General features: G+C 35.6%; 16 protein-coding genes across 22 annotated transcripts in view; 9 read left to right on the forward strand and 7 right to left on the reverse strand.

Moving 5' to 3' along the window:
• Positions 1-4,109, forward strand: part of LOC106164775 (uncharacterized) — a 5,251-nt gene extending 1,142 nt beyond the window's left edge. The window contains exons 3-9 of the mRNA XM_013542797.3: positions 766-926; positions 1,384-1,531; positions 1,799-1,970; positions 2,160-2,354; positions 2,537-2,642; positions 2,858-3,064; positions 3,222-4,109. Coding sequence (XP_013398251.3) covers positions 766-926; positions 1,384-1,531; positions 1,799-1,970; positions 2,160-2,354; positions 2,537-2,642; positions 2,858-3,064; positions 3,222-3,445 — 1,213 coding nt within the window. The 3' untranslated portion in view covers positions 3,446-4,109. The remainder of the gene's footprint in view (positions 1-765; positions 927-1,383; positions 1,532-1,798; positions 1,971-2,159; positions 2,355-2,536; positions 2,643-2,857; positions 3,065-3,221) is intronic.
• Positions 4,110-5,436: 1,327 nt separating this feature from the next.
• LOC106164653 (uncharacterized) lies at positions 5,437-7,442 on the reverse strand. The gene is made up of 2 exons (XM_013542640.3): positions 7,012-7,442; positions 5,437-6,656 (listed from the first exon to the last, which is right to left on the reverse strand). Exons 1-2 carry the CDS (start codon positions 7,344-7,346, stop codon positions 5,981-5,983), a joined length of 1,011 nt encoding a protein of 336 aa, XP_013398094.2. The 5' UTR covers positions 7,347-7,442; the 3' UTR covers positions 5,437-5,980.
• Positions 7,443-14,494: 7,052 nt separating this feature from the next.
• Positions 14,495-17,811, reverse strand: LOC106164755 (solute carrier family 2, facilitated glucose transporter member 8). The gene has a single exon (XM_013542774.2). It carries the CDS (start codon positions 17,809-17,811, stop codon positions 16,402-16,404), a length of 1,410 nt encoding a protein of 469 aa, XP_013398228.2. The 3' UTR covers positions 14,495-16,401.
• LOC106164766 (oxaloacetate tautomerase FAHD1, mitochondrial) lies at positions 17,777-19,443 on the forward strand. The gene is made up of 3 exons (XM_013542784.2): positions 17,777-17,935; positions 18,286-18,382; positions 18,870-19,443. The coding sequence occupies exons 1-3, from the start codon at positions 17,880-17,882 to the stop codon at positions 19,356-19,358; spliced, it is 642 nt and encodes a 213-aa protein (XP_013398238.1). The 5' UTR covers positions 17,777-17,879; the 3' UTR covers positions 19,359-19,443.
• Positions 19,444-19,834: 391 nt separating this feature from the next.
• LOC106164747 (CST complex subunit CTC1) lies at positions 19,835-33,729 on the reverse strand. Of its 5 annotated transcripts, none has more exons than XM_087017433.1 (22): positions 33,519-33,729; positions 32,604-32,770; positions 32,002-32,067; positions 31,728-31,803; positions 31,376-31,462; positions 31,130-31,201; positions 30,793-30,897; positions 30,394-30,455; positions 30,128-30,227; positions 29,486-29,566; positions 29,114-29,241; positions 28,867-28,908; positions 24,924-25,065; positions 24,319-24,507; positions 23,004-24,107; positions 22,730-22,800; positions 22,288-22,409; positions 21,846-22,089; positions 21,130-21,390; positions 20,796-20,937; positions 20,240-20,381; positions 19,835-20,118 (listed from the first exon to the last, which is right to left on the reverse strand). In XM_087017433.1, exons 2-22 carry the CDS (start codon positions 32,651-32,653, stop codon positions 19,982-19,984), a joined length of 3,423 nt encoding a protein of 1,140 aa, XP_086873559.1. In that variant the 5' UTR covers positions 32,654-32,770; positions 33,519-33,729; the 3' UTR covers positions 19,835-19,981. The 5 variants fall into 5 exon arrangements, with proteins under 5 accessions (XP_086873559.1, XP_086873555.1, XP_086873549.1 ...); XM_087017429.1 differs by having other exon boundaries at positions 24,924-25,062; positions 31,115-31,201; XM_087017423.1 differs by having other exon boundaries at positions 21,130-21,387; positions 31,115-31,201.
• Positions 33,730-33,797: 68 nt separating this feature from the next.
• On the forward strand, positions 33,798-44,512 carry LOC106156928 (myophilin-like). 2 transcript variants are annotated; one of them, XM_087017463.1, is made up of 6 exons: positions 33,798-33,977; positions 37,566-37,714; positions 38,860-38,926; positions 39,827-39,931; positions 42,198-42,230; positions 42,578-44,512. In XM_087017463.1, exons 1-6 carry the CDS (start codon positions 33,927-33,929, stop codon positions 42,755-42,757), a joined length of 585 nt encoding a protein of 194 aa, XP_086873589.1. In that variant the 5' UTR covers positions 33,798-33,926; the 3' UTR covers positions 42,758-44,512. The 2 variants fall into 2 exon arrangements, with proteins under 2 accessions (XP_086873589.1, XP_086873595.1); XM_087017469.1 differs by lacking the exon at positions 39,827-39,931.
• Positions 44,513-45,780: 1,268 nt separating this feature from the next.
• Positions 45,781-49,653, reverse strand: LOC106156917 (EARP-interacting protein homolog). Its single transcript, XM_013532358.3, has 9 exons — positions 49,531-49,653; positions 49,214-49,297; positions 48,844-48,976; positions 48,391-48,535; positions 48,147-48,246; positions 47,690-47,826; positions 47,284-47,451; positions 46,867-47,031; positions 45,781-46,569 (listed from the first exon to the last, which is right to left on the reverse strand). Exons 1-9 carry the CDS (start codon positions 49,570-49,572, stop codon positions 46,401-46,403), a joined length of 1,143 nt encoding a protein of 380 aa, XP_013387812.2. The 5' UTR covers positions 49,573-49,653; the 3' UTR covers positions 45,781-46,400.
• A 91-nt stretch (positions 49,654-49,744) lies between these two features.
• LOC106164791 (trafficking protein particle complex subunit 12) lies at positions 49,745-55,617 on the forward strand. Its single transcript, XM_086999142.1, has 12 exons — positions 49,745-50,449; positions 50,656-51,018; positions 51,257-51,373; positions 51,684-51,797; positions 52,026-52,164; positions 52,466-52,578; positions 52,762-52,834; positions 53,321-53,394; positions 53,589-53,687; positions 54,590-54,687; positions 54,887-54,974; positions 55,232-55,617. Exons 1-12 carry the CDS (start codon positions 49,745-49,747, stop codon positions 55,469-55,471), a joined length of 2,223 nt encoding a protein of 740 aa, XP_086855268.1. The 3' UTR covers positions 55,472-55,617.
• Positions 55,618-55,793: 176 nt separating this feature from the next.
• Positions 55,794-65,347, reverse strand: LOC106164664 (uncharacterized). Its single transcript, XM_013542651.3, has 8 exons — positions 65,091-65,347; positions 63,969-64,101; positions 63,423-63,535; positions 63,114-63,198; positions 62,310-62,838; positions 61,573-61,645; positions 61,373-61,432; positions 55,794-61,157 (listed from the first exon to the last, which is right to left on the reverse strand). Exons 1-8 carry the CDS (start codon positions 65,196-65,198, stop codon positions 61,008-61,010), a joined length of 1,251 nt encoding a protein of 416 aa, XP_013398105.2. The 5' UTR covers positions 65,199-65,347; the 3' UTR covers positions 55,794-61,007.
• A 1,202-nt stretch (positions 65,348-66,549) lies between these two features.
• LOC106156923 (sesquipedalian-1-like) lies at positions 66,550-67,583 on the reverse strand. The gene has a single exon (XM_013532362.2). It carries the CDS (start codon positions 67,427-67,429, stop codon positions 66,578-66,580), a length of 852 nt encoding a protein of 283 aa, XP_013387816.2. The 5' UTR covers positions 67,430-67,583; the 3' UTR covers positions 66,550-66,577.
• A 1-nt stretch (position 67,584) lies between these two features.
• LOC106164810 (short-chain specific acyl-CoA dehydrogenase, mitochondrial-like) lies at positions 67,585-84,982 on the forward strand. Its single transcript, XM_013542842.2, has 11 exons — positions 67,585-67,718; positions 68,256-68,401; positions 68,790-68,939; positions 69,213-69,324; positions 75,022-75,173; positions 75,391-75,561; positions 75,771-75,827; positions 76,102-76,182; positions 76,299-76,394; positions 76,914-76,970; positions 84,056-84,982. Exons 1-11 carry the CDS (start codon positions 67,652-67,654, stop codon positions 84,206-84,208), a joined length of 1,242 nt encoding a protein of 413 aa, XP_013398296.2. The 5' UTR covers positions 67,585-67,651; the 3' UTR covers positions 84,209-84,982.
• On the reverse strand, positions 84,893-86,603 carry LOC106156911 (thioredoxin domain-containing protein 17). Its single transcript, XM_013532351.2, has 4 exons — positions 86,341-86,603; positions 85,888-85,969; positions 85,657-85,738; positions 84,893-85,381 (listed from the first exon to the last, which is right to left on the reverse strand). The coding sequence occupies exons 1-4, from the start codon at positions 86,477-86,479 to the stop codon at positions 85,313-85,315; spliced, it is 372 nt and encodes a 123-aa protein (XP_013387805.2). The 5' UTR covers positions 86,480-86,603; the 3' UTR covers positions 84,893-85,312.
• Positions 86,462-90,987, forward strand: LOC106156909 (transcriptional adapter 2-alpha). The gene is made up of 13 exons (XM_013532349.2): positions 86,462-86,598; positions 86,854-87,014; positions 87,248-87,339; positions 87,588-87,685; positions 87,887-87,937; positions 88,199-88,360; positions 88,550-88,613; positions 88,863-88,906; positions 89,065-89,175; positions 89,338-89,498; positions 89,730-89,805; positions 90,297-90,370; positions 90,523-90,987. Exons 2-13 carry the CDS (start codon positions 86,862-86,864, stop codon positions 90,730-90,732), a joined length of 1,296 nt encoding a protein of 431 aa, XP_013387803.2. The 5' UTR covers positions 86,462-86,598; positions 86,854-86,861; the 3' UTR covers positions 90,733-90,987.
• A 646-nt stretch (positions 90,988-91,633) lies between these two features.
• On the forward strand, positions 91,634-95,222 carry LOC106164737 (uncharacterized). Its single transcript, XM_013542752.2, has 9 exons — positions 91,634-91,909; positions 92,191-92,359; positions 92,697-92,754; positions 92,958-93,021; positions 93,350-93,505; positions 93,640-93,698; positions 93,927-94,032; positions 94,252-94,311; positions 94,714-95,222. Exons 1-9 carry the CDS (start codon positions 91,755-91,757, stop codon positions 94,862-94,864), a joined length of 978 nt encoding a protein of 325 aa, XP_013398206.2. The 5' UTR covers positions 91,634-91,754; the 3' UTR covers positions 94,865-95,222.
• Positions 95,223-96,254: 1,032 nt separating this feature from the next.
• LOC106156912 (uncharacterized) lies at positions 96,255-101,052 on the forward strand. Its single transcript, XM_013532352.2, has 6 exons — positions 96,255-96,650; positions 97,246-97,563; positions 97,907-98,500; positions 98,639-98,686; positions 98,904-98,982; positions 99,426-101,052. The coding sequence occupies exons 1-6, from the start codon at positions 96,365-96,367 to the stop codon at positions 100,642-100,644; spliced, it is 2,544 nt and encodes an 847-aa protein (XP_013387806.2). The 5' UTR covers positions 96,255-96,364; the 3' UTR covers positions 100,645-101,052.
• Positions 101,053-108,799: 7,747 nt separating this feature from the next.
• Positions 108,800-117,162, forward strand: LOC106156919 (uncharacterized). 2 transcript variants are annotated; one of them, XM_013532360.2, is made up of 3 exons: positions 108,800-109,073; positions 111,543-111,659; positions 116,324-117,162. In XM_013532360.2, exons 1-3 carry the CDS (start codon positions 108,921-108,923, stop codon positions 116,459-116,461), a joined length of 408 nt encoding a protein of 135 aa, XP_013387814.1. In that variant the 5' UTR covers positions 108,800-108,920; the 3' UTR covers positions 116,462-117,162. The 2 variants fall into 2 exon arrangements, with proteins under 2 accessions (XP_013387814.1, XP_086858210.1); XM_087002084.1 differs by lacking the exon at positions 108,800-109,073 and adding an exon at positions 110,591-110,832.
• Positions 117,163-121,540: the final 4,378 nt, after the last annotated feature.

Genomic DNA, 121,540 nt, shown 5'->3' on the forward strand with positions numbered 1-121,540 from the left:
ATTATTTGCCGCCATCCTATTGTTTGCCGTCTTCGTTCCAGAGGCATATATGCCATACCTTTCCTAATAAGGCTGTTCTTTAAATCTTGTGATATTTGGCATTCAAAGCATGACAAAAAAATATTAGAACGGGACGGAAAATATTGGTCTCTGTATTGAATAGATAATATTTGAGAAAAAAAGTCTAGTCGACACTTGAAAGAGTCTTACTCGTGTCAAAATAGAATTGAAATTTAAACGTCATATTCAGCTTGTGGTCAGTACCTTTAAAACGGGTGGCAATGGTTGCATGTTTTGATTCAGATAACACAGTGTCCAACTGATAGAATGATTTCAGATTAAACTTGGTATGTAACTGTTAGACCTTCAGATCACATTCGACCTCGGTCAAAATTGCTGTTCACTTATTAATCATATGGTGGCAAATGGAAACCCTTATTATATTTTATAGTCATGAAAGATAACATCCCATTTTCCAAAACATGTCGCATATGTCCTTGACGATTAAAACGGTTCCCAAATTGTTTAAATTTAGGTCAGCTCATATCTTACCTCTTCAGTTTGTGCTTAGACGCAGTTAAAACAGAGTATATGAGAAAGCATTTACTTTTTACCTAAAGATATGACGAATGAACGACTAGGTTGTAAAGAAATATTCCGAATAGAAAAATGTGCAACCTTTATGCAAAACTGGATAGAATAAGATAGCATTTAGCCCGGTCGTTTACAACAACATGAACTAGAATGGTTCTTTATTTGCTTTAGTACCATCTCCACACTGGACGCTTGTATGGAAACAACGGTGTCACTGTGTGGACTGAAGCCGCTGACAGAATTCTATCAAATGTGGCGGAGTTATGATCCTTTAGCAGTGCGCTTTGACAGGATGTGCAGTGACGCTGCTCTGATACCTCTGTACAAAGCTGGTACGTGTAAATATATAACATCACTTTCTGAAACAGTGATGTGAAAATGTACAGCATTAATCGTAAAACATGAGCATGTGTTTGTCTTTTTTTTTTCCAAACCATTTCTACAGTGATGATAACACATCAGTTTCAATATATACAACTGGACCTTAATGGCGCCGACAAAAATAGTTGCATACCTGATGCAATATTTGGTTTATTTGGTTTTTAAAATTTTATCATACCTTTTATCTACGCACTATTAATTTTGATTCTATGCTGGCCAGTTACTGGTTAATGGTTAACTGGTTAATTAATAGTCAAACATTTTAAAAGTATAATAAAGAATCAAATATTCTAAAGAAATGATGAATGTACCTCAAATATTCTTTCACTCTAAATAATAACTTATATCTATGAAAAAATTATTACAATGTTTAGCTTATTCTTACGATATATTTCGCATATCTTTTAGTGTTGCCTTCGCACAATCTGAATGAGTGCAGCGCCGAAGGATCAGAATTTGATTCCACACTGATGAAGGTTACATTCCCTTTCTGGTCAAAGGTGTTCAAATTTGATTGGCAACGCGTCACGAAGGAAAGCAGCACGGAGCTTTGTGGGTAAGTAGGCAACGTTAGGCAATACACTTTTACTATAAGAATCGGTACATAACTAGTGCAGGTTGAATCATACTTTTTGTACTCTGAGTCGCTGTAGAGGATCATGCCTACACAGCGGCAAATTGTTGTAAGTTGATCCATGAATTGCGCCAGGTGTGATAGTTTCCAATGTGAGCCACCAATGCCACACGTAGGCTATTTATCACATCACTCGTTGCCGCATGGACAAAATTGACGCAGTTTGAAAATTTTTATTTTATCTTACAGAATATATGAACAAGCCGTGGAAGCGGTCAAGATGGTGTTTTCAGATATGACCAACAACTGCACTGACCTGACCAGCCAGACCTATCCTTGTGGTCTTGTCTTCAGTGTTCCCGGTAGAATAGAGTCCATTTGCCAAATGGAGAAATGCTTGAATTTATCCTCTCCAAAACCGGTAATAAGCCTTGCAATCATATTTTTCATTTAACTCCCAATGACATTTTATGGGTTCATCATTTAACTCCCAATGACATTTTATAGGTTCATTATCTAAGAAGGGTTGAGACGCATACAGATTTTTTACGTGATAAAGATAAGCCATATTTACAAACGTGCGATGGTTCATAAGTTTCTTTTACCACAGGGGCCAAGCAACCCAATGATCAAGAGGTTTACGGTCGGAGCTTTTGGCGTATCTCATCTCAAAATGATGGGGATGGAAAGGTCTCAGTTCTGTCCACGGGCCGGGCGGGTGCAGTACATGACCAACCAGTTTTTCACCATAGAAGGTTACAACATGGTGATTGATAAGAAAACGGGGGCTTCCGTAATCGTCAGCGTAAGTATTTTCTTTTTTAATCAAATTCTAAAAATATTTTTACAAGGAATGATGGGAAATCTAACAGACATTCACAATGCAAACATTTTACTACTTTTTGTGTGTTAGAATAATTAGAAGTATAAAACTTAGGCTGTTTCAGGCTAAATCAAAGATTTATTTATATTTATTATCAACTCCAGTTAAACATGACGTTTTACGAAAACGGCAGCAACCCAGTGGCCACATACCTGGCGCGTGGACAACTGCCCGACACCTTCCTAGACGGGAGTAGAGAAATCACAATAGGTAGGCCAGCGTTGTATGATTTCACAAGGGTAATACTAACTTGGTTTGATTCAGTTGGACGTAGAATGTGGCTATTTTGATTTTAGAATTTATCTTTTTTTTTTGCTTTCACCGGATCGGTTTCTATTTGTTTCAAGATCGTTCATTACATATCCTATCCTTGATATCAGTCATTCAGTTGCAATATGAAATGTATGTTTTGATATATTACCCAGGTCTTAGCAGACTGGTGATCGAGAGCAGTGGGCCCAAGCTACCTATGAAGCGCGTTATGATCCGTGACACAGTGACAGGGATGTACATCGCGTTCAGGGTGTACAAGGGAACGCTTTCGTTCTTAGTGCGAGCGCCGAAGTGGGTATTATTATCCTCCAAGGGCTTGGTTCTTGAAGGCTGCGCCAACAATGAAAAGCCAACTCAAGGTTTGTATGCAATTCCATCTTTTTTCATCTTTTTCCATTTTTCTTTTTTTTTGAAACTACATCTTTGTTTCTTCTTGAGCATAATTTTCCCCGAATGGATTACTCTTGCAAAGCACCTATCATTTAATTTTAAATGCTCTTCTTTTCACTTTGCCAGGAAAGAAAAAAGTCCGCCGAGACGTTGAAGATCAGGTTTTAAAAAGTTGTGTAGATGTGTGTGGGAACAGATACGATATGTATACGTGTATGGACAGATGTTTTACGGAAAACTCGAAACCAGTTCGGATTCCGGAGAAGCACAACATGAACAGTGCTGCTTCGCCTTGGTACAAAACACCCGTTGAAACAATCCTTGGTGTTTTCACAAAGTTGAGATCATAGACATGCTATTAACAACCAAAAGATAAACTCAAGTTCCATTCCAAATTCAGTTCGCTTTAAATTATGTTTATACACGTAAAACCTTGTCTCCTAACGGGTACCATGAGGAGAAAACGTCATAAAATAATTACCACAAGGACTACATTTTTATAGAAGTGCGGTTTCTGAATGTATATTGTATAGTTGATGGATTTCAGTATGAATATGTAATTGGGTTTTTTAATATATAAGTTTTGATATAGACTTATATGTGCGCCTTTTTGTATATTTGCCGGTGATATAGACATAATGCACTGACACACGTCAGTCTTTACTGAAATACAAGGGGTATATTTGGAACATAGATAGCTAATTCTGTGTACAGGTGGTCATCAAGAAATATGAAAACCGGAGAAAGATCAAATGCTGAATGACATTGCACAAGATTTCATGTTTCCGATAAATAAGTAACAAAAATTGAGACATGAAAAGACTAAAGTGCAAATAGTTTAGAGCCATTGTCTGGCCCTAGGTGGAATATGCCTTGAAGTGATACAAATTCAACTACACTGTCAATAAATTATATGCATGTCAAAAGTATCAACGCCCCATTTAAAAGACATTGTCTGATCATCATAAATAGCGTAATAAAAGTTTCTCAATAAAAAAAGTTTCATATCTTGTCTCACGCGGCATTGTCGTTTACATATAAAACCATGGTAACGCTTATAACATATATGCACTGGTACAAACTGAGTGTCAACATTATAACCCCGTGCCGTAATTGTAGAAAATGGCAGGCTGAACGATTAGCTGATTATCAAAACGTTTAAAACAAGTTAGAGAGCAATTTCCATCTATTACGCAAATGTACTAACAACTCCATTTAAAGGTCGAACAAGAAAAAGGAAAATAACAACATTCATTCTCTTTGTACTGAAAACAAAAGTCTCACTGGCACTTCATTTAGCTTGCCACGAGTGGGCACGTGCTTTCATTTAACGACTAGGTAGGGGGCTCGCACTCTACCTGTATTGTGAATTAAAGTGCCAGACGCCCCGGCGCCCAGGGACAGGTGATACTAGAGTCGGTGTCAGAGTGGGTAACATGTGCATCGGAACCAGTGACTAATATTCTGTTTAAGATTTGTTTAAGGTTAGAATCGCCAGTTTACTTGGGAAAATGTAATAGAAAGTTATTTTATATCATTAGTTGTTAGTTTTGTGTTTTTCTTTTTTCACAACAGAAAATGTTATTACGTCGCAAACAAAACATACCCAGAGTAGACAAAACTGTCTCGAGAAAAATTAATCCAGGTGCATTTTAAATATAATTCGAATTTAGCTATTCGGCTATTAGTAGATCTGAATATGAGTTACTTTTAATTTGTTGCATCCCTCTTCCAGGTTTTTGTTCCTTTTGAGTCAGCGTAGATCAAAGTAGCAAAATTACTACCCTTGGGGACTGTCTCGAAACAAACCCAACAGATTGTTAATATGTTGACATTTTCAGTTCATATTACAAATTTTATCAATTATGCGAATCCACATATTTAATACTTAGTCTATTGCATACAGTAGATTAATATATAATGTCTAAGGATAGAGAATTTTTTCTGCACTCTTAGGCCTACACTTACTTTAACATATCAATCTCGTCAAAAATTATCGAAAACGAAATAATACTGAAGCTGGAGAGGATAAACTCTCGCCTCAATCAAGCAGAACAGTTTTAAAAAACATTAAAATTTTCGTCTAACACGTTTCTTTTATTTATTTATTTATTTATTTATTTATTTATTTATTTATGTTTTTTTTTTTTTTTTTTTTTTTTTTTGAAACATGAAACCACAGGGTGTTAAACTGCTTTTTCGGGGCTAATTAAGGATGCTTTGCCCTCTTGCAATTTTAATCAAGGAATAACGAGACACATATAGTATTATTATAGTATTACTAGACACATTAATGAATGAACCCACGGCACTTTAATAAACAACCAGATGACAAAGAAACCTGTTTTACTACAAAAGGTGATTTTATTGCACAATGATGATAGAAACATATTTACAAAACAAAACGATGGTTTGGTTCTTATTGCAGCACCGACCTAATTCAAACTTGGCATAAATTGTTCGTCATGACTTATATAACCGTTGGAACAAGTCAAATATCCAAACTGTAATTGTTGTCAATATAATCTTAGATAAAATTAAATTTCGCACAGACAATAAAAGACGTTATTTCAGCTTATTACGCTTTCAGCAACGTTTACACTTATAATAAATAAATCTGCAAATCTTGCGGTGCTTGTTATTTGACATTACTCCTAATATATATACACCTAATATACTAATATCAGTATGTGCACAGCACGCACTGAGTAAAAAAATTCAGATAAGTCTATAATATCTGAAAATCACTTTAAATCAACCGCAGTTCTCTTCCAAACACATGGGTAAACTTATAAAATAAATTAAGACTAGATTGCACTGTAGAAAATCAACACCAGTTCAACGTTAAATCGTCAGGTATGATTGCCTGTCAAAAAGTGAATCGTCTATTTGTAGAAGTAAGGTTTGAAGTCTATTGGCAGTTCTGGTGTTTGGTGGTCTGGCAAAGAAGCATACTTGCAACTGGAGTTAGTCGAACTGAGGAACATATCTTGTGGCAGCGCCTGTGACAGAGCAGGGAACAACGTGTGAGGGTTCTGCGCGGTGTGAGGATAGTGATGCAGAGGTGGTGCCTGGTACCGCGTGGCTGGACTGGCGTATGGGTGATAGGAGCTGTAGGATGACATCACGGAAGTCATGGGAACGTACCCAAGGCTGTAGTGGTAATTCAACTTGGAATGTTGGCTCTGGTTCATCTTGAGTGAAGAAGTGTCGGGTGAGCTGCGTTTTGCGCGGCGTCTTGCCTGTCGTCTGCGGAAGTCACCCTTTGAGAAGTCTTCAATGCAAGCTGGATGGATAGACCAGTAATGTCCCTTTCCATTATCGGCGCGCCCGTTCTTGATAAAACACTCGTTCAGAGACAAGTTGTGGCGGACACTGTTTCTCCATGCTTTCTCCTTGTTGCTGTAGTAAGGAAAATTGTCCATGATGTGCTGGTAGATGTCGCTGAGAAGCATCTTTTTCTCGCGCGTGCTGAGAATTGCCATAGAAATAAGAGCAATGTAGGACAGCGAAGGCTTGCCACTCTTGTCTTCCGATGTCGCTGTCAATCTATCAGACGTTCTGAAATAATGAAATAATATCAAAAATTAATTCAAATATCCCTTGTGAATATTTTTTTTATTTCTGAACTTATCATTTCACACTACAAAAATGCTCGTAAATAGAAAGTTTAAATAAATTTTATAGACCTAAAACGATTCTAAATAAATTTCAGTTCAATGTCAACATAAAAAAGCGTTAATTGTGTGTACATGTCTTGGATTCGAGATAGAAAACGTAACGTGCAAAACAGGAGACACTGCATCTAACTTCTCGCTGACTTCTATCAGCTTTTGCTCTCATCAGATTAATAATTGAAAAAATGGTACATTTGTCATTAAAAAAACATATTTTATACAATTTTCTCACTCCTTACCTTTCCAACGACCTCAGGGTCTGTGTCAAGTCTAAAGCCGTGTCGCTGCTGGTGGAAGCAACGGAGGGTGACGGGGAGGGAGCCGTGCCCTCGGAAACACTGCTCGTGGAGGCCGGTGACGGGAGGCCACTGCTGCCGGCCGATGAACTACTGTGGAGGTTTGGTATCGGGAACGCCGCGTCATCTTCAGGGTCCACAGCACGAGCCAGAGCTGTGAAGTTTAGGGAAGGAGTTGACAGGTATTCTGGTCGCTGGTAATCTCCGTATTGCATTGGCGCGCCAATGCCTGATGTCAAACTTTCAATGCTGAATGGATGAAACAGAGCCATGCTCATTTTCTGAATTATTCTTGAGTTGTTGTCAAGCGCTGTCCTCTCAAACTATGTTAACTCCTAGTCGTAAATGAGTGGAATGTTGTCCTGTAGAAAACTCCGGCCACTTTTATTGATGGCTGACCGCTGGGTTAAAACTGATTGGTCGGTTACGTTTGACACCCGCTGAGCGAAGGTGATAACTACGACAGCCTTTCAATTGCTGGGAAATGTGTTTGATTCAAACATGCCAAATAAGATGCAACACTCATTGACATTTTTGCTCAAACAATAACCTGGGACGCAAACAACCTCAAGCTTGCAACTTAGATGTTTAAAAGTTGATGTTATCTCAGAGATAAGAATCAGGAACGAGGGGCGATCAGATATATCCAAACCTTTTATTAAGACACCTTAATTGGTTCTCCGCCCTTGTACCTCGTTAAACACAATTGACGCAGGGATGAGCTTTCACCTGTGTTTGCCTGCCGCTGTTATCCGTTAATTTGACACAATAACGATTTAGATCAGGGACAATACACCTGGATGAGCGAGTTATGGATGCATGAAAATATTGTGCACAAGGGCCTGGTCAGGTACTTTTGGCCAAATTGTTGACCAATTGACCACGCCACTTGACACGTATTGGCAGGTGGGAAAAAATGAAAGGAAGATTGAGAAAAAAGTTTGGAAAATAAATACAGTTTGCAAAAAGAAAAGTCTATCGTACAGATGTCTGATATTTATTTGCACATTCTAAATTTTTAATCTCTGTATTATTTTCTAATTGAACTAAATGCGTTGATCTACAAGGCATTAAAATCAATTTCATACGCTGTGGTTTTAGAAAATCATATCAAATTTAATCAGATACAGGCGAAATTCTGGAAACGAAATTTTACTGAATTTTGCTCTTGGTTTCTACATTATTACGTGCGTCTATTTCTTATTTGTTCGTCACCAAAAATGGTGAGCAAGGAGAGAAACGAGAGGTATTACATAAAACACCATTATATTGAATCATAATCATTTAAATACTTAAAAGAAAACCTTTAGTTCTTTCCCTTCATTTTTTTCAGCCATGTATATCAGAAAGATATTATTTTTCATTCTTGAAAGAAATTAATCGATTTCATTTACCGGTGTATTTAATTAATTTTTGCGATTAAGTGTGCCAGTATGAAATGGGATTGATAAGACTTATGTGGAGCCAACACGTTGAACATGTTGAACATGTAGGTACCTGTCTAGAATGACGTCATCGTCATGTGTCGTCTGCCTATATTTCTATGAGAGGTGCAGAAAGTTTTCTGTAATTGACTTTGTGGCGCCACTCGCATCGTCGGGGTTGTTTGGCCAACAAACCGATTACAACATGGATTTCTCCTGTCAACACTCGAAACCAGCAACTCATCTCATCATTATCTACTTAAAGTGGACAAGGAGAACGGTGGCTAATTGACAAACTTCTATTTCATCGGCAAATTCCCGTCAAAATATTGTCACTTGAAATGACAAGTTAAAAGGTTCTTCATCAAACCAATTGAATAGTGAAATGTATCTGAACTATCTCAAGTGCTCCCCGTTATAATGGTGGTTTAAATGCATTCCTTGTTAAAGTTCAGCTAAACACCTGCCGGACAAATCTGAAGGGACAAAGTGGATTTTTTCTTCCTAGGTTGCAACAGACTGACATGCTTATGAATATCTTAAGGGAAATAAAAAATAATATGATTAACAGGAAAAAAATGAACTGAAAAACAGCACAGATAATATAAGCTATGTACAATATTCATAAACGAGTGAAAGTTTACGGAGGATGTCAAAAGTGCTTTCTTTTACATTGTAGGCCTATAAATCAGTGTTCCATTTAACATATTGACCTGTATTATATGTTCTTAACGTTAACGTTTGTATGATCCTTTTATCACATGCATGTTAAACCTTATTTTTAAAATTGATAACCAGGCCCGTAGCCAGCAATTACAAAAGGGGGGTTCTTTTTCTGAAAAAGTGGACCTTTTCCCATAAAAACCTCCTCATGTACCTAGATCAAATTTTACCCAGAGTGGACCTTTTCCCAGCAAAAGGGGCGGTTCTTTCGAACCCCCCGAACCCCCCCTGGCTACAGGCCTGATAACAAACGAATAACAATTGTGAAAAGATTCAGGATTGTACATGTATAATAGACAGTTTTTTCCAAAATGTATAAATGGTTTTGTTCATTTTAAATCATATGCAATCCACTTGTCTTTTATTAACACAATATGGCCTAACGATATATCTCGTATCACTACATGTATTTTCCCAATTTGAGTTCGTGACTGGAAGCATATCGGGAAGTTTCACCGTGTGTTGAAGAGGGATTTCCCGATTTTCACCTGGTCCGAGAAACAATAGTACAGTTCATACCTGTCACTTGACTCATGAGCATGCCCGGGGAACAATTGTTCAAAATTGACTTGTAGCTAAACACCTTGCAAGTGTTATTATTACCCACTCCAAACTGTGAACATAGAAACGACTTTGGCATGACCCCTGTTCCTCCTAATTGTGTCTCCTTCCAGCCTTCAAACATTCAGTAAAATGTTGCAGTATAGCTACCTTTATTCAGTGCTTTGATCTCCTCTAAAAAACATCTCCACGGGATGATTTGCATTTGGAAATAAATGTAAACCGCCTAATTTTTTCATTTACGAAGCTAATTTTTTGCTTTAGATATGCAACATAATTATTTGACATTCTCAGTTATTGGAATTTGATAACAATAAATAAATAAATAAATAAATAAATAAATAAATAAATAAATAAAGAATTTATTCAAAATTTGAACGTCAATATGATGACTATAATAAGAGGCATTACATAAAACACAATTATATTGAATCATAATCATTTAAATAGGCCTACTTATAAGGAAACCTTTAGTTCTTTCCCTTAATTTTTTTCAGCCATGTATATCAGAAAGATATCATTTTTCACTCTTGAATGACATTCATCGATTTCATTCACCGGTGTATTTAATTCATTTTTGCGATAGAAGTGCGCCATTAGGTAGTGTAAGTTTTCATGTCGTGAAGCGTGCGCGTGTTCAGGACATTGATACGGAGTTGAGTCTGGTAGGTTGTTCAGCAGGGGGACTAAATCTATCTCACCGGGGTCGGCGCCGACCACCCTCTGTTCACCTCACCTGATGTGAGAAACAGTAGACCAATACAGTATTTTCCACTTTACGGCGACTCTGTCCATTGCGGTGGAGAGTGAAGCGATGACTTGTTGTTACACACCTCGGCGGAATCGTCAACATGTACTGCAAACTGTGAACAATTTGTATAGCACAAAGCTATCAGTTATTCAATGATAATTTACTATATAATTGCAGCATGCCTTTTTATCAAGCCTGTGGGCTTAATTAATCCGCTTCAAATTATGTATGTATGAGGCAGTTTTATAATTTTTTCATTATGTTTCAAAACAATCATGTTTTTAAAATTCGCAACAGTAAGCAGATTTAGGGGATTAGTTGCCATATAATAATAAAGTTAAGCAAAACGAAAGTAAATTTAAAGGGGGATATAAAGGATAAAAAATGAATTTTTCTATCTATGTTTGACCATGATATATATTGCAATTATGGTATTTATGTCTTATTGAAATATTCTATATTTTTAGCTAAAGTGTAAAATGTACCTTTATGAACCGTGTGTAAAACATACATGCACATACTTTGTAGACTATCTATTGATTAAACAATTTTTATTGGCGTCCAGAGAATTTCCAGAGTCAATTTCACTTTTTAATTAAGCATTTACACCGACTTTCAATTTATATGTTCTTTATATATCAGTAAGTATTGTTTCTCCAATATCATGAGACTCTTTCTCAACTTCGAGACTCGCTGAAATTGATTGGCGTTGAGTTGCATGGCTTATTGGTGCAATGTATATTGAATGAACGAATAAAAAAGAAAAAGGAAAAGAAAATTTCTTCGATAATTCTCGGAAGTGTAGTATTATACTGGTGTCTCTGGTTCACAGAAATTTTGACTCTTTACCTTTGTGGCATGTCTCTGGCGTCTAAAAATCATAGTCTAAAACCGAAATGTCGCAAGTATTATTTCGACGCCTAAAATTGATCTTTAATCATCTTCTCGTTGCATACTACTCTCAGTCTCTTCTTATATCAAAATATGGTAGATTTAATCGTATTCAGTAAAGAATGTAATGTTCTTGTTTGACCTTCAGCTTCCATTTTAATTTTTAAAGTGTGATTGCCAAATGGAAGGAGGCTGCGACAGTAGAAAAAAAAAGAGGGGCGTCATCCAACGGACTTCAAAACACCGTCATGCGTATTATTTGAGCTAACATTTTTATATTGGACGGCACATGCATGGTCGTTATAAAGAGGACTGGTTTAATGGATTAGAAGCAATATTACGAAATAGGATAAATTCATATTGTATATTTTGTGAGATGTCAAAATTTCGAAGAATTCTTTTATTTACACAACGCTTTTTAATACATGCACTAACAATATCCCCAAAAGACAATAGAAATGCCAAATCCCTGTCATGGCATTGTTCGTAATTAGTTCATTAAAGAGGCGACATGTCACATTATAATATGTCACTGTCACAATAAACGTATCATTACATGGTAGAACAAGGGTTTCAGTCCAACAGTCAGTAATCTGTTTTCTTGCAAATTGGTCATTCCGAGAAAGAATTACAACATCCATTTTTTTCTGGAATCTTTTGACATTCAAATCTTATATGAACTGTTATATAAATGCCTAAGATTGCATGATCAGAATAAATTTTCGTTTTCACTGGATATATTAATGACTATTAATGAATATTAAATATCATAAAATAGTAGTTAAAAGGTAACACTTCGACGCTGGCCCGTGCCGGGTGCTGTATCGAGATTTCTCACAACACGAAAGTTGGTAGCACCTGTAACTTGAGACAATAGCCCGATATCGTATTATTAGTGCAATATTAGCATGGTCTAGGACATTGTCTCGGGAGGTTCATAGTGAAGTGGTGACTTGTTGGTGCGAACTTAGCGTGTATCATCAATTAAAAGTACAAACTGTGAACAATCTGTCATAACCAACTTCCGTTCCTCATCCCCGGCGTGCAGAGTATGGATTATGATTAAATTTGTTTATTTTCAACGCAGTTTTAGTTGAATAAAAAACATAACTGAAAATTTCAAAATTATCAGGCGGCGACATCGCATCCGCGGACCCCACCACCCCTTCAAATAATCTTGGATCCGCCCCTGCGTCAAAGTAGACCCTCCTATTGTTTTTTAATTTAATTTTTATTGTATTTCTTTCGATGGAATAATTTTAAACTTGGCTCACAGCAATTGCACGTGTAACTACTTTTGTTATATTTTGAAAATTTGAGCCTCATTAAGTGTCTAAACGTCGGCAAAAGCTGAAATCAATCTTTTATATTTTCAGAAACACACACACCACGCACATTTAAAGACGTATCAATGCTCGGTACACTTTAGCAAAAATTATTTTCCTTCTCAGAAATTTCCAATACTTTTCCATTGGGATAAATTGCTAAAGTGCACGATTTAGACGTATATCTTATATGTAACTACCAAGAAAGGTATTTATAAATATAAGATAATGATGTTTTCGTCAACTGTAACCAATGATTTCTTATATTAAAATTCTTAACGTTCGGTTAAGGCTTCAGGACTAACTTGCTCCTTTTTCTCCCGCGACCACACCCTCTATACGGGGTCGGCGCCAGGGTCACTCGATTTTCTCGCCTGATATGAAGAAAAGAAGAGAATGGCCGATTATCTACTTGAAAATGAAATACGTACTGTTGCTTGACAAGCTTAATTGCTGCACAACGCTTAATTCCATCACCTTTCACTTGTAGCCCACGCACTATTAAGTAAATGCCAATCACTCTGCTGCAGACCGAATTTCGAGTTTAAAAATTGGACCTATATCTAAGCAGCAAATCGGCAAAAATTCCATCTTTATCTCCCCTTGCATACATTATTTTCATCCTATATTTGCTATAAAATAAAAAGACCTGGACGAATGATTACAAATTATTGAAAGTAAAATTTCGATAATCGGCATGCTCGTAAATTGACGCATTGTTTTGAGTGTTTAAGGAACCCCATGTGGTCGGCACCAGCATTTCCAACATGTCAGACCAAAATCTCCACTTCACTCCACTTGTCGAACCAAAACAATCGTAGAAATTCTTAACCCCACTCGAGACGATTCACTCCCTTAGATTAGGGGTACTCGATTCATTCATCTACATAAATATCTTAATAATTCCATTAACTATGAGCATGGGAACAAACGCCCAGATAAAAGGGAAGAAATTCTTAGAGCAAAAGCAAAAGAAAATTGAAACATTGCATTTTTTATCAGTGCAGCAGTAATTGTAAACATACTGTTTTAAGTTCCTTTTTTGTTCTACTAAAATCGAAACGAGTCAATTTATACGCACTTGTAATTTCTATAATATTTCTATTAAAAACTTAAAGAAGGGGGAAAAGTTGATTTGTCTTTAGAGAAAGTGATTTCGCGTTTTGCGTCAGTGGTAGAGCGACCGTACATAATAATTCAAAGAAAAACTATTATATGTGCCTCAGAGAATGTGAATTAATAGGCAGAGTCATATCTGCCGCAATAACTGCCACAATTTAATGTATGATTTGTATGCGCTTCTAGCAAGTCCAAGCAATTTACTTATACATAGCTGAAAATTTCAATTGTTCAAAGCGGTATCAAGCTTACTAAATACATGTATAAGCACAGTTATACACACAATGCACCAGTTGAGACGAGAAGTTTTCATCAGCTGGGTGAGTATTTAGAAGGTGGTGCAGGGGTTTCCAGGGGTATTGTGGCCATGATGTGCCACCATAAATCAGACACATGCAGTGTCACAGCCCTGGATTTTGACATTAGCAAGCATGAAACTAATGTTACGAACACAGGCCTGTTCAAAATGAGTTGTGTGTTTACGTCATTCTCATAAACTTATCAAGATTTATTAACATCATGTTGTGCTTGGCACGTCTAGTCTGTCAGACACGATAAACTAAATTTATCTATGCAGATTCACTTAGCAAATGTTTGTACCGTTCTTTCCACAATTCACAGAAAGAAAAAAGTATTTCAATAAATCCCTTTTATTACCCTGGATATTACACAATTTATTTAAGTACATATACATGGAATGTATCATCAACAAAGAGCAATCAGAGCGCTCAGGTCTATTTTGCCTAACCTCCTCCAGCGCTTTATTTCCCCCCGAGATATTGCCATTAGCACTCTCAAATATAGGGTGCACATACCGGGTATTTCAATGCTTGATTCGTTTTCAGATATATATGAACAAAAACATCCACTTTAGACTTACATGTATGTGCACTTATGCAAACCAATTACTAGCATTTTTTTCCCCCCAAGACTGCACTACACAACAAGAGAACAGCAAAGTATCGAATCAAGAAAATACATTTGCAGCCATTTAATGAAAGTAACACAACTCTGAAGCAAAAGGTTTCAGTTTAAAAGTATTAGACATGGGCTAAAGCTAATAAAAATCAACAAAGCAAGATAACAGTGGAACTTTTTTTTGGAAGTTCGTCTATATCAACATATCTAAAACGAGACAGACATGCAGCTTGGTTTCAAAATGCCTCAAAACAAAATTAAGGCTGTGTTCAGAATAGTTGTTATCGTACTAGCAAGATCAATCCATCTCAGCAGGGATTTTGCTAAGGCGCAGTCAATGTAATCAGCTTAGTTGTCTGGCATGCCCCCTCGCTAAGCAACATGAACAACATCATGGTCCATAAAGTTTTACTAACTTTACCAAAGTGCTTAAAATTAAAAGGGAGCGTGCCAGAATATTAAGATGATTACTTTCATTGTGCCCTAGCGGGAATCGCAGCTGAGATGGATCGATCCTGCAAGTGTGACAACTTCTATTCTGAACACATCCTATCTCAACCACTGGTGGAGACTATAATATTATACACACATAGTCTGTGCATTAACATGTCATCATCTTCTGGATCCTGACCTTGAACGTGTTTGTAATTTACATGGGCTAATACATTACTGAATAATTCAAGCAGACAATTCGTGGTATAAATAATAGCCTGGTGGGTGATTTTGTTAAAACAATTAACATAACGACAGACATTAACAAAAAGCTAAATACCAAATATAATGGGGCTTTAAAAAACCTTCCTACGTTTTATTGTGTGCACCACAATGACAGTGCCATTTCATTTAAATTTAACTATTCTAAAGTAAAGAATGAATAGTACCATATCAACATTATGTGTAGAACAAGCACGGCATTGCAGGGCAATAATTCAACCCTTCTTTTCTTCCTAACAAAACTCTGACTAACCTCCTTTCCCTTCATTCTAAAACACTATATCACATTACAGAAAAAATATTTCATTTTCTAAATACATTTTTGTATCATGTCCCAAATATCTACTTTTTCAGAAATACAATCTATAAAAGTACCCACAAGCAACTGCTCATTGCCTTACCATAGTTAAGATAAATGATGACCATCTCCGCTCCCAATCAGCCGCAGGAATATTTTGATAGCAGTGTCACTAGTTACAGAACTAGAGCACAATGATACAGACTGCTGATATATGTTTAATCATATTATCAATGAACAATGCCAGCATTTTGCATTGTTGACAGTGAACAATTCCACATCACTGATATGCAATACTAGCAATTTAAACTGGCAAAGAAAATATAAGTGGGTCTAATTACAAAGAATACCACAAGACATCTGTGCCAATTTTGCACAAATTGTTTCAAATGAAATACTTCTAAGTTTGTTTCAATTGGAAAAGACTAGTGTGAAAGAAGTTTCTTTACAACATCAAAATAACAAAATGACATATTCAGAATAACAGAAATAAACATGAATAAAAAAATGATAGCAAAGTGTATTAAATTATAAGACTTCTAAACACAAATAAGTTTGTGATCTGTGCTTGATTTGGTCCAACTTTCTTAAAAAAACAAGACTAGAATCTTAAACACCACGTGCTGGGATAAACTTGCTACCCACAAAATAAAGTTCAATATCTTCAAGAGATTTCCCTCTGGTCTCTGGAACATATTTCCAGGAAAACAGAAAGCCTGCTACACAGAATACACCAAAGAACCAGAATGATCCAGCATCACCAAGCATATCCTGGAGGTTTGCAAAGTACTTGGTGGAGACAAAACCAAAGAACCAGTTCACAAGGACTGCAATTCCTGTTGCTGTGCCTTTTGCTTTAGTTGGAAAAATCTCAGACACAACTAACATAGGCACTGGTCCCCAGCCTAGAGAGAAGGCTATGATGTAGACTATCAGACTGCCTAATGCCAGCCAGCTCAGAGATGCAGCAGGGGTTCCCCCTGCAACTGCGTGAAAATACCAGCCAAAGGTTAGGCAAGAGATTGACATTCCAGCACCTGCAAAAATCAGAAGTGGGCGTCGTCCAGCTCTGTCAATTATTATACAAGCTAGGACAGTGAAAACTACCTGTACACCACCGATGACCACAGATGCATATTCACTCATCTCTTTAAAGCCAGCATTCTCAAATATGGAGACAGAGAAGAACATGAAAACATTAATGCCGCTCATCTGTTGAAATACCATCAATCCTATACCGACTTTCAAGGGCCTGTAGATTGACGCATTGGTCCACAGTTCTTCAAAGGAAAGCTTTTGGTCTTGAGATTCCAAACCTTCTTCGATATCACTGCATTCTTCTTGGACATCAGTGTGAGGTCCACGAAGAAACTGCAGGCTTGCCATGGCTTCACTTTTGCGGTTGTTAGCTAGTAAATAGCGAGGAGACTCTGGCATAAAGTACATCAATATCGCACATGCTGCTCCTGGAATTATGCTAATAAGAGCCAAGTTTGTCCACTTAAAAAACATACCAAGGGTGTACACATCTAAGATCCCGAGTGTTATCCCCAGCTGGATACCAGAGCCCAGCATTCCTCTTAATTCCTTGGTCGACACCTCAGCCACATAAACCGGCCCAACAACGGTTATCATCGCCCCTCCAAACCCAGTCAACAGGCGTCCAACGTATAATAACAACAGTTGTCCAGGCCAGACAATCAGAAGCCAGCCTAAAGTAAACGGGACAGCTGTCAGCATAAGCGTGTTTCTTCTTCCAAATTTTTCAATGGTCCAGCCTGCTACAGGTCCCCCACATATACCGCCTATTGACAACAGTGAGCCAAACCAAGCCGCCTGGTATTTATCCATCATGCCTTCTTTTTGCATCTGGGAAACAGCTGGAGAACTGTACCCGATGCTGAAACCAAACGCCACTGCGCCAAGGCATGCTGCAACAGACGCGACAATGAGGTTTTTAACAGTCCCGTTGTACTTGGAATTCACAAGTTTTCCTCCAGAATTCAGCAACGTCGCCATTTTTTTATCAATCTCCAAACATAGAAGAACTTCTTGACCTAAATAATGCAACTAGGTCGTCTAACATCATGGCACGATTTGTGGAAGCCGGGAAGAAGATAGTTGCAGTTGGAAGAAACTATGCGTAAGTTTATTTGACCATTTGTAGTTTTGAAGAAAATGACACACTTAAGACACACAGACCATGAGATTGCACATAAAGTTGTTAGTTGTTGACAATTTTATTGCCATCACATCAGTCCCTCATCTGCTTATCTTCACTGGTAGAATCGGGATGATCCCGTAGAGTTTGGGAATTATAGTGCAAAGTTCACTGACCAAGTTATGCCATATTAAGTAGACACTGATCAGGATCCCAATAAGGTTTTTCATTCATTTCAAATCTGGGTAAAATCTTGTTCTAGGTCGTACATTGGATACTGCAATACATGTACGTGTAAATTGATTATATTTGCAACGTGTTTTTACTCTTAGGGAGCATGCCAAGGAACTGGGAAATGCACTGCCCACAGAACCTCTCTTATTTCTTAAGCCAACCACAGCATACATAACAGAAGGACAAGCAATCAAGGTATGTTTAAAGGTATACGAGATGCAATTAAAATGCCCCAATGTCATATTTTTTGTCAGAATATCTTACAAAGCTCCCAAACTTGCCCCATTTCAGACTTCATAGTGATGGAAACCTGAAAAATATATAATGTTGACATTTCCCGTGGAAATGTTAGATCAACTATGGGAGTCTAAAGGAATTGTCATTCGTAAGTTTAATTAGAAATATTTTGTGATTCAAGTGCAGGAATGGGTCGATCAATGATTTGCAGTTGGAGACAATTGCTTCTATCTTTTTTTTTTTTGTGTAAAAATCCCGTATAGTACAGGATACCTTAAACAAAGAAGTTATTTAATGAATTTGTGGATCATTCAAATGTACAATACTGGATTAAGAGTTTTTGAAAGCTCTTAAATGATGGAAAATGAATGTGAGAAAGTGATTAAAATAAAATAAAAAAAAGATTTACCCCCATGTTTAATAGGAAATAATTTTCATTTTTCAGGTGCCCATAACCTGTACATCGCTACATCATGAAGTGGAGTTAGGGATCGTCATTGGTGAGAAAGGTGCAGACATCTCCGAGTCAGATGCAATGAAGTATGTTTTAGGATATACCCTGGCACTGGACATGACCGATAGGGCAAAGCAAGAAGAACTGAAGAAAAAAGGACAGCCATGGTCAGTGTGTAAAGGATTTGACACCTCCTGCCCAGTCAGCAGTTTCATACCAAAGGAGAAAATTCCAGATCCTCAAAATATCCGACTGTGGTTGAAAGTGAATGAAGAAATGAAGCAAGATGGTAACACAAAGGATATGATCTTTACCATACCTCATTTGATAAGTTTTATTAGTTCTAAATTCACCCTGGAACCAGGTGATCTCATCTTGACTGGCACGCCATCTGGAGTTGGCCCAGTTCAAGCTGGAGATGTCATAGAAGCTGGTGTGGGAGACATCATTAAAGTCACTTTCCCAGTGGAGAAAAAGTGAAACAATTTCAAAGTGATTAACAATACAGAAAATAGTGAAATTCAGCTGAATAAGCAATCTGTAATAAATGACAATCGTGGTGTAACCGGTGTTAATAGTTTTATAAAGATGGCAATAACAGTTATCTGGAAAAGTGATGTTTTAACATTACCATTAGGATTAATTAAGTAAATACCAATAGTAGTACAATTAATGCATTATTATTATTATTATTGCTATTGTTTTAGATGCATTTTTACATAGCTTACTTTAATTCAGGTCATAAACATGAAAACCATAAAATTAATACTGAAGTTTAATGGAAGAAAAAGAAATTTAGCCACTAAATCATTGCAGAAATTGTTCTAAAACAATTATTTATAAAATTTTCAATGCAATTGTTTTAAAATTTATTAAAAAATGAAATGGAGTTATATGATGATGTATGATACAGATGTTTTAACAGATTTTAAAAGTAAACGCCTTATAACAAATACTAAAAGCTTTTATTGATGGTATTTATTTCAGAAACAAGTGACACAATGATAGTAAGAAATGTGAACAAAATTTGCTTCACCAACCTAAATCATGTTTGCAGTCTTTGGCAGTCAAATACTTAACAACTTTAAAGATATTTTGTCAGTTTAAATGGTTGTCATGAGTTGCCTTATACTTTCATGGTAGTTGATTCTTTCCATTCCAAGGCAGTAGAGACGACACAGGGGCAGTACTCTTGACTGAATGGTTCCCTGACCAACATGCAGAGTCTTCAGCATAAAATCTGATTGAAAAAAAAAAAAAAAACTTGAGTTAAGAAAACAAAAACATGCCAATAATTCAAAGTCATTGATGTTAAACATTTTAACAGCTTAAATGTGTTCTTAGAATATTTTTACACCTACCCTCAAGACCATGTGCACTGTGATGTTTACTTTCTTTGGAAAAAGGTTTACAGAATATTTTCATGGGTTTCAGAACAAGAGCACTCCTGCACAGCTGTTGCAATGCTTTCTGGTTGTGATCCATTTCGTCTGGTCTTGCAGACTGAAACAGTGAAGGTTTCGCATGGTAATTCTGTCAAGACACCTAGTGTATGTTCATCATTACTAAATGGCACCACATTCGAAAGAAAGATAGTATCCAGTGTTCTTCATGTACACAAAAAAGAGAACAGAAAATTAAGCAAGTACATGAACAAACACATCTTGTACTTTTGCATATTATGGAAATATATAAGAGGCTCAATATGAAGTCTTCTCTAGGTGTTGCCATTACATACAGATGAAAGTTTTTTGGGTTAATCTAGAAATCTGTTCGTTTTGAAGATATCCTATGCCCGCTTGTCTGCCATTAACAATAAAACTATGCATATGCACTTTCAGCATTTTATTAAAAGTCTACTTCCACCTCAGATAATTTTAATTATCTTAAAAAATAAATCTCTTCTGATGTACATACATGGCTATAGTGCAGTTCTCCCACATCGGACAAGAATTCTTTCCAATCTGTCCACTGCTGGTCTGACATATCCAGTAATGTCTGGACAGATTGACCACTGCAATACACTAGAGCATTGCAGGAGCCATCATCTATGATTATGCTGGAAAAAGGAAAAGCCAATTATTTTATGTACCACACCAATATTGTAAAACTTGACGACTTGAAATCTCATGCAGTAAATCTTGTATCCAAAATACTTGAACTGCTGAATCAAATTTGAATTCATTTAAGGAATTATCATTGTGTACCTTAGAATCCATTTGTTCTAAACGTGCTCAAAATATATGCTCACCTGGCTTTAGCTTGGAATGCAGGAGACACAACAGAACTACAAGGAGAATAGGTACAATTCCCAGCTTTATGGAGGTTACTACATTCCACACACACAGACCGCAGCTCCACTGTGAGCACCTGATGAACATGACAGACACACTGAAATGGGGAATGTCTAGTGCTGTTGGAGATATCCCACAGACTACCAAGATACTGGAGTGGCAGTGAAGGGAGGTCAGTGAAGGATGAATCTGCTGTACACTCGGGCGTTCTCATACTACTGAAAGAAGGAATTATGATCTTAAAATTGATTACCTATACTGTGTTGTCTTCAAATTAAAATACCAAAATGTTTTTGAAAAAAAGATAGCAAATACTATCTTATGTGTATTTCGTTAGTAAACATGCTCTTTACACATTTTAATTAAAATTAAAATACATAAGTGATAAATTAATTTTGAATTCCTGTAAAATACAAGAAAAGCACTCAGAGAGCACAAACCTGCCAAGACATAATTAACTAATTATTAAACAAACTAATTAATAAACGAATTGTCACCAAAATCAAATCACACAGGTTATCCCGTTTCTGACCTATCCTGAAAATTTCATCAAAATCCATCAATAACTTTTTCCATAATGTTGCAAAGAAACAGGCAAAGTAATTAACAAAACCAAAAACATAACCTCTTAAATGACAGAGGTAACAATCATTTCAATGCAGAAAGTTCTTACCATCTTTCTCCTTTAAATGGCGGGAAACAAACCACTCTGACATGAGATGTTATAAGATCATGGCAGTAGAGTTTATTGTTTTCTGACAGACGTTTCTCAAATCTCCTGAATTCCACCACAGCCCCCAAGAGCAAGCCAAGACAAAACTGTTGATTGTCCCCTTTCAAATAAACTGTAATATTATCTGATGAGGCCAGGTCACCCACAAGGAGTTTCATGGACTTGCCATCAGGAAAGGATATTCCTGAAGTTCAAAATGATGGGATACACATTTGCTAAATTTCGGCCATCAATCAATTAATACCAAACAAGTGCATGAAATTTAAATACGTAGGCTAGTCTGAAATATGGTACAAACATCAGCAATAATATTTATGTAGCCCATTAAATTTAATTTGAAATAAACGTATTTTGTATGATTCAAAGCATGAAGCACTCATACCCATATCCTGATGTACTTTCTGTAAATCCTGAGGGAGAACTCTTCTTGGTCGGGAATTACTTTGGGTTGTAAATGTTTTCGATTTTATCCAGCCTTTGAATGAAACTAGTTTGTCCATGGAACTGAAATTAAAAATACAATAAAATTATCATTTGTAAAAACCCCCATTATACACGGATGTATAAGAAAAAGCATTTTTCACATGTAGCAACAGTCTGACAATCTAAACATTTCTCTGTGAACCATGTTCTAGGCTCATGCCAACTTTTTGCCAAGTGCTACAGAATATCAAACACAAAACTGCTTAAAAGTTTCCCAGTCCTCAGTTTTGAAATGGACATTTTATTACTATATCCTTAGAATTTTTTCAAATATTTGACAAAAAACATCATGACATACTCAAATAGGCTCAGACTTCCATATGCATTGATTCACGCCTTACCTATTATTATTTATATCCTGCACGTTACAGAGCTCCACACCTCTGCCAGAGTTTTTAACATCACCTGCATCCTATTCATAATAAAATCAAAATTTTTAGCATTATTTCCACCATTTTAGAGATGAAGTTGATATGTTTACTTTGGTCGCCTAGCTTCTATATTCATGTAAAACAATGAGTTTTGAACAGCTGTGTAAACTGTATATTGCAGAAAATGTTGTTTTTTACTATAATATTTTTATACATAAATCCACATGTTAAATCAGAAACTTACATCACTTTCAGTGGATGAAGAATTTCTGTCAAATAAAATAGAGTCAAAGGCCATGTTGTCTCTGATGTCCACACACTGCCTAGTGGGGTAAACTGTCATTGCTCTTTCTGCAGAACGTTTACCGCCCAACTTTGCCTGGAACACTGCAGCACTGTTGGTATTGTGTGCTGTCAGTCTATACAGACCTCCAACATGGATATATGGAAACCACTTGATGGAAGATCCTTGGAGATTTAAAGCCACTGGTCTAGATGGTGTAGCACTCTCAGAGGTTTGGAGAACAGCAGGAGGTTCTTTTCTGGTGGCCGTATGAGATGTGACTTCTGAAGACTTGTTAATGGCTGATGGAGTAGATCCATGGTTTGCTTCTGCATTATTGCCTTGAATACTGTTTACATTTTCATGCCTAGTAGGCCCAGTGCTCCTTAAATATATCTCTGGCTGATTTATACAAGAATCAATCCCTAGTTCCAAACTTTCTTTTGCACCAGGCACATTCAAGGAGGGTTCTCCAATAAAAGTTGCTATGCAACTGAAACAAAGCTGAGGAGCACTTCTGGCATGTCTTTGTAATTTCAAAGGTTCTTTATGTGTAATTAATACCAAATGTGATACAGAGGAGTCATCCAATGGCTCAGTGCTTGCTGATTGTGAGGATTTCTTTGGCTCCAATTTCCTTTTTTTGCACTTTAAGTCAACGTCTGCATCCCTGTTAACAGCTGCGTTATTGGAAAATTTTCTTCGGTGTAGGGTAACAGCATCTTCTATTGCAAATTGTAAATAAACATGCACCCTTTTCTGTTGAATATGCTTTTCATCGCTAAAAAAACTGGGATGTGGAAGACTACAAACAAGGAACCTCTCAATTACTATTTGGAACTTAGTTATTCGAACCAACTGACCATCTATCCAAGACTGTGGAAGTGGGCATGAATGAAAGAATGGGGGAGCCATGGTTTTCCCTCTGGCACAATCTGTATTGCAAAAATGATATTCCATTGAATCTGATGCATATTGAGCAACGAGACAATCAATGCTCCCTGTTTGATCCCGTAGCTGCAAACGCCCAGTTTTGGTGCAAGTTTCTATAACTCCAACAACAATCTGAAAAAGCAGTGGAGTAGTTTCCATATATGTAATTGTTATTATAGAGTGTACAGATTAGTAGGAGATAATTTTGACTATGATACTGCTATAAACAAATAACATCTTTCCATGAGAATGATAATTTCTTTACCAACATCTAAAAGACCTTTTTTTTCAAAGTTTTTAAATCATGTCATATGCTTTTATATCGAAGCTGGGGATTAATTACCCAAGGTGGAGTAAAATCACTGTTCTCAAATACTAAGTGTGACCAGTAGACATATTCTGTTGCATCTCTTGCCGTCATATTTTTGGCCACAATGTCCTTCTTGAGGTCTACATAGTTCCCAGTAGTGACAACAGCTTCCTGGTTTATTTCTGCCACGCTAGGGATTCTGTGCAATGATTCCTTTGACACCTTAAATAAAGAAGTCATAAGAAGTTGCCATGAGCAGTGCAATTAAAAGAATTTATACATTACTTTTTAATATACATGTGCTGAAAGTATTTTGTTTGAATAGAATACCGTTGAAAAATAGGACAGAGATTGTTGTAAAGCAAGAAATACATGCCATAGGTTACTCATTGTAGTGTTGAAAAAAATGATTTTGTCCCATTTAAAATTATGTTTTCCAAATGACAATTGTGTACAGCATGTGCTAATGTTCACAATAATGATAAATGATAATAGTGACAAAAATATGTGTCCCCTAGTAAATACTGCATACGTAAATAAGAACCAGACATGCATTCACATCCAAGTGATTGTTCCTACAGATTGTTAAAGAATGGTATGTTTCATGTGTTTTGCATAACCAATAATAGTTTACTTACAGTTCTTTCTGTAATTCCACATTTGTGATTCTCAGCAAGGAATTCCTGTAGGATCTTGCGCTTAGCTCTGCATAATAAGGGCTCCTCTTTTATTGGACATTTGGTGGTGAAAAGCATGGAAAACACACCAGAACTCACACTGCTGGAAACATGCCAAAACAATTCAGGAATAACTAGTATACAGGCATATACTTTTTGTTTTAGCCAATAGATGAATTTGACATTTTGATATAGCAATAATTATGCAATTGCATTCAAATATGGACCAGAACATTTGCTAAATGTGCAATAATAGTCCTGAAACCAAGTGAAACTTTGATGCAGGAATAGAGAAAAAGGACATTGTACAAATCATACTATAAATCAAGTGCAGGACAATGATGTAGCGTACAGCCTACAGGTATCCCATGCAACCATATCAGATGCACAGATGATAACATAATACCGCGAAATTTCCACATGTGAGCCTGTATAGACAGAAAAGAAAGCTAAGACTACTCACATCCCATTGCTCTCCCTGTTAATATTACATGAAACAACATTATCATGACACAAGGCAAATAAAAAGCAGGGGTAGTGGTGGAAGTGGCAGCTAGAGTAATAGCAGTGGTAGTAAGACAAAGCTGGATATACCCACTACCTAGAAGTTACAAAAACGAATAAGTCAGTGATATATTACATAAAACACATGAGGTTCTTTATTAACCCAAAATGTATCACCTGAAGCTTTTTTTCAAGGTCCACACCTTGGCCCACCAGTTGGTACCACCATCGAGCAATCGCTCAGCAATAAATTAATAACAGTGGTCATGGAGCTGAGAACTAACCAGAATACACTCAAGAAAATGTTTGAATCAAAATTCAAACTTGAGGTCCTTATGAATATGAATGATAAAATCAAAGTTCTCAGGGATGAAATTAACATTGATATCAGTAAAGAAGCGGCATGTATCTATACACAATAAACTTACAAGCAATGCAAGAGTGGATTGACAGTTTGGAGGATGTTAACAGGAAAGAGTCTAATCAGCAGCTAGCAGCAAATGGTATGACCCATTCAGACCCGACTTGGCAATAGCTGTTAGTCTAATCCTGTCAGAGAAGAGTGAGGGGATTATAAGCAAGGCAAGGGATCTGCTTAGGGCGGTGGGGGAAGTTACCACCATATTTGCTAGGCCATTACATGCGAAACCAACTGTCCAATCAAGATGACCCTGAAAAGCCCAGACGAGAGTGGTCATACTGCAGAAGAAGAAAAAACTGCAAGACTCAACACGGTATAAGAGAATGTACATCCATGCATTTTAATCTAAAACTGAACTGCTGATAGAGAGCAAAGCCCAGGAAATTCTATGAATCCTACCACATGGACACAAGCTTCAGGTTGACATGAATGGTAGGATATGGAACAAACAGCAAAAGCACACCCCAGAATAGGACACACCCAGGCATCATGGCACGATTAAGTTATCACACACACACATGGGTGGGTGGATCAATTTCAAAGGAAACAATACTCTAAGATGTACAGACAGGTACAGTACACCACAAAATGGAGATGGTGTGTTTGATACTGTATGCAGGTTAATCAAAAACAAAATGGATGATAAGGTCCTGAAATGGTCTCCAAAAAATGCCCAATTGATTTATAAAGTTATATAGTCACATGTCACACTAATAACTAATTAAATAACTACTACTACTATAATACAAATGCTAATAACCAAGCAGCATGGCATGAACAACAGTTGGCAGTACAATAATGGCTCTAGTTCAATACTCAAAGACTTTTGTAAGACAGTCATTCTTTGCTAGTGGTGCACTGTGGGGGGGCCATAACAAGAATGTAATTTAAACTTAGATAGCCAACCAAATTCTCATGACATCGTTGTGTATGTTTTAATAACAAATCAAAGAAGCTGCATGAGCAAGGACGATGCTGTTATAAAAGCAAAATAAGAGAAAAAGCAGAAAATATATCTAAATTACCCTCAAAATGGCATCCTTTTTTGTGGAATTTCGACCCTACCTCTATTTAGGAACAGTTTGTTTAGGGTTTGAATGGATAATTGAAGCAGCAAATACACCTACTGCAAGAAGATATAATAAACAGAATGTGCAAATAGTTATTTAAATAAAAATTTATTTGAAGTCACTGAAAAATTATCACAAAATTAGCATATCTTACGTCACATGCGGTGCCCCACCCCAATGAAAATTTCATCTAATCCTATCTTTACGTATTAAAACTCTTCAATCGTCCAAAGTAGTCTGTCGGTTAGTTTGTGTCATGAAGTCCATGATGATATCAGTTTTCTTAAGAATTTCACATTTCTTTCTCAACAAGGTCGATTTTTCTACACGGCGTCCCAATGTAACGTTCGTTACGCTGAAACTTCGGAGATCGATTTTTATCAGACGACTTTAAAATGCCGCGTGAAAATTATACATCGATAGCGATCTTCTTCCATACTCACTAACTGATGACGTCTCACACACGAATGGCTTCTTTTGCACACTAAAAAAACCAGCTCAAACTGGCGGGTGTCACATTCTGATAACGTGTAATGCAGTGATGCTTTCGTGATCGGATGCAGGGCACAGGTGTAATTCCCTCGATTTAACCGCCACAGGACTGTTTATAGGGATCTTCTTTGTATGAAAGTGAGAAATACTGAGTTTCGTTTCATTTTTCTTCAATTGTTTCAACATATATGTGTACCGATTGATTATTACCATTCGATAAGTACGGCGACTTCGTCTGAACTTCCTTTTGCGTCTGTGTCACATGGGTGACTAAAGTTCATATTGTACATGGTAACGCAGCGACACCGTATTCATGTTTTCTTGTTCTCGAAAACTCAATCATTGAAACTGAATGACTTTTTTTTAGTTTTGTCTTGAATTTAACTGCTACACTGTATTCCGTGCGTTTAAATTTAACCGTCTGTAAAAACAGCAATAATGGATTACTCGCAACACTTACGTTACGCAATGAAGCACCGAAAATGGGTGAAGAAAATGTGTGTCAGTAATACGTGTTTGCCACTCATAATGCACTGTACTTTGTTTGAATAAGCAATAAACTATTTGTGATCATAGGTTATCCATTGTTCGTTATCAGAGTTAACAGATTCTTTGTATGATTTTTTTCAGAATGCCAAGAGTGGATGCCTTGGTGAGCACAGAGCAGATATCACCAGGAAGAATGTTATAATACTGAACTTTGTGTTACACTGAACTTCATTTTGTTAAATTTTGTATTTAACTGAACTTTATTGTGTTAAAATAATAAAAAATAATAATAATTCCGATAAAAAACTACAATCTGGAACATTCTTTAGATCAACTTTGTTCAGTGTGTGTCCCATGTGACAGAGTTACAGTAAACAATATATGTGCATTATTCCTCTGTGTTTGCCAATTCCATTTTAAAAGCATGTGAGAGTGATGTTCCCCACATGATTGAAGTGTGTGTGGATAATAGCAAAAATATTGTTATTATTTACATGATTATAAAAAGTTTTTGTACCCGCGACACTAACATTACCGTGACCCACATATTCACCATTTTTATTAATCATGAAATGTGGATTGAATTCTTCAAAACCAGTTTTAAAGCATTGAGACAACACCCCCTTATGATTTAAACTAAAACTAAAAACATTCCATTAGATTTTCATTAGTTTTAGTGCCAAATATATCTCCCATGTAACGCGTCTTGGATTTGGAGGGTATAGCTGTTCAACTCTCTTGTGTGCCCTGACAAGGGCATCTGCTGTTTCCCTTTTGATGAAATGATAAACTGTGATGGTGTAGCTATCACATTGCAAAATTACAGCTTCCCAGAGAAAGTTTGAAATTTTCGGTCAAATTCAACATTTTGTAACCACTAGCAAAGAATGACTGAAGAAGACCAATTTTGGGAAAAAAAATTAAATACCCATCTTCTTCCTTCACTCCAACCTTCAATAGTTCATTGACACTGAAAGATAAAAGAATAATGGTATCAAAAAAATTATCATTATATATCTTATAAGTTTTATTAAATACAGGTAACAAATCACTTACATCACACATAAAAGCCTTGATTTACTGAAAGAACCAATAATTTTGTTACAACAATTAAAGAATTAATTTACATCTGAAAGGTGAACATTTCTATCTGTCTGTTATTGTCATCAACAAACCTGAGAATATCAGGACAAAATTTTTGCCTCAGTTTTTTCTCACACTTTAGCAGCCACAGTACTTGGGCTTGATTGAGGTTAAAGTAGTTCAACAAATGACTTATCACGCTTCTGTTGTGATAATATGGCTAGAAAGAGGTATACAATAAAAATAATACATTCATTTTCAATGACATTCAATGACTTATGTTCAAAAATGCTAAAATTTAACATTCACCTTGCAAGTTCTTGATTATGCATGTATACCTTTATTTCATTTATGTTCCACAACAACTAAACAAACAAAAATCCTCTTGTATTAAAATATGCACTTAAAAACCACTTCCATATTAATTTAGTACTGTATATCTTAGTTTTAAATAATCTAAATACCGCAGGTTGGACAGTGGATGGGGGGCATTCTAAAACATGAATGCTGCTAATCAAGCAACAACACAGCCAAATTTTGGGATGCTGAAAACAGAGTTCATATGTTAGTTTCTTACATAAAAATACACTATACAATTACTGAATTTCACATCAACTGAGGGGAAGCTGAGGTTGATATCACTCTTTGAGGTCTGCTAAACAATATATTGACTGAAAGCTAAAGCAGATGCTTGCTTTATTATATAAAAACAGTTGAATCTCAATGTCCTCCAAGATTACATCAAAAGTTGCAAAATTGCCATCATTTGATATTGCTGTTGTCTGAATGATGATGTTTTCTTTTCTCTAAATGATCAGAAAATTGACCATAAAGTCATCAATCAATGTAATGTTTGGTTGTAATGTCACTGATCAATATCATGTTTTATCAGACCTCAAACTTACAGTACGGATATAGAATAATGATCGATACTTATCAAATAAAAATTTTAATAGGGTTACATTTGCCTTCACTTTACTATTGTATTTTAATGGCCAACCACTGCAATAAAAAACATAAACAAATGGATGCTGAGGAAAAATTATGAGCAATTCCCAAAAGTTCAAATTAGACTTTGCTTGAGAAAACCAAGTTATAGGACTCACCTCATCAGCGACACAGTGATGTGCATTGTACACCACAATTTTAGTTCCCACACTCAAAAATTTGTACTGATGAACCGCAGGAATATATGTCAACTGCAATCTAAAAAAGTGTGAAAAATTTCAACTTTGATCTTTGAGAAAAGTATTACCTTTAGATTGCATCATACATTTTGTTTAACTAATTTAGGTTTTGTGTATTGACTGCACATTGTTAATGTAATGTATTCATATATTTTGCATGATTATCATATATTTCAAAAACTTACCCAATTTTGCCATCGAGCTCATATAACCCATGTTCTGCCCTGCAAGTGCTTGTAATAGTGCCCTGTAGAAATTGAAAAAATATATGAACTGTCAAAACACACTAAGAGCATTAGGTATGTCTGGGGATGGATTCAGGTATGCTACCATCATGAAGGCCTTGTAAACAAAATGACAGGACCCCTTCTTAGTGAAACGTGCTTTGCCTCTATTGATAGTGAAAAAGATAAACAAATAAAAAAAAGAAAAGGTAAAAATATGTACAATGTCATTTTTTAATAGTAAAGTAAAAGAATTCTAAAGAGATTTAATGTTTTGTACCTGTGAGGCATGACATTTCAACCTTTCCTGCAAGGTAATTTTTTCATTTTACTTTACTTCATAAATGTTCACAATATTACCTGATAATCATACAACTTCTTTGTCTTCTCACCAGTTGTCTCCAAACACTCTAAATTCTCACACTCTGAAAGGCTGGAAGCATCACCAGACTTCTTTAACAATTCCTGGAAATTTTAATATGAAATAAATCAATTTACATTTATCGTGAAAATAATTACCTTAAGGTAAAATATAACTTATATTTTTTTCAAACCAAAAAAAATCAGTTGTCAAGAAACTTTTAAAATGCGCAGAAATGATCTTTATACTTTTTAAACATGTCTTAAAGATAAAAAAACTTACAAGTACACCTGTAAAATTCAAAAGCGATATTAAACTTACCTGCAAACTGATTACCTTTACATTCTCAGCAGTCCTTACACTGCTGTCACCATACGGTACATAAACAAGCTGCTCATCAGGAGTGCCCTAAATCAAAGAAGTGATCCTTCTCTCACATTTACCTTATCAATATAAAACTGAGAAAAAGTATTAAATTGAGCTATTTGCTCATGAACATGATGGTGTCTTTAGATAAATAACCTGTTTAAAAATAATAAAAGATTACAATAATTCTTTTTTGCAGCTGGTTTGAATATTTACCTTACTCAAAGTTGTAGGTCTCAAGTTGATGAAAAGATAACTACTCCTTGGTTGTATAGACTCTCTCCAATGTAAATAGTCTTTATCCTGAAAAAAATCATATAATTATCATTTTAATTGCTAGTAAGGAGCATATAAATCATGATTTCCTGCTTCACAAATAAAATTTTGACCTTTTACAAAATGAATCACATTGAATTCCTATGCTCTATATTCAAGAACCCAATGGCAAACAATCAAAGTAGCAGTTCATCTGTTTTTTCATGTACAAGAAAAAAAATGAATTACAATAAAAGTAGCACAATTAGAAAAACGTTAGCTCTTGTTTTTTAAAAAAAGGTCCACAACTCACTGTCACAACAATGTTTATTGTCTTCTCTGTCTTTTTTGATTTGAGCTGAATTAGAAACATAGTCTTTCCCTTAATTCTGAAATAGAAAAAAGGATTTGATTAAATGAATCAGTTTTGCTGCAGCATCACATTTCCAGCCCAAGCTTAATATGATTTATATACCCTAGCAAATATAGTTGCTTAATGCTATGAAATAATATGACATTCACTGTCAATAATAATCCTTTAAAATAAATCTCATCAAATTACTAACATTCCAGATGGTTATACTTACTGAATTAGTTCACTGACTGCATTGACACTGCCAAATATGCTGCAATTCTTCAAGGTTACTTTCGACCTACAAAATATATTAACAACACATAAGTAACATTGCGACCTCAATCTAAATTCCTCTTCTAATTAGTATATTTACTCCTTATGTCTATCTACTTATCTATTAGCTACTTTGGGGCTTATTTACAGGGCTACTAACAAAAATTAATGCATAAGCACTCCACATATTTTTATGAATTTTTATGCTGGAGAGCTGGGGTAGCGCTAACACTCGCCGATTTAGCCAAATGCTAAAACTGACTTAAATTGGCTAAAGAAAAAGGGCCTGATTTGACTTGTTTTAGTCAAATTATAACCATTTTTATTACAAATTGACAAAAAAGTGGTGATTTGGCTAAGCCAAAAAAATTGCTAGCGCTACCCCAGGGAAAGGTACATACAACTATTTTTAATGATGGACAAACTTATTATATGGTTTATATCTTCTTAGCCACTAAGTGTTGGACAAGACCATTGCCAAGCAAGTTAATTGCTTTCAACTCAACAATTGCTTTTCTGGAAATAGTGTTTGTATTTTAAAATTCAAAAGTAATTACTAACTTGAACTTTAGCAGCAAACTAGCATCATCAACGCTAATTGGTTCCATCATCCTGTTACTGTGTTGTGGTGGTAGTAGTTGTATTGTCAAAACCCCCAAAAAAGACCATGTACTGTATATATTAAAATTGGACACAGCACAGTCTTAGGTCTGCTACACTATCTGAAACTAAAAAGTCGATATTGGTCTGAATACAAATACTTTTCTCAAAGCTATTTGATTTTTTAACATGCATTTTATGTCAAATTTTTACCACAAAATAGGGCCAAATGCAACCATATAGTTGCAAATAGTAAGATTTAGAGAAATACCAAAGGGCATTATTTCATGTTTCCCTTAAATTATTTTTGAACAGATATTTTTTGCTTTCTTTCTATGCTATCTCTCAGCAGTCTCATTTGAATTAGTATGCAGTCATATATAGGACTTTTACAAATTGAAGGAACAGATAAATAAGTCCATTTTTTAATTTTTTATTTGGCAGAATAAGGGATTAATTTTGTTTATGACTTGGTATGTCGACTTGATTTTAGTCATGTAAGAATCTTTTTGAAGTGGTTTATATTGGTAACTGAGAATCCATGCTCGCTTTATAAGTAACTTAAATGCAAATACGTTTTCAAATTTTGGTAAGAAGCATAGTACAGACAGCACAAGACTGTCATCTAAATTGTTCCATGAATCTGAAAAGCAGATAAAACGACCTTTACAAATAGGTAAGACCTTAAACTGAACTTCTGACTCCAAGAAAACTCAGACTTAAACACGAACATCTTATATCTTAGAATTATTATCTTAGAATTATTATGAATGATTTAACTGTACTCTATAATTACGTTTGCCTTCAATCCCTTTGCGGTCAAAGGCTTTCCAGAGATATTAATAATCTATATGCAAGGATTTAGGGCATTCTTACCATTCTTTGAAAATATAGAGCCAACTGGAAACGTTAAAATGAAACAGAAACCCAACCAAAATTGGCACCAAAATTCTACATTGTGTTTAGCTTTTGGTTCTCCAACTTCACAAGACCTCAGACAGGATAAAATTTTAAAGTTTTGATTTTATAGTTGGTTTAAATGCACCAAACAGAATATAGAACTAAAAAACAACAGAATTCCAGTATTCTATCTGTTGCGTAGATTGTTTTCATTTTCCAAAGAACTGTTGTAAAAGTTATTAACCCTAGTTTCTTTTAAAATAGACCAATCCATGCGCCCTCTATCGGCTGCAAGTGGTTGAGAGGGAAGCTAAAAGGTCGCCGGCGCTTTGAACGTGCTATCAGGACGTAGGGGGTTTGCGCTTTAAACAAATCGATGAAAATATGGCAAACAAAGGTCCATCTTATGGCTTATCAAGGGAATGTATGCAAAAGGTGAGTTTTAAGACCATTATCACATGATCATTGTATTATTTAACATTTTAAGAAGTGCTCTGCTAATCGATCGATGAAAGAATTTTTTCAATGTGGAGAACCATGGCAGCATTGCATCGTTATATTTGAAACCTAGTATTTTGCGAGAGGTTAGGTTATTGGTGAATTCTGCCAGAAACAAAACTAATTTAGAAACATTAAAAACTGTAAAGGCAGCTAAAGGTTTGTTGTGTTTATAATAAATGATTTCAACTTTAGAATATAGTCGTTTGCAAGTTCCAATGAGAGACGACCTGCTGAGTTCTTGCTCTCGAAGGAGTTATACCTTCCTGAAGTATTTTGTGTTAGTTATCACATTCACTTCTGTCATCACAGCACTAGCGTGGTGTCTGGTTCCCATTTGTTTTATTCGGTGGCTTCCTTTGCTCCAATCCTGCCTTTCTTACATACCTCCTGAATTTAGCACACGACTTGAACGCAGTACAGATACGCATAAAAGTACATAGTAAATTGAAGCTAAAGAGCAGCCCCAAGACATGCTGTAAGTCGGCTACTACTACCAGTAACATAATAGGGGCAACCTTGCCTGCTGTGTAATTGGGGTAGGGTTATGTCATGTTTCCTGCTACTGGCATTTATTTACCCTTGTTATGGGACAGACTTGACCCTTCTGAGTGCTTTGTGTTTTTTTGGGTGCAATAATATATTTCTATTATTAATTAATTAATTATATATTAATTTATTTACTCAAAGCAATTACAACTTTTTTTTTACTGCATATCATATTTCAGATCGAAAAATTGGTTCTTGCCAAGTTGCGTGTGGAAAGGAAGAACTACATTTAAGTTTTATGTTAAAAACTTGTAAAAATAGGCCATTTATATTCTCCAGAATAAAAATTGACTAACAGTGCCAAGTTGACTGGTGAATAATCTGCAACAAGTGTCATCACCTTTCCTATTATAACTTAGTTTAAAAATGTTTTAATGAATTTTCACTAAAAAAAATCAAGAGTATGCTGAAGGTGAGATCGTAAGGGTTTGCCCACCATGTTTAAATGTTTATAAGAAGTGAGAGTATTTATCAATATGTAATTTTATGGTTTTGTTGTGTTAACCTGTAATTTACAATAGAATGAGCATACTTCTGTGCCCCTTCCTCCCCAGCCCCCTTTAAAGACATATCTGACTTTAGTGCTGCTGCCAAAAAATGAATTCTCAGCAACCTCGCTTGCAGGATTTTGAAAATGCGCATTACAAAAATCCTCTTGCGTTCACACTACTGCATTTATTCGAATTGTGACCTAATTCGCAATTTATCCGGATAACTGAGCGTAGTGTGAACGGGGTTTTGGGCCCTGAAAGTGACAGTGGGGATTGTGTTTAGATGAAAAAGACATGGTTATGCAAGGAATTAGTTGCTATTATACTACACATGTGGCTTTCTCTTCCTTCAATATGCGTATTATAGTATAAACAGAGAAAAGACTGAAAAGATTGTCCCAAACAGCTGAAAACCAGACCACAAGGGCAAAGTAGCACATGCTTCACTGTATCAGAAATGTCGGAAAATGGGTGTAGCTACCCTATGTACAACAGGGCTGCTGGTTGAAAGCTACAGTTGCCTGCTGCTGTGATATTGAGAATCTGCACTGGGACTTATATTAGTTCATGGTGTGTATCAGGGTCAGGACCCAAGCCCCTTGTCCATGCTGTGAGTTCTGACATGTTGAGATGACTGATTAGACATGGCATCCCAGTTCACTGTATGAGAGGAAATGGCCTGCTTCCCATGCTTTAAAGCTGAAGTGACCAGCAAAGTTCAAATTTCTCTTTTCTTTCTTTTCTTTTAGCTCTTTTTTTATCAATGCTCCTTTTCATTGTTGTGTTGGTGTTAAATGCCAACGTGCTTTGAATGATAAGAAATAAGAATAGCTTATTTTCAGTGTGGGTTTCTAGCACAATCAATTGATTGATATTCCATATATTTCTTCTGTAACTACTAATAAAGCATAATATATTTCAACTATTGAATCCTCCCTTCCCTCAGTCAAGATGGGTTAAATTCATGCTTCCTGTCTCTTATGTCCGAGGTGCATTCCATGTGTAAGGCGTGACCATTGTGTCAACAAAATTAAGAAGTTTGTTTAGAAGTCTGGTACAAAGTCATTATTGCTTGGTTGACTTGTTTGGTCAAAGAGGGCTTCATGGATTAAGAACTGCTTAGTCATTTTTGTAAAATACCAGGGTATGAGCAATAATACTAGAATTCATCAGTGGTATTTTTGGTTGGGTATTTGTTATAATAGTTAAGTCATGGCTCAACTGTATTGAAAAAACCAGAATGGTCAGTGGTTTGCCAATAGGGGACAACGCCTCTCTCTAAGCCATTTTATTATGTTTTTACTTTTGAATACAGTCTTTAGACATTTTGTAGAAAAGTTTTAATTTTTTAAAAGAAAAATAATTATATTATCCTTATATTCATTTAGTTCAATTTCAATGTGACTAAGGATTTTACTTTTATAAGTTTTTATGTTTCATTTTCACATCCATCTGAACTTACCTATGATCATGGGTGTGTTAGAGCATAAAATTTTGATTCACCTCTTTCATTGTGAAAAGACCTTTCAGTAGTATGCAGTCAGTGACAAAACCTGTGGAATCAGGGTTAAGTGCCCCAGAATAGAGACTGCTGTAGTGGAACATAATGCTGTAATGTGTTGACAGAGTCAAAGAGTGCATAGTATCTTGTTGGTCTATTAAACCACCCTTACTGAAATTGATTTTTTTTTCTCTCTTTCTCTCTCTCTCTCTTATTCTCTCTCTCTCTCTCTCTCTCTCTCTCTCTCTCTCTCTCTCTCTCTCTCTCACACACACACACACGCACACACACACACCTTCAAATAACATTATCAGCAAAGAAAATTTTTGGTCTACTTTCACACTCACACTAAAAGTGGACAATTTGATTTGCTTCTATTATGTCTCATTAATTCTCTACCTGGCCAGTTAGTCACCAGGTTAATGCCACTGGTAGATGATTGATTTATTGCCTGTGTTGTAAACATGACAGAAACATTCAGAAAACACGAAGTCTTCTGATAAAGCTACTGTATTTTGATTTGAGATTGTATGCAGACATACCTTCCAGCATTTTTGCTGATTTGAATAATAAAAATAAGTGTCATTCTTTTACTGAAAAAAATACATATAAAGTGATCTATGGAGTTTACTGCCATGTTTTTCAATTGAATGACTGAATATTATTATTGTTGTTGCTGTTGTTGCAAATAAATAGTTTTAAATTAATTTATGGTTTCACACAGAAAATATAGGAAAGTCATTGATTCTTTTTTGGTTTTAGGTCTGTTAGGGGATAATATTAAATAATTCTTTTGAGAAAAAACTCAAAAGGACTTGAAACTGTAGCTAACACATTGTCTACTTCCACTGAATGTCAGAAGGTAATGTTTAAGTTAAAATTTTTGTTTGAGACATAGTCAGAGATATTTAAGATATACGTAGGTGCATTTATTGAAAGTTGTCTTTTTTAATGAAATCAATATTATAATTGTCTGTATTTTAGGCTCAAGCAAAGTTTGACATGGACCAGGCATTGGAGGCTCTAGCCTGGATAGAGGCAGTGACAGGGAGACCCCTGTTGGAGAATGGGATGTCTTACAAGGACCAGTTTGAGGTGATGCAGGTGTTGAAAGATGGAGAAGCATTATGCGAGTAAGAAGTTTTATTTTTTTTTTCTTTTAGGTTATGCTTTTTACCTTTGAGAAAACTGTTAAAAGGAAGTTTATTGTGTGTATTTTTTAACTTAAACAAGTGAAAATGGGGAATGTTATTGTGATTGCTGTTCATTTGTAAGTACTTTTTATTTTATTTTGGTAGTTTTAAATATATTTTTACTAACCTCATGAGGGCCATGGGGAAGATAAGTTATAGATTTACCATTCTCTACCCTTATTTAATAAAGTTTAATAAATAAAAATAACTAATAGAGTAGCAACAAAGTTATAGAAATTTAAGATTGTCAAATTTTAGTAGTGTGAATATAAAAAAGCATGCCTGCCAACTGGGCAAAGATTGATGAATGTCCAAGGTGGCGTTCTTGATAACTTGTTCGTTGGGTCAAGTGGGAGTCAATGTTACATCAAGTCCTCTGTCATTGTGCCCCACATAAGCTGTCTTTTCAAGTTGAACACACTTGTTCACAGTGTTCCAGTCATCAGTCTTTAGTCCACAAGCTCCACTTCACAAAACAGTAGTTGTCCTTAACTTCAAGGCTAAAAAATCAAGTCCACTTTTTCCTGGCTGCAGTCTTAGTCTATAGCAACCTAGAAACTATTCATTTAAAACAAATGGCAATTTCTTACTTTTTGTGGAAGAGGTCCATGTAACTCATTATGTAGACTACTACTGATTTATCCAGGGTCAAAGTGGTATAAAATTAAAGACCAACTATTGACTTATGTTCTTTTGTGAAACAGGGTCCAGGGGTCTCAAAGTCTGTGACCACTGTGCTTTGGAATGGAATGGGACTGTCAAGTAAAGCAGAGCTGATAAGAACTGAGATTTTAGCATCGATTTTGAAGACTGTAATTAGTTGTAATGGCCAGCAAGTGGTCCATGTATAAAATGTAACCTCAGTTTATGATTACTAAAAAACATTGATGTATGAAAGCAGTAATTGCTCCTCCTCCTCCTCATCATCATCCTGAGGAGGAGCTTAGTGAAATATAAACCTTGTTGGTTTGACAGACTGAAAGTGTTAAGTAAATATCCACATCACTTGCACTGCCCATTTCATCAATAGGCATATAACTCAGTAGAATGCTCACTGTTATGGATCTGCATATTTTCTATTGTAGGCTGGTAAATGCAATTGCACCAGGAATTGTCAAGAAAATCAACAGGAGTAAGCTGGCATTCAAACAGGTAAAATACTGGTCTGTAGACTGCCCATTCACATACCATCACCACCCAGAAGGATTACACTTCCCTTGGTTGACTGGTACTGTCTGTGTATCAGTGTCCGAATGCAGGATGACTGAGCAAAATAAAAACCCCAGGTTGCACTGCATTTCCCCATTGATATTTGACAAATGCAATGAGTAGGATAAATTATTGAAATTTGACATGATTTTTGTTTCCATACATTTATGCCATTTTTATCCTCCTTTCTGGATGGAGAATTTTTAGGTTTTAATGAAGATTGTCAGAATGTTGTGATCATGAATTGAATGTAAGATATATATTGATAGATTACCTTAATATGGATCACGTTATGCATCTGGGATGTGTTATTGATTGCTGTTGGTCCAAATGTCTCTTCAACTCAGAAAATATTCGGCTAAATATTTGTAACACACTTAAGTTAGATATTTCAAATCCTTTGAGTTATTTCTCAAAATGTTTATGCTGTCTGTTCAATTTTGGCAAGAGGTATGCTAATAATGCAACCATATTGATTTAACAAAGCTGTCCACGTCTGGAATTTTATCAGCACTTAAAAGAAGATACAATTTTGTCTATCTTTTCAATATGTACACAGAGGGGGCTAAACATATTTGTATACCTAATCTTAATAATCCAAAGTAACTACACTCCCCTTGACAGGTAACTGTGTACTAAGAGTAATTTACAAGCAATGTTTTGTCTGTCTCAGAAGACTTGTTAAGGAAACAAACTGACAAGTTTTCCTTTGTGGCCATCATTTATTGAATAATATCCGAATAATACATTGCAGAGTTTCAGTATACAGATATGTTGTGCAGATTAATTGTTTTAGAATATAAAATGGTATTAAATGATCATAAATGTTTTTTTTTTTTTCAGATGGAAAATATAGAACTATTCCTCACAGCTTGCAAACAACTTGGTATGAAGGATGTAGATGTTTTTCAAACACAAGATTTATATGAGGGCAAAAACATGTATATTGTAAGTAAAATCAATAAGTGGGAAAAGGCCTTAATCTTGATAAATGTCAGACACTCAGTGACTTCAGATATAACTCCAGGGTAGCCAGAATATTATATAAAAGAGAAATTGATACCTATGTGGGACCATTCGTATTCTTTTTTAATATTAGAAAGATGGGTGGGTCATATAGATATCCCAGAGGTCGTGCTTGAATAAGTGTCAAAAATGGCTTCAAGTGGACACTTAGTAAAAAGCTAGTCTAGTGCCCTATGGTGAAGGAAATGTGAGCCTGCACTCAGTGGGGGACTTATTCTTATGTGATTGCCCATTTCTTCAGTTCCTATTCAGCCAAACTCCACAGATACCTGTAATGATTTCCCCTATTGTTAGACTGCTGCTCTAGGGCTGAAGTGATTCACCCTATCCTGGTAGTGTTGTGTAATGGCCATAGTGATTATAACAGGGGAGAGGGGTGAGGTACTACCTACTTATGTTAAGTTTGCACTTTAACATGTAAACACATAAATAAATTTAAGAAGTTTACCATTGTCAAGCCTGACAGACTGCCCCTTGAAACCTATTGCAAATTGGACCCCTTTTGAAAACATAATGCCAGGTAACTGAGTAACATTTTTCAAATTTTGAGCAATTACTCATAACTGTGAAAATTTTGCATCTACCTCCAATAGCCTTTTTTGTTTTTTTTAAGTTAAACATAGTTTTATTAACTCTACTGTACAGAGACATCCCCTATTCTTGTTGTATGCATGATTTAACGAAGGAAATAGGTATTTAATCCCTATATGGCTCTCATAAAGACTGGCAAAAGCTTCTGCATGGGCATTATATATCAACTAGAAAAACATTTAATTAAGCTTCAAGGTCCTTTAACCCAAACCAAAGCCAAATTCTACACATTTTGTTAATGATGTGGGCCAACAAACTCAGTTTAGTACTAGCCACCTGGGTGATGAGGTCGTTTCTGAAATTCACACAGAATATCAATGAATATCTAGTAAAAGTTTTTCTGTGGCCCTGGTAGAGGCTACAGTTTTAGATGGCATGGAGAAGTGGACTCATGAGTTCTACTGGTAGATGATGTGGGCAATTTGACTGGTATGTTGCATGTTTTAAAATCACATAGAATTTAAGAACCAATAAAGTTTCCAATAAATTTATAATCGTCGACCTGTCTCACCCCTCCCACCAAGTCTGTAGACACAAGCTGCAAAAACATGATACCAACAGTTTTCAGGGTTAAAAGTTCAATATTTTTTTCATTGCCCAATTTGGTTTCCTGGCTAAGAGTAACTTATACTTTTAATCAAATAAATTTAACAGCTGGACTGTAACATTAAGTAGCTGAGCTGGTATTGAAATATACCTCGGCTAACAAGCTTGTGTATATATCTTTACTTCAGTAACTGATTTCAATCAGGAATTTTTCTTTTTTTTTTCTTTGTGTTTGTTTGGGTGGATTTTACATAGCTACATGTAACAGCATGAAAAGTGTCTTTTGGTTCATCAAAAGGTGAAAAAAGAAAGAAAATATCATTAAATGATGCTTGGATACTATTTTGTGTCTACCACACACACACAGCAGAAGGACAAAATTAAAACTTCTCAGAGTCCATGTTACTGTCTCAAGTCTTGTGTGCATGATTATTAAATTTTCCCACTTGTCATATTTGAAGGTCACAGGCTAAACTTTTGTGCCACAGGTCATATTAATTTCAGTCTCACTGAAGTTCATTGATATTAGTGAAGCAAAGGGAAGAAACCTTTGGAAAACCACAAGCAACCAAAGTTAATGAAAACTTTAGAATGGTGTGATTTTTTTTTTCTCTTTTTCATTAAAGGACCACACGGTTGTAAGGTTCTTAAGTTCAATGGTCAGATTAAATTCCCATTAAGTGCATTCAGCTCTGCTGCCCTAAGTCTTCTGCTTAGCTTTCTACAGTCAGTGAGCTGCGGAGCTTCTGTTACCAACCTTTCTTGCCTATCACCCTGACCTTCAGATCACTGTTAACAATTTGCCTTCACCTACCCAGGCACTAGAAAGAAATAATAGGTATATGGATGATAGATATAAATTCCAGAAGACTGAAACTCAGGGTGACAGAAACATTAACCATTGACTTTGCCACCGCATGCTCAGTAAATGTCTTGTGGGTTATTTTCAACCTTGAGGGGATAAGCCATTGATAAATTGAAGTTAATTGTTATTAAATTGGATAATATTGATGATAATTGCATAATTAATGTATTTTCTTTTGATTTTTAGGTAATAAACTGCATTCACATATTAGGATCATTGGTAAGTTGAAAGACGTTCTTTTTGCTTACTTTGAATAGCACAGACTGACTTTTCAGCATTTGTTTTTCTTGTCTGATATCACCTCCTTAAGGGAATTTGATACATATACTGCACATAGTGATATTGATTGGGTTTGAGGTGAACTGTATATGAATTATTTATCATTCATCCGCATGAGCAGTTAATTGCATCATCTAATTTCCCATTGGCATGCTGTGATAAATTGTATACATAGTTAAAGCTTGAACTATTTTGAGATAATTTAAATTTTGAATGGCAAGTAACCCAAACCAAAATGTTGAGAATGCCAATGATATCTGAAATAGTTATTTTATTTTTCTTTAAAGGCACAGAAGCACGATTTCCAGGGTCCAGTCATTGGAGTAAAATTAGCAGATATGAATAAGAGAAACTTTGGGGAAGAAAAATTAAAAGCTGGACAACATGTTATTGGACTGCAAATGGGAACAAACAAAGGAGCTTCCCAAGCTGGAATGACAGCATATGGGATGACAAGGCACATGTGACACTGGAAATGTAGTGCAAAAATATATACTGAGACTGGTGACATTGAAAGTGCATTTTGTGACTGGGACGGGTCATTTTGTAAGGAGTTGCATGCCGTTTTAGCTGTAGGACTGAAGGCCAAGGGGAGCAGAGGAGAAAATATTAGATTTATTTCAGTGGATATTTATATTTTATTGTAGTGAATGCAACTGTTACCTCAAACAGGGTGCTTCAGGATAGAGAGTTTTTTTATTTAGCATCTTTAAGTTGCAAACACAGGTGTGCATTTTACTCAACACCTGAGCATTTTTATTAAGAAAATAAATTTGAAAGATGAGGCTGAAGCAGAAGGGCAATATGTTAGTTGACCATGCACAGCTGTCAAGGTACGGCCTTGTCCTCTGGTATAAATGCAGACAAGTCATGAGTACAGAAGTGAGTCGACTCTTTACTTATACTCACATATGCTCTTCTACATAAAACAGTAGTTTTAGATTGCATGCATTGCTCTTATTCATGTTTTACACAGTATTAGTGGTCACACTATTACTTGGATTCCTTCATCAAGCATAAAGCTTTCATGTAATTCATGTAATATAAAAATAACTTTTTTTCATGACCAGTTTCCATTAAGATGTTAAAGCTGGTGCGTAAAGGGCTAGGTCAAGTTATTAGTAGAACAAGGTCACATGCAGTTATTATTATCCTCATTGTTATTAGATAACAACAACAATTAACACCATATTTTAGTAATGTGTTTTCTGCTACTAAGCCAAACATGTTGCTAAGGATTTCACCTTCTATAAATGAACCATGAATTGGTAACTTTTAATTTAATTTAGTTCAGATCTGTATTGCCTTTTAGACTTAAGCATTTACCATTTACATATTGTAAAGAAAAATATTTATTAGTAGTTTGAGTTAACATCTCTCATAAAGAATAGTGCATGTTATTGTTATTAATGTAACTGAAGATTATTACATTTTAAGTCTTACCCCAAACTACTGTTGTAATTAAAAACTTGCAAGTATTGTTGTAGCAGGTTAAGTTGCATTGCTCTCAATTATGCTAAGATACAGTATAAAATGGTGAACAAATGAATTTTTTTGTATTAGTACAAAGTGACAGCATTTGAACATAAAAAAGCCTTCTATATTTAAAAGTGAAATCCCAGGTTTTTACAGTCATAGAAAACATTTATGATATTATCATCCAGCATCATTCCAGTATTATTTTATTGATCATTCATTTTTACAAACTGTAGCATATAACGAAGTTTTGTGTTTTGTTGTATTGATCATAGAGAAATGTAGTTGCATGATAATCACTTTATAGATTTCATCATGAATTTGTAGATTAAAAAAAATTAAAAACTAGGTTGGTTGAAATCCGATTTAGGTCTTGCAGGTTTAAAAAATGTTCTAGTCCAAAATCTTGTTTTTCTGGTTATCATATGTAAATCAAAGAGAAGGAAAACATTTTTGACCTGCTTCCTCCAGGATCAGAAATCGACACTAATTCGATTTTAATACTTATGTTCATAGGTGCATTGATAAGTATTCTTTGACTTTCGTAGTCAACTCAAAACATAAAAATGTTATAGGTGAGATTCACTTGAACATGTTGCTCATATCTTGTTCCCAATTTGATTATTTTCATAAGGATTGTATATGCAAACATATCACTGCCAGACTTAACTGGCATACTCTCCATAACAGTATTGCACTCAGATCTTCATTCACTTGCAGTTCAAATAAAGGACAGGGTAATATCAGTGCTGAGTTTGAGTTATTGTTGTCTTTCAGACCTTGACTTACTGCTGTGTATTCAAAGATGACACATAAACCATATTATATCCTTAATGTTTTTATAGCATGCTTTTGCATTGTTGGTTGTGGTTTGTATGCTTACTTGTCATACAATCATGGTCAAGCCAATGCCAAATTAAGAGCCTAGATTCTGTAAGCAGTGTCCAAAGCCGAATAGTTCAAAATAATGTTTAAAAAAAACGTGAATGTGTTCATTCCTGTTTTATAAAATCAAATTTGAAGTCGGTATTTGATTTAGAAAAATTATTTTGAATGCTTTGCAAACATACCTCCCTTTTCTTCAAACATACACATTTGATTATTGTGGTAGAGAAGTTTTCTAGCTGTCAGCACAATGGAACCACTAATAAAACACGGGAACTTTAATAAAATGTTATGAACACTACCTATACTTTCATTTATCATTGAAATGATTTTGCTTTTAAATTGTCTTTATTGTCACGGGGAAAAATGCGCCAATGTGACTACTTCAATACATGTAATGATAATACCAAATTACTAATAACCAATAGTTGTAATAATTATACTCAATTTTTCCATTGATTTCACTAAACTAAAATTCAAATGGCTCCACCTTTTCTGATGCTCTGATTATCTTAAAGTTGATCCTGTATAAAGATGCAAATTTTGGGCTTAAAAAAGCAACTAAATTACATTTTTCAAAAAGAGGGGGAACCAATTTTATAGCAGGAATTTTCCAGATATCTTAGCTACATCACACTCTGCTAGTCTTGCTGTCCACTAGAAATTGCAAAAAAAAAAAAAAAAAAAAAAAAAAAAATTAAAGGTATACTATCTGTGCTTGAAAAACGCCCCAAAGTCATATTTTCTATGACTTCATTTCCTGCAAAGCTACTTCTCTTTCCCACTGCAGATGCTATAAATGCTAAACCTCCCCAAATTAAAGTTCCTGGCGAAATGTTTACCTTTGAAATGTACTGAAAGAAATGGTGGTCCAAGTGGATAACTGGTCAGTAATTTAAAACTTATTAAATAAGAAATGTAAAAAAAAACATCAAATCCAAATGCAGGGACACGTCGAGCAATATTTTGTGATTGAAGATAACACCTTTTTATTGAGGATAATTTGATTTGGCAGGAAAATCTCTGACAGGATAACTTTTATAATAGGTGCACAAAACAGTTATGGTAAAAAATTTGTGTAAAGATAAAAAATATCCTGATTTGAGTCCTCTTTTCTCATAAAGAATTTTATTTTGACTGAATCCCCCCCCCCACATCACATTTTAAAAATCAATGTAACAATATCTTTTAAGAGCCAAAGTTAATCATTGACAATATCAAAACAATAATTTCTCATATTTACCAGATATTAGCACAAATGGATGTGCAATTTGACACACATATATTGCACATTGCTTTTGCCATTAAACTACAGACATCAGACAATAAATATGCAGGTGGAATGTTATAACATGCATGTTCATCTTTCTTAATTTCATACAGCATTAAATTCAGCTTGCAATTTCTTATGAAGCTGGTTATAATTGAAAACGTACCCGACGTTAAGATCTTTTGAATCATACTTCAATGTAACAATTACAATAACGGTTAATTTTCACAAATTTCTCTCCACCTGATAAAAGTTAACACATATATATGCTTGGACTGCTCTATCAAGCACACCAGTTTTTTTCACAGGCAAAATTCATCCAGTCCTTTTCCTTGTGTTTTCCCCCTTTTTATACACTGAGTTAATCATATATTTACATACATTTACCATAATAATTTGCCATATATGAAAGAAATCCCCCATTCCTGTTTTATGTTTGTCTCCTCTCTCAAATCAATGCACATGTCTGCTGGGGTACTTTATAATAATATCTGATACTTGACAGCCCTGGGCACCCTGTTTATCACTAAGCGTCCATCATAACTAAGTGAAGCAAATACCCAGGGGTCAGCAGTTGACCATTCTGCAGCATACACACTGTCCTCATGCTCCTCATATGTAGATATTGTACCATCCTCCATTTTCTCTCTGTAAAAAATGAACAGATCTGAGACTTAGCTAAACACTTACATTTCTATGATTTAAATTCTATTCATAATTAAAATTTGAGAGTCTGATGATTTTTTTTTCACTAAAACATATAAACCTACAAACAACTTCTAATTATCATCTTATTTCAATTCAACTGCATAACTTACAAGGAAGTTTTCTTTGAAAACAGCTTCAATGAAAACTTGTTTCAGATATTGAGATGAGGCATCTTGATGTTTTGCTGTTGCATCTCAAATTGTTGATCATAAAGAAGCATTTTCCTTTATAACTCACTTAGTTTTGTCATCTTCTTCTCCATCACTCAGATCTTCATCCTCCACAAGATGACCATAAGGCTCTGATGATATGGAGATTGCATTAGTTAGCACCACACGACTGTCACTACTAGAGGTCAGCACCAGCTGGTCATGGAAATGATTGTATCTCACACTCCAGACCCTGAGAATCAGTAATGAGAGCAAGATATCATACCTATATATACACTTTACAATGCTTTCATAAAGTAGAAGTTAATAAGCAAAAGTGACCAAACAAAGTTCAATTGTTTCGGTTATCATACATGTGGAGATATCAAACTGATTTTTAATGGCCTCAGGCATTTTCTAGATTTCATTTTCAGAAAAAATAAAAACTTTTACAAATTCATGGCTTTCTGCTTCAATCCCCTGCAAATTCAGGCATGACTCTTACCAATGTGAATGATCTGATAAAACCTTGAGGGGTTCATTTGAATTCCTTATGTCCCAGAACTTTGTCTTACAGTCATCCCCACAGGTAGCAAGGTAATACTGCTTGTTTGGGTTAAAGTCCAGCTCTCTCACTAGTTGACTGTGAGCATTCTCTATTGTATACACCTGCCTTTAAATAAAAATATATACGCAAACACTTCAAAATCATTTAAGCCTATTCATAATAGGAAACAGGATTTCCAAATACAAGATTATCATATCCTTTATAATATTCTCAAATATCCAGAAATTGTCAATTATTGTTGAGTTAAACACAATAGTGACAATACTGTTGCTGCAAAATAAACAACACACTGAAAATAACATGCCCTGGTCAATATTTCTCATAACCAGCATGTTGCACTCACTTGTTGCTCCTCAGATCCCATCCACGTATACTAGTGTCATTGGAAGTGGCAATCTGAGAACAATTGTGGTGAGGATTCCATCTGCCTGATGTGAACTTGGGCTGCCCTTTACCTTCTAATGCTATTGAACTGGAAAGCTGAAAAACCCAGAAAATATGTAAAATACTGGTGTTGTACTCTGGCTTTCAGATGTTCATACTGATATTACCTGTCACATCTGATTAAGTGGTTAAGCGGTTTGAGTAGACTGAGGCTTCCATCCACTTACACATGTATCAAGACTGTGTGGCAAAATCTGAGGCTCATGGTAAACATTTTTCAAATGTGAGATAAGATATCACTAAATTAAGAAAATAAAAATTGTCAGGAAATGTGTTTGGCAAAAGGAAGTAGCACTTGCTGAGTCCATAGGTTAGTGATAGTGTGCAATTTATTGATATGACTGTAAAAGCCTTACTGTGGCTCTACTACTGCTGGTTTCTAAGTCCCACATCAGTATATGACTGTCCACAATGGACAGGATGGTGTTGCCCTCTCCTGATGGATGCCATAATATACTAAAGACAAAAACAAATAATAAATCATATCAGTTCAGTGAACTATTAAGAGAGTCACAATATAAAACAAGCTACTAGTATTACCTATTAAAAAATCTAATCATTTAAGCCAGGCTCCAATTGTTCTGTGAATCAATTACTCACCTTTTCATTTCTCCATAGTCTGTAGTATCTAGCTTACAAAGTAATTCCAGTTCCTTGTGGGTTGGTGAGCTATCTTCTCCCAGACTGGCATCAAACTCAGGAATACGCCATAATGCAGCTTCCATCTCAGCCTTGGCATCTGATGCTACATGAAATTCAAACAAATATGGTAAGGGTTATATCTATTACATGGTTATTGATCTACATATATTTTGCAAAATAAAAAAATGCCTATAAAAGATGGTGCATAAATATGCCTACCTTTTGCGTTAACATTCAGTTGTAAGTCAGAGAGTATATCATAAATGTCAATCTTAGATAACTTCATTAGGTAAAACCTGTCCTTTCTTCTTTAGAATTACCTCAGTCAGCCCAATTTGTTTCAGCAATGCACTGATTACATGATAAGTACTAGTACAAAGTAAGGTTGCCCATAAAGTACATAATACCTACTTTTATTGTAGCAAGTGGCAAAGATGTTCTTGTCTTTTGATGAAGCACTTATGTGCCAAATTTCACCCTCTTTGTGGAGAAAAACATTTTTATTGATCATATTATTTTCATCATCAAAATCAATCTGATGGACCTGAAAATAAATCAAAACATTTAAAACAGATGTAAAATAAAAATATATTCATCATATCAAACATCTTTTAGATTATTCCAATGCATACAACGTACATGTATACAACTGAACAATGTGCAGGAGTTCCATTTTATGTGTGCATATGTGCATGTGTGGAAGAGAGAGAGAGAGAGAGAGAGAGAGGGGGGGGGGAAGGATAGAGGGGAGGAGAGTGAGGAACGGATGCATGTACTGTACCTGGTTCTCAAACTTAAGTGACTGTGTGCCAACCAGAAAGCGTATCTCATCTGTTTCTGCCGTTTGAGCTGTCAAAGCACGGGCCTGAAGATTAAGTGCCAATAAAATCTGTATCATTATTATTAATGTTAATTACATACAATGGATACTGTTATAGTTTTTTTTCTTACTACTAGTACTAAACTCTTAGGGGGAGTGTGTCATTTTTTTTAATGTAAAGCTACAATAATCTTGATGTTTTCGGCTACAAAATATTTGCAGACGGAACTGCCACAATAATCGATTATCAAAAAATTTATTTTATGCGTAAACCTTACCTGAAACTCAAGCCCATATATAACCGGTGCGTCGTCCTCCATTTTTCACGACAACCTACCAGTACCTACTTCCAATACAACAAGAAAGGTACCCATTGACGGCACAGTACAAAAGTTGAGGGGAGAAGCCCTTGATAAATCATGTTATTTTGTTTGGTTCAAACATTTCTATAGATAGTGTGTAGTAGGTATAATCAAGTGTTTTTAATTGGTAATGGAGGAAGCAGGAGAAGAATCTGCATCGACAGCGATGGAGCCAGTTAGTGACAACCCAGACATTCATGCAGAGCTCCCTGCCAGCACAGAGACGGTCGAGGTTAATCCAATGGCTCGCACATCTAGCACAGAATCAAGCCACACAACCACTGGAAACTTAGATAGTGTAGATCTTCTGTCTCCAGATGTAGAAGAGGTGGATATTCTTGGGTCTGGGGTGGAGGAAAGAGACAGTGATTCAATGAAAATGAAAGAAGAAATGCTTTCAGAGCAAGTTGGCCAAGAACTGGACACTGCTAATGATGGTCCCTTGTCGGGGAAATCAGCTCTTGCGCAGAGTATGGAGGAGCTGTCCTTGGATCAGTCTGCTGTTGAACCAGAGCCAGAACTGACAGAAGACCAGACTGCAGGGACAGAGATATCAGTAAACGACAAAGACTCTGCTCCATCTCTTGCACAGTACTTTGCTCACTCCCAGGATAATTCTGGTGCTGAGTTTTTTGACTCTCTTCCTCCAACAAGTGCTGATGATAGCGGATTCATTCCAGATACGTCAGAGAAAACCCAAGTTGAAAATGGAGGAGAGGATACTGTGAACACTGGAAAGTTAGAGTCTAGGGTTGGGAAGAGAGAACAAGTCCTTACAGAAATAGGGGCTTCAAAAGAGGCAACACATGAGGAGAAACCTAAAGTAGACCAAGAAGTGAGTTCATTTGAAAGAATGCATTTTTTATATTAGGCAGAGGCGTTTGACTTAAGTCTGTATTTCTCTTGTAGATATTAAAAATGACATTGCATTTTTAAATATATCATATTATTATAAAATTTTATTTCTTTGTAATTTTAATTTAAATTTGAAAATTACATTTATGGAATGAAAAAAGCTCACAAACAATTTATCCATTTCAGATTCGTGGTGTTCCTTTGCCTGCTGTGCCACAATCCACATCTGTTGCTGCAACAACTGCAACAGAAATAACAGTTGATACCTCAACTACCACAACACCCACAACAACAACAACACAGTTCCCTCTACCTACCACGCCCCCTTTACCCCAGTTTGAACAGACCACCCCACCACTACCTATGGCTGCTCCCACTGATGACATGTTTTCTGTTGGAATGGATAATGTAGACAGGAGTTATGATGCATGGATTCCGTCAGAGGCTACAAGACAGGTGCTGATAGCTAAGGTGACCAGTGCCCCGGGGACATTCTTCCCCAGTGCAGAGCAGTTGACTTGCCCAGGACTGTTGTATGATGACTTGCAGGTATACACATTGATGGTTGCAATTTTGAATTTCCTGACAATAGTGCTTTAAGTCTGAACCCATCTTCAGGTGTTTTAATATTATAACAGATATCAGAATACACATAGTAGCAGTTATGCAAGGCTTGGTAATATTTAGATTGGGAAAAGTTAATGATTGCACGTCAATTGCTTTATCATGATGATATGGGTATTGTAATTATTGTATTTGATCAAGTTGATTACTTCATATATCTCAGGGTGACCCAGTGAAGGACCTGGTATACAGATATATGGGAGATGTAGAAGCCAGCAAGAGGCAGACCCTCACAGCAGACAGTGTGCCACCTAATGATGAGGGCCTCAGACAGCTTATTGTAAGATTTTGTTTAGTCGTGTGCATGTGAATGTGCGTGTGGGAGGAAGGGGGGTTGTCGCTTTTTCAGGTTGAGTATTTCAAAACAGAAATATTCTTTTTATGGCAATATAATTGAAGAATTAAAACAGAAATACATATGACATGGCTGTAAATTTGCCCAGATTTTTAGACATAAAAAATTTTGTCAAGTATGTTGTGGTCAGCTTGTGTTAAACCAGATGGAATGAAAAAGTCAAGGCATTAATTATTTATGTGTATAACTGGGATGATTACATCAAAGATATGTCGTATTATTGTTTTTGAATCAGAAAGCAGAGTGTCACCGTGCTGCCATTGACCTGACTGGAAAGATACTAAGAGAACATGGACAAGGCATGGGAAGTGCTGGACAGATTTCTAATAATACACCTTGGAGTTTGCAGGTAGGTATGCTTTTTGCAAAAAAAGGTTTTGTTCTGATTTTATTAAATACCTTTAGGAAATTGGAGTCGTTATGAAGCGATTTTATGCAGATTTCTCTTTAAGCCATCTTCCAGGATACAATAGATAGTCTTAGACTTGTAAGGTGAAAAAGTCATGTTTTTACTAATTGCAGATATCTCAAATTTGTTTAGACTCTAGTCTTTTTAGAAGCCTTTTTTTCATTCAAGATATGGTTTACGCGTATAGCTTTGATGATGAAGTTGAAGATGTACAGTTTGGTGGAGTCTGAGCTTCAGGCATTTGGAACCTTGGACAAACCTGATCTGTACTACAATTATTATCCAGATGTATATAAAGGCAGAAAAGGTAATTTTGTGATCTTTTGTGATACCCTGTTTACAAAAAGTTTGTATTTTACCATACTATGTAATATTAATAATTCTGTTGTGGGTTAGTTTCATATAGAAATTCTTTAAATAAATGATCAACACACTATTTAGTTTTTCTCTAAAGTTACTTTTCTTATCATATTTTTCCCACAAAAAGACAGTTGTCCAAATCCTGTTGACACAGCATTGCACAAACTGTTGTCAGTCTAATGAATTATTTACAGTTTAGATCCTCAGTTTTTTCAGTACACTACAACAAATGCCTCATTTACTTCCAGGTTCCATGGTGCCTTTTGCTTTCCGTATCATCCATGCAGAGGTTCCTCAGTTCCTTGGCAGGACCCAGGAAACCTTAGATAGGTTGTATTATCTACATGCAGTGACCACTAAGGTACAGCTTAACAATGACCATGGTCGATTGCCTCAGAATATAATTATCTGAAGAAAACAAATGGTAACACTCAAGTTACTGCTGTATGAATACAATGCAGTCATTTTATTGCATGCTTGACAGATAGTTGGATGTTTGCTACCCTGGATGTGTAGGAAAAACAAGTTATTTCTTTACTTGTAGATTTTATCAAATCTTGAGAGTGGACTAGAAGAGGATGGAAGCATGGTGGAACTGACCAATGAAAGTAGACAAGGTGAGCACTTTTTCACAATCTAATAATATTTCGTAATGTCACTGTTTGTTCACATGACTGTGTGAAGTGTTCTATTGTGCTATTCAAAAATTCTTTGCAGCAAATAATTGATGCAGGTATAAACTGGTATTACTAAATAAAATCCAAGAGAGAAGTTAAAGTTGTTTTATTGCACCACATAATTAAGCAGTATGTACCTGCTACCTTCATTAAGTATGCCATGTCAACACTACTTAATATAGGAATGGTGCCAGTAAGTCTTTCCTTCAAAGTTCAACCAGATGCCTTGTGCATGGGTGACTCTTTATGGCCAACATAAAATATCATTATAAAACATAACAATTAATTTTGATCCCAATTCGAGGTATATTAGGAAAATTATAAAATTATTTGCACCTTTGTATTCAATAGATAGCATTTAAAACACAAACACTAAAATCAATTAATTACAGTGAAGCAGTTCTCGTTGATTTATTGTTATTTTAGCATCTAGAGAATTATGGGAGAGCAGAGAGATCCAGTTGCTATATGCTATTGCCAATTGCTTGCTTGGAATTAAGGTATGTTTGCTTCTAATTTAAGAAAATGTTTGTTTTGCTTCCACTTGTTAATCCACACTGTTCAAAGAAATTAATAGAAAGTGTCTTAAGACCATAGCTTTTTGCTTAATTATCACATGACCATAACTCTAGAAAGGACATCATTGTAGAATGATATGTAAATGGGTGTTTATCAGTAAATGTATGTTTTACAGGATTACATAGCTGCATTAGAAGCTTACAGATCCCTGCTAGTGAAGGACAAGAAGAACAAAGTGGCCTTGCTCACAGGCTTGGGAAGAATCCATTTACAGGTTTGGCAGGAGTCACTGTTAACAGCCTTTACTAAGAGACACTATTCACATGTTGTCACACCTAACACACTGTTACATCATATCTTTCAGCTTTACTAATACCTTGTATATATTTTAGTAATCACATTTCTGCTCAGTAATCTCACTTTTGCCATATTGCGATATGGGTTTGCTTCTGTCTTGAGCTTGTCATATTAGGATTGGGGTTTAGCCTTGGTAATGAGATATTCCAGAACGATGTATAAGAATTCTTGTGGGATTTTGAATCTTAAAGTTACACTTGAAGTCAAGTGTTTGCTACAAACCTGACAAATGCCATTATATGTAGTTTCAAATAGCATTGCTTTAAGAAATACCAAAGCTGGGGTAGCGCTAACACTCGCCAATTTAGCCAAATGCTAAAACTTTCATAAATTGGCTAAAGAAAAAGGGCTAGATTTGACTTCTTTTAGTCAAATTATAACCATTTTGATAACAAATTTACAAAAAAGTGGTGATTTGGCTAAGCGATAAAAATTGCTAGGGCTACCCCAGCAAAGGGTATTTTCTCATACTTCCCAAAATATGCTGTTGGAACATATTTTCTGTCCTCTTTCTGTGTTATAAATATAAGTCTTGGCTGTTTCCAACGGTCAATATTTATGCTATTGCATGGGCAACAGTTATGTGTCATACACAACTATTTGACTTATGTCATTCTGAAGACTTTCATGAACTGGAGGAAAGGATCAATGCATCAAGTTCCTGACTAGAAATTTGAAAAAATGTGCCGCTTTACAGCTATTTTCTGATTTACAGGGTGATTAATTAGGTTTATCCTTTGGCATGTCTACTTTATTGAAGTCTACGCTTCATATATAATCTGAAAAATAATAATCAAGAAAATAATGCTTGTCTTTTAGATGGGAGACATACCCCAAGCTTCAGCATACTTTAAACAAGTGGAAGACCAAGTTAGTTCATCTGATCCACAAGGACAAAGTAGAGTACTAATGAATAGGTAAGTACCCATTATGTATAATATTTGAAAGTCTTCAGACCAAGTTTTCAACATGTAGATTGGCTTCCTAGTTGTACTCAACAAGCATCACAGGTAGTTGATATTTGGATCCCTCATAATTTTCAGGTGCATTTCTTTAAATTTCATTCAAGCGATTGTGCTGCAATTTTCTCATCTTTTATTTTCAAATTTCTTTCAGGGGATTTATGGCCCTAGCAGAGAGCAACTTTGAATTGGGCCAGGACTGCTTTAAACAAGTGTCTGACATTGACCCAACCAATGCTTTGGTTAGTTTTTTTTTTTTTTAGTGTTACATACTATAGTTTACATACATTGAAGAAGAACCAATTTTTATACATATTTATTGAAGAATCATTTGACATAAAGGTACATGCACAAGTGTATATTAACAAAGTGATAAAGGCTTTAATAAAAGTATAATTGCAGTATTTTTTTTAATAAACAGCTATTGCTCATTTTTATATAATTTTTTGTGGTGATATCTTATTTTTCTCCTTAAACCAAATTTCTGTTCATTCTTCAGGCTATCAACAACATGGCTGTGTGCTCATTATACACAGGAAAATTAAAAGCTGCAATTGCCATCTTGGAAAACCTTCTCCATAAAGACCCCAGCACCACATTACAGGAGGGTGTTCTCTTCAATCTTTGCACGCTTTATGAACTGGAATCCTCACAGGCTTTGCAAAAGAAACAGGCTTTATTAGAACTTGTCAGTAAACACAAAGGAAATGGATTTAATATAGCTTCTCTGAAGATGTAAACTGTCGTTTTATAAGGTGTGAGTACATCAGTATGATGTAAGACTTCTGTGACAAATATTATGGCGTTTATTGTCTTGACCAATTATGTGTCAGTTTCATTTGGCATGGAAAGTATTCCACTTGCAATATTACCATTTCTTTAAAAATAGTGGCAATTTTGTGGTGCTATCATTTAAATGATTTCTTTTTGCTGTTGTATGGGTCTCTTAACCTTCATTCAGATAATGACAGAGTAATCTTCAGTTATCTTGTAAGTTATGATGCATCTGTTTTGTTGTCGTCTTCAAAGCATTAAATTGAAGAAAGGCAAAACAAAAGAAATGAGATTGAATGGAACAACATTTATTTTTAACTTCAATAATACATAATGTCTTAATTATCAAATCTTGAAAGTTGGAACTATGGCAATGATTTGTAAGATATCACTTATCGAAGGGTCTGTAAATTGAGTATTAATATAAAATGTTGTGCTAATGTTCCAGTAATAAGAAACTACCTTTAAGGTAAATAATGAAAATAAAACAAATTAAAATCTCAATTAAAATGTTGTCTTCTGTATAATACTCATTTGTAGAGTAGAATGGGGCTGGTTGTGACAGGTGGGTTGTAATGGACCAGATCAATTCTACTACGGCACAATGGTTAACCAAGATTATACAAGAGAGTATTGCGCGATCCCAGAGGTCATTGCGTTGCTCCCTTATAAGCATTGTCTGCAATGATGGCAGAATTTTTGCTCAATGTTAAAGAACTGAAAAGTGCCTATGATGAGGCCAGGTAATTTGAACATTCATCTGAATCGGACGGGGGAAAAAGATTTGGAGAATGCTGCTCAGTTCAGTGAGTGTGACGATCACGACGGGGGCACAGGGGACACTGCTAGTGCGAGAAAGTCCCATAATCATAGAGCCGAGGATGACAATTTGTAGGAGGGTGAGAACGACAAAGACGATAAGCCACCACTTAAAAAAGGCAGGGCAGATTTCCTGGATAACTTGGGAAAAGGCTTAGATGAACATTTGGCTCCTAGCATTGATGAACTGCTCTTAGCAGTTAAAGTCAATAGGTATGCTAGTCAAGGCATGAAAGATTCAACTTTTAAAGAAATGACAGAGAACATAGTAAGACCAGAAAACTGTTTTATGCTGGGCCCTGTTATGGTTAACCCAGAAATTTGGAACATTTTTTCCACTGTATCGAAAACTAGGGATGTTAGATTGCAGAGAAATTTTACATGGAATCCAAAAGGGCATCATTCCCCTGGTTCAGCTGGCAGACAATCTACTGAAATCTTTAGAGAATAATAATGCAGTCTTTCCTGACATTGAAGATGTTTTGAATCCAGTCTCTGATTCTGTATTGCCTTTGGCTGGAACTGTGCATTATATCCATAAGTGGAGAAAGGAAGTTATCTGCCCAGAAATAAACCAAGTGTTTAAGGCACCCTGCAGTGCACTCATATACCTGGTGTGACAAATATTTTAGCAGATAAACACAGTAGAACCTTTAATGACAGGACAGAATGGTCACTTGATTCAGATGCGTTATGTAAATTGGCCAAGTATTTTGGTGAGCCTTCATTAGATTTGTTTGCTTCAAGGTTGAATCACAAGACTAAAAATTCCACATCACCCTCTAGTGACGTAATAGGCTCTACATGAGAGAGATGCGTGCGCAGCTCAGCGTCATTCATTGCGCCGTTTCTCAGCAAAGCAAACGCGGATTTACAAGCTGCATGAAATTAATATTTCTGCAATGTTTTGAGCTTTTTAAGCGCTTAAGCATGTCTGCTTACATACTGTTAATACAGTGATATGTGGTTTAATACCCATTAATACAAGTTTATCGCAATAAATGCACGAAATCGTGCATTTCAACAATCCTCGTCATGTAACTTACTTTATGCTTTTCCTCCTTTTAGTTTGATGCAGAAAGTGTCGCAGAAAATTCAAAAGGACTAGGCAGATGTGCTGATCATTGCACCTTTATGGCCAACACAGCACTGTGCTTCATCTGCTCTGCACAGAGCCAGTGTTGTTGCCACCTACAAAGAAGATTCTCAGCCTGCCACACCAGGAAGGACATCAACATTCACTAGCAAACAAACTAAAACTGATAGTATGCAAATTGATAGGAAATGCATGCAGTAAGCAGGCATATCAGGAAAAGCTCAAGAAATTGTTATACAATCATGGTGATCAGGCACACAAAAACAATATGGCACCTATATCAAAAAAGTGGATTACTTACACAAGTGCAAAATATCTTGATCCCATTCGATCAAATGTGTCACATGTTTTGAATTCTATCTCACCATCAATCATTGTCACTACGGAGTCACGTGAGAGAGACTGCATGCCAGCTCTGGTCATTCTGCCGCTAGTTCAGCAACTGGTCGGAAGTGTTTCTCACACTGCTCACGGGGCAGTGTTGACACTTGATATAAAACAGCTGTAGCCACACCCTCACGGCGGGAGTTTCCACGGGAAACTGCTGCAGTGTTAGTTCTGTGCCTCACACAAGTTTGTGCACAATGGCTACTGAGAGTAGTGAAAATCACTCAAATGATCTTGAAAATATGAAAGAATCAATGGCTGTCATGGCAAGGGCAGTGGAAGCATTAAGTAATGCTTTCACTGCAAAGGAAGAGCCCTTGCGAAAGAAACAAAAAGTTGAAATAGACAGGCCAGAGTCTTCCTCTGATAGTGAGGAAAGCGAAAGCAATGTTTCAGAATATGACATTGAAGTTCTCCTGAAACAGAAAAATGCACCAGAAGAAGAACAGGCAGGTGCATCATATCAATTGCTTGAGGAAATAGAGTCCTCTCTTGATGAAAATGAACAGTGTGGCCCTGCAATTGATGGGAAAATAGCGGGCATTATCAATAAGCACTTCACGAAACAACTACCAAGAGATCTCCTCCTGAAAAAACAGGAAAATTATGAGAGGCCACGCAATTGTGATAAGGTAATAGTGCCCAGGGTTAATGCAGAGGTTTGGCGGCAACTCAATCCTTTGCAAAGGAAAAAAGACAAAAGAATGGCCAATGTGCAAACAACCCTCGTCAAGGCTGCTAATGCTGTGAGGCAGTTGACAAATGAAGTTTTCACCAACATGGCAACACCACAAAATCTGGATGCGCCTACACTTCTTAAGAAGGCAGTTGATGCCATTGCATTAATGGGACATGCATCCTACGATTTATCGCTTAAAAGACGGGAGATGATGCAACCAAAATTGGCCATGCTGCTTGCTTTAGTGTCAGGACAAAGATGTCAATCTAAACACTTGATGGATTTAGATTCAATGTACAAATCACCTGGTGGTGTCAGTTTTGTTATAGATAAAATTGTAAAACAATCTAGGCCATCAAAAAATCAGCCTGTTATTCATGTGAATTTTTTTGCTGACAATAGTCAAATTTGTGTGTTGTCTGCTTTAGCAGAATATTTAGATAGAACTAGATTGCTTAGGCATTCTGGCTGTTCACAGTTGTTTATTAGTTACACTAGACCTTATGAACCTGTTAGTAAAGATACAATTTTAAGGTGGATTAAGGCAGTCATGTTTAAAGCTGGAATAGATAGAAATATTTTCAAATCACACAGCACAAGAGTTGCTTCAACAAGTAAAGCTTTTGCAGCTAAAGTACCTCTTGCAACAGTGATTAGGACAGCAGGATGGTCAAACAGTAGCACATTTGCTAAGTTTTATGACAGAAGCACAAGGGATACTTGTGATTTTGGTTCTATTTTACATGACATTGGAAATTAATGTGTTCTTGATGACATTACATGTATGACAAATTGTGTTATGTGTTGTAGTCCTTTGTTTAGGACTAATAAAAGTTTAGATCTATAATTGCTTATGTTCGTGTTCATGTCAGCTTCGAAGTCTCAATAGTTCATGAAATCCACTACACAAAATTTTTAAACTGTGGGTCATTTCCCTAAGAAAACCTCTGAGGTTTGTTATTGCTTTGTGATGTGTGGAGGCAAGATTACAGCTGAAGCCAAGGGAAGGCAGCAACAATCCAAGAGTTGTGAGGGCTGCATGGAAGTAACATCTTTTGACATTTTCTTCTCACAGTGTTAAGATGATGAGAATATTAAAAGGCCTCGGAAGAAACAGAAGTCTACTGGTAAAACCATCAGAGTTCTTTCACTACCAACAGCCCTTCTAAAGGCCATTTAAGAGTAGAGAAAAGGTTACCAAAATATTGACAAGATTACAAAACGTAACATCAAGATTTTAGGGAATGCCTCCTTGGCAAGTAGACTGACGAAACACATCACCCATTAAATGGGTCTTAGAGCAATGTGACCTTCAGCTGCCAGTGTCTGTGGACAATATCTGTCAACAGGCATTGGTCCAGGCAAAGGAAAAGGAACTGGATTTCAAGGCATCCCAGGAATGGGTGTCGCAAGTTGTGGAAAGGCAAGGACCATCTTTAAGAGCAAAGACTTCGGAAAGCCAAGTATTCCCCAAAAACCTAGAGGACAGGTTGGAAGTGTTCTACACTCACCTGCATGAGAAGAGAGGAGATGAAGAGTATGAGGACGAGTTCACAGTACACATGGATGAAGAAATTAGTTATTGTATTTTCTTTTTACAAATTATCAAATAGTTTAATTTCACTAGTCTGTACTCAACCCTGAGCAAGGAATTATCTTGAGTTAGCTCAAGTGGCTGGCAATTTAGATTAAGACATTGTGTACACTAAAGTGGTTAACTAAACGCAGCAAACTTATAATGATTTCATTTACAAAAAGGGAGATGCTTTAATGGCTGTGCTAACACATTAATCAGATACTCGTTGACTACATGTACTTTAAATTTTTAATCATTTTGCCAATGATTTTTGACAAAGTACCGGCTAAGACGCCTCGCATGAAAGGAGAAAAAGATCAAAGATCAAAACCAAAAAAAAAAAGAAAAAAATGTCACATCTATGGAAACAGGTTTGGCAGTATTCCCAAAGAAACAGTTCCTTATCTGAGACAGTTATGAATGAGCAAATAGATATTTCAAGCACTGTGACATTTTCAAATGTGCAGGTATACCAGAAGCACTTCTTAGTCAAGTTTTGCCTCAAAAATAATTTAAATTTTTTAAATTCTTACCATCTTGTTATATTGATTAGGTAAGTCACGATGCGTGAGGGTATGTGAGAATGGACTGAAGTATGAGTCCGATTTTTACAATATCTGAATACACGAAAAATAACAGTTTCAATCAGTCTTATGCAAAGCAGCTTATATATTATTGATATCACATTTTTGGCTTGTAAATCAGGCAATATACCACTAGATCAAATTAGTGATAAAAATTTCCAATAAAAATATCCATCACTGTTAAAATTGCAACAGTTAATTCCCAAGTATCTTTAAGTCCAATAGAAGGAAGAAATAACTTTAACTAAAGTGTAGAAAGTACATATCAATGTGCCTTGAACAGCTAGAGTGGTATTAATAAGCACAAGGTCAAAGAATACCACACCTCATTTACTTCAAGTAAAACTAGACTGCCAATGTTCATTTCTGTTTGAGCCATAAAAACCAAGTGTGGTTGAAGTCCCTTGCACACTGTATTGGATCTGTATCTAAGATCAGAATGGACTGTTTACTGTCTTCTAGGGGTTTACACTCCTCTTTTTCTTTCTTGTACACATCCTGGCTTAGGAACTGTTCAAAAAAGCATTAAATTAAATCCTTTCAGTATTCTTTACATTAAATTCAAGTCAATTTTTTTTGCAAAAAGATAAATGTTAAATAAGGAAAGGCAATTGCTGAAAAGTTCTGTGTAGAAGTTTCCAAACTGTTCATTTCAAACAAGTAATAAATCAGTTTTTCTTCAGTTTATCATGGCAAAAACTGATGTTTAATAAGAAATGTCTTACTTTCACGGCATAATCCATTTGTTCCTGTGAAACATCTAATGATTTCAATTTCTGACATATCTGAAATATAGGTAAATAAATAAATCAATATATGGAAATATCACAATGACAAGGAACGAGAACATCTCTAGGTGGTAAAAATATAAAATTTAATTATGAAAGATGGGTAAAAAGACATGAAATCTACAACAATTAATTACCTCTACCAAAAGTTCCTTGTGTTTCTCTTTTCCAAATGAGGCAACAGCGGTCTGTACACTTTGCAAAAGCAATCTGGAATATATTTGTGAGATGATGCATCTTTAATCAAAAGTTCACTAACTTGGTTTATTGCTGAGACTTGCAGATATCTAGTATCTCAGTGGTTGCCGCTCACTTTTTAAAGCATAGAGTATTTCAAATATTTGGTCAGTAAAGAAATGTGCACTGTCAAAATTGTCAACAATGTTTTGGGAAATTTTGCACAACATATTTAATTTCTCTTCAACATGCTACAAATGTAGGCACTGTCGTCAATAAAAAAAACATGTATTAAGAGTTGTACTGAAAGCACACAAAAAGTTATAATCTTATTCATTTCTTAGAATCATTTTAAGGATAAGAGAAATAGATTAATACTTATTTTTACCATTTGTGGAAAATTCAGTGATTTAGAATAATTTTGTAAGAAATATTTGTATTTCATTGAGGAGTTTAGAGAAAAGCCTGCATTTCACACATGTAAAAGAAGCTTTATATTGTATTACCTCAAATGATTAATCTTGCTACAAATATGAGTTGTAAAAAATTAAGCCAATAAATCCTAAATTATAAAAGAGCAGTTAAAAACTCTGGTTGTTCTCAAACATGTAAGCTGTCTACTCCACATTTGAACAACCACAAAAAATACATGTTTAACACTATATATGCTGAAACTCTCTAATAGCAAGTTTCATACCTGGCTCTGATAAGGCAAACGGCTATGACCATGTCAGTCTTCACACTTGGCAGCAGACATTTTGTGAGGTTACAAAAACATTTACACTCACAAATCCCTTGATCACCAGAAGAAAAACAGCTTGTGCAATAGTTTGTATTATGAATTTTTGCCACTTCTGGAATTATGTCTTTGCTGACTTTCATTGTAGCAGACCTGTTTTTTGTTATGATAATTCCTAAACACAGGGGGCAGTGTATACATCTTCCCTCCACCTGTAATGATAAGCCACTGCCAACTGTTTCTGTCAAAACATTAGAAGTAATGTCTGAGGCACCTCTCTCACTAATGCTCCTTTCAGCAGTTTCTGAGTTGAACTGGTTGTGACAGACACATGCCTCATTTTTGTTTCCTGCTGCCAATTTTAAATTGTCACTTTCACTTTCACTTTCTTGAGACTGTTTGATTCTGAAGACCTCAGCCAACTCTATCCAAAGATGATGGTTGTATGGATGAAGACTCAGGAGTTTTTCCAAGACAATAAGTTCACCTAAAGAGAGAGAGCCCTTAATTATACTGTTCAAAAAAGGTTAATACCTTTTCATACTGTGCATTACATCTTAGGGTTCAATATGCAGTGTACATTCCAAACAAAGTTAACTGTAGAGCAGTGAGGCCTCCCTTTAGTCGATTTTCTTACATAAATAGCTGGGCAACTTAGTTGCCAATCTCTCACAATATACTGCCAATGGAATGCTACAATATAAAGATCTACGTGAAAAAGCTTTTAATCATCATTTTTAAGTTTTGCATAATATACATTACCAGATGTATTCCCAAACTGATGGTGAATTGATTTCAAAAGATTCAATATAACTGTTTGCTGCTCAAAATTGGTTCCTTCATCTCTCTAGAAAAAAAAAAAAACAGAAGTACAATTGCATGGACACAAGTAAGTTTGGTATGTGTTAATCTTGTACTGATATGATTGTTCACTAATAATGTTCGATGCCTGACTATAAAAGTTATAAAGCTGAAGGAATGAAAATACAAGCTAAAAAGTTTCACTATGTAGCTACATTTTTTGACTGCTCTTATCAAAGGTTAGTAAAACCATGTCCCCTGAATACTAACCAACAAGTGTGCATACTTCAGAGCTTCATTCTCATGCCCCAAAGCAATGTGACAGCATGATATACACTCTAAGAGGTCACGCTTAACAGTTGCATTGCCCTTAGGCAAGATACCTATTGAATTAAAAAAATTGAAGCAAAATGGTGATAACAATAAGTTGTGTATAGAGTTGTCTTTAGTGTCACAGACTCTTAAATTGCTCAATGTCTGTACTTACAAACAAATATAAAAGTTACTATATTCTGAAACATGACAAACTTAGACTAGCAAATGAGCATGGGCTTACGGAGATGTTAGGACAAAATATAGAGTTCAAAATACAAAATCAATCATAACCTATACAATGTTCAAAGTACACCTGCGTAATTAATAAAAATATGTGCATGCCATTAAATAAATTAATACTGCCAAAATGCATCATTTACAATTACTACAGCACACCTGCAAAATGTTTTAATTTTTAAATACAAACAAGAACTTTGAAGCTGTTCATTTTTTTATATACTTGACAATCATAAATTCATCAGACACTATTCCATGTAATACCTAAGGCTTGTTGGTATTTCCTTGCTGCTCCTTCATGGTCTTTGTTGTAATACAACCAGTCTCCCTGGGACTTGTACAACTGCATCTGCTCTTGATCTTTGTCCAACCCCTCTGGATCTGCATCTACAAACCACTGCATATAAAACAAGTTCAAGTTGAAAATCTTATCATCATCTTATTTTTAAATAAGTCAGCAAACACCTACTTACATCAAGTCTGTATCATACTGATTAAATATATTTTCATTATAATTTCAAAAGTGTGTATCACCAGAAAATCCTGACCAGACACTGATTAGACCCCTTAATTTATGGGGTCATTCCCAATGAAACTATCGATCTACACAGATCCACCCAAATGCCGCAGGGACTCCCACTGAATGTGCACAGTCAATTTAACTTAAAATAAATAATAATATGTCTTATGTTTAATGGACTAACACGCCACCTCCTGCCGTTGAGTAGAATACAGAAAACCTGGTGGTTACAAGAATGCGTTGGAAAAGGTGTTTCTGTAGTGTATCAAAACAACTAGATTGTTAGATTTATTAATATTTTTTATTCTAAATCCAAGAAGTACCTCTCTGTTGCTGTGCTCAGAAAATGTAGTCAGTAGAGTCTGATGACAGCAGAATTGATCAACTGACACTAGGCTGTTCCTGTCTTGTGTGTCCAATGGATGGTAGAAGTGAAGTGAGCAGAGTAGTGGAGGGTTTATATACTGTAACCTGGTGGTAGAGTGTCATCAGGTAAAACTGAACACCATAATACAGCTAGGTAACATAAGCACTCAGTGAAAACTACTCAGTATACTAGCACAACAGGAAAGTGCCTTCATGCAGAAGGGTACACTAGTGTTAATCTGTTAAACTGACTGCATTCAGCAAGAGTCCCCGCACAGTTAGATCGATATACGTAGACCGATAATTTAAATTAGCCCCAAGTAATGAGTAGAGATGATGAGAAACATATATGGAAGATGTATTTCAGTAGATCTTTCTTGCTGACCTGAAGTAGGTATTAGACAAGACGCAGGTGTCACGAGTATTTAAGCAGTCTGCCTTGTATAATGTACAATGCAAGATTTGGTAGCGACATATTAATTAATCTGATAAACACTTACAAGTGGCTCCCGAATACTGCAATTCTTTTCATCTTCAATCACTTTTTGAAGTCTTGACTCGTCAGCGACTTCAAACAAAGAATCATCAAACTTTGCTCCAATATCCATCTCAAACAAACTAAAACGAAATATCTTCAATGCTCAAGGTTGAAAAAACTCTTAATTTTTTTCCAGTGTTGGTGGAGCACAAAAGGAGGCAAACCCCAGCGGACTGAGACCCTGCTCTCCTCCAGCTGCTAATCGCACGCCTGAAATATTTTAACTGGGTCAAGTATAGTTTTCAAACTCCCCACCAGGGCTGATTATTATCCGGTCAGTCTTGGTTCAGCTGTCTGCTTTCAATCATGACTGAGGTGCCTTTAAAATTAACGCACTCACGTATCCCCCCCCCCCCCCCCCCCCTCACCAAAGTATGTAGGTCCTTATATATGTTGCTAAGAAAAGGTGCACCGGAAAACTCAACCGAGACAGCATAAGTAATTTGAAAACATGGGATGGTTATTGCTAACGTGCAACGAGTTGTCTTTATTTTCGGGAAAATGTATAAAATTGTAATTTAAGCATTGTTGTAGAACTAAATGTTAGATGATACATAATTTCTCTTTTATAACGCTTTACACTAACTATAAATAACATTTCGAATACCTGTCTTTTCATGCCCAAAGAATACAGTATATACAGAATAAATTGTTAATTAAGTTTTTTAGGAGCACCTGAAAAGACTTTTGCTGGGATAACATTAACAATGATAGTGACCAGTCATTTAGTCAGGACCCATCCTGTTCGGCCCATGACTAATTTTACTGATCAAATTCTTAATTGATATTGATTAAGCGGGTTTACAGTCTCTAAAATGAATAGCAATCTATTTTTCAAAAAAGCAACATTTGCTTTTTATTATTTTATAAAATCTTTGACAAATAGTTTTTTGGGGTCTTTATATTTTGTTAGTCTTTCTATATACATGGTGTTAACTGAACGCACACAAGATTTTTTTGTCAATTTTATTATTATATTACATAACACTTAACAGCATGATAAAATGTACCTGCCATTTTTTTAATGATGTACTCCTGTTACCGCAGATATTCAGAAAATCCAAATAGCAGTCCAATGGAAGTTTTAAGTCACACCTTAAAAGTACTTACTGTATGTGTGAAAAAATGAAAAATTTACAAAAAATAAAGATAATAATAATATACTGTATAAAATCGAGAAAAAATTGGTCAATGAAGCTGCTATTAAAATTGGATCTGTAGTTTGTTGGTATGATTTACTCCAGTAAGTTGGAGGAGGATAATAAGTCACACTGTTATCCATTTACTGTGTTTGCAGTAAAAAGTGCATGGCGACAATAGCAGTGATGACAGGTGCAGATAAGGTTGTGCCTTCAGATATGTAAAGTCACATGTAGAGAACTTGCCAGAGATATTTAATGAAAAACACAAACTATAACTTATCAATTGGTTATGTTTCTTCTACTTGATTTAACTACCAGTAGCTGAAGAATGCATTGATCTGTGTATTCGTGATTGAATTTGTCTTCCAAATTCTTCATGCATTTCCAAGAATGTTCTGGGTCGTTTTAAATAAACATCAGTCTTTGGCCTGCTTATGTCGTTACTCGTCAGTGGCATTGGTACGTGGAACTCACTTGCAGTCACAGCTCTGGGTTTTCTAGGTGGGGCAACAGGAGCTGAATCAGACCTGTCTTTTGACTTGGACAAAAATTCCGAGGTTGGGTTAAAAGGTCGTGCACCAAATTCATCCACTGGGGATAACTCTTGATTGAACGGATTAAACCTTTTAGCTGATGCAGTTTCATAGTTTGATGCTGCTGCTTGGTTATTTTCTCCACCAAAATCTATTAGCGAGCCGACAGCCACTGCAGGAGCTGACGAGCGTTTAGGTATCACCTCTAAAGACGAAGCATCTGGAGTCCTATTTAATTCTTCCAGCTGTCTGTTTAGTTCAGCCACCATCAGTTTCATGTATTCATACCCTGCACTTGTGATTGCTTTCATCCAACTCTCCATCTCTTCCTGACTCTCTGCCTGTAGCACGTAAGTCCTGCAACCTGGGCCTTGGAAAGAAATACCGAAGGTAAACGTGTCCGAAAATTCTGGGGATAATTCAACTGTACAGCCTTCAAGAATAATTAAACCGACAGGTTCTCGGTCTCCTTTCTTCTCAAAATAAAATAGCAGGTTGCCTTTTAGCACAAACCATCGTTTCTGAAACCCTTTGTTGATTTCTCCTTTCTTCATCAAGTATCCATCCTTATCAACAGGCGAGTTACAGGTCGCATATGACACTAAATTCCTTTCGTTGAGCCGCATCTGGATCGATAAAGTTAAAGTACAAAGGTAAAAATAATAGAAAAATCTTTTCCTGACGTCTTAGTTTTCAGCTAAGAGCAAACTCGAGGGCTTTTACACAGAAAAACTTAATTGAACATTTACTACTTCCCCATTTTCTGTCCCAGCGGAAGTGGAAGTCTTTTGTAAATGGAGTCTGTTTAAAGAAAAACTAAAAGTGCATTGGCCGACAGCAACGATACGATGGCATCGCTATTTAGAAAGTGCATGAGATTGCGGCCCTTCTCGTCGCCTCTTAATAAGCTTAGAGGTAAGGTAATTGTGTGAAATATCTATAATAATTCAAATGTTTATGTTCTTTGGCTATTATCAAAGTCAATCCACTTATTGCACCTACCGTCCAAAGTGCATTGTTATCATAAAGTTATCTAACCTCGACCTTTTGCTTAACAAAAGTGAAAAGGTCCTTTGAATGCATGTTATGAAAAAAGTTTTATGGGATTTAATTTTTAAATGACGAGAGGCATTTCAAGGTTTTGTCTCAAAAGTTTTATGAAGTGTATTGCAGAATTTTTTAAATTTATTTTTATATTAAAATATTTTACAACCAAAATATGTGTAATAAAGGCACCAGTAAACTGTTGTACACGAATACATGCAGTAAACAATATATTTACTTCAGAGTAATGTATGAACCTCAAAACAAATGTAATAAAGACTAAAGTGAACTCTACATTCTGCACCTTATCTGTGCCAGGTTGCAGGGTATGATCTGAAACTGAAATGATGCTTTTGCTAACCAGCATTGCTTGCACAGATAGTTTAATTTTCCTTTTTATTCCCACAGACTGCAAGGTTCGCTGTTTGGGGAGTCTAGCCACCCTATCAGATACGCACCAAATGTTACATAAGACATGCAAAGATTTTGCAGACAATGAACTGAAACCCATTGCTGGACAGTTAGACAAAGAACACAGATTTCCAGCAGAGCAGGTGATGATACAGAATTCTAGAAAGTAACCCTGTCTATTTAGGGTTTTCTTACAGTATCATTCCTGTTTAATGTCTCTATGTATGTTGGGGGGGGGGGGGGGGGAGGTCATTGTTAAGTTATTTTCATTTCATCATTATGTTTATTTATTTATTTATTTAGAATTTTGTCCTTGGAGTATAATAGTTTCTAAAAACAAAGAGAGCTTCTGTTCTAAGGACACAAGGTAATTTTTTTATTGTTTCAAATAAATGAGTAAGAAAAGTGACTTAAAATGGAACAGTTTCAAAATATAATACATAAAAATCATTATTATGAATTTCAGTTATTTAAGAATCACTTTTGTCTCCCACAGAGTCATTTACTGCTCACTGATTCTATATTTTACAGTTTAAAAAATTGGGAGAGTTGGGCCTTTTGTGCATTACCGTTCCTGAGAGTGAAGGCGGGACTGGTTTAGACTATCTGGCATATGCCATAGCTTTAGAGGAGATCAGTCGAGGATGTGCCTCCACAGGTTGCATCATGAGTGTGATGAATGTAAGTAGTTTGCAATAAAGATTAATGTAAGATTATTTTTTATGGATAGCAGAAATAAATTTCACACATTTTTCTAAATTCTGACAACATAATTCAGAAAGTATTTTAATATATAACTTGTAGACAGCTGTCAGAATGTTGTACGTTATTTTGTTTGCTTACATTTGGTTAAACATGGTTCTCATGTCTTCAATACAGGCATAATTGAATTGTTTAAAATACATCATCCTTATTTCAGAATTCAGGTTATCCTTGTTCCACCTTTTCTTTTAGTCCTTATATTTGACTCCTATACAAATTAATGGTAATGAGCAGCAATATGAGAAATACCTTAGACCCTTCCTTCATGGTGAAAAAGTGGGATGTTTTGCACTCAGTGAACCAGGTAAAGAGGCTAAAAGTGATTAAAAAGATGTCCAATATATTTGCTTTGCTTACTTTTTGAATTGGGTTATAATTATATAAAATGTCTCACTTTTATATATGTACAGCAAGTAAATAATTTATTTCTAAATTTATTTGAAAGGTATTGAAAAAAGATATATTTACTTTCACTTTTTCTTATGTAATTTACTAATTCATATTTGAATGTGAACATTTTTTTCAATTATCTTTTTATGTACAGACACAGATGTGTCTGTACATATAGCCGTCATCTGCGTCTGTCGTCGCTGTCGCCGTCGTCGCCGTCGCCGTGCACTTTTACCGATAACACGATAAATGGAAAACTGTTTTTTCTTTTGGTATGAAACTTACAGAACTGATGAATATTCATAATACGTAGGTCAAGGTCGAAAATCAGCATGATCGGGTCACTTTTAGGGAATTTATGTTGTTTTTTCACTTTTTTCAGCATATATGCAGCACTGATAACACGATAAGTGGAAAACCATTTTACCTTTTGACTTGAAACTTACAAAACTGATGAATATTCATAATACGCAGGTCAAGTTCGAAAATCAGCATGATCGGGTCACTTTTAGGGAATTTATGCTGTTTTTTCACTTTTTTCAGCATATATGCAACCCCGATAACACGATAAGTGGAAAACCATTCTACCTTTTGGCTTGAAACTTACAAAACTGATGAATATTCATAATACACAGGTCAAATTCGAAAAATCAGCATGATTGGGTCATTTTTCGGGAATTTATGCTGTTTTTTCACTTTTTTCAGCATATATGCAGCACCGATAACACCATAAGTGGAAAACCAATTTACCTTTTGGCTTGAAACTTGCAGAACTGATAAATATTCATAATACGCAAGTCAAGTTCGAAAATCAGCATGATTCGATTATTGTTAGGGAATTTATGCTGTTTTTTCACTTTTTTCAGCATATATGCAGCACTGATAACACAATAAGTGGAAAACTGTTTTTTCATTTGGCTTGAAACTTACAGAACTAATGAATATTCATAATACGCAGGTCAAGTTTGAAAATCAGCAAGATCGGGCAATTTTTATGGAAGTTATCCTGTTTTTTTTTTTTGGTTTGTTTGTTTGTTTGTTTTTTTCAATTTTTTCAGCACTTTTATAACACCGGTAACATGATAAGTGTAAAAATGTTTTTCCTTTTGGATTGAAATTTACAGAACTGGTGAATATTTATAGTACGCAGGTCAAGTTTGAAAATTGGCACGATTGGACTTTTTTTACAAAAGTAATGCTGTTTTTTTCCCTTTATTCAGCATACATGCAACACTGATAACGCATTTTAAGGAAAACCAATCAGCCTTTTGTCTTGCAACTCACAGGAGTGATCAATCTGACCAGTATACAGATCAAGTTTGAAAATAAGCTTGATCAGTCAAGTTTTGATGAAGTTATTAGCCTTTTTGTATATAAGTGGTTTTTCTTCAGATTTAATTCTTAAGCATGTTAACAGTCTCATTACGGAACTAATTGGATATGTAAAAGTGTTGTTTTAACATTTTCTGCTTCTTAACAATATTGTTAGTTGATTATATAAAAATGACGGTAAACTATTATCGTGCATTGTGTAATAAAGTATCAAAAATGGAAAGGAACTCATCATTGCAGTTGGTCAGATTCAATCATTCACTATGTTCAGAATCTCCAAATGGAGCTAATTGGACATTATAAATTGTTCTATTGATATTTTTCCTATGTCAACAATTTTCCTAGTTGATCATTTAAAAATGACAGTTAATTGATTATGGTTTTATGTAAAAAAGGTGTTGAAAATGGAAAGAAAATCATTTCAGTACAGTTATCTCTTGTTAACATTTTGGCATTTTGAAAGTGTGACCCTAACTTCCATGTCCTTGGAGACCTTTCCATATCACATTTTCTGAATATCCATGATACTTTTATTTTTTTATAAAAATAATTGATGGTCATTATGTTGTTAAGTATTATGTTATATTGCATGAAAGATAAAGAAAACCCTATTTTGGACACTGCTGCCAGGATAGCAATTAAGGGAAAACCATGTTACTTATGATAATCAACCTTACTGAAAAGACTGAAGTGCAGCTTGTGTTGGAAAACCATCGTAATTGTTTTCTGTTTTGAAAGCAATGCAGTACAGTGCTATTTGGTGCAATAAATGTGTAGCGGACCACGAGTAATTGAAGCAACACCATTGGATAATACTGCCGTTTATTCACGCAGTGAACAGAACTGAACAGAATCTGAACAGAAACTGAACAAAAACTGAACAGAAACTGGACAAAACTGGTGAAAACTATAAAAAGAAAAGAAAAAGAAAAAATAATAATAACAAAACAGTAAAATAATGAGATAAATAAACTAAATATAGTAAACTTAATTCATGAGATCTTAACAACAAATAATTGATCTTTACAAGCGTGTAAGTTTTCTCTAATTATTTATTTAATTTTAAAACACTCACACTAGAACAATATCCAGACTCGCTTTCTCCGCTAGCAACTGGCTGCTCAGATACGGCCATAGAAATCTGAGCTGGTACTGTAAATTTATTTGATAACATAAATATACATGTGCGTGTTGGTCATGGAAAAGCCACACCCATACTAACATAAACTTTAAATAAACACGATGCTCATAACTTATGTTACTGATTAAACTTAAGTAAACTTATGTAAACTTTTGTAAACTACACAATATACCTCTATATAAGTGAATTACACTTTATTAAACACATAAATTTTACACAATCTACACGTAATATCGTAACATACCTCCACTCTGCCAGTAAGTATATAAATGACCGCGCAGAGTACATGCAACATCGGCTTTTATACAGTTGATCACATGACTAGATGAATAGATGTTACTTAATATTGAGCAGCGTTCTAGTGTCTTCTCTAACTATATAAATAAACATAAGAACAGCGTGGAAAAAATAAAATAAAAATGATAACTTATATAATTTCTGCCGTGTCGGCAACAAAATGTATATGGATAGTAGGCAGTTAATTCAGGGTTATAAAATAATTTGCTTAATTGATTTTCAAGTTATTTCAGGGTTATAAAATAATTTGCTTAATTAATTTTCAAGTGGGCATTAAATGAGATTACATAAACACTCATTGAGATTTCATTGTAAAGGCCCATCGGTTTAGCTTTCTTAACTGTGTCACATAATTAGGAATCGATGATTATTATGCAGGTAAATGTTATTTAATATGGAAAATAAGTTTACAAAAAAAAATTTGTGTAACGCTTACATTAATGCTAAAGATGAATAACAGTGCCTTATTATTCTCAAACTCAATAGGGTTATTCATATCATGTTAGTAATTGTACAGCTAGATTAAAAGTTTGAATAGCAGCTTTATTGGTATTTTTTGTTATGTTTTATTTTACATTTTTTAATTTTTTATGCTGTTTTTTCACTTTTTTCAACATATATGCAAAATTAATAACACAATATAAGAAAAACAGCTTAGCCAATTGTCATTATACTCACAGGAGTGGTCAATCTTACAAAAATGCAGGTTGAGTTCGAAAATCAGCGTTATAGGGCCATTATTTTAGAAGTTGTACTGTTTTTTCAAATTTCCTCAGATTCAATTCTTAGGCATGTTAACAGTCTCATTATTGAACTAATAAGATACGTAAAAGTGTTTGTTTGATATTTCCTGCATCTTTACAACATTGTTAGTTGATTATGTAAAAATGATGGTAAACTTGTTATTATGTATTGTGTAATCAAGTGTCCAAAACGGAAATAAACTCATATCATTGCAGTTTGTCTGATTCAATCATCCACATCTGCCATGATGACCATGATAGGAAAACCGTGTTACTTATGATTGTCAAACTTTCAAAAAAGAAACACAGGACTAAAATGCAGCCCGAGTTGGAAAAGCAGTCTAATGGGCTTCTTTTTCTGGAAGTTATACATTCTAGTGAAATATTCATTATCTTTTTGGCATATTCATTGTGGGACTCGGAGTTCCCATGGACATGAAGCCGGATGGTAATCAAATTTTCTACATGTTCATGCTATTTATAGTCAATAATCAAAAATTGGTGATAATTATTCTATAATTTATTATGTAATGTTACATCAAAATTGACAATAATCTTTTTGCACTGCTACTGCAAACATTATGAAAAGAAAAATGTGTTATTTATTATTATATTTAACTTAAGAGTATGATTTTTAGGATTGGCATGCAGTTCAAATTAGAAAGCCAGCTGAATTGGGTTATCATTTATTATTGAATTTAATGCAATTTTGTGTGAAATTTCATTTTTCTCATTCTGGCACTTTCTAAGTATAAACTTGAACTCTGATGGGCCTGAAGCCTTATGCTTTTACTTTCGTCGGTGTTACCTGTTGTGCAAAATTAAAATTTGATGTTGACTGTGCAGTTAAACATAATGTATTATTGCATCAGAAGTGGTAGTCTCCTATTTTGTGCATTTTTGTTTTGTGCTCTTCTTAAGTTGTGACTTATGGGCCTGAAAGACCTTTGAGAGGGTCAGTCTATAAATTTCCCTTGGGTATCACTTCGCTAATTTCAGTTATAAAGTAATTTGCCTAATTGATAGGCTACATAAAGCACACTTGTGATTTGAGATTACATAAAGCACACTTGTTGATATTTCCCTGTAAACTCCCATAGGTTAAGCTCTCTGCTAGATTAATAATAAGGAAGCAGTGATAATTATGCAGGTAAATTTTGTTAAATATTGCAAATAAGTTTTTAATATATATATATATATATATATATATATATATATATATATATATATATATATATCAAACTGAAAGATTAAAAGTTTGAATAGCAGCTTCATTGGAATTATATTTACCTCTGCCAAGGAGGTACGTTATATTTTCACCCCTGTTTGTCATCAACATAACTCAAAAAGTTATGGACCGATTTTGCTGAAATTTTCAGGAACTGTCAGGAGTGGGCCAAAGAGGACAAAAATCAATAATAATCAACAATTGCTACCTTGGCAGAGGTCTGCACTCTCGGAGTGCTTTTCTAGTTTTGTTATGTTTTCCTTTATAATTTTTTCTCAAACACTTGCATTTGTGACTTTTAACTCTCATCCGCCTGAGACTCTGACATTTCTGTATTTCCACATAAGCAGTTGTATTGTTTTTTATGTCTTTAAACATTATGTTACTTATGTAATATTATTTTATGCACTGTCATCATTTTTCAAATATTGAGACTTTCATCATGTGAATTTGAACTCTCATGGTCCTGAAACTGTAATCTTATTGAAAGGGTAGATTGAGACCATCTTCTGGGACTTCTGGAAGACAGTCAGGTTATTAAGTTTATATTGCCTGGTATGTATTTTTTCTTCTGTTGGAAGACCATCAAAATGGAGGATGGATCAAAATAGATACTTTGGAATACTGTCAGAGAATATCTCTGGGTCCGCTCACGTTATTGACCATTTTACCTGTTGTGCATGATTAAAATTCAGTGTTGACTGATAGTGCTATTATAAGCATTATTTATTATTGCATCAAAATTGACAAAATGACCTTTTTTGCATCTTTATTTTCTGTTTTTTGTCTGTACATTTGACAGCTTTGCTGCCTTGTTTTCAATATTAATTTGCATGTCAAGTTTATTTCATATTATCTTGCTATAAATAGGTAATGGCAGTGATGCAGGTGCAGCCTCGACAACAGCCAAGCTTGTAGGTGACCACTGGGTACTGAATGGAAGCAAGGCTTGGATAACAAACTCTTATGAAGCTGAGGCAGCTGTGGTTTTTGCTACCACAGACAAATCTAAGTATCACAAGGTAATAGTGAAGTTATGTTTCAAGACTATTATATTAGTGAGAACAGTTACAAAACTAGCATGGTATGATTTATGTGTTGGTTTGTGAAACCAGTTTAATGTGTGATTAAATTAAAATTCTGAAATAATAGCAAAATTTGCAGGTGAAAAAGATGGTACATTGGGTTTGAAAAGTTAACTGTACTGGTATTGGTTCCATGCCTTATTTGTGTCCCTAGGGTATCAGTGCTTTCATAGTTCCAATGCCAACAGAAGGATTGAGTTTGGGGAAAAAAGAGGACAAGCTTGGAATCAAGGCCACCTCAACATGCACTTTGAATTTTGATGACTGCCACATACCAAAAGAAAACTTGTTAGGGGCACCAGGAAATGGATTCAAAATTGCCATGGTATGTATTTTTAGCAATATTTTCTACTTTTAATATGTTTTTGTTATTTATATCTTCTTTTATATTAATTGTAATTGGAGCAAATATTTAACAATTTGATGCTAAGTTCCCCCTAAATGTATGTATACTATGGTGTCTGTTACTTTTTAGCCAATTTTTCCTCCTGTTAAATAATAAATCTCATGAATATTGAAAATCTTTATTTCCAGCAAACCCTCGATGCAGGAAGAATAGGCATTGCTGCTCAGGGAGTTGGGATTGCACAGGTATCTTCAGGTCAAAGTACACAATGTGCTGTCATGTTTTAGATATGTATATTTACATTCAACAATTTCTCTTTTCTACATCAAATTCATAATTTGATGAAGAATTTGGTAGGAATCGCATAATCCTTTCCTTTAAGAGCAGGTGACATAGCAGCAGGATAGCAATTGATGTAATTTAGTTATGTAGGAAATTATTTTTTGCAGTAGGTATTTTTATGCTGCAATAGTATTGACTGTGCATTAAAATAAATTGATGTTATATCTGTATTTATAGGCATCCCTTGAATGTGCTTTAGACTATGCTAACAAGAGGGAAGCATTTGGAGCACCCATTGCCAAAACACAGGCTATTCAGGTATGGAAGCACTTTTGTTTTATCTGTTCCCTTTATATCAAAGTTGATTTTTTCATTTGCTGATGGCATTCTTGTCATTTTAAAGAATTATAATATTACTTTTTTGGTACATCCAGATGAAGATAGCTGATATGGCATTAAGAATAGAAAGCTCTAGGATGTTGATGTGGAAAGCAGCCATATTGAAGGATAATGGGCTTAACTTCACGAAGGTATGACACTGGTCAGGTCTTATTTATTTATGTATTTTATTTTATTTTTATCATTTTTTTTTTCGGGGGTGAGGGGGTGAGGTGAGGGGCAGTAACCCCCAAAAATAATTCTATCAGTTTTCATGTTACATGGATTACTTCAGGGAAAAGGGTGAAGAAACCACAGTTATGGTAATGACTCAATCTTTTCAGTGGGAGAAATTATCAATCCTATTGAAATATATAACTTAAGAATCATTAAAAATTTATATTTCTATTATAGTACTTGTGGTATTTTTACTCATAAGAATAGAACTAAAGGGTCGCCTGCTTTTCAATTTTGTTGCTACCACATTGTAGGAATGTTCTTATTTGAAGAATTTATGGCTTACATAAATAAAGTATTTGTAAAATTTACAATTTTTTCCATTAAAAAGAATTATGTAAGGGTTTTCTTTAAACGGAAAAGAATAATAATAAATATTCATTGTTAGGATTTTAAAAAAAGACTTTCATGATTTTGTACAATTTGTTTTATAGGAAGCTGCCATGGCCAAACTTGCAGCATCAGAGGCAGCAACATTTTGTGCACATCAGGTGTGTAAATAATTGAATTAGCCAATAGAATTGTCAAAATTGTCCTTTTCACTATTATATAAGATGCACTCTAGAATTTTAAGTGTGTCTTATTCAGGGTTTCATTTTCTTTTTGTAAACATACTAAAGGGATAATAACTCTTCATTTTGGCCAAAAAATGAATTTTCCTGGAGTAAACAACAATTTTTCCATACTTACCAATGGTTAATGAATCCATTTTTACATTCAAAGTTAGTCCCTGGTTTTTATGTACAGACACAGATGTGTCTGTACATATAGCCGTCATCTGCGTCTGTCGTCGCCGTCGTCGCCGTTGCCGTGCACTTTTACCGCTAACACAATAAGTGGAAAACTGTTTTTTCTTTATGTTTGAAACTTACAGAACTGATGAATATTCATAATACGCAGGTCGAGTTCGAAAATCAGCATGATCGGGTGACTTATATGGAATTTATGCTGTTTTTTCACTTTTTTCAGCATGTATGCAGCACCGATAACACGATAAGTGGAAAACCATTTTACCTTTTGGCTTGAAACTTACAGAACTGATGAATATACATAATACGGAGATCAAGTTCGAAAATCAGCGTGATTGGGTCATTTTTAGTGAATTTAGGCTATTTTTTCTCTTTTTTCTGCATATGTGCAGCACCGATAACACGATAAGTGGAAAACCATTTTACCTTTTGGCTTGAAACTTACAGAACTGATGAATATTCATAATACGCAGGTCAAGTTCGAAAATCACTTATCGGGTCACTTATAGGGAATTTATGCTGTTTTTTCACTTTTTTCAGTATATATATGCAACACTGATAACACAATATAAGAAAAACAGATTGGCCAATTGTCATTATACTCACAGGAGGGGCCAATCTTACTAAAACACAGGTTGAGTTTGAAAATCAGCATAATCAGTCCATTATTTTAGAAGTTATGCTGTTTTTTCACATTTCCTCACATTCAATTCTTAGGCATGTTAACAGTCTCATTATTGAACTAATAAGATACGTAAAAGTGTTTGTTTGACATTTCCTACATCTTTACAACATTGTTAGTTGATTTTGTAAAAATGATGGTAAACTTGTTATCATGTATTGTGTAATAAAGTGTCAAAAATGGAAATAAACTCATATCATTACAGTTGGTCAGATGCATTCATCCACTATGTTCAGAATCTCAGAATGGAGGAAGTTGGACATTTAACACTGTTCTATTGATACTTTTCCCATCTCATCAATTTTCTTCATTGGTCATATAAAAATGGCAGTAAACTATTTATTTTGTTTTATGTTAAAAAAGTGTTAAAAATGGAAATAAACCCATTTCAGAACAGTGCTGTCTTGTTTACATTTTGGCATTTTCAATATGTGACTTTGAAGTTCCATGGGCCTGAAGACTTTTGCTAGTTACATTTTCTGAATAACCATGATACTAATATTTTATAATTAAAAATTGATGGTCATTATGCTGTAAAACATTATGTAATATTGCATCAAAATTTGAAGAAACCCCTATTTTGGGCACTGCTCCCATGATGACCATTTAAGGAAAATCATGTCACTTACTGTTCTCAAACTTACAGGAAAGAAACATGGGACTAAAATACAGCTTCAGTAGGCAATGCAGTCTGTTTGGTAAATTTTTCTGGCAATTAAACAGTTTTTTGTGAAAATTTAATTTTTCACATATTGGCATTTCCAAGGTGTGACTTCGAACCTCCACGGGCTTGAAGACCCATGCTAGTCACATTTTGTGAAAATCCATGACACTTATATTTTATTATTAAAAATCGATGGTCATTATGCTGTTAAGCATTATGTAATGTTGCATCAAAATAGAAGAAAACACAATTTTTGGTGCTGCTGCCTTGATGACCATTATGGGAAAACCGTGTTACTTATGACTGTCAAACTTTCAAAAAAGAAACACAGGACTAAAATGCGGCCTGAGTTAGAAAAGCAGTCTAATTGGCTTCTTTTTCTGGAAATTATACATTTTAGTGTAATATTCATTATCTTTTTGGCATATTCATTGTGGGACTCGGAGCTCCCATGGACATGAAGCCAAATGATAATCCTATTTTCTACATGTCCATCCTATTTATAGTCAATAAACAAAAATTGGTGATAATTATTCTCTAATTTATTATGTAATGTTACATCAAAATTGACAACAATCTTTTTGCACTGCTACTGCAAACATTATGAAAAGAAAACTGTGCTACTTATTATGATTTTAAACTTACAAGTACGATTTTTAGGATTGGCCTTCAGCTCATGAGAAAACCAGATCTATTGGATTATCATGTTTATTGTATTTATGCATTTTTTGTGAAATTTTCATTTTTCTCATTCTGGCACTTTCTAAGTATAAACTTGAACTTTGATGGGCCTGGAGCCTTATGCTTTTACTTTCGTCTGTGTTACCTGTTGTGCATAAGTTGATGTTGACTGTGCAGTTAACCATAATGTATTATTGCATCAGGATTGGTAGTCTCCTATTTTGGGCATTATGGTTTTGTGCTTTTCTTAAGGTGTGACTTATGGGCCTGAAGACCTTTGAGTGGGTCAGTCTGTAAATTACCCTTGGGTATCAGTAGATCAATTTCAGAGTTATAAAGTCATTTGCTTTAATAGGCCATTAAATGAGATTACGTAAAGCACACTTATTGATATTTCCCTGTAAACTCCCAAAGGTAAAGCCCTCTGCTAGATTAATAATAAGGAAGCAGTGATAATTATGCAGGTAAATTTTGTTTAATATTGCAAATAAGTTATATATATATATATCAAACTGGAAGATTAAAAGTTTGAATAGCATCTTCATTGGAATTACGGTAATGTGCCAAGCATTTCGACGGGCCCAGTCAATCCGACCACAAAAATTATTTTATAAAATTAATTTTTCTGGGCTCAAACAATTAGTCCATACGTCAAAATCATGGGGCACAATTTTTTTCTTGTTCCGATTGTTCGACCACATCGTCGACAAGACTCGGTAAATTTTCAAGCCAGTGAAATAGATGCTGCATGCCTCGGCCCTTTGTCAATTGTTGTCCTTTCAATAACTCTCGTCAATGAGGAAGAAACAATTAACTGAAGATCTAATCTGGAAGCATGACGTACCTGTCTTTTCCTTTGTCCCCGATGACAATAATAGTGCTTATAGACATACAAATTTTGCTAATTAAGCAGACTTGCCCTCGCTGACTGATTCATCACGCCCGTAACTGGGGAGGGGGGGGGGTTAAAAAAAGGTCTATTCTGGATGAAACCAAATATCGACAGTGGGTAGAATACGTCGTAAACACCTTCATATAGACCATATATCGCGTTTGCTAGCAATAAAAAGTTTGGGAAGAATAAGCAATTTATTTCCAAGTTCGATTGAAATATATATGCAGATGGGGAAACGTTCTTGAAGTCAACACCGCAAGATCTTACATTTACTACAATCGACCAAAAGATCAGCGGGATCGACCGCCCAGACTTCTTGGCGCCAAATACCACGCGCTGTCAAAGTCTGACGAACACGTGTCGCTGTTCACCTACATGGATAACTGATTTGTCAACAATAAAAATGACGTCTTCCTTAACTCCATGGGGGCTTCATAGAGAGTTCCACTGGGTATTTACGTTACCTGTGAGTCACTTTCTATTTCCCCAGATGCATGAAATGTTGATAATATTTAGCGTAATCCACGACGAACTCCATTCCTGTGACCCCCCTCCCCCAAAATGGGACCGTCTTCATTAACATGTGGTTTGCGCTATGCTGGAGCAGGCCAGATAAAACCAATCTCTCATTTCTGCATGTGCTCAATTCTCACGTCAAATTATAAATGCACCTGTTTTGTGAAAATTATGGCAAGTAAATGCTTTTTTTTACGTTCGGGTTGTATCAGTGGGGTTTTCAATACGCACCGTGGTTTGTGCACAGCGAGAGTATACAAGTATATAAGTAAGAAAATCGGAAGAGTGCAAGCAAGATACTGTATGTCTATCGGCACAGGTACGCTCCGTATTTTGCCTTTTCTCAATATGTTTTTATATGACATGCTTTTTAAATAAAATACTTAATAGTAATTTGAAGTTACACTGATTTCCGTTTGAGTACCAGTTGGTATTCTTTGATACGGGTGATTGAATTTTCTTCGGAAGTACGTACGTCTACGCCTCGACGCTGAGCAAGCCTTGCGGGTTGAAAACAACTGATCTCAGACTGGTAAAAAATTTCAAGTCGGTTGATTTCAGTTGTCATATTAAAATTCAAATAGGGCGTACGTAAATCACACACCTAGTTTAAGGATGTAGATAACAGGGGTAGCTATCTTCTAAACCGGCCAAGATATACCAACATGTTACATATCAATAGAAAGCTTATTTCAACAGCTCTTCATTTCATATCCTTATTTTATTATGTAATTGTTACGTAATGAGATATAATGCTTAATAGGTGTGCTCAACATGATCTTTACACCTTAAAAACTAGAATTCCACTACAAATGGACATGTGTAGACAGCTTGACTCGTGAGCCCTCATAGGGATCAACAAGAATGCGCCTCAAATTAGCGATATGTGTTAAATTAGCAGAGATATCAAAATAAACTTGGTTTCCAGTTCAACGAGACCCCCTAGCCTAACTAAAGCATGCCTAAGTTGAAAACGGAGCTGATGTTATGAAATCCCAGACACATACTTTCAGACAAACCTTAGATCTAACGAAGGAATACCAGCTTTCATCGGTTGAGAGTTCTAATTAATTTTGACACTGGTCTAAATCGTTCTCTTGAAGCCATAAACTGAAGCGGAGAAATCAGCCTTTTAGTGCTCCCCGGAGATTACAACGTTATATAATCAGTGAGCTGCATTGGCAAGCTGAGAAATTTAGTTATTTATACTGGTTCAGCCCTCTACTCACTGCCTATGTAACTGTCACTATGTCTTTCATCCATTTTCAACATTATTATTGAACATTTTCAACCGGAGGCCCCCTCCATGCATTGACAGCAGCCACCATGTTAGTCGTGACGTCAGCCTTCTTCACCACGTGACACCTAGGGGGAGTGCCTTTGCCCATATACGTCTCATCTATATGTCTGCTTTTTAAAGCTTTAATAGATCGTCAGAATTAAGTTCACTGATAAATTCAAAGTGAAAAGTATTGTTTGGCAAGTGAAAGCGCGACGTTACTCACAGAATGTGAAAGGCTTAGCAGCAATCTAGTACGGGAAATATACAGCTGCACAGTGGAGCTGCCAATCAAACACATATATGGACAAGTGTGACCTACTTTAAAACTCAGACACACTACCACAGGGGTAAATCAGCAATTAAGCTAAAATTACGGGTTTATTTGTAAACTTCCATTATTTTAAGATAGGCTGATATGTAGTTGATATTTCATCTATCTAATACTGACAAATTCAGAAAAACACCCAAATTTTGAAAATTTACTGTTATCTACATCCTTAAGTCCACTAAAGCTACCGGTTTCAAATATAAGTGACCGGCCTTTGTTTACAATACCTGTCTCCGGGGAAATACTCGTCCCACTTGTGAAGCGCATCATGAAAGTGATCGTATGTGAGAGAAATATATAATCAAAAATTATAATTGTCGTCTTTTTTAATGTTAAGTAATGTTAGCACATATTGTACACAGCAAAATAAGATTTCAGGAGGATAAAACATGCCTGAAACACGTGTTAGGCGAAAATTGCGGCTTATCTTGCGTAACACTTCCGGTAAAATGCAATACTTCCGGAAAGATGGACGTTTTGGCAGATGCCCCTAACAATCCGACGATATCAAAGGTTTCCATTTGCTGTATTTTAATCAATTCGACCAAACTGACATTTCCATGAAATTAATTAATTAATCTTGGTCGAATTGTTTGGCATATTACCGTATATTTACCTCAAGCTCTGCCAAGGGGGTTATATTTTCACCCCTGTTTGTCTGTCATCCACATAACACAAAAAGTTATGGACCGATTTTGCAGAAATTTTCAGGAACTGTCGGAAGTGGGCCAAAGAGGACAATGATTAATTTTTGGTGGTGGTCCGGATCAATAATCAATCAATTATCAATAATAATCAACAATTGCTGCCTTGGCAGAGGTCTGCACTCTCAAAGTGCCTTTCTAGTTTTGTTGTTTTCCTTTATAATTTTTTCTCAAACACTTGCATTTGTGACTTTTAACTCTCTTCTGCCTGGGGCTCTGCATATTTTCTGTATTTCTACAAAAGCAGTTGTATTGTTTTTTATGTCTTTAAACATTATGTAATATTATTTTATGCACTGTCATCATTTTTCAAATATTGAGACTTTCATAATGTGAATTTGAACTCTCATGGTCCTGAAACTGTAATCTTATTGAAGGGGTGGATTGAGACCATCTTCTGGGTCTTCCGGAAGGCAGTCAGGTTATTAAGTTTATATTGACTGGTATCTATTTTTTCTGTTGGAAGACCATCAAAATGGAGGATGGATCAACATAGATACTTTGTAATACTGTCAGAAAATATCTCTGGGTCTGCTCCTGTTATTGACCATGTTACCTGTTGTGCAAGATTAAAATTCAGTGTTGACTGAGAGTGCTATTATAAGGATTATTTATTATTGCATCAAAATTGACAAAATGACCTTTTTTGCATCTTTATTTTCTGTTTTTTGTCTGTACATTTGACAGCTTTGCTGCCTTGTTTTCTAAACAGTTTGGTTTTTTGTTAAAATCTCTTAAGAGATTATAACTGAGTACAGCCATCAATGGAGGTCACGTGATCTTAAGACAAGCTCAGATATCTGAATAATAGCTATAACTGCCGTTTTTGTGGTAAAACAGAATATGTTATATTTCTGTGAGTTGTTCACAATGTTTTTATTGTGAAATATAGATATCACACGAAGAGTTATTATCCCTTTAAGCTTTTTGTGTAATTTCATTTGCTGTGTCAGATGTAGGATTTGAAAAGTTGCAAAAATTGTAATGAATTATGCATTTGATTTTTAGAGAAGATTATTTATAAAGCCAAATATTATAACCAAAGTACATGATCATACTGCCATTATTTTTCTAGGCTATTCAAGTCCTAGGAGGCATGGGTTATGTTACAGACATGCCAGCAGAGAGACACTACAGAGATGCCAGGATTACAGAGATATATGAAGGCACCAGTGAAATACAGAGACTGGTTATTGCTGGAAACATATACAAAGAGTATTATGGATGAAATCAAATTAATGCACGTACCTCATGTTCAGAAAAACATGTTATTGATTTCATCATTTCGTAGAATATCATCAGTGTAGAGTTTTGAAGATTATTTCAATACTTAAAAGTTTCATTGGAGATTGTTTTATTTACATGATAGTTTCAAGCAGTGTTTATATTCTTTCAACAATGGGTAAAATACTTCACCACATTTAACAAGGGATGTGAGTGGATGTAGTAAAATATACTGACAGTCAATGAAAACACATCAGAAAACTGTCCTTTTTTACCGAGAATTCCAACCATATAAATGAGTACAAATTTTTCTACCTTTATTTCACCTTGTGTGACTGAATAATGTGTCATATTTCACACGAAAACTTATTTTCTTAATGTGCCATAGGATTATTTGATAAATAAATTATGCATTTTTATTGACTGTCAGCATATCTATGTTCAATCTAAAGTGCAGTAGGTAGAAAAAAACTTAATATTTAACAGAGGATATGATGGCATTTACTTTATTTTTTTTGTTAAGTCCAAGAAAAATGAAAGATAATTTTGCATTAATTAACTGAATCTTTTTTAAGATATTCAGTTTTGATATTTAGGTGAATAAAACATGATTTCGAGTTTAAAGATACTGCACTAGAAATGATTTATGAAAGAAGGTTGTTATGTAAATAGCACAACAAATAAGTAATACAATGGCAATGCATTTATTGAAGTGATCAGTAAAGTTTGTAAAATCTTGAGGACAGATCTAAATTAATAAATCATTTTTTTTCTTGTTCGCCTTTTACTTTTGGTCTACTTCACTCGGGTTACAGCTTCAATAACAGAAACTAACAGGCTGATAATCTTCAATTATAAAAGATACATTTGCTGTACAGTGCATTTGTGTACCTGTCATGATTATATGTGGCACAGATGAGCAATATTCAATAAGTTATTTCTAGATCAATATGTTACAGACAAAATTATTTTTTATCAATATCCATATCAAAGAGAAAATGACAAATATCACTTCAGCTTCAATCATTCCACATAAAACAGTTGCATTGGAGTGTACTATGAATAAAAAAATTCCCAGTCATCATTCCCTTTTCCCAGTGAGATCAGTTCATTCATCTTCAAAAAGCATTTGTACCAATTTGGAATCTGCACACTGCTCTTCTTCTAACCTCTGTGGCTAAAATAGAGATGTGACTACTTCAGACAGTTGCCTGTCATTTCATATATAAATCACACAAAATGGCCTGGTCAACTTGAATAAATAAGTTGGTAGGACAAACAAAATCATTAATGAGATAAAGAACAATAGGACAATCTGCAAATGACACTTAGTTTGCATGAACATATTAAAGCCCAACACAAAATATTTTGAAAAAAAAAAAAAAAAAAAAAAACAAAGGCTGAGAATACTTGTCTACAGAAATTGAAAAACTCTTTATAATGAATACCAACCGTGCCCCATCGCATTAATGTTGGTACACACTTCAGTCGCAGTTTGTCATCTTTTCTGAATATATTATTCAGATCTTTCCAACTAAAGTAGAAAAAGTATTTTTAACTGAACTATTCACTTTTTCTAGAACATCCAACAAAAATCTACTTTCAATTCAATAATGCTGGTACATGTATATTCAACTGATGAAAAAGCAACATTTTGAGTGTATATGATGGAAATGTACTCACAATGGTTTGTCTCCAACTCCACATTCTATAAAGACAGCTTCATCTGGGACAAATTTCATGCACTCCTTTACCACTGGCTCAGCTAGAAAGACTTATATGCATGAGCATACAGTATATATATTCATACATATGTACCTGATGTACCAGTACATGCAGATCAATCGTGGCACATGAAAATTATACAAATGACTTGTAACACCAAGGCAAGTATATACTTTTTTTAATAATAAAAGGGAAACATTACATAAATAACATACAGTATATACTGTTCCTTATACTGATATGTATTTGGGTAATTGAGTATAAGAGAAGGAATTACACTACAAAATTCACTGAGGTACAACCGATTAAGTTCGACTAGCAGTACTACTAGTACATGTACCAGTGTCAGTACATAGATACCCTGTGGTTAACTCCTTAGTTGTCAAAATTTAAACATGTACCATGCAGTACCTTTAACGCAATCTGGGCACCAACTAGAACCTGCACCATCTTTAGAACCACTAAAGAGAGCAAACACAGGTTTCCCCTTGTGCTCTGTGGCAGTCTTCATGAATGCTTCATGTCCTTCGACGTGGATTTGTTGGACCATGGTTGTGGCTTTGTAACACAGCTTCCCGTTCAGTTGTTTACTCCCCACCGGATGTGCACGTGCTTGGGTATTACTTCCTCATTGCGCGCGCAAGAAATATACATGCAAAGGTGGAGGTGGTAAGTTCAAAGTTATAATGTGAACGGTTTCATTGATTGCTTTTGTCAAAAGGTTTTACGCAGAAAGACTGATAAAATTAGTCAGTGTATGAATTCAGTGGTCTATTATTTTTCGTCACTGTTGGGCACCCGCTGAGGATATGCGCCCCCCCCCTTCACAGCTAGATACAGAATGATAGGATGCTTCTCCCTTCTGCATATAAGTTATGAGCAAGCCTTTTATTGGATACAAACCAACGAAGTGTCTTGTTTCAGATTAAGAAATGGACACCCATACCCAGTGCCCGGGGTGCACCATTACCCTCCAGGAGCCGTATATCCGCTGTGCTGAATGCCCAGTTCAAACCTGTCTCCACTGCTTTGCCAGAGGACTGGAAGTGGACAGGCACAAAAGTGACCATAACTACATTGTGATAGTGAGTATTGTTCACTTTGTGCTGTATTTTGTTCACCCTTTTGGCATTCTGAGTCTTGTAACTCCTCTATACCCCTGGTATTTTATGTAGAAATTTTTTGGGGGGTCAAAGCATTTTTTTATATGTTGGAATTCTTTGATTTGGGGTACATCCAACAGTACTGTTTAATTGATTAAAAAAAATTTTTAATGATTGTTTGTTCTTTGTAAAATATCTATTTTGCTTTTTTACAGAAGCATGATTTCTCTCTGTTTGACAAGGCCTGGACAGCTGCTGAGGAAATGAGACTGCTGGAAGCTGTAGCTGACTGTGGAGTGGGAAACTGGTCAGTATATATTAGAACAGGTGTCTAATGAAAGCAGATTAAATTAAATCAAATTAAAATGTTAATGCTCATTGAACAGATACAATGGAATACACTAATTTTTTAGAAATTTTATTCAAGGCATTTCTCCAACACAACATCTGAATATATTTATTTAACAGTTTGTATTGAAAAATGAGCCTAATAAATCAATATCAGTATTAAAACATGTCTATCATGTAAGTTATAACACTACTCTTTAATTCTAGGACTGACATATCCCACCAAATGCAGACCAAAAGTAAACAAGACTGTGAGCACCATTACTATAGATACTATATCAGTGATGCCAAATATCCACTGCCAGGTAAGACATTTGCAATGTCACTTGATTTTGGCTAACATGGCATGAGTATATTGTAGAATATATGTTGTGCTTTCTAGTATACGTAAAGGGATTATTCAATATTTTGACCTTTATTAACAGATTCGTTCACTATTGTTTTAAATGTTTATTCAATATACGAGAATAAATAATTAGGTTTGCTTCTTATTTCTCATGCTACAGAATTGGAGGACCCTATGATAAGCATGCACCCTGCACCAGTTACATATAAAAGTAAGTCTATTAATTATGTCTCTCTGTCTATTAACATTGGCATTTAAGACTTAATTATCATCAATGTAGATTTAATAAATATATATGCCCCCTTTCTATTGTCGAAATAATTAAGTGCTCATTCACAACCCTCTGATATCAGGAGCTTCTAAAATAGTATACAAAATTAAAATTGAATTAAATTCTTGATTTTGAACAGACTACTAGCACACCTTGTGATCAGAGAGTACTCATTTACTCATAGTCTTTGCATTATGGTAGTGTGTGAAGACCCTCCTCGGCCTGCTGTTGCCTCTCTGTCGTACACCGAGATGGCTGGGTACCTGGCTGCCAGGGGCGATTTTACAACCGAGTACAACAACTATGCTGAGACAGACCTGAGAGAACTGGAGTTCACAGAGACAGATGGGGAATTAGACAAGGGCAAGTGGAGCTTTATAAAGTTTTTTGAAAGTTTGTTTGAAGCTTGGAATGGGTTATTGTAATGCTTTAATACAAAGCTCTTGTATTGTAACCTAGATAGAGATGTACTTTTGATTGTTTAGAGAAAGTGTGTTGTTATTGATGAAGTTGTATTTTTTTTATTGATATGTTACATGTTACGTGTTTTAGAATTGAAGATTTCAGTCCTTGATATTTATTGGCATTGCTTGAAAGAAAGACAGCGAAGAAAAAGGTTAGTGCATATGCAATTTTTTACAACATTACAGGTGTTTTTATTTTTTTAAAGCTTTTATGGTATACTCCTGCCCTCAGAATAGTAGCTTGAAACTCAGTCCACCATAAATTACGCAGAAATAGTTTGATTTTGATGCTTATACTGAAGGGCATGAATCAATTTAATGTAATTCACTGATATCTTTGTAAATCTTACTTTTTCCATTCTGCCAGTAATTTACATTGTTTGGTATTGTTTTATTTTCAGAATAGTGAGAAACTATGGCCTTATCAATCTTCAAAAACTTCAAGGTAAACCTTACACCCTGTTCAAAGTTATACTTCCAACTGTAAAAAAAATACATTGTCTCTTTTTGTTTATTTATTTTTTCTCAACATTTCAGATGTTTTTCCATTTAGGGAGTCATTATCATCAAATGGTACAATGACACTTTTTGGTATCTTTCTAGCTCAGAGCAGAAGATTTGATGCAACCATTCGCAGTTGGGTGGAAGGGCTCAGGAGTATGTTAAAAGTGTGTTCACCATATGAATGGGACAAATACCTGGAAGGACTCCATTGTAAGTACATTTTCAGAAATGTACTCCATTCTTTTAATGCTATGCCCATAGCCAGGGTGTAGCAAAGCAAGGAAAGAAATCTTACACTGTCTAGTATAATAAATTATGATAAAAATGACTTAATAAAGATTAACGACAGAAAAAAATTAATGTGTTTTGCAGATGAACTTGAGTTACGTCAGGAGATCAAGAGACTTCAGGAATACAGGCATGCAGGCATCACACGGCTCAGATCAGCTAGGCTGTACAGAAACCTCAAAACATCTCAGGATCAGACTAAAGAGAGGAGAAATGCACTCACTAATGTTTTGAGTAATTTAAAAGTAAGTCAGAGCTCGAAAAAATTTGTAACAGGTCAAGCTAGTTAGAATAAAATGCAAGTTTATACAAAATTTGGCCATAAAGATGATTGCCATAGAAGTTGTAGTATGTCTTTCATATTGCATTTTACCCTAAAAAGTATTATATGGACACAAAGTCTAGATAAGATGTTGTATGATTTAGGTAGAATATTAATTTTAGACAAGTTATAAATGAGTATTTTTGTTTTGCAGGATGAGTCAGCTACTCAGCAGTGGTTGCAGAAGCAGGCTGCTTTAGGAGGGGCTCCTGTCACTTTACCTAATGCATGTAAGTTACTCAAATGTAGACTGAAGACCATGCTTTTCACAAATGACTAAAATATCGTAGACTCTAAAACACAGGGACGATAGAGCTGGAAAATTTGTTAAAGCCAAGGTATAAAGTGAGAAGTTACATAGATTTACCAATGTACGGCCAACATAAGCTCACGTTTCTGTTTTATTACCATCACCCAAATAGAATATTTTGAAGACTGTTCTAGGCTTAAACCAAGTGGTCACTTACATGTACCTTCCTTACATTTTTGCCCTTTTCTAAAATTGAAAATTATGAGATTAAGACAATGAAACATATCTTTGAGGCATAAGTACAGGCTATTTAGAAATGAACTAGGGAGAGCAGAAAGAACCAAAGTACCAAAACCCCACAAGTAGTCCATTTATTAACATTTCTCATAACATATATAGCCAAAAGAACATTTTAAAAAGTTTTCATCTACCAGCCTCAATAATGCAATGTTTTTTTTTATATTTCTTCAGCACGGAAATGTGCCCCACCACTGGATATCATTGGTATGCCAGGATATGACAAGCTTTTGCCAAGAGAAAAAGAGGTATGGCATTTGTACGAAGAGAAACCCTTGTACTCTTATCGATTTTAATTCAGATTGTAAGATTATTCTTTGACATTCTCTGTAAATTGATCCAAGAATTATCATTATGTTTTGGTGCAAATCATATAACATTTTCCCTTTATTGTTTACAGATGTGTGCATCAGTACGTTTAGTACCTCAAGCATTCCTGGATTTTAAGACTCTACTGGTTAATGAATGCAGAAAACATGGTTGCCTCAAATTAGCCCAGGCGAGGCAAATGATAAAGATCGATGTAAATAAAACAAGGAAAATTTATGACTTTCTGGTGGCTGAGGGCCTACTTAACAAAGAACCCTTACCTGCTGCTGGGGAAGGCTAAATATTGTATAACATACAGCATTTTGATATGAAAACCTATTTATTGTTATTTGTTATATTTATATGAATGTTTGTTGTAGTTCTTTATTATTCACGGGATCATTTAAGGATATTCGCAAGTACCTACAAGAGCGGTTTTACAGTTTGTTCAGCATGTTAATTATTTTTTTTATACATAATTCTAATGTGAATGATAATAATTGATGCATTGATGAATAATAATAATTAATCACATACCATGTGATCCAAGTGAAAAGGCTGTTGCTATTTTAGCAAATACCGGGTACTACGTATCCATAGTAACATTTATTTTGTAAGAAATCCAGAAAAAAAATTACTTGAGGGCAATTTTCGAATCGATATGACTAGTTGTAATGAATTTAATGGGAATGACCTTGTTTGGTGTGTGTCATTACACGTTATACCAAAACAAATTTCATCGGCTATTCCTGGATTCCTGGTCCTCTGATGCAAATCTTTCAAATGCTCAATACTTGAGTTATGTAAATGATTGTCAAATGGGAATGTTTGGGATAGTTTGTTGATGAGTTATAGAATTAAGAGATGTAACATTAACATGACTGAGAGACAACCCAAGAAAGTTAATTGCATCGGGGATCCCAGTACAGCTTAATATGTCATTTTGTCACGGCCAGGAAATACACCCGACTTTAATCGTGGTCAATAAGATAAATGCCACCATCTATTGTCCCTCTAGCAATAAAACTCACTAGCCTTAAATATTAAATATGTCTGCATGTCACTTCTATAAAGATGTGCTTCAATTAAATTTCTGTCGTCGTGCTGCCTTATTGGCAAGGACATTAAAAGACTGGTAAATTTCTTATTGGATACGTCTCTGATTTAGAATGCGGCGCTCAAAATCTTATCAAGCATCTACGTGCACATTACTATACATAAGATAGACTGTGCGACTCTCTATCAAAGTAAACAAACCACAGATGCACCAGCTGTGACCTTCATATGTTCTGATAGCACGCGTTCTAATTACATGTAAAGGTAATGGCGACAGATGCGCGTTCTGCCTCAAAACCGAGGATAGTCAAACTAGGAACTAGGGAAGTAGAGTTTCCCTCTCCCTACCTCCAGGAGCTCAAAGACTCCAACCACCTGCTGGGGGATGTGGAACTGTTAAGACAGGAGTTTCACAATCAGGGGTAGGTATAATGTGTTAATATTGACAACTACATGTACACTTTATTCCTTTGGTTGTTTCGTTTTGCGCACCTGAGGTTAAGAATACAAAGGGAACCTACCCCCGTCCACCAAATCCTGGCCGATACGTATGTGACGGTATACATTTGCTTATGATAGAGCTGATCACCGCCTGATAGTAGCGAGGTAATTAATGGAATCGTAGAAATCGTTACATGTAGATGCACTGCCGCAAACACTTAAAAGATAAAATGTAGGCCCCTATGTTTTGTATATCTTTTAGGTATCTCTTTATCCGAGGCCTCCATTCCCGAGAAGAGGTATTAGATGCAAGGCTTGCAGTTCTGCGGTATATCAGAGATCTTGGCGAGGACAAACTGTCTACAGAGTACCCCTTAGAAGATGGTGTTCTCAACCCGCGCTGTGGAAAAGGATGTGTGCCTTTTATGGAGGTGATAAAGTTTTAAAAACGGTGGTGAGGGTGGGGTTAAGGCACAAAACCCTTGTTCATAATATAAGTGTTAAAACACTGAATATAAATCTTATAATTGGTCACACACGGATATCCAAAATAACCATCAATAATAAATCAAACCATCTTTGATAAAAATAACGAAGCAAGCTGAAATGTTCATTAAAAAACTGAGAGTACATTTAATAGGTGCTTTAGATACTTTTTAATATTTCCAAAAGAATAAGAAAATGATATTAAATGAACTTAATTTTTAAAAATCCCCCAAAAATGATTATGGAATTGGATGCATTTTAATTGGGCTAAACCTTTTACAGGGAAAGAATAACATTACGCACAGCGACCCTGTTCGAAAAGTGATTGAAGGAAGGAGACGTAAGCTTAAAACAATAGTTGTACCTACATGTATTATCAGATATAAAAGTAGTGCAGCAGTAAGCGCAAGTTAAAACGTAAAAATTTACACAGCAGACGGTTTAAAAGTGTTTGAATATCTATTAAAAAACACACTAAATTATTGTCAGTTTTAATCGGATCTCATAGTAATTTTCATCATCTGTTATTTCCTATTTTATCAGCTTTTCAGTTCTTTAAGACATTAATTGGAGCAGAACCGAAAACCTTTGATTTTAAATGGCTGAGGTTAGTGCATATTGGTATTCCCTACATATACTTGGTACCTGACTTCTATGGGTTTAGTTTATGATATTAATTGCTAGACTGCGACAATAGTGCCGTGAAACTATGAATAGTGAAATTTTAGGACACCTGTTATGAAACCTGTCGATGATGTGAACGTTAAATTTGGAGACAAGAAGACACCTATGTCAGTAATAAATTTAGGCCCACTCATCGAAAATGAGTAGGCCTAAATAAGCAATGGGGTTAGGGGAGATATCGATATCAATACAGATAATATAAACTTCTTTTCACGCTTAACCTGTGGCCTCTTTTTTTTTTATCTTAATAGAGCAATCCATCGAGAGGGGTACACAGGGGTGCACACCGATTACGTTTACATGTCACGTGGCACCCACCAGTTGTACACCATGTGGACCCCCATTGGTGACGTCACCTTAGAGATGGGGACACTGTGTGTCTGTGAGGGGTCCCATAGATTACCAGGGTGAGACACAGAAAGTATATTTCTTTGAACTGACGCCTTTGAATATTTGCATGTTCTTTTTTAAATCTATCTTAATATCTTTTTTGTAGTTAGTTGGCCTACATTTTGGAAAAAAACTTTTTTCACCATTGCAGATTCAAACATTTCCAAGAAACGTATGGCTCTTGTGATATCGAAAAGGCTAACCTTGTTGGTGAGTTGTTATCATTACTATTATTGTTGTTGTTATTCATTTGTAAAGTTTTTTTTACTATTCAAGTTGACACTACCTTATTGTCCTTTGATTAAGAACGTTCATGTAACATTTTTGGTATCATAATGCTTATTTGTGAAATGGCGATTAAAAAAACGTGAACACTTATAAACAAACCTAGCTGTCTTTAAATCTATTCATAGAAATAATTGCCTTTCTGTATTTTAGGTACTGGATGGTTTACCATTGATCCTTATGAAATCACAAGTAAATTTGGCGGCCAGTGGAAAACGGCAGACTTCAAGGCCGGAGATGTCCTCATATTTGGCTTGAGGTATGGGGTACCACGTGATTGGGCATTTAACGCAGGGATGTCTTGTAAAATAAACTATTACTGACCGTAACAACTGCACGAAAGTAAACAAATTATATATTTCATAGGCGACTTTTGCGTCGTATGCCATTGGCAGCATCTCTGAAACACAGAAATATTGAACATGAATGAAACTAACAAATAAACCGATAAAATAAGTTTGCATCTGTTGTTTTCCAGGACAGTTCACATGTCCACTGTCAACACAACGCATTTTGCCAGGATAAGCTGCGATACGAGGTTTGTAAAGTTTTAACTTAAATGCGCAGTTTTTAACTTGCAAGGGATCCTGATTTCAAAAAGCAAAATATTGGGTTGACAATGTTATAAAGACACAAACTGTGACTTAAGGTTGCCGTGAATGACAAATCTGAAGTTGTTTTAGTGCCATATAATATATTTCTATTGTCCCAGACACTGTCTATAACGGTGATCCTTTGCTCAGAAATGGCTTTATAATGCCTAATAAATATGTAAAATCTTTCAACTTAAACCCCAGCGTTATTTAGGCCCTGAAGTTACGAAAAATTTGGGCATGGAAAGTCTTTATAGAAAGAAAGTCACTGCTGATGCTCAGTGTATTCCATTCTTTAATATGTTGATGAAAAGGGCGTATTATACTAATTGATGTTTTTTTCTCAGATGGCAGGCGGCGCATTTAGACTTTGACCCTCGCTATGTTGGCGATATTGGGGAGGTAGACGTCAAGTACGGTTTGTACACCGAAGATAATAAAAAAATACAAGGTATAGTAACGATGGAAAAGCTGAAGTCAGTGTGGGGATTTAATTAATATGAGGCGGCCATGATTTTTTACACACATTAATGTTTGGAACTGCAGTGACCCTGCATTGGAAGAGGAGGGTACCCTCAACATAGGTTCCAACTTACTGAAATCCAAGAAACAGTGCAATTGCGCCTTGTAGTAGACCAGGATATAAGTTACATCTATTTGTGGCATACAAGTGGCATAAAGACCTCTCCTTCCCATTTCAAATACGGTTATGTTATGCTACGTGCTGTGACAACTTACTGTAACTTTCACAAGTAAGTTTACTCCTTTTTTCTCACGTCTTAATTGTAGTACAAAATGACTCAGTGCACTGTAATTAAATGTCATTTTTTCATTGGTAATAAAGCAGTGGAATGGATCTGTGGGTTTGTCATTTATATGGCCGCACTAACTAACGGTACTTTTTATTTAATATTCACCCAACGTAATGAAGGAACAATGTACCTTTGAGCAAATTAATGACCGTCCCCTTCAAATAAAGTATGTTATGTACTAATTAAGTAGCTGATGCATACGATACTGAATATTCGGTAAAATGTTAGTATGAGTCTCATTGGTTCAACATGGATGAAAACACTGCTATTTCTTGCAAGTTTAATACCTTCTACCTTTGATCACAATTTTATTGAGGAAAATGAACACCGGATAGCTCGTTACAACAGCAAGCCTCTTTTACCAGCTTTAGCACCAAAATGTATGTACGATCGACGCCGCTGTCTATTTAGTCCAATAAATGTCATGGTTTGATTTTTGTCTTTTGACTTTTTGTAGTAGTTTCTCTCACTTTCTGCGTGCACTTCACGCTCCCTTATGTAATCGGCTAGCATATCTTGTCCAAAAGATTAATCCAATTGTCATTCCACAAGAAAGAGTTTGTGCCCGCGTATGGCGGGTAGATAGATGTATATACTACAGCGACAGTTGTCGGCACGCACATGTCCGCGGGGCATGCCCGTAGATGGTCGCAGAGAACGCTAAAAGGCACAGTTGATTCATACGGGAGGATCTGGCGCGACACGGACTAATATTGACTCCACATAGGCCTAGTCATGGAACCACAGGAAATGCTAGCCGATTTAGTAAAGGTTTAATTTGATCTTGTATTTTTACATATTGTTGTGCGGCCGGGTTTCTGCAAGGAAACATACATTCTATAAGTGCTGAAACCAGACAACAATGCAGTCATCGCGGTTCAGGTTCTTGGTGGTGATGTTCGGTTTTGTGCTGATTATTTTTTCGAGAGTAAATGGTAAGTTTAATACATATAGATATTTTGTAATAGTTTTTTTATTCAAAGATGGTAAAGGGCATATGTAGTATTTACGTTTTTAGTTTCGATGATATTGAATGTTAACACAACTGTATGCTTAAGCTTCTGGACCTCTGTAAGAAGACTGGGAAATTGTTATATAGAAAATAAAACTTCTTAAACATTTTTTAAAACAAAATATTTCAGGCAGTAACCACATTCACCGAAATCTTCCCGATCTTCCAATCTATATGATAACGGCCTGCCATGGAGATATCTTCAATTTTGACTGCGGCGCGGGACACAAAATACGACCGATTCGGGATTTCTTTGGCGCTTCTACCAAAAAATCGAAAAAGAAAAAAGGTTGTGAATTTGATGAAGGCGACTGTACAGTTGTCACGCCTCGATCCAATAGCTTGTTACAACGGTACTGTGTTGGGGAACGCATATGCAGTTTTTACCAAGCCGAGAGGCATCCCTGTGGCAATGAGCTGTTTACCAACTATCATCAAATCGAGTATCAGTGCGTCCCAGGTAGGAACTATAAAATCTGTTGTTAACCGCTTTTGGAAAGTGATGAATTGAGGATAGTACGGAATGCCATATCTTTGTTATGGACCATTCATTTCCGATCGGACGGCCTATATCTTGTTAAGGGTACTGTTCAAGAATGTTCATTTTGCATATTAACAGTACTAAATTTGTGTGCATCCGCTTTGAATTTTTTTTTTTTTTTTTTTTTTTTTTTTTTTTTTTTTTTTTTTTGAAAAGAAAAAAAAAACAACACTTTGCCGTACGTGAGCTTGATTGTTTGTAGGTATTAAATGTGTCACAAAAACATTTCTGGCAGAGTGGGGCTAGAATTGAAATACCAATTTGTGGTAGTCTGCCAAGACATTCACAGATTTGAATAAAATTTTGGCGTTAGATTATTTAGGTCAGAACACACAGTCCCTGTCGTACAACCTTTTGTTCCTTTAAGGTCCGAAGTGTATTCAATTGGTCTCTGTCCAACCATCAAAATATACATGGTGGTAATGTGGTAATGGCACCAAAGGTCAGTCAGCAGCAAAACCAACCACCAGTCAGACACAAGTGGGACTAAATCCATAACGTTTTTTTATTACAGATAGCTACATTACTGTAATGTGCGGCGCCCACTCTTTCAAGACAAAGGCCGGTTATTTAATGAGTCCAAATTTTCCGAATAAGTACAAACCCAATATAAACTGCCAGTGCAGACTGACGTCCACCAATGGGGAAAACATACACATTCAAATATTGTTCCTCTCCATACATTTCCAAGACCCATGTACCGATTGGCTAAAGATAAATAATAAGAAAAGGTGCGGCTTTTCAACAGATGTCATAGAAGCCCCCACGTTTGACTTGGAATTCCACACCGACGATAAAGAGCACCATTCTGGCTACTGGTTGTACTTTAAAGGTAAGTTTACTGTGTCACATGCCAGTACTTTTCGAAGAACGGACGAAACATCAATATCCTGAATCCATGAAATAAAGGAAGCATAAAATTTAGGGTCTTGAACATAACAGGATACAGGTTTGATGTCACTTTTCTATGGACTTGCTGGTTTAATCGTTTGATGTTTGCCAAACTGTTATATACCATATGTTTTCGTTATTTCTTTGATATATTTATCGATTTATTTGTTTTATTAATATTCTATTAATACGTATATCTTTCTATTAATATATTTATCTGTTTAATACCCTTTTTGTACTTCTTTCTTCCCTCCTCTTTCTGTAGTGTTTTATTCTTTTGCTAGCTTCGGGGTCTGGTTCAGTGAACGTCGAGTGTGATAACTTCCCTATTCCCGATAACAATGGAAAAAGCACAACCACCACCACCACCACTACCACTAAAAAGATGATCACTACTCTTTTGTCTAAAAAAGTTCCTACGACAACAACTGTTTCCACGCCAAGTTCCACTAGAACATCGACAACCACAACTACCCCCACAAAACCATCCTTTCCTCCGACAACCACTTTGTCGACGACGACCATGACTACTTCAGCAACGACAACACGCGTGACGAGATCGAGTATTTCCACCACGACAACACCCTTGACACGAACACCTGCTTTTACTTCTAAGGCCACATTTACGACCACAACAGCGTCATCAACCACATCACCAACTCGAACAACAAGCCCATCGACGTTTAAGCCCACGTCATCTGAAACAACCCTGCCTACGCCAATCGGGCCTTCCAAGCAAACAACAGGTTATCATCCCGAAAAAGGAGAAAATGCCAGTGAAGGATCAGTAACAACTGCTAGTACTACGAGAGTTCTTTTCAATATTTCTGAAACAGTTGTCTTTACACCATCCACGAGATTTTCAACAACAACTAATGGTAATTAACCCTCCCTCTCAGTCCTTTAATATAAACGTAAATTGAATTTTGATCTTTGGATAATACAGGGCATAAAGTTATGTTAGATAACGTAAATAACGTCTAAATGTTGAACAATTTTGAACCTATATTTTTCAGCAACGGTTGGTGCAATTGTAGAAGAGGAAAAGGGGTTTACATTGTTGGGTGAGAGTTTGACTAGACCATACATGTACATAACTTTTTAGTCGATTGTATATACAGACATGCTTGACAGTTATTACCCCCTACTCTAAAGATAAATGTACGCAAATTCTTAGTTTCTCCAATGTCTAATTGCCTAACTTGTTTTGACACTTGAAACTTTCATTTTGTACCGAAAAAGAACAGGGCATCTACATTTTCCGTTGTTACTTTATATCAGGTTGGATCATAGTATGTGTGGCAATAGTCGGTTTGATGCTTATCCTTCTAATCCTTGGTCTTCTTTTCTGGTGCCGAAGGTACGTATATAAGCATGAATAGTGTGGCACTGCCACTACATAGATTCAATTTGTTTGAACTGCCCAGGATAGAGCTGAAATGTTTTGAGTGACATCTCTATGACAGTTATATTACCATTGGTCAGTATAATTTTCTTGTTTCCGTATCTTCTCACTCGACACCATGTTTACAAGGAATTTTTCACCAATCTAGCAAACCAAGTTACAAAAATTCGAAATATTAGTAAAATGTTCCAATAAACATATCAGAAGTGACCCTGAGTATACTATATACAACTGCAAAAGAATATATCGTTTGTTTCAAACGTTATATATTTTTAATAATTGATTAAGTGACGCATTCCGTCTCGTCTCTGTAATTGAATGGGATTGGTATTTTTCAATATAAAGAGTAAATTGCTTATGGTTTTTTATTACTTACCTCTCATTAATTATTTCTTTAGAAAGAGAATGAAGAACGAAGAGACGCAAACAAACGGAAACGCATCAGCAACCATTGATGTTGTCGTCACTTCATCAAGTGGAGTCATTGAAGAAAATTGTGATAAAACAAGACTAGTAACGAACGCTGATGAAAGCACGCAGTTTGGGAATGGATTCATTTCTATGTCACACACGACGGGTGCCATCAACCAAGCCCTAGTCATCGTAGAGAACGCTTCCAGTGATGGTAATCCTGTTGCGTCTATCCTGAGCAAAGCTGTTCAAGTGAATCTGGATCCAGATATTACCTACGACGATAACATCATCATTATTGGTAGAGCAGAGTTTGAGATCGACTCCGTTGCAAATCTTTATTCAAGAATTCGACACAAAGATAAAGGGATTCAAATCGGATCTGGTGTACTCCCATGCGAAAAGGATGCTGGAAAGGCCACAACACGCTCCGGGTGTTTGTACGAAGATGTCCAGCTTGCACCAAAAGCTGCTAAAAGGTCTTCACTTCAGGGAGTGCCCCCACCCACAGCGCCTGCAACGAAGCAGAGGAAAAGCAAACACAAGCCAGACAAGCAAGACCAGACGGAATATTTAGAACTCCCCGTTCTTAATGTGAATGACAAGAAGCAAATTCCACAAAGCCCCGTGTCCAGCATTGACCACGTAAGGAAGAGAACTCGCCGTGGTCCTCCTAAACGCATGGACTATCTGGATGTTACGGTTCCGGACAGATCGCATAGATCCAATGTGTCTACGGATCAGGTGAGGAAAAAGGCGCGAAAGGATACAGCCAAACGTATTGCCAAGTTGACCAATAGCCAAGAGGAAACCGAAAGGAAACCAATGGTGTCTACAGAGAACGTCAAGCAGCAGGCCAGGACAGTTGGCGGTCGCAAAATCAAGGCTGTTGCCCGCCGTCGTAGTAGTTCCAGCGGTATAGATATTTGCACTCCTGTCCCCGCCGCCAGTACCATTGACGGGTACACCAGCGACGAGTACCAAACCAGCATTTCTAGTCATGGCATGACGTCTGAAGACCTGCCGAGTGAATTAGAGGAGGAAAGTTCTGGCAGTGAAACGAGCTCACATTTTGAAACCAACTCCAACAGGAAGGCGTCGATACTATCATTGTCAGTTGTTGATGAGATGGTAATGTCACCAGAAACGCCGGATAATTCTGGTTCTGATTCAGACTGGGACAAGAAATCGGCGATATCCATCTGAGCACGTTTGCCCATCGACGATTTACAACGGATTTAAAGCATAGGTCATGCACTTGTCTCTTGTAAAAACTTAATTTTTACATGTATATCTCATATGGTTTCCTATATAGGATACCTTGTTGCTTGTTTAGCTTTGTGTTTCTTCGAAGTTAAGGGCACAGAATACAGGGCACTCTTAACATGTCCACAGAAACTGTATAGAATTGGGATTCAAATTCTCTTAGCCAAATGTTCCTTCGCAAGTAAGCTAAGGGTAATAAAGTCTTGCAATACCAGACCTTTATGTATACATTATCATTATAATATAAGTTACAAGCTATAAGGATTAAAGAAATTGGAATTATATGTATCGACATAAATTAGATTGCATTAATAAACATTTATGGAAACTAAGGTGTAATTAATGTTTTTCGGTGCGGGTGGAATTATTTAAGTTGTAAGTTGCTTAGTGCAAGTACTTAAGGACTAATAACACATCTAACCTAGCAACATAAAATATTAATGTTCGAAATACATTCAGCAAATTATGGTTTCCTCTTTTATATCTATGTCCCACCTGTCGGGAACACAAACGGCATGCACACATGCAAAAATCAAACTTGGTATTCTAAGAATTAATACATATATATATAATAGGGGAGTGCGTGGTAGTGTACCAAACGTACAGAAAAAGCGACGCCGCTAATCTTATTAAATATTAAAATCATTTTTCTTGTTGATACCTTACATGACTTTTGCATTATGATACAGTTGACATCAAGCTGAATGTCGTTTAGAATAGCAGCACAATTGCTCCGATTCACCATGGCTTAGTGCAGTTGAGATGTGCTAATTGCATTAGATGAGATTTTTTTTAAAAAGCGACAAGCAATAAGCTTACTGATGAAAGCTTATTTAGCGTCACAGATAACCGCCGGAAAGAATTAGACACATTTTTTTAAAAACAATAACGAAGAAGAACTGAAGGAAGAGGTGTATATCAGTTGTGCTGTTTGTTCGCTCAGTCCATTTTCTACTTTATTTCTTTTTCTTTTGTTTATTTTAGAGTGTTTTTACCACAACCGCCCTCGTCACTTTATAATCATCATTCTTTTCTTTACTGAAAACGCATGTACCCTAATCGAAGTAAATAAAGATATGTTATTTTTACGATAATAATGAATTCTTTAACCGATAATTTGTTAAAAAATTTAAATTCATTGGCAATGCTCTATTTGGATGGAAACGGATTGCCACAGTAAATTCTATATAAGTCTCTACATGCACAAGTTTTTAAAAGATTTTCAGTGACACTGTTTAGACGTGTTTCAACCAAGAAGTCGAACTTTATCTGTCAGGGAACTTTACTGAAATCTAAGATAAAAATATTTCCCCTTCTTTTTCACTTATTTTATATAGAGTATCATGTTTGGTTCGGCTATATGTTGCATAGATCAAATTTATTGCTGTAGTGTATCCTATACACTACTGGTAGATATCGTGTATTTGTGTTATTTCATGTTTATTCACCGTCCCTTCGGATTACTAAACAAAATACTTATGATTGTCCAAAGGTATTTTTGCCATCTTCAGTCATTAAGGTAGATTTCGTTTTCAAAACAATCACGTCAAGTTAGAAATGCTCATAACATGTTAAGGGCCCTCTAGACGATATGAAGAAGCATTTCATGTACGATGATTAAACGTTGGAGGTTGCAGCCTTTGGTGCTGATCACAAACGGCTGAAAATAAGGACAAAAGATACAAGAAACTTAAAGTATTAAGGTTTGTAAATATCTAAATCGAAAAACGAGGATTAAGATGGCGGATCTCACAGACCTGCTCCCGCAAGCATTACAACGAGATAAATGGCGCAGACAAAACCTTCCAGGAAAAATTAAACTGAAATTGAAAGACGTATCCTCTGAGTCTTACTTAAAGGAGTTAACAGTCGTCTTAGGGGAAACTTAAAATTGAGCTCCGTGGAATGGTATCTAAATGTTAGACGAGCAAGATGTTCAGATGTCTTTGCAATTGAAAAACACCAGATGTGCCCGAATGAGATTTTGGGGAAGTTATTGATTGTTTAATTCTCTTCTTTTTCTAGATTTTGGACTTAGTATGCTGGTATCACTAATTTGATGTAAAGGAGTACGCCAGTCGTCAGTTATAAGCAATTGAGTTCAGTGGCGATGAATCACGGCATCACGGTTCAATTAGTTCAACATGAAAAAAGCGCGGTAGGAACCATTAACTCGATTGGGAAACAAAATGTACAATTAACGTTTAACACATTTTCATTATGTATTGACTTGTCACCTTTTCAAAAGCAAAATGCCCTCTGGGAGTGTCTTGACTACGGTTTTCATACAACTTTAATCTAATCAAAACGTGATTCCACGAAAAACAAAACTGAAATACATAAGAGACATCTGTTAAAAGGTTCCTGGCATTTTTCCTTCGACATATTTAATTAGAATAGAGCGTGATGTAACAACATATTCTATATAACTCTAAAGTATTAGTGTAATGTTTTAATAATGGCAACAGATGTGTTATTGTTTAGGGGACATTAGCAATCATCCAGAGGGACATTCTACCTTGTCGATGTGCGATGAATGGCAGTTATGATATCAAGCAGGTGGTTTGTATAAGATAAAACCTAATTGAGGGTCTAAGACAAAGAAATTTCATAAGTTAAACATTACTTGACAAAACACTACGAAAGAGATACAACGAAGTAGGGGTAGTTGGAATGTTGTGAAATGTATAACTATTATATGAACTACCGGCCAAGACCCTTGCGTGAATTGATAGTTCAGTTAAGAATACTTCCACTGTGAATCAATGACCGTAAACAGAAAACTCATTATAAGGTCGCCAGGGGATTAAAGGGATATCTAAGGTTTCAGGTTCTGATATGCCTGTATTAAATCTTTTTTGCTTTCTATAATCTCTCATATACAGATGCTTATACTTTGCGAGATAAGAAGAGAGATTTTCTTGGCCTCTCTCTTTATTCCTTCTCTCTCTCTCTCTCTCTCTCACTCTCTCTGTGTGTGTGTGTGTGTTTGTATGCAAGTTAAGCTATATTTTTTTTTGTTTTCAATATTCTCAAAAATGAAACCCTTAATAAAAGCAAAATGCACAGTAGCTGTTCACACCTTTTAATAGTCCTTTTGCAGCTAGATGACTATGTGTTGACTTTTTTGTTTACTGTAGAGCTTACTCTCCAGCATTTTATTTTTCTGGAGAGCAAGCCCTTCAGTAAACAAAAGAAGTCAACATCTAGTCATCTAGCTGCAAAATGGCATATTGTTGTTAACTTATATCTTTCGGCCGTGACATGTGTAACTACATGAACCATTCACTGGCAGAGGGAGTACAATATTCAAGGGGGATACCACTTAGAGACAACACAGTTTGGGTTGCAATATAAAGCCTACGTCTTGGACGACTTCGGTATTTTTTTCAAAAATGACACGAAGACATTTTGTAGATGGCGTGAGATAGAAAGTAATAGGGAGCTATCAAACCTGATTGACTGTGAAGCAGATTGCCAGGTAGTACCGAATTGATTAATGCAACAGGCGTCTGGTCAAACTTTTTCATCAGAATTACTCTATGTACACAAGACAACTTGGAAATATTTATTCAAGGGAGTCTCACTGCAAAGCGACGCTGCGACGAAATCCTGATTGATCTAGGACGACACATTAAAGTAAACTCTGAACGGAACACCAGCTTGATGCAGGGCAATGCGCCCATCCAGAAAGCACGCTTCGTGCTAGACGCGCTGCATCAGCGTGGTATCCCCCATATGATTAACCTGCATATTCGCTAGCTCTCAGTCTGATTGAATATGCTTCTGATATGATTGGTAGAGCAGTGAACAAAAGGCAACCTCCAGTGCAAAACCTCAGACGGTTCCAGAAGGCAATAACAGACAAGTGGAACAGGTTCCCAATACAAGCGTTACTACTGCATGGTGACAAGTTGCAAGATGTGAAGCTCTGGTCCAAAGCCAGAGAAGGTAGTCTACAGCCGCTTTAGATCTCCCCATAATTAGTTACCTTTTTATTGGGCACGTTCATCTTTAATGAGAATCCATTCAAAATATTATGCTAAATTTTATTTTTGGTAATTAGGCGTTTTAACCAGGAGGTACTTTTTTGCTGTGTGAGTATAGTTTTTAGCCACACGGTTTTGCACATTTAGATACTATTTTCTGAATAAAGCCATTCGCATTATTAAAACAATACAAGTACATGGATTGTGTTGTGTACCTGGTCCAATAAATATCCAATTTAATAAAATATCTATGAAATATAAAAGAAAATCACACTGTAACATAGTCATTTTATTTATGACCACGATACTAAAATGTTTTGAAAAATGAAAGGTGTTACTTTATTCATGAGCATGAGCATCATTGTGTATTGATAACGTTAAGGGTCTTCTTTGCCACTTTTGCAAAACTGAGTAAGAAAAAAATTTGAAACGTTTTTTCGAACCATTTATGGTTTATCGCGATTCGTGAAGCACGTATAAATCTGTATCTCCAAGAATCATGATACACCGTGTTATAGCATATAGGAAACAATTATATTAATTATACTGTGGTCATCATGCATGAATATTTGTTCTGTCATATTTCCATCGTTGATTTTTTACTTAATGATGTCTTTAAGAATCACCCTAATTTGTTTACTGCTTTAAAACAGCTCTCATACTGAGGTAACACTTCGACAAGGTTTTGTGTTGACATTATATTTATATTGATGCTGCATAATTTAGGCTCAACTAACACTAGTATGATTGAAATCATTTGCATTCATCATATGATAAACGGTTTACTGTTTTTTTTTCAATAAAATTATAAAACATTAAAAAAATGAGATGTTTTATCTTGTCTTAGATCGGCTTGTGATAATTTCCACTTCACTTGTGTTAAACACGAGGAAACCCAGTCATGTTGGCGTTAAGTAAAATGATACGCAAGCATCAGTAACGTTTAATGGACGTGATGCTATCTTGAGATTATCTTCAGTCAAAACATTCAAAACTACTAGAAAACATATCAAACGGAGCGAAATGTTTCTTTTACATCGGGGAAATGTATCTGACGTGAAGGTAATAAATCTCGTGCGGTAGGCACACTTAACAGGCAATCTACACAATCTACATGGTAAGATACTCTTCACATAAATAGATTTTGTGCTATCATTGTTTGCACATTTTGCGTCTAAATCGAAAACATGTCACTGTGATTCATGCTCGTTTGCGTTAGAATTCGTGTAAACGCTTACTTGCACCGGTACCTAAAAAGAACAAAAAATGAATAAGCACGTGGGATTTAGCATGTGATAACTATTTCCTTTGGACTATGTTACGTCATATGTCATTGGTCAAGTGAATCGTCAATATCCAACGAAATATCTTGTGAGAAGGGCTCAGCGTCAACATCGTCTTCCATGCTTTCATTTCACAGCTGTTTTTGCATTGTTAGTCAAGTAATAGACAAACAATGTAAGAATACATATTTACTTCAACCAGATTCCGGATAATGGACTCTTGATCAGTTAACTCTCACAATTAATAAATTCAAAGTTAATAGGACCCTAATACACTCGGGGGAGCTTTTATATATATTCGTGTGTGTGTGTGTGTGTGTGTGTGTGTGTCCTGTAGGTACATGTTCTAGTAAATGAACATGTCTCTGTGGAATTTTGCTTTAATTTATTTTGTTTTTTCCATAACTTTCATTGTTTGCCTATTTATCGACATAGTGTGTTTCGTTTTTCATTTTGTTTTCAAATGAAATCTCAGCACCAAAATCAATTTTTTAAAAAGCCTTCATATATCGACCTCAAAATTTTAATTTTAACCTTACTTTTTTTCGACCGACCAGTGGGCGTGATTTAGAAGCTTGAAGGGATCTCCCACAGAAAGTTGTGCACTTATTCCGTGATTATTTTCCAATGATTTGATTTCATGACCATCTGACAGCATTCTCACGCAATATCATGCTATTCCATAGTTAGTTCGCTGCCAATCTATGGCAGTTTAATCAAATTGCTATCCCCACGATATCTTATACACATCCAAAGCAGTTAAAAAAATGAAAAGAAAATATTCTTGATAAAGATAATCGCAAAAAAAGCATATATGTACAACATACTGCACGGATCTTTTCCGTTGAACCCTGTTTTGATTTCAATTATCATTGGTTTAATTTTCTTCCTACGCCTACTTATCTTCTATGAGACTGCAGAGGTAGCATCTCAAGAGAAGCAAGAAAAAAAGGCTTTGTAAACGGGTAAGCATTGAAAAACAAACTGCCAATTCAGTCTTTTAATGGTGAAGCTTAGAACATTAAAAGAGAGAGAGGGACAGGGGTAGGTGCATTATTTTCAAATCTGAACGAGTACAACATAAAGATAGATGACAAGATAGCGTTAACTAGAGAATTTCTAAAATGGTATCAGACCAGATTATGTCCAGAAAATCGAATAACGTTGAAATAATTTCGGTGCCTTAAATGTCATGTATAAATCAAAGCATTCGTTGTCCGTTATCTGAAAGCAAATATTCGAACCAATAACCTTGAGTAATTTGAGCCATTTAGCAAAAAATCAAAGAGCAATAAAGCTGTCTTTTGTTTTCCAAAATGTCTCTAATTCGTGATATCATCCCGAATCGGAGCGCCCTCTGGGGATTCGAACTAGTCTTGATATTCAATTATTCAGCAATCGAGTTAAAGTAATCAGTTAGCAAATGAAATGTGATCTTCTTTGTATCCTTAAAGGGATTCGACTGTCGTTTTTGAAAATCGCCGAGGCCACGTTTCATTTCTCTGAAATATCTGCCTGTTTTGAATTTCGAAAAATGAACGCTGTTTTTTTATCCCACGTAATACAAGAGTAGGCCTATAACTTTGTTGATATCGAGCCCTATGTGAACTGTGGATTTCACTAAAACATTTTGCTTAAGAGTTTATATCTGAATAAATAGATTATTATGTCGCAAAAAGGGGCCATATGGGCTTCAGAGAAGGTTAACGGTGACCATGCCGCATCTTGTATGGACTTTAGAACGCAAAGAACATAACTATATTGCATTTTTTGGAGACGGAATGGACGCACATCCCTTCCCCACCTATGTTTGCTGATTAAAGCCTCTTTGGTAAAATTCATTTTTTACACAGGTGGGTTGGTTTTCGTCATAAGTAATCATAGTGTATACTATTAATAATGGATGATACGGTCATTTCGCTATGACTATACATGTATGCTTTGCGTGTAATTGACTCGACCAGTCGTCCGACGTCATTGCGTTATCTGGACTCCATGTTGTTTTCAATTATGTTAAATTCATTGCTTGCCAAAAATGTGAGTTTCACCCACGTTCTAGCTATGCATTGTGGGTGTGACGATTTGACACGCAAGAAACCTTTTAATTGTGGGTCAAACCCATATATTTTAAGAAATGGGGTATTTTTTATCTATTCTTGGCTAGGGTGGGTCCTGGTTATTAAAAGAATTACGTTGGCTTTTATTTCTTGGTAATTAAGGCATGTCTGTGTCCATCGCTGGACTTTCTATTAAAATGAACATTGGGTTGCAAGAACAGTTGGGAAAATATTGTTTATATCAAAGGGGTGTTGGCGGCCGGCAAGTGTCAATTAACAACATAATGATATCAGGAAAATTGACTGAAACCCATTGAGGTTCTCTTGGGAAATCAACGACCTTTTTTCAGACGCCGGCAGGTTACATCAGAGAAAATAATCTTTTTATTCTATTTTCACAGAAAATAATCCCTTTGATCATTATTCGTTTTGAAAATAAACTTACCGATAGTGAAATATCACTGTTTGCAAAAACACTTCTTTCATTGGTTGGAATATTCTTGCCAATCAGCCAAAACCCCGCCCTTTGCCCTGCCCCTTCCGGAGAGATACTCCCACTTGTGCTCACTTTGGGATCTTTGACCCATTGGGAACGTGTTAATTACCACTAATGAGTCTCGTATTATGCTTGTGTGATAGAATGACGGCTGAAATATAGATTCAATCAGCTCGAACGCCATCCAGCCGTCGTATCCGTTTCGCACAAAATCAGGCGGCTAATACCTGCCTTGCTCCATAATTACCTAAATTATGCAAAGCCAGCGTATATAAATCTGAAAGAACCATCCACAGGTAGTGGAGAGAAAGACGGGGAACGGATGGTGCATCGTTTTCAAGATACTTAAAAGAAAAAAATTTCGAAGTAACCGTTCGCTACAGACAGAAACATGAAAACATATACAAAATCAACTGTTATAATTCTAGTGACAGTGCCACTCTTTGCTAGTGTTATCTGTGGATTCGGTGTACCAGAATTTATTGGGAAGCGCGCTGGATTAAAACTACACAATCTCAGACAGCAACCACCAGACAATTACCAGGTATAGTATAGTAGTATTTGTAGGTAAAGCGATCTGTGATAGTAGATTTGAAATTTCGCAAAAGTTACTTTTCTTGCCTATTGGGGATATCTATCAATATAGTGATTAAGACATCTCAATAAATATGTAATGGCTTCTTGGATTGTATTTACTTTGCATTTATCACAGCTCTTTCGTTACATTACCTTTTTTTCACTAATCGCTTATTTGTACTTGGTACCATTAAATAAACGTACTATAGGGCACTTAAAACAGGATATCCTTTAAGTACTCAAGACACAGTTACAATCTGCTGAGAACAAGAATCGAAATCGGGGGAAAAAAAGGCAACTCAAAATAGCGGGCATTTGTAGAGTTGTAAAACGAACCTTTAAAAATCCATTTCGATGGCAGTTTCCTTCAAGAGACTCGATTCTCCAAATGAACGACCGAGGTAATTAACAGTGCTCTTTGGATCACATTAGGCTCAGGCTAATGCAGTCACGCATTCAATGTATCAAATACGCGCCGATCAATTTATTAATTAGGCACATTAACTTGACATTTGGGACATATCATGATCAGTTTGTGCATTGAGTTGCCCTTAGGTGGTGCATTTATATATAAAAAAAGATAGACAGCCGCGTTAAAGTATTATAGTGCTAACACCCACTTTGGGCTTGCTACGGATTGCATAAGGATGGAATATTTAAGACTTGAATTCAAAAAATGTAACAGTTTTATTAATTAAAATCTGATTGTTATGAGAGATTGATTCTAAATTGTATCTGAGTGTTTGTGGGATTTGCACCACTTTTCTATAAATTGGATCCATTCTTTATTTAGATTTCATTTTTATTTTTACAGTGGGCGCATTTAATGAGAACAAATCAAAATATATGGTACAGATTTATTTTGTATTTATCTATTTGTTTATTTATGTTTTTTTTAACATTTTGTCAAGACACTGTATTCATTCCAACCAACCATTGCTGTTGTCAGTTGAAAGTATTGTTTAATGACCAAATCAAATATTGTCTCTTCCTTGTCATTTGCCTCGGTAGAACAGCAGCTTATCCATGAAACCCGACCCTGCATTGATCAGTCAAACTAGATAAAGCCAAATGTAAACAAAGTTGAAAAGTAGTTATGAAGAGCCCACAATAAAGTTAAGATTATATCTAAGACAAAACATTACAGAATGCACTGACGGTCGTGGTGTTAGTCGACGGAGATTTATCACCTGTCCTTTTTTCCACCCCCTCTCATCAAACAATATGTAAATCATAATTTAACACAAGAAGCCGATGTTAGTTAACTGTGTAATGAAGTCGCATAATCGTATGCGTAGACTTATTGTGTTTGTAACATACTTTCCGATACGTGATACGAAAAATGACGTTAATGGTAATATTTGTCAAACACCAAAGAATAACATGGATCCCAAATGATGCATTAGAAATCGTTTTTAAAACAATCGTATGCTAATTTGCTATTAGAAAACCGATATGGCTTGGTCCGGGTAACGGAAAGACGGCAACCGGTGTGGAAACGGGTGTTTGGAGAATGAGTTTTAATCCATCAAATTCACTTAAAATCATCTGTGATCCTGCTCCGGGGCAGTTCTATGGTTCGGACGTTGGTGAAGATGCATGGTTTCCCACTGCTGTTCTATTTGTCTATGGTACCTCCGGGGGACTGCGGGAGAAACTGTTTCAAATACGTCCCTGAATTCGTAGGAAAACGACGCTGTGCTGATGAGCTATGCCAAGAGTTCCAGGTGAAACGAATTGTACTAGGAAGTTGGCACCGCGCCTTATTCTTAAACCGTCGCCTCATTAGATCGCAGCAAGACGCGTTATCTTGTTTCCATGCTAATGTCCATCTGCTTTCAGTTTCTCATCAATACTTGCTCGCGAGGTCAAGTATCTCGATTAGGCTTTGTCTAAGATCAAGTAATGGGTTGATAAGAAGAGACTGCATGGCGTGATTTTCATGCTATTCGGTATGAATAACCGTTGAAGAATTCATTTCGAACACATCCTATCCGTCACAATAATTGATCTTGTCATTTGAATAGCAGATGAACTACTCTGTTTGATGTACCAATGAATTTTGCTTACGAGATTGTCACAGAAAACGTGTTGTCGAAATGGGTTTTGTTTAGCAACGAGATATGAAACCGTTCAAACGAGATTGTAGACATAAATGTAAAAAAAAACTCTGGAGAACATTGTACCAATTTCAAAGCATTTTGTATAGTGACTCAAGGCACTAAAAATAGGACATCAACCCAGATTTGTACAGCTGTTGTGAGATAATTTGTTTCTTTCTGTCCTTTCAAAGTTTGCTTTTTTTTCTCTCATGGCGAAACATCACTTCTTTGTACCAAAATTAAATGGAGAAGCAGTAGTTAAAATGTGCAGGCCTCAACAATGAAGCTACGTAACAATGGTGCAATGATGAAATATTGTTTTTGTTTTTTTACAGGTTTTTAGGAGAAAGTATTCATCGTGGATGCCAGAATTTATTGGGAAACGGTCGGGCGATGCTCCCTCTTCCTTAGACCGATTACAAGCGTTCAAAGACAGGATGGCGGTGTCGCAGGTAAAATAGTCTCGAAATTTTTTCATATATAAATATTTATGTTTAAATATTTTATGTTGACTTGACCTTATTCAAAACGTACAAAGCACCAATCATAAGAATTTCCGGTATACATCTAGTCGTCAAGTGACATTCAACTCGAATCACGGTCTGTATCAAAATTGTTAGGAGATCATGGTTAATTCTGTTTTGAAGATGAGATCATGTCACGCAAGAAATCATTTATAAGCCAGACCTTCACGCTATCTTCACAATTTTGTCCACAAACAAATTTTTATAAGCTAGAATGAAAACACACAGGCATTACGTATGGTCAATTTTATTAACCGCGTTGTCTTAATTTAAGCGGAAATGATAAAGATCGTAACTTGTATTGCTGAAGAATTGTTCGCTTACCTTTGAACAAATCAAAGGAAATATTATTATTCTATGCAGGAAACAAGAAAATTGACAATTTTGCCAACGGCGTTGGCATCAAAGTAACGTGTTCTCATTTATTCACTTTACGATGCATCACACTGTGTCTTACTCAGGAAATAGCTGTCTTAGGCAAAGAGTCCCAGCGTACGCGATGTGTGCAATAAATCCATTCACTTACGAGTGCAGGTATTTGATAGATGATTCGTGGGAGAAAATAATCACAAGAACACCTGATGTTTAATGTCGCCTATGTCAAGATATGGAGAAAAGATTACAAAAATTACATATATATGTTCTCTAGCTATTATGCCAGTATGTTTTGTGATTTGTGATAAGATTTTTTGAGATTCATATCGTTAATATAAAGTCATTTAGCAGTTTCTCTGTCCTCGACAACGGGTTTCATTATCCATTCCGGTTTCATTTTTGAATACGACAGTGGGGTGTGAAAAATTCATCTGGATCTGCTAATTAACAGAAACAAAGTAAAATAGTCTGAATGAAAAAGATGTTTCTTAATTTTTATTAGGATTCTCTCGTGGATTCTTGTTCACAATGCTCAATCTCCATCTCCTCCTTGTTATCCAATGGTAGAATTGTCATGATACTCATTATGCGCTATCTTTTACGATTTAACAAAAATGCATCTAGGAATAGTTCTATTTTTCTTGTTAAGAAGAAAATAATTTGTCAGTGTGATGCAAACTCACTTTCTTTGTCATGTTCTTAACGTGGTATGTATTCGTAATATATAAACTATACATAAATATATAAACATTTCCAAAACGCATTCATTAGAAATGTTAAACGGTAATGAGGCTCAGGCTCACAATGAAAGATAACACATGCAGTCTTACTTGATCCTGAAGACGATTCCACTTTTTCGAAATGACACAATCAGATTATTGTAGAACAGTAAATATTGCTCTTATCGTCAATTTGTGATTCGTTCTAATTGATTTATCACTGTGTAGCATGTTGGCATGAGAATCAAATTTTTTAAAGCTTAATGATTAAAGAACGCTGTAAAACCAAATTAACAATTACATCTTTTCTGACAATGAGAGTCCCTATTTTTTAAACGATCTAAGATCTGCTTGTCCTTTGTCATGTTCAGCAAGGAAAACAGGATGCAAGATATACATTTCTTGGTTTAACATTTGACTCGATTGGCTTCCTTTACAATCCCTGACCCAATCATGTTTGATAAGACAAAAACAGGATGAAAGCCAACGTTTCCTTTGCACAATAGTTGCATAACGACCAACTTCCACACGCACTGTCGGTTTTATGGACATCCTTTATTTTACGTAAGAAACCTCATCATACTGAGCTTTCTACCAGTCGCCATCGACGCTCCTAAGTGTTTGAGCTAATATGGTGGTTTAGACAATGCACAGTGAGATTATCCTCTTAGATTATACCTATCAATTACAACGTAAATAGAGATAAATATACGAGAGATCTCAAAGGACAGGAAATGCTACTGCTAGAGCAGAATAAAGTGGCAAGTTAAAATCAGGAGGCCTTGGGGATTTCATTATTGTAGTTTAATGGTACTCTTGTAATGCTTGGTTACAGTTATCCAATGGAAGGCGTAATATTATTTAGAACATCAGCCCACAATGAAGATTGCATGTTTGTTGGCAAGAATTGTGGCTGAATCGACATTAATCTGTATTGACATGGCATAAATCTTTAATAGTTTGCGAATATTCTATTACCTAAGGGGCTATCGGGGTTATTTTATAATTTATGTTCTGTACCGGTGCTTAGTGTTTTGGTAACTATTTAAATCACAAGTAATACTCAAGCGAACTGTTGTTCCGTACGTTTACGGCTCGCTATGCTAAACGTCTCGATTTCCTTGCCCAATTGCATTTAGCCTATATTTGCATTGAATAGACCTTTGAAGTCTGGGTTCTATACAATATAAACTTTTGCCATTGTGCTTTATATCCGTTGAGAAATTAGACCGTTTCCTGAATGAGATCGTTTTGAGACACCTGACGTCCGCTAGGTTAGATATGATTATATTAGGCGGTGGATAGATCATGTGAAATTTAAATTCAATCTCAATCCGAGCGCTGCTCACGTTTCGTGACTAATTAAGTTAAGTGATTGGCAGAAACCATTATTTTGGTTGGTCGGAGAGAAAGATTTTAATCAGAAGGTTTCTACTACGAGATTAAGAGCACGGCAAAAAGCGATCCCATGCAATCCGTCCACTAAAAGACAGAAAACAAACAGAACAAAAAGTCAGCGAACATGGAAAGTCCACATAGCGTGGCAATTGTAAAAAGCACGAAAAGAACAACTTTCGTCACGGATCAAAATCCGTTAGTTTCTCCAAGATAACATGCCATATTTACACGCCAAAATATGTTTAAATAAATGTCAAAAGTACGCTTCAAATGTCGAAGCGCGTTTTGGCAAAGAGTAAATAATAATGACTGAGTTTTGACTTTCCTCAACTAATTATTTATGCTAATTACAATATCATTTTTTATTCATGAGATATTAAAAATCGATGAAACAAGATTCAATAGTCCACATATTTTAACATTTCAAACATGTTCAACAGATAAAGTTCAATTCGGTTACCAATATTTACACTATTCCAATTGCGTTGTGCCTTAGTGCATCACGCTGTGTGCCTTTACCAATATTTGACGATTTGTGAATTGCATTCAGTTTTTAAATGTTTTTGTTTGCACGTATTACACGTATTACAGACGGGTTAGATAAACCATCGCCAAATTACACGTGCTCAATATTGCAGCCTTTTGGACTGAACAGTACAATAGAATAAAGTTTTGCTTTTTGTGAAAGGGCAGACAGCTAGCGTTATTTGTTGTAGGCGTTTGAGAAGACATTCCTGGCATACGTAATGATGAAATTCTAAGGTGAATCGCGTCCACAGATTAGAACGCCTGTTTGCGTATTTATGTAGGTTGGGCAACACAATTTGAAACTGGCAGAAAATAAGAAACTGTTTTTTGTAAAACCGCGGTCTTGACTAAGCCACGGAAATAGCTTCGTCGATTGGATAATAAACTTCTCACAAAGGTCTTACTTCTTATATAAAGCTGCCACCTACGACGAACATTAATTACAAAAAGTTCGGTTATGACTCTGCTCATTTCCCCAACTGACATTGAATGTTCGATGTATTCCATACACTTCTTAAGTTAGCAGTCCCCACCGATAATTTTACTTACTGAAGTAATAATAAAAAGATAGAAATTAATATTGGAAGCTCCCAGTCTTGCTTGTTTTATAGCTGTATAATTGAAAAACGCATAGAACATTGTCCAAAGAAAGTTAAATGCAATGCCTTCTTTTGCCAATCACTTTGAAATTCTTATCGTCTAATCCCAGCCTATCAGTGTTATGAAAAACTGTTCAAGATATAATTTTGATATGTTTTGAAGGCAATGTTGATAATAGGACAGGATAACTTCATTGTTTTTCAAGACTGGTAAAAAAGCATTGTAAAGCAAATCAAAACATTCCTTGGCCGAAAAAAGCATCATCATGTTTATTGGTTATTCTATTCTACGCAAATGGCGTAAGATTGGACAAATAAATACCAATTAACGTCAAAAACCTCATATGAAATCCAAAACCCCGTTAAACATAAAACTATAAACTGATTGGAGAACAATGCTTGATTAAAGCACGAGTGAAATGGAATTTATCGAATCTATTCCCTTAGACATGTCGGCAAAGTAGGAGTTTGAAAGCAAGCATATACCTCCAATCGATTAGGCGGGGAGCGTCGCATGCTTGATTGTATTTGTAATACCAACAGAAACACGAGAAGGCCATTTTACATTCATTAGCGTCAAACGTCAACTAAATTTGACTATCCTTTACTGAAAGAAAGACACGCCATCTCCAATTTCTGTCTATCTCTGGATATTGTCATTTGTAGCACTACGCCTGTAGTACTGTTTTGGCTTGAAGTGTATTGTCACTTTTTTCATGGAATTAGAGCTATAATCAAGATACAGCGTATAAATATTTTCATAAAAGAGACACCCGTTAGAGATTTTTAACAAAGTTATCTGGTAGACTAAAATCTTTTCTTTCATTTTTTTCATATTTTTTCTTTGACTTTCATATTGTAAGAGAAAGTAAACTAGCGTATTGCAGTAAAGTCTCTTAAGGATATGGACAAAGACTTATATATATCAAATACCGATTATCTCCCCATTATTAATAATCTGCTCCTTTTTCAGCTGGAGGGGAGCCAATTCCCTTCACCCGCCGAATGGTTCCTCAGAAAATACGTTATAATGCCACGCGAGCAAGCACAGGCATTCTATAACCAAGAAGATAATATGGACAATACTGATAACAGGTGGCAGAGTTACTGATAGAAGTTCATCTTTGAGATATGTTGGATGAGGAGAAGACAATCGGAAGATGGAAATTCGACACTTTCAGGATTTCAGGATTCACAGCAATCAAGTTCGCACTGAATGCAAAATGATTATATGATTTGAACTTCTGTCTCTAGCAAATTCATTTAGTGAAGTAAAGAAAATTAGACTTTCGGAAATAATGAAATAAAGACATTTGCACATGGGTTTTGATAGCTTTTTGACTTACACACTTCTTAAAGATCGTTAAGAACAGGAAAGCTTAATGACAGAATGCATGCCATTTCCTACACCACACCAGCAAGAGTGGAATTATAGTTGTACTTTTTGTTTTCTATTTTATCAAATGGGAAAATGAGCACCCCATACATCTTATCTTTTTCACTATACTTGCTAACTGGCATGCGCTAGGACTAAACCAACGTGAAGAGGAAATATTTTGAAAAATGTGCTGTCTCGCCAAGCAGATTATATATGGTAGTTTTGTGAATGAACATATATTATATATATATAGTTGAGGCATAGCTAGAGACTGAAAATTATTTATTTTGAAAACAAAAGAAGCATTAAAGCAGTATATTTTATGAACATATAAATTGTTTCTCTGAAATGAGATCGTGACAAGCATGTCGGCTCCTTGGCGTATCGTCCATTATTTGGAATAAACTTGGAAAACTTTCCATTTATTCCTTTTCCATAGTCTTACGGTCTTGTATTTCACAATCTCTCATTGTTTCATAATAAACTGAGAGAATCATTTAGCAGCACATTTATTTGAGATATTATTATATGGGAAAAGTGGTATTGCTCTAAAACATTCGTGTTTAACTGCAAACACAACTCGATTTCATAAGCAATAGAGATTTTATGAAGTTATGAAAAGGGTAAATTTTCCATATAACATACAGACCATATGTTAAAAATGATGATTATCATGCAATATGTAAAGCACGGAAGTCATTATCATATCGGTTTTTGTAGTTAAAGTGAAAACAGGTCCAAAATCAGATGTGTTCGTCGTCATCACAAGTTCGACTCCAGGAGAAATAATAATTAAAAAAAGCTCATATTGAATACCTTAATTTTGTATTTGCGAAGGTTGAAGATTTTTACTCATACAGCTACCACAATATGGGCTGTGCCCACTACAACCAAATTGAAGCTTCCCTCAAACCTCGAGCTCTCATTTGAACAATGCTACCTTTTGAAAAAAAAAGGTAAATCAAGCCCCAAAGCACTGTTGGTGTCGTTAAAACACTCATGCAGATACTTCAGTTTCATTTAATTTCCTGAAGCTCAAATTTTTTAGTAAATCGCTTGTGCCTTAGGTACGCTTTAAAAAAATATGAAGGAAATAATGTGTTTAGCGATTGTCTTAATTCGAACTACCAATCACTTCTCAGGTTCGCACAAATCTAGTATCGAACATAAATGAGGCAACGCCAGATTCAACGACTTTCGTGTCCCTTGCGCTGTGATTAGATCCTAATGTAATTGGCGAACCGAAAACAACCTTTGAAAACATCCCACTGGGATATCGTAGAAAACAAACTTTTTTGCTACTGGCAGCTATGCCAAATAACATCAGACCTCAATTCTACTTTTAGTATTTCATTATTTCTTTTCTATGAAAACACCAATTTATGCAATTTGTCACCTATACAAAGTTACCTTATTGGTTTGGTCTTTGAAAGTGCATTTTATCGATTCATATTTCTAAACAAAACATCGTCTAAACATTTCGACAAGATACACGTTCGAACCGTATTGCATTTGATAAAGGCACACACACGGAAAACTGACAAACAATAGGCCTACGCATACTGTCTCTCTATGAAAATTAACTAAATTACGATCCTTACGATCAACTATGACAGAATTCTGGGTGTTTAAACAGCATCTATCATTTTAATTTTTTTCAGTTTAACCCGTAGTTTAATAGTCAATGCAGTCTGCACAAAAAGGCCCCCGCGTAAAAGTGAATGGACAGCTAGCCATAATAGTTTGACATGTGGTTTTTGTAAAAACAAAGCGTGTGACACAGAACGTAGCCTTCAAACTCTATACTATTGTATAAGTTTCGAATTGGCGAATACAAACTTTTAGCTTCAAACTCCTTTAAACCATGAATTCACCAAGTTTAAACTGTATCTTAGACTGGGTTCCCTCAGATTTAGATCGATCCATCTGGATCGACCTAACTCCCTGGGGGTTTACTCTAAATTGCTGTCAGCTTCCGGGAGCCGAGCGCGCACAAAAGTTAATTACCCCCTTACAGCTGTAAGTAGGCGGGACAGACATTTAAGCCGGTTAAGCTGACAGCAATCTAGTGAGACTCCCCAGGGGGATAGATCGATCTAAATATCTGTGGGAATGGTTTCTTATTTAAGGTTCATTGTAGGAGTGGGGCATACATTCTTAAGTAGGATTAAAAAGATCATGCATGATCTCTGGTTGAATAGTTTTGGGTGGTATACAGTATTTACTTAGTCACAATTGTCGTGCAGAAAGACAAGAGCACAGACTTCAAGAACCATTTTATGTGTGTTGTCCATAAGCCTTTTATTTCCCGATGATCCATGAGTATGAAGGACAGGTTTAATCATTTTGTCTTGTTAAGAAACTATTGTTTTTAATGGAAGTAAAAAGCCTGAAGACAAGAACGGTAACCTAAATTTGGTTAAAGCGAAGTGAACGAAAAAAATCCAAAATAAATGGCACAATTTTTTCTTTTAGACTGAAAAGAACACGAAAATTCACAAGAGCCATTTGACTCGTATTGTAGTAATTTAAAGATTCCGTGCAAATACCGATAGCGCTAGATCTATGTTGAAATGAGCAATGCTTCCAACATCATAAAACAGTTTTTTTCGTGCCCATTGTCAGCGGAATCTATGTTTCTATACGTCTGGCATAGACGCCGGTACATCTAGGATAATAAAAAGGCGGAGGAGGGAACAAAAGACCTCCCTCATTCAAAAAGATATAGCTGAATTTGTCGAATTTGCAGTGCATCTGACCCTAATGTTAACATTTTTGAAATAGGGAATTTTGAATTTTATGAAGTATATTTTTTAAAAATAATACTATATTTCGATACCGCTGACAAAATAATATATAATACGTATTATGTCTAACATACTATCTAAAATGTCTCTTGGACTCATAAGGTATATAGCACCCGTGTGGACTAGCTATAGATTTGTCTTTTCTTTTAAATAGATGCAGTTGTAGACATCTCCTGAACCTGGTTCAACGTTTTATCATTGAGTCTTCCTACCCAAAATTAGATCGTGAATCTACTGTAGTCTATCCTTGCCCATATCCTGGGAGATAAACTTTATGTAAAAGGCGAAAAAAATCGATTTGTTCAAATCTAATCGTTTGCCAAACCTGGCAAAATGCTTTGGTTCAAATGCAAAACAGCAAGACAAGGAAGGCACTTGTTTTGAAACTGCCGTTCATGTTGCAGATAAGACACTCAATAAATAGTTCTTTTCGTTCTATTTCATTCAGTTCAAACCACAACCACATGTATTGGAACGAGAAACTTTTCGTCTTCATTTAGCTACCATCACGACGTCTAAGGATTGTCTTTTTGGAAAATGTCTTTTACAAAATGCCCTCCTCAAAAATATAGTAACAACATTTCGATATCACTTAACTTACTTAGGAATTTAATAAAGAAGACGAAGAAGATAGAAAGTAATCAAGGGGAAATGTAGTCTAAGGTATAACTGAAGGACAAATGAGCAGACGTCAGCATCAGTTCTACACCACATAAATGCACAGCACTTTGTATTCGACTCCTTTCCGTATAAACGAGTCATATGCTTGGGGGCTCTTTTTCCAAAGAGATTCTGTTTCAACTGTATTATTGGCACATATTCATAATGGAAAAAAAAAGAATTTCAGGGAGTGGTAAATTTACAAATCTCCAATTACACCAATTTTATTCAATACACGTACCCTTGGAAAAAAATTGCGGCAACTGCATTTACCGCACCTATGTTCACATGCTTTTCCAATGCTCAAAGGTAATGGTGCTTATAATATATAATATCTTTCAAGATAAAACATCTAAATTTTACTTGAAACCTAGATCATTGAAAGTTTCTGACACAGAGCACAAATAGCAGCCATCGCCTTGTAATTAAAGTGCCCAACCCCCTCATCCATATCGAATGATCTTGTCGACCGGATCCGGAAAAATGCTTTTAATGCGTTACATGTAAAGAGACTTTGATCATTCCAGCTACCAAAGTCCATTGTGAAAATGGAGCTAGAAAAGCCATTTTGGGATTCCTGAGCATCAATGGACTGACGAGCTATGTCCACGGTTCGAACTAGAGCAAGGATAATGGCTTAGGTTAGCGGTTCCTTCACAAAGCTCGCCTTTGCATTGAGACTTGAATACGACTTTGAAATCCTTCCGTTTCATCGTTAGGCTAAGCTCCAGCACAAACATTTCACCCACCCATTTTTGACGTTAACTTTTTTCAGTAGAATTCCTAGTGCCGTATCTCATCAATCCAATTTTCTCAACTATAAAAAGTATAAAACATCCGCACTTGGGGGTCTTTTATGCATTCAGTCTGGGAATGGCGACAATTTGAAAATTTTCAGTTTTATCAAACACCCATGTTACTTGTCGGTCCTTACAAATGCTGATTTAAGCATTTAAGTTCATATATAGTGAATGGTTGTGTGGTTCCCAGTTCAAGTACTTAATTTCCAGTAAAATTTTAGAGTAGGACGCCTTAGCTTGTAACATCTTTACTTGCGAAAAACACTAATTGAACATAAGGGAAATTGGATAACAGATATAAAATATTAATTATACAAGGGGTATCCTGTACGCTATTCTTCACGGACTACTGCAACGCCTCTACTGAAGTGATTTTATATTAGTCTTTACAGAGGACTGGGCAAGTTACTTTTCATTACATATTCACAAAGAAGAGAAATAGGGCATCATAGAACTAGAACGCACTTTGAGTAAAACTTTTGTAGCTTTACAAAAAAGGGAGAGAATGAAACAACATAACCCATAAAAGATACCCACATGCATTC

The sequence above is a fragment of the Lingula anatina genome, chromosome 1, assembly GCF_051362555.1.
Source record: "Lingula anatina isolate TDL-2025a chromosome 1, LinAna3.0, whole genome shotgun sequence".
In the NCBI taxonomy this organism is placed as follows: Eukaryota; Metazoa; Brachiopoda; class Lingulata; order Lingulida; family Lingulidae; genus Lingula; species Lingula anatina.

What these genes read in the sequence shown, in the direction of transcription:
- LOC106164653 (XM_013542640.3), bottom strand. Translation starts at nt 7,346, where the DNA reads ATGAGCATGGCTCTGTTTCATCCATTCAGCATTGAAAGTTTGACATCA. An exon ending in ACCCTGAGGTCGTTGGAAAG is followed by an intron (nt 6,657 to 7,011) that starts GTAAGGAGTGAG and finishes TCATTATTTCAG; the next exon opens with AACGTCTGATAGATTGACAG.
- LOC106164755 (XM_013542774.2), bottom strand. Translation starts at nt 17,811, where the DNA reads ATGGCGACGTTGCTGAATTCTGGAGGAAAACTTGTGAATTCCAAGTAC.
- LOC106164766 (XM_013542784.2), top strand. Translation starts at nt 17,880, where the DNA reads ATGGCACGATTTGTGGAAGCCGGGAAGAAGATAGTTGCAGTTGGAAGA. An exon ending in GCAGTTGGAAGAAACTATGC is followed by an intron (nt 17,936 to 18,285) that starts GTAAGTTTATTT and finishes TTTTACTCTTAG; the next exon opens with GGAGCATGCCAAGGAACTGG. An exon ending in CAGAAGGACAAGCAATCAAG is followed by an intron (nt 18,383 to 18,869) that starts GTATGTTTAAAG and finishes TTCATTTTTCAG; the next exon opens with GTGCCCATAACCTGTACATC.
- LOC106164747 (XM_013542763.2), bottom strand. Translation starts at nt 32,653, where the DNA reads ATGATGGAACCAATTAGCGTTGATGATGCTAGTTTGCTGCTAAAGTTC. An exon ending in CAATAAACATTGTTGTGACA is followed by an intron (nt 31,463 to 31,727) that starts GTGAGTTGTGGA and finishes GATTTTTTTCAG; the next exon opens with GATAAAGACTATTTACATTG. An exon ending in CATCCACTGTCCAACCTGCG is followed by an intron (nt 29,242 to 29,485) that starts GTATTTAGATTA and finishes ACCTCTTTCTAG; the next exon opens with CCATATTATCACAACAGAAG.
- LOC106156928 (XM_087017463.1), top strand. Translation starts at nt 33,927, where the DNA reads ATGGCAAACAAAGGTCCATCTTATGGCTTATCAAGGGAATGTATGCAA. An exon ending in CAAGGGAATGTATGCAAAAG is followed by an intron (nt 33,978 to 37,565) that starts GTGAGTTTTAAG and finishes TCTGTATTTTAG; the next exon opens with GCTCAAGCAAAGTTTGACAT. An exon ending in AGGGCAAAAACATGTATATT is followed by an intron (nt 39,932 to 42,197) that starts GTAAGTAAAATC and finishes TTTGATTTTTAG; the next exon opens with GTAATAAACTGCATTCACAT.
- LOC106156917 (XM_013532358.3), bottom strand. Translation starts at nt 49,572, where the DNA reads ATGGAGGACGACGCACCGGTTATATATGGGCTTGAGTTTCAG. An exon ending in TTATCAGATCATTCACATTG is followed by an intron (nt 47,032 to 47,283) that starts GTAAGAGTCATG and finishes ACTGATTCTCAG; the next exon opens with GGTCTGGAGTGTGAGATACA. An exon ending in GAAGAAGATGACAAAACTAA is followed by an intron (nt 46,570 to 46,866) that starts GTGAGTTATAAA and finishes CATTTTTTACAG; the next exon opens with AGAGAAAATGGAGGATGGTA.
- LOC106164791 (XM_086999142.1), top strand. Translation starts at nt 49,745, where the DNA reads ATGGAGGAAGCAGGAGAAGAATCTGCATCGACAGCGATGGAGCCAGTT. An exon ending in ATACACCTTGGAGTTTGCAG is followed by an intron (nt 51,798 to 52,025) that starts GTAGGTATGCTT and finishes TTTTCATTCAAG; the next exon opens with ATATGGTTTACGCGTATAGC. An exon ending in TGTATATAAAGGCAGAAAAG is followed by an intron (nt 52,165 to 52,465) that starts GTAATTTTGTGA and finishes ATTTACTTCCAG; the next exon opens with GTTCCATGGTGCCTTTTGCT.
- LOC106164664 (XM_013542651.3), bottom strand. Translation starts at nt 65,198, where the DNA reads ATGGATATTGGAGCAAAGTTTGATGATTCTTTGTTTGAAGTCGCTGAC. An exon ending in TCAGTTTGGGAATACATCTG is followed by an intron (nt 62,839 to 63,113) that starts GTAATGTATATT and finishes CTCTCTCTTTAG; the next exon opens with GTGAACTTATTGTCTTGGAA. An exon ending in AAATGGATTATGCCGTGAAA is followed by an intron (nt 61,158 to 61,372) that starts GTAAGACATTTC and finishes TTTTTTGAACAG; the next exon opens with TTCCTAAGCCAGGATGTGTA.
- LOC106156923 (XM_013532362.2), bottom strand. Translation starts at nt 67,429, where the DNA reads ATGCGGCTCAACGAAAGGAATTTAGTGTCATATGCGACCTGTAACTCG.
- LOC106164810 (XM_013542842.2), top strand. Translation starts at nt 67,652, where the DNA reads ATGGCATCGCTATTTAGAAAGTGCATGAGATTGCGGCCCTTCTCGTCG. An exon ending in ACAGATTTCCAGCAGAGCAG is followed by an intron (nt 68,402 to 68,789) that starts GTGATGATACAG and finishes TATATTTTACAG; the next exon opens with TTTAAAAAATTGGGAGAGTT. An exon ending in TTTTGCACTCAGTGAACCAG is followed by an intron (nt 69,325 to 75,021) that starts GTAAAGAGGCTA and finishes TGCTATAAATAG; the next exon opens with GTAATGGCAGTGATGCAGGT.
- LOC106156911 (XM_013532351.2), bottom strand. Translation starts at nt 86,479, where the DNA reads ATGGTCCAACAAATCCACGTCGAAGGACATGAAGCATTCATGAAGACT. An exon ending in GGAGTTGGAGACAAACCATT is followed by an intron (nt 85,739 to 85,887) that starts GTGAGTACATTT and finishes TTTCTACTTTAG; the next exon opens with TTGGAAAGATCTGAATAATA. An exon ending in CATTAATGCGATGGGGCACG is followed by an intron (nt 85,382 to 85,656) that starts GTTGGTATTCAT and finishes TCTCTATTTTAG; the next exon opens with CCACAGAGGTTAGAAGAAGA.
- LOC106156909 (XM_013532349.2), top strand. Translation starts at nt 86,862, where the DNA reads ATGGACACCCATACCCAGTGCCCGGGGTGCACCATTACCCTCCAGGAG. An exon ending in GACTGTGGAGTGGGAAACTG is followed by an intron (nt 87,340 to 87,587) that starts GTCAGTATATAT and finishes CTTTAATTCTAG; the next exon opens with GACTGACATATCCCACCAAA. An exon ending in CAATCTTCAAAAACTTCAAG is followed by an intron (nt 88,907 to 89,064) that starts GTAAACCTTACA and finishes GTATCTTTCTAG; the next exon opens with CTCAGAGCAGAAGATTTGAT.
- LOC106164737 (XM_013542752.2), top strand. Translation starts at nt 91,755, where the DNA reads ATGGCGACAGATGCGCGTTCTGCCTCAAAACCGAGGATAGTCAAACTA. An exon ending in GATGTGTGCCTTTTATGGAG is followed by an intron (nt 92,360 to 92,696) that starts GTGATAAAGTTT and finishes AACCTTTTACAG; the next exon opens with GGAAAGAATAACATTACGCA. An exon ending in AGTGATTGAAGGAAGGAGAC is followed by an intron (nt 92,755 to 92,957) that starts GTAAGCTTAAAA and finishes CTATTTTATCAG; the next exon opens with CTTTTCAGTTCTTTAAGACA.
- LOC106156912 (XM_013532352.2), top strand. Translation starts at nt 96,365, where the DNA reads ATGATAACGGCCTGCCATGGAGATATCTTCAATTTTGACTGCGGCGCG. An exon ending in CTACTGGTTGTACTTTAAAG is followed by an intron (nt 97,564 to 97,906) that starts GTAAGTTTACTG and finishes TTCTTTTGCTAG; the next exon opens with CTTCGGGGTCTGGTTCAGTG. An exon ending in ATTTTCAACAACAACTAATG is followed by an intron (nt 98,501 to 98,638) that starts GTAATTAACCCT and finishes TATATTTTTCAG; the next exon opens with CAACGGTTGGTGCAATTGTA.
- LOC106156919 (XM_013532360.2), top strand. Translation starts at nt 108,921, where the DNA reads ATGAAAACATATACAAAATCAACTGTTATAATTCTAGTGACAGTGCCA. An exon ending in AACCACCAGACAATTACCAG is followed by an intron (nt 109,074 to 111,542) that starts GTATAGTATAGT and finishes GTTTTTTTACAG; the next exon opens with GTTTTTAGGAGAAAGTATTC. An exon ending in ACAGGATGGCGGTGTCGCAG is followed by an intron (nt 111,660 to 116,323) that starts GTAAAATAGTCT and finishes CTCCTTTTTCAG; the next exon opens with CTGGAGGGGAGCCAATTCCC.